The sequence below is a fragment of the Apus apus genome, chromosome 7 (genome assembly GCF_020740795.1).
Source record: "Apus apus isolate bApuApu2 chromosome 7, bApuApu2.pri.cur, whole genome shotgun sequence".
Lineage (NCBI taxonomy): Eukaryota > Metazoa > Chordata > Aves > Apodiformes > Apodidae > Apus > Apus apus.
Window position 1 is genome coordinate 1,145,015 of NC_067288.1, and position 144,179 is coordinate 1,289,193.

At 45.6% G+C, this 144,179-nt stretch overlaps 2 protein-coding genes across 4 annotated transcripts; one reads left to right on the plus strand and one right to left on the minus strand.

Annotated features, from left to right (window-relative positions):
• Positions 1-32,580: 32,580 nt before the first annotated feature.
• On the minus strand, positions 32,581-108,947 carry PLA2G4A (phospholipase A2 group IVA). Of its 3 annotated transcripts, none has more exons than XM_051625428.1 (19): positions 108,916-108,947; positions 89,230-89,325; positions 88,934-89,071; positions 82,219-82,300; positions 70,223-70,371; positions 67,701-67,814; positions 65,381-65,418; positions 63,596-63,737; positions 56,644-56,780; positions 52,908-53,130; positions 51,611-51,725; positions 47,941-48,078; positions 47,537-47,629; positions 45,209-45,280; positions 43,311-43,553; positions 38,946-39,130; positions 35,804-35,999; positions 35,445-35,602; positions 32,581-34,091 (listed from the first exon to the last, which is right to left on the minus strand). In XM_051625428.1, exons 3-19 carry the CDS (start codon positions 88,964-88,966, stop codon positions 33,960-33,962), a joined length of 2,250 nt encoding a protein of 749 aa, XP_051481388.1. In that variant the 5' UTR covers positions 88,967-89,071; positions 89,230-89,325; positions 108,916-108,947; the 3' UTR covers positions 32,581-33,959. The 3 variants fall into 3 exon arrangements, with proteins under 3 accessions (XP_051481388.1, XP_051481390.1, XP_051481391.1); XM_051625430.1 differs by lacking the exon at positions 108,916-108,947 and adding an exon at positions 103,459-103,546; XM_051625431.1 differs by lacking the exons at positions 70,223-70,371; positions 88,934-89,071; positions 89,230-89,325; positions 108,916-108,947 and having other exon boundaries at positions 82,219-82,295.
• Positions 108,948-132,107: 23,160 nt separating this feature from the next.
• Positions 132,108-139,766, plus strand: PTGS2 (prostaglandin-endoperoxide synthase 2). The gene is made up of 10 exons (XM_051625138.1): positions 132,108-132,159; positions 132,625-132,741; positions 132,853-132,996; positions 133,439-133,582; positions 133,958-134,139; positions 134,962-135,045; positions 135,202-135,448; positions 136,400-136,686; positions 136,838-136,985; positions 137,134-139,766. Exons 1-10 carry the CDS (start codon positions 132,108-132,110, stop codon positions 137,538-137,540), a joined length of 1,812 nt encoding a protein of 603 aa, XP_051481098.1. The 3' UTR covers positions 137,541-139,766.
• Positions 139,767-144,179: the final 4,413 nt, after the last annotated feature.

Consider the following 144,179-nt stretch of genomic DNA (forward strand, 5'->3'; position numbering starts at 1 on the left):
TATAGCACTTCTGCTCCTAGTGTAGGTCAGAAATCTGGAGAGGCTGAGAGCCATTACCACAAAACAGCTCAGTCTATACCACTGACCACTGGGCATCCTCAAAAGTTAAGGAAATTCAGGACTGTTTGTTGCCCTTCCATCCTCCCTTTCAGAAATGCAACAATTCATTACATTAAAACCTTGAGTCGAAGTAACAACCAAGCAAAAAAGCAGTGTTGTGCTGCTAAAATTCTCAAAAATGGCTTGTAATTTCTTTATCCCATTTAACTTGTGACCAGCCCTGGGGGATTACGTACCTGCTGAGAGGAAGGGATCAGGAAATCCTGAAACTGTTATTACGTTTTCCCTCTTTTCCAATAAGAGCAGGACACCAACCACATCCAAGAAGCTGCTGACGCAGGAGAAAAATCCAGCTGGATTTTTTTCTTTGGCTGTTAAGAGTAACAAGGCACACTATCAAAATGAAAGATCAGCCTCAGAAACAAGAGGCTTATAAATCCATCCCAAGTGCCAGGACCACTCTCACCTCACAGCTCAACGTTACAGAGCAAGGCTGAAATAACAGGAGCCCAACTTAAACACCCAACCTCTGCCACCTGGCTTAGCTGCTGAGCTTCCCACCTCTTGCTCTGCCCCACTCCCCAGCCCCTTCCAGGTGGGGAGCAAACGACTTCACACCAGTTCCTGGCCAGCAGAAATAAGAACTGGGAAGGGGAATAAGGAGCTTCAATGCAGCACTTGAGAAGGGAGGAGTATCTCCCCAAGATGATGTTTTAAACTGCTTTAAATTTAGTGCATGCTGGTAAAAAGAAAAAGTAAAATGTGCACTTGGAGAAGTGTTCTATGAGCCTGAGGGATCTGCTGTGTGCCAGGAATGACTGAGTGATGTAGGAGAGAGATGAAGTGGCAGAGGGAATAAGTTACACTGACACTTTCTTCTCTAGCTCTTGACAGCAGAATTCTTGGAGGATGTAGGAAAAACTCCAATCCATAGTAATTTGGAGAGTCTGCAGTTCTCTCCCAACCAGTGACAGTTACATCCTCTAATGTTATGGGGAAACTTCTGTCTTTTGGAAATCTGTAACTTAGTAGGATTTCAGAAAATGTGTTGCATCTAATCTCAGGGATGAAGTGAGATACTCCAGGGTTACAGATTCTCACTGAAAACCCTCCTTGGTTTGGGAACACTAGGTTTTGGAGTACTTCCAACCCCTTTCCCTTGGGCACTCTACTCACCACACTCATACCCACCTCACTGGGTTTGCACATTGAAGAATTATGGCATAAATATGCTGGGGAGGCAGACCCGGGAGTAATCCCACCACTGAACTACCTGGCAAATTTTTGCTTACGTGCAGGCTGGAAGAAATCTTGTGGATTTCTTTATTAACAAAACAGGGAAAAGATCTTATTCCTCTTGGTGGCTGACCTGTCTCTACTGCCCAGCTGTTCTTTCAGCACAGTCACCAGCAAAATACCTCTCCCAACATTTAACCACAGTCATTTGATGACAATTCTCTAAAATGTCAAGATTTTAGAGGCTAAATCTAACCTAATATAAATTGAAGTAGAATGGAAATACGGTTAGACAAAAAGTACAGTTTGTCTCTTTATCCTGCTTACTTGTTTCTGGTATTTTCTGTGGTGTTTCAATTATTTTTAAATGGGAAGAGAGGTCGGTCCCAGGAATTGTGATATAATTGCAAAATTTAAAGGTTACCATGCAAGTGTATTTTCATTTATCCTATTTAACTCTGAAATATACCACTAAGCTGCTAATATCTAATAATCCATTTATAGGAGCTGAATGTTATCTGTAAAAATTTAATTGTTTACATTTGCTATGTCCTACAGTAAATATGAACACTCATTCATTATTTAAAATGTATGTCTCTTCACAGGACATTTACATCAACACAGATTTCATGTTTTCCCGGCTCAGTTTTGGGAAACCAACTCCATAGATGCCTTAGCACCATCTTTTGGTTAAACCTGATCCTGCCCTATATTTTCACATCTGTTTCTTACAAAATCTCTTACAAATGGGGTTGTTGTAAGGGTTGAAGGTGCATTCAGGCTCATACTGCTGCCATAAACACTTAGTGAGAGTTGAGGAAAGCTCTGGAGGCAAAGGGTCATGTAGCTGGTCACTTGCCCTCTCTCCTAATGGAAGGTTTAAACTGGGCCATGAAATAGGGACTGATGTGGGGGGCACCATCCACCATACCTACAAAAACCAGCTCTGGTGATTCCCTGGGGAAGGTATTCTGAATGTGAAGAGGAGCTAAAATGGGTATTGAAGCTCAGGATCTGGCTGATAGCCTAATAAGAGAACTCTGTTGGGCCTGATTTATGTTTCCATTGAATCACAGAATCACAGAATCCTTTAGGCTGGAAAAGACTTTTAAGATCATCAAGTCCAGCCATTAACCTAGCTCTGCCAAGTCCCCTGCTAAACCATGTCCCTCAGCACCACATCTACATGACTTTTAAACACCTCCAGGGATGGTGACTTCACCACTTCCCTAGGCAGCCTGTGCCAGTGCTTGACAACCCTTTCTGTCAAGAAATCTTTCTTATTATCCAGCCTAAACCTCCGCTGGTGCAACTTGAGGCCTATTCCTATTGCTTCTTACTTGAAAGAAGAGACTGAACCTTGCCTCTCTACAACCTCCTCTCAGGCAGTTGCAGGGAGGGAGAAGGTCTCCCCTCAGCCTTCTTTTCTCCAGACTCAACAGCTCCAGCTCCCTCAGCTGCTCCTCCTAAGACCCTTCACCAGCTCCGCTGCCCTTCTCCGTAGCTCCTCCAGCACCTCAATGTCCTTTTCTACTGTGGCACCCAGAGCAGAGCACTTGAGGTGTGGCCTCACCAGTGCCGAGTGCAGGGGAACCACCACCTCTCCAGAGCTGCCATTCCAAAGAGGGCCAGGCTGGCACTGTCCCTCTCGGCCCCCTGGGCACCCTGACAGAAGGGGCTGCAGTGCCTGTCTGCCCACGCTTCTCCCTGGGCTCCCCCAGAGGCAGCTCCTCTCCTCCCCTTCCCTCCCTTTCTTCCTTTCTATCATCTTCGATCTCCTCATCTTCCTCTAACACTTCCTCTTCTCCACTTGTCAGACATTCCTCTCGTTTCTTCTCTAAACGTGTTCTGTGTTTCCGTCCCAAACTCAAGGTTTTCTTCCAGGAATAGTAGTATTCCACACATTGTGCAACCGTCTTAGACTTAACCATTTTCTGTACAAATATGAACTCTTTGCTGTGGGTGGGTAATGCCTCTTTGAACAGCCTCCTTTCTTGATGCGTCCATTTGTCAGATCCAGCATAGTGGTAATTTGCCAAAGGATGACACTTCAACCTCACTGGCTTTCTCAACAGCAGCTTCTCAAGAGCAACCATAATATCTCCTTTTGCCTCACAGAGAGAGTGCAAAGCATATTCTGAGTTAGTGCCTCCACCAGGTAACACACTGGAACAGCTCATATTTAAAAGGTCTTCCACTCTTTGCTGGAAGCCTTGGTTTTCCAGTTCTGGCCGTGGTTTCCAAACCAAAGCAGCCTTGTGCACATCTTTCTCCATTAGCAATCTGTCCTGCAGGTCAGGAATATCAGCCTGAAACCTGGATCCGATATTAATTCGTGGTTCAACAGTCTGTTCTCCAGGCCCAGGCCCTCCCCTCCCCTCTCCTCCCCTCCCCTCTCCCCTCCCCTCTCCCCTCCTCCCCTCTCCCCTCCTCTCCTCTCATTCCCTCCCCTCCCATCCCCTCCCCTCCCCTCCCATCCCCTCCTCTCTCCTCTCCTCTCCTCTCCTCTCCTCTCCTCTCCTCTCCTCTCCTCTCCTCTCCTCTCCTCTCCTCTCCTCTCCTCCCCTCTCCTCTCCCCTTTTCCCCTCTCATCCCCTCACCTCCCCTCCCCTCTCCTCCCCTCTCCTCCCCTTTCCTCTCCTCCCCTCTCTCCCTCTCCCCTCTCCTCTCCTCTCCTCTCCTCTCCCCTCCCCTCCCCTCTCCTCTCCTCTCCTCTCCCCTCCCCTCTCTCCTCTCCTCTCCTCTCCCCTCCTCTCCTCTCCTCTCCCGACCTACAAATGCAGGTGGTGTCCACCAGTTACTGATCAGTTATAGATGCTTGGTTTCCACATGTAATCTGGGCTTAGCTCCAGGGATTTGCTGCTGCTTTGCCATTCACTGCTACTTTATACTTCACATTACCTTCTGCATTCAGACTAAAGATGATGTGTAAAAGTATTTTTCCCTCCTTATTTTTATGTTGCATTTTTTAAGGTGTTTACTGAAATTAGTTTAAAAGGAGGGTGAAAATGCTGCTTCATATTTAAGCAGAAATCTCCACTCGCTGCAGGGTTAACATCATTCTTTTGTCAACTGATGTCAGGCAATGAAAAAAAGCCCTTCCATCTGCTACATCTGCTAATGGATCCTCACCAGGATGATGCAAGAGTGAGGATGGCTCCTTGTGGAGTGCCCAGGATGGAGGGAATATATGCCAAACAAGGCACAGATCCAGGACTTCAGGAGATCATGTAAGCCAGACTGCTGGGATTTTAACAATATTCCAAAAGAGATAAAAGAAATAACTACCTTAAAAACAATGTTTTGCTTTTCTGGATCTGGAGGGATTCTAAATAACTCTTATTTTCCTAAGACTTAGGACTCCTGAAGCACAAAGGACCTCAGAAAAGGCAGAACTCTGTTGCTGTCAGAGGACCCTCTTGTTTGACCCATGTGAGGTGTCACATTCTGCTCCCACTGAGGTCTCTGGAGTTTAGTCAGTGACCTCAGCGAACACACGTGTAGGTTAACCTGAACCTGCAAGGTGCACAGGGTGACTAAGGTCCTGAACTACTTCACTTTCCCTTCAGTGTCCTGTTTGTTCCCTCTATGCAGACGAAAGGAAGTCCACCTCAGGATACCAGCACCTCTGCACCGCTGGGTGCACCAGCCTTTGTACGAAAGAAGCACCACCTTAGGACAAGAGGAAAGCAGTAAAAGGCAAACACAGCTGACTTCTCATTGCACAAGGACAGAATTGGGCATACCTGGCTGTTGAGTTCACACCATCTCTAGAACTGTTAATCCCATTGGAATCCCCTCTGCCTCATTTAAAAAAAAAATATTCCAGAGCAAAGCAACATAAAGGGTTATATCTTTTTAGTCTGATGCTTTATATTCCAACTAGAGCAATATGTAATCAATTGCACGTTCTACTTTGCCAAGCACTCATCAGTCATTGCCACCCTGATCTACGAGTGTAGATACATCATGATTTGCCCATGGCATCAACTACTGCAGCCCTGGTCATCTACAGCAGAAAGAGAACTGACTGCATGACAGCAACAAATGCCAGTGCGAAACCTAACATGAGAGAAAAGCAACAGCACTTGAGAAGTAATTGCTATGTGTATATTTAATGGGGGCATTTTGGAAATACATATTTTCTAGTAACAGCTACTGGAGCAGGGTCAGATTCTAGCACAGTGCTGCTTTGCACTAGTACCTCAGCCCACCAAAACAGACTTTTTAAGCTAGAGTTCTTCTGCCAAATGTTTGTGATGGAACTGCTGACTAGCTGCAAGTTAGAGGGTCATCTGGTGGTCTTGGTAGATTTGTCATGGTTTGCAGTGGGACTGTATTCACAGTGAAGTGCCATCTTGCATAAGACTGGCTGCACCTGTCTCATTGAAAGGCACCTTTACCTTCTTTTAACTTCTTCCTCTGGAGTTCTTAAGAGCGAAGAAGCAAGACTGGCAAGAAATATCTAAGCTATGAGTTCCATGTAAAGCCATGCAGTTCTAAACTCCCCTGCACCTCTCTGGTAGGTTTATGTGCACTCTTGGAGACACAGGTATGAGACAGCTGCTGTAACTGAGCACAATAGGAGGGCAGGAAGCCTAGGGAAGGGCTTTGTAGTCTGAAGAAGGTAAAAAGAATTTAAATAAAGGCATCTCACAAGCACTGGTATCATGGCCCTAAGTAGATGCCTGTTAAGATGTGAACAAGTACTTACAAAGGTATGAAATGTGTAATACAACAGACATCTAGATAATCCATATCTGCATAATACAACACCTCTACCAAAAGATATTACTCTTTTACCTCTGAACATGTCATTTCAATCTTCAGGGCTGAGAAATCTGGAACTCCTGAAATCAGAATGTATGCAGGAGCAAGAATGTTCCAGGGCCGTGTGGAAACACACCTGAAAATAGGAGCAAGACAATCATGCCTTAGAATAATACTGACCTATATTTGAAGAAAATTAATAAAAAAATGGATAGTAAAAAAAGAAACAGATGATTTAAGAATAGAGACACAGATGGACAGCAGTGTGAACAGATGTGCTATCAAAGAAAAGAGACCCTAGAACTTAACATTTTCAGAATGTGGAGGAGCTTTCTGTTCCCATGAGGCAGTAAGTAAGAGGGGAAGTGGTTACAGAGCTACACTGGTCACAGAGTTACACTGCTTCTACTTTCCAGCAAGGGAAAATCCTCCAGGAAGTGGTAGGTTTCTGCTTGCCATCTGCAGAGCCAACATTTTGCAACTTTGCATCCTTGGCTGGAAGTGCAGTGCTTGTAAAGGGGCTACCAAGGGCCCCAGCCCTGGCTGGACCTCATCCTAGTTGCTTCCAACCACATCCAGTGGAAAAGCTACCCAGAAAAACCACACGAATAACAACATCTAGTACAACAGGATTTCATATAAGAGGAAAGAGCAAAAAGGAAGGAAAACATTAATCATTATGTGGGCAATGTAGAGGCAAAACTGAAATCACCTAAAGCAACTTAAAACTGCTAGAACTAAAGAGGTAAAGATAGTGCTTTTTTTAAATTTTGAAAGTCTAAAATGTCTCATGATGTCCTTATTTGCATGAGAAAACTTAGGTTCAAGGAGATGTTCGGGGCAAAGAAAAAGAGATCCTAAAATCTGCATGTTCCTTAAAAGGCAGCACTGGAAGTTGTTGCACTGAGTTTGAATTGATTCACAAAGAATTTGAAGTACACCAAAGAAGTTTCTAAATGGAAATCCACAGAAATAAGGGGGAGGAATGGAGGACCTGCAGGAGGGAGTTTGTTCCCTGTTGCACTGACTTCACTGGTTAGTTTATTTTAAGAATTCTGTAAGGCTTCTAAATCTACATTTTTTTTAAATTGTGGAAGCTTTGAAATTTAAGCCAGAAGAATAGAAAACCTTTTTCCACCTTCCCAGTTAGTATCTGATAATTGGCTACAAGAGCTCTTATTTGAACAGAATCCAGAGGATCTCAAGTGCTTCAGGTGCCTGCTGGTAAAAGCACTGTTATGCAACTTACAACTGGCAATTTCCCCATGCCAACCACAAATTATTTTTAACAGTCCTTTGGCACAGTACATGTCTGTCCTATCATTATCTATCATTATTTATCATTAAATAAATGGCTTTGCCATCCTTCTGATCCCCACCATCCTTCAAAGAAGCATCAGCAAGGGAAGAAGGATGGGAGAGGGAGCTGGCCAGGCTGTGATCTTTCTGAAGAAGAGGGAGAAAATGACCAGATAAAAATTTCAGGGATAGGTGGGAAAAACAGGTTTTGTCTCTCCGCTAGATTGTCCCCCATCCCCTTCTGTAGCCCTGAACACTTGCTTCCCTTTGGGCAGGAAAGGGCCATGCCCAGCATCCCTGACAGACACACTTCACTGCCCAGCAGGCAGGTTTTCTTCCTGTGCAAAACCACCTGCCACGAGGCAGGGAGACCCGGGGAGAGGTGAAACATTAAGCAGGCTGAACTCTCCCCTGCTTTTAAAAAATCAACTTCAACACAAAGGAAAGAAGATCTCCAGCCTCTCACAAGGACATTTCACCAGCTAAACCATAAATGTATTCAACCAAGTCAGTCTTTGAAACTTTTCATTTAGCTCTATGAAGATAAACAGTAGATCAGCATTTTCATTAAACAGAAATGTCATGGCTCATTCCTTTCTGTGATTGAAGAGGCTGCAGCAGCATCTTTCAAAACTCAGGAGAGAAACATACGCTCGCAATAAAAAATAAATAAAAATGTGATAGTTGCTGCATTAAAATGTTTCAGTCTGTGATTATAATTACTTCCTGATTGGGAAGAATTCTTATGCTAAAAACCCTTTGCAATAATAGCTAAGGTGGATCAAACAAGAAAGGGTGAGGTTTGGGTCTGCTTCCCTAGACAAGGTGCAGGGAAGGAAACTTCACTGCTCTTCATGTTTTCTTTTTTCATTGTAATACTTCTCTGCTCTCTCTCTCGCTCCAGCCTATAATATGTAACCAAGATCTGGAATAAAGCTCTGTAAGTGGCTTAAGCTACAGCAGATTTTGATTGAGGTAGGTCAGGAAGTCCTTAGACAGGCAGCTGTGGAGGAGGAATAGTATCTGACAGGACTCCAAAAGTAGGTCCTTCCCTTCAGTGTCAGCCACAGCCAGACTGGGATGGCTCAAAGCCTGGTATGAACCAGGCATAATCCATGGAGGAAACCACCGCCATGAAACAGGAGGGCAGACAGACCCTGCAGGCTATTTTGTAGGGCAACAACCTGTGATTAAAGGCTACTAAGAGGGACCAAGGAGCAAACACAGAGCAAAGAAAATCGTGTGCTTTCTGACAAAACGTCTCCCTTCACTGCAGGTCTTTTGAGATTAGAACTTTTCACTGGAAAGTTTCAGGGAAGGATTTGAAGGGCTGAAGGAGAAAATGAAGGAGGAGGAAGGAGAGCCTCAAGACGCAGTTGCTGACCTTCCCAACATTATGAGCAGTGCACCTAGTTCTTACCATGACCCAAAGCTGTAGGAAATAGCATGAAAAGCAGGAGACACAGCAGCTCTTTCCTACAGGCAGAACACAACATCTCCTCCAGGGTCCACAGCAAGATGACATTGATGGGGATGTAGACAAGCCCCAGACAAACTTACATAGGCTGAAGAATGGAGTCAAACACCTTGAGCCACCAGGGAAGCTGCACAGGAGCCTCTGCTCGTGCGGCATGTCACACCAGCAGTCAGAAGAGACTGAAAGGGAACACGTCACGAGCCGGTACCGGGGGCTACCGGCTGTCAGGATCCTTTTGCGACTGCCCCTCCCGATGTGGAGGGGTTTGTGAATGAGCCCGAGGGTCACACGCGGCGCTGCCTCTCACGGAGGAACGGCCACCGCGGGGCCGTATTTCAGGGGGGGAGTTAGAAAGCACCCCCACCCCACCACGCTCAGAAATTGCCTCTGAAGCCAAGGTTTGCTCCACAAACTGATCGGTTTATTGAGGGTTAACACAAACCCAGGGATGATGTTTAGGGACAACGGAAATGGCTACCAGGGATATATATACATATATACAGTAAGAAAGTGTCCTTTAGGGAGGCAATGCAAAGGTGCTTTTAAGGGAGAGGATTGAGGACCAAAGGGAGGAGGGGAGGAAGGAAGGGCTCACCTGCTGCCCTCACCCCTTTGATACCCCCTGACCCACCTGTCCAGTCAGTGTCACTGCCCAGAGCCAACGAGCGTCCATCAGCCCCACGTTAGGGCGGTGACTGCCAGGGGCACAGGATGGCTTGTCGCCCATCCTTTCTGTCCCGGACCACAGCTGTTGTTTTGGGTTCAGTTGTCCTTGAGAAGCAAGTCTGTTTTAGTTCGTTAGCTGGGGATAATCAGGAGAGGCCTTCGCTGGCTTAAAAGACATTTTGTTTAGACTTATGTGGGGAAGAAAAGAACAGTTTCCCACAGGACAGAAATGGCAGGTTTGGCTTTAGGTCCCTGGGAGGTGGAGAAGCAACAGAGATAGGACAGATATTCAACCAGTGACTGGACATAAACTGTCCACATGGTAAATCCACCTGTCAGACAGTAGGACTCCAGGGAATGTGTGAAACATCTCAACTGTGTATCAGTGATTGCAGGCACAATCTGGTCAGCTGGCTGCCAAAGGCCTTCCTGTTCCTCTTCCTGAGCAGCAGCACAACAGACATGGATTACTGGGCATGCACTGCTGAGCAACCTCGAGCCAAAAGGAAGCTTCTCAAGTCCACACTTTTTCCTTTTCACCAAAGGCTTCTTGCCCACTTGGCACGCCAGCTCCAGTCGAGCACAGAAAACACTGGTAATCTTCACAGAGCATCTTTCTGCTAGAATCCAAGCCCAAATTTGCAAACCAAAGTGAGGATCTGAAAGAGCTTGGGATGTTTATACAGGATTGTCCTCGAGCTCTTCAGTTCCATAACGTAATATACCCGCAATTGAACATGGAACAAACATGGAACTGTACATAAAAAACATAAACAGAGCCGCTCAAAAAACCCAAACATCCAGCAAACCTACCGACAAGGAACTGGAAATCTTTGGCATTTATCACGACGACTTCCTTTGTGTTAACTTTCAAACAGTAATGATTTTCTTTTATCTTAAATACAGGAACAATGAAGTAAAACAATGTCAAGTCAGATACGCAACCCTAAGGCACTTCAAACAATGGAGATCTGATGTGCGCTGCGAGCACAGCTCTGCTTTCAGCAGATTAAAGTGCTCTCAGATCTATTTTTTGTTCCAGTCAAAGGCAGACACGACGCAGAAAACATCAGGGGGCTTCCTTTGATCAGATGCATATCTTTACATTTCTTGTTAAACAGTTATAAAAATTAAAAAAAAAAAAAAGTATTGTAAGAGGTAAACTCAGCGGATATTTATACTTTCCAAGTGACAGCTCGATCGGGGTCTTGAATTTAGTACCACTTTTGAGGTGCAAAAGTAATTATTTGTACAGTAAGTTCCAGAGTTCTCTCTCTAGAGAAGATAAGGGAATAATCCACAGCTCTGTGCAAAACAAGTCCCTCCTGCAGAGGGTTGTTACCTTCATGGAAATAAACCTCTGCTTAATATCACTAGATTAGAATAGCAAGGGTTTCTGAGTATTAATAAGGCCTTTTTGTGCCACTCTGGAAGTCCACAGGAATGATAAAAGTGTCTTAATTAAGTCTAAAGATTTTCACAGCGTAAGAGATTATCCTTCTGAGACACAGCCAGAGCAGCTCTTTGTCTTCAGCAATTAGATCAGATGTGAGGTGCAAACAGCAGAGCCCGGTCCAGGAGTTTCTAAAAAGAAAGGACGGCGAGGACAGGGTGGTGCTCAGCCTCAACCTACAGCCTCATTTATTGGGGGGTTTAAGGCTTCTCCAAAAATAAAACTGAACTTCAGCAGTCAAGGTTTTATATTGATTTTTCCTCTGTGCCATGCAAAGAGAAGGTTAATCAACTGCTAAGAAACAGGAAGGAGATTAACCACAGCAAAGGACTTGTAATACAAAGGAAAATGGGACTTTCAGCCCCTCATACTTTGGGTGAGATAAAAGCCACCCTGGAGTGAAGAGGGTTCATTTCTCCACACACCTTTTTTTTCTTTTTATCTTGCAGCTCCGCAGGCTTTAGCAGCCAGGAACAGAAACGTAACCGTGCAGTGCAAGGCAGCTTTTCCTTGGCCCACCTGTGTCTGTCAGCTCAGCCAAGTGGCACCGAGCCCCACGGATGCACAGGAACAGGTTTCCCTTTCTGGGTTTCCCAGGCAACTCAGCTTTCACAGCCAGAGAGAAGGAATTCAGAAAACACCAAGGAATCAAGTAACATTCTGGCAGATGAAAGGAGTTTTCTCCTCGTTCATCTTCAACTTCTCAACATCCTTAGAGAGATGTAGGTCAGCTGTTCTGTCCTTTCTCGAGTCCTGCCTGAAACCCTGACAGGACAACCACTTTGAACAGCATCTTCCCAGTGTCTGCGTGCCAGTCCCAGCCCTTGCCTCAGAAATGGTCACTCCCACCATTCAGGGATTTTTCAGGAGGGCTCTGCTTGTATTTTAAAAGTGCTTTTTCTTTTTTTTTCTTATGACAGAGGTATGTTGAGTACCCAGTTGCAGTCCTTCCGTTTTGGTCTTTCCAGAAAAGTGCTTCCTGGTGATACAAATCAAGGCCAGCTCAACAAGTCATGCTTTGAGTAATGGATTCATACAAACATCAGATACCTGCTGATGTGTTATTTATTCTCCTTCCAAAAACTAGAATAGATTGTGAAAGGTGTTTTTTCTGGCTCTGTTTCCTCAAACCAGGAGCAACTTGTGTGCCTAGGGTAGGTTTTCCATTTGACTGATGTTAAGAGGTGAGGAATTATTCCAAACTGGTTGTACTAGGACCAATGTTCTCCCTTTCTTTATACGATTGGAATTTGTATGATCTGCCAACACTTATAGAAATAACCTCTAGAGACAGGAAGGTACGTTTGTCTGCAGGTGAAGCCTTGATATAGGCAGACAAGGCTGTTGGTAAGATGGCCAATTCATGTCATGCTTCCTAGGGCTTTTTCCATGTCTATGAGGTGAGGATCTGTCCACAAGGAAATCCACTGGGACTTTTGATTCATCTCTCAACGGCATAGCAAGCATTTAAGGGTGATCACCCTCCCAGTAAACAAGTACCTTTGGTAGCACAGCTGGAGAAAAAACAGCTCCACTGCAACAACCTGCAATACTAGACACTCCCTCCTCTCCACATTTGAGCAAAATACTTTGGAAATACCAGGTAGGTGGTGAGAAAACCTCTGCTTTGCATTCATAGGCTTCAGTGTATTCTTTTCAAGCAGTTCAACACAGCCATGCATTAAAATGCTAATACCAACCATTTGCATAGTCTCCCCTGAATAATAAACAGTGAAGACTCACTCAATAGCAGCCACAGAGTGAATTCCCTGCCTACACAGACACCACTGACTTTACAGCCTCCTTTACCTGCTCCAGGGCATTTCCTTGTTTCACTTAGGAAGCCTCAAGTGATAATTTGCTTTCATGTTAATGTAGATATTCACTATGATTTATCCTTCATTTCCACTGTGATTTCCACTCCTCAGAAAACCTGTCTCCAGCCCCTCCACGGGGTGGTTTTCCCACCTCTTTTGACAGTTCTTTCCCATATCTGCAATTAATTCCCTCATTCCAAGTAGCAGTAACTATCCAGAAAATGACGAGATCCTGTCCATTGGAGCAAGTGGGAAGAAGATTCCCTCCATCTCACAGGAATGCACCCAGGTGCAGGTGACAAACAGAAGCGTTTGGGCAAACCAGCCACTATTGGGACTCAACAGCAATTTAACCAACCCCCATCTGAGGGCTGAAGGACCTGCCGTTTGAGGAGAGGCTGAGAGAACTAGGTTTGTTCAACCTTGAGAAGAGAAGGCTTCGGGGAGACCTCATTACCATGTTCTAGGACTTAGAGGGTGGTGCCAAGAAGAGAGAGAATCCCTATTTACAAGGAATCCCATCAAAGAGACAAGGGGTCAAGGACACAAGTTGCTCCTGGGGAAAGGTTGGATCAGATGATCCTTGAGGCCCCTTCCAACCTGGCATTCTAGGATTCTACCTCAAGTTTCTGCTGGGACCCAGACTCCAGCCCTGCACCACATACGTGCATTTATGGTTCAGAAAGTCTACTGAGAAATCAGAGAGTTTTGGAAGTTCACTTCATGTGGGAGGAGTCCAAGACTCCAGTCTTTTAAGTTTTACCAGAAAATAAGTCAAAACAAGGTTTAATCACGATCTATAAACACCAATATGAGGAATTCAGCTGTGGCATTGGACTCTTCAATCTTAGCCAAAAAAGCCCCGAAGATACAAGAACAGCCATCAAACAAATTAAGAAGATGAGATTAATATATTTTAATAGTTCTCCAGCTTTCCCTTTAAGTCCTGAGGAGGGAACAGCAACAAGGTACTTTGTGGCTTCTGAGTAACAGAGCCAGGAGCTGCTGAAGTTTGCAGGCAAGGGGTTTTAAATGAAGATGAGCCTAAGCAGAAGCACCAGGAAAGCCCAAGAGGCTCATGCCAGGAGGAAAGCAATTGTTCTAGAAGGACAAAGAAACACTAATAAAGCCTTGACAGACGTGTAGGTTGAACCCTAGATAAATTATATTCAGATACCACCTTTCAAAGACAATAAAAGCTGGTCCTGACATTGATCCATCAGCGCCAAAGCTGCACAAGTGCCAGAGCTGATGGGATGGTTGGTATCACCCCAAGGAGGGAACAGGCTCAACCAGTGCCTGCTGCACTACTGAGCGGGAGTCTCTTCTTTGAAAGCCTGTGGGCATGATTTGAAGTTTCAGCTCCATTTGTACTAGACCAAAGCTTTCTATCAAGGCACCATCTGCAGCAATGAAATTCCCATCCAGTTCCAATTCCTGATGCAAACCAAACAAAAAATGATACACACAGAACAGCTACATGAAAGCTCACAACTTCAAAACATCCAACTCCTTATTTATCATAGTTATGGCCTGTATAAAATGCCTTCTGGGATGATTTGGACCAGCCACAGCAGAGAAACTAGTCCATGTTGCTGGTCCACACTGCTGAGCTGTGGCAGAGGGGAAGGGAAGGTGGTGGAACACACTCCTGAGCTCATGCCAGAGCCTTTGTGCAACACATGAGCACAGGGTGGAACTTGGAAGAGCTCTAGCCAGCAGGGTCACGCTCAGCACTTCTCTCACCCCAGCCAATGTTCATTATTTTGGGCTGGTGAACCAGCAGAACTGTTGGGCATGTGCATTTTTTCTGTACTTTAAAAAAGAAGTTAAGGAATGGATTGCATTTGATACCACTGTGGTGATGACTGAAGTTATCTCCAAGGGAAGTTAAGCTCCACACAGTACAAGAGGGAACCAACCTGCTGGTGAAGGCACCTGCTTGGAGGCAGGAGCTGAAAAGCTTTCAGATAAAAGAGAAAGCTGTACCAAGGTCTCCTGCACCATGGATGAACACGAGCCCTCTTGTCCCCTGGATGAGCTTCATGGAAAAGAGATCCCCAGACACCTCACTTCAAAAGACAGTGACAGGGAGATCTTAGAGCACCTTCCAGTATCTGAAGGGGTCCTGGGAAAGCTTTGGACAAAGGCAGGGAGTAGCAGGACAAGGGGGAATGGCTTTAAACTGGAAGAGAGGTTTAGATGCCACATTAAGGAGGAAATTCTTCACTCTGAGGGTGGTGAGACCCTGGCCCAGGTTGCCCAGGGAAGCTGTGGCTGCCCCATCCCTGGCAGTGCTGAAGGGCAGGTTGGATGGGGCTTGGAGCAGCCTGGGCTGGTGGGAGGTGTCCCTGCCCATGCAGGGGGGTGGGACTGGATGATCTTTAAGGTCCCTTCCAACCCAAGCCTGTCTGGGATTCTACAACACGATCCTGCTCTGGATCATGTCACAGACAGAGCCAGCACAGCCCAGGCTGGGCAGGATGTGTGTTCCCAGGGTGCTCTGCTTGTCCACCTCCATGGCAGCAGGGACCAATAGGCCACATCTGTCTGCTCTCCCAGTGCTACCAGACATGACACAGTGTCTGGGAGAGACACGACTGGCCTGAGCAAGCCCATTTATGGAGCTGTTACTACAGTTAAGATTTGTGAACAACGCCGAGTTCATTAGATTGTATGTAAATATTTTTAAATAGTGAAAGCCAAAAGAACCAGAACAATTTGGAGACAAAGCTGCCAAGAGTCACTTGGAGAAATTTGCAGTTGTCCTCTGGAAGCCTGTAGGAGTGACCACGGGCACACATATGCAGCCAGGGTACCGAGGGAGATGTTTTGTGGCTTTTCTCCAAAGTTGCTCAACAGCTTTGATGCAACCACCATCCTCTGAGGAGCTGGATGAAGGCTTTGGTGCACCTGCCTTTTCTGGCCTTGGAGAAGAGCCCCCAGAATCACACAACCAGCTCTTCCACAGCACAAGTCGTCTACTGTTAATTAACATTTGTGCCACGCTCAGTTGAGCCCAAGAGCCCTTTTCCCTGGTCACTGCACACAATGCTAGGAAAGGATAGATTAGTGAGATGATTGCAAAGTCAGACTGGAGAGGAACAGCAAGCCTGGGGCCACCCACAAGTCTCTGATGCAGGAATGCAGCTTAACCCTGCCATGACCAGAACTTCTGCTGAGTCCCTGAACAACCTGAGAACCTTCTGCTGGTCCTACTGGTTTGCTTGCAGAGATGGTCCTTGATTTGTGATACAGGTATAAACTGTGCTGGGCCTGGTGAGGCTGCACCTCGAGTCCTGGGGTCAGTTCTGGGCCCCTCAGGCCAAGAAGGACACTGAGAGGCTGCAGCATGTCCAGGGAAGGGCAAGGGAGCTGGGGAAGGGGCTGGAGCAGAAGAAGTGGCTGGAGAACTTGTGAGGAGCAGCTGAGGGAGCTGGGGGTGTCCAGCCTGGAGAACAGGAGGCTGAGGGGAGACCTTCTGGCTCTGCAAAGAGGAGTTTGGAGCAAGGGGGGTTGGTCTCTTCTCCCAAGGAAGAAGTGATAGAACAAGAGGAAGTAACCAAGGAGATGGAGGATGGGATCCTGTCCCCCACCTCCTAGTGTCTGTCCACCACAAAACTCACTTCTTCAGCAGGGAGATTTTGCAGCTTTTTCTCTAGCTTTGCAAGGGTTTTTCTGGGTTGGTTTTCTGTTTGAGCAATGATGGCATCAGTTGAAGCCACAACCATGCGTGATGGGACTGGAGTAAGCAGCCAGAATCATAGAATAGTTTGCGTTGGAAGGGAAGATCATCTTTCCAGTCCCACCCCCCTGCACGGGCAGGGACACCTCCCACCAGCCCAGGCTGCTCCAAGCCCCATCCAACCTGCCCTTCAACACTGCCAGGGATGGGGCAGCCACAGCTTCCCTGGGCAACCTGGGCCAGGGTCTCACCACCCTCACAGGGAAGAATTTCTTCCTAACGTCCAACCTAAATCTCCCCTCAAGATAGACACAAGTCCTCCTCATTTGGCTTAAACAAAGGGAAGGAGAGATGGCAAACATGACAGAAGAGATGCAAAGACACAGCAACTCCCTTATTTAAAATACTTTTTCCTAAGTACTGATGTAACAGCAACAAAAATGACAACACGAGAGACTCCAGAATTAAAATTAATTACAATCCTAACAACATATTCCTGTAATCCCTGTACTAAGAAGAGAGAATATAAAGCTCTTGAGAGGTTTGAAGTCATAAACTCAGGGAAGAGTTAAAAAGGATGGCTTTACTTTTTTGCTGTTTTGCTCTTTAAAGTGTTGCCATATACTGGATGTGCTGAGAAAAGGGGCAGAGAGGTCTTGGCAACAAGGAGACTTAGAAGGAAATTGTCACTTTCTACACTTAAGTGACGATTTTGTAAATTCTAGATGTGACAGTAACAATCGAGAAAGTAAATTATGGGGGGGGGGGGGGCGTTGTTGGTGATGGGGAAGGGTTTGACACAGAAAGAGCTCCAGATGCTGGGTCGGGAATTTCCTCTAGCTGCTCCAAGGCACTTCAGCAGAGCAACAGTAGCATCTAGTGGATGTGGGGGGAACTTCCACAGCGAGACCTTGTGGCTCCACACTCACCAGTAAGAGTGGAAACAGCTCAGGAGGAAAGAAGAGTTTGCCCTTATACCCTCCCTCCCCGTTTAAAAATAAAATAAAATACATACACCTACTTAAACAGCCCCAGTCAAATCTCACCACTGCTTTGCCAAGTTTCCATGAGCAGCTTCAGCTGCAATGAGAGAACTACTCACATGCCAAACCAGAAAGCAAACCCCACAGCAGGTCTGGAGGAAGGGAGGGCTTGGAGGAGATGCTCCAATCTCTAAAAGCCTGCTCATAAAACGCAGCCTGTCTTTCTGAATAGGAAGAACAGCTTCCCATTTCCATCACCCATAGTGCTGCATCCAGGTTTTACAGCAGCCTTCAAGGGCAGACAACCCCCCCAGCACCCTGCCCAACTTATGTGAGCCACAGGAAGACACCTGACCTGCAGGACCAGGAATTTACTTATAGTCTAAACACAGTCTTGATAGTCTAATCCAACAATTATGATTAGTCCAATTGCAAGGATAAAAACACTTGCATCCCAAAGCATCCAATTCTAACAGCTCCTTTGCAATGATGATGTCATTAAAATCCATCCATGCTAAACTTTTTCCCAGGTCCCCCTTTGCCCAGTGCTTTGCTCACCTGCACTGCCTGTCATCAGGTTGTCATCAGCTCCTCACCCAAAGGGTTACCATGCTGGGAAGGGGATTGTTCCTCTTCCCTCTGAAGCCTGTAGGTTATTTTTGCAACTTTCCTAAGGGTTTGCTTGCTTGCTCTCTCCTCGTTGGTGCATAAATTCCATGTTATAGGAAGTCTTACATAATCTGGTAGAGTTACTGTGTAGTGGATACTTGTTTCTCTTTGTTGTACTTAGGATCAGCTTGGTCTGTGAAGGACCAGCAACAGCCACTCAGGGCACTTCCAGCTGACAAGCAGTTGCCATTCTGTGTCCCACTCAAGGCTGTTGAGCACCTTGTCCTTGTGGTTTTGGGACCCTCTGCTACAATCTCCTGTTTTTTCACATGCTGTTAAGTCCTCAGCACAAGCCACTTGCACATCCATCCTTGTCCCAGGGTCACTGTAAGAACAAGGACCCATTAAAAGGTGTGAACACACGTAGCCACGTGAAGATCCACTGCCCAGGTCACCATTTCCTAACAATACAGCCACAGTTACAGCAAACTCACTGCTCTGCAGCAGACTGGAATCCCACGTTAGAGAGCAGGAAGCTTCCTCCCTGCTGGCACCTCCTAGTGAGGAACTGGAAGGGAAGCCACAAGATCTGCTGCACCTCTCTTCTCTACACATGAAATCAAGCATCTTTAAATTACCACCAGCAAATTCTGGTATTTGGTTTCATTCAATCTTGTGCCAGTTTCAGACTTTCCTACTCACTCCACACCTTTCTCTGAACCTCCCAACTGTAATTAACGGTTACTTGACTTTTTATTTAAAGATCTAAGGAATGAAACCTGAATAACTCAGTTTACCCTCCCTGGGGCAGATTTTGCAGGACCACCAGCTTTGTGCTATTTTATTCATCTTCCTCAAGATTTGTTATTGCTCACTCCAGGTTTTGCTCTTCTGCAAAGCTTCCAGCTGTGATAAAGGAAGGGTCCAGAAGGAATTGTCTCTGCTCTATATGTGTGCTGACATGATTACCAGCTTCTAGCAGCTTCACCTGCAACTGGATCCCACCTATGGTGGTCTTATCCTAACTCTTAAATACACAGAATCAAACAATTGCTCTGGATGGAAAATACCTCTTAGATCAGCAAGTCCAACTGTTAGCCCAGCATGTTGCAAAACCCACCACTAAACCATGTCCCTCAGCACCACATCTACAGGTCAACGTATCTACATGTCCAGAATTGTCAGCTGATATTCTCAGGAGCCAAATCTGGTGAGACCCTGGCCCAGGTTGCCCAGGGAAGCTGTGGCTGCCCCATCCCTGGCAGTGTTGAAGGGCAGGTTGGATGAGGCTTGGAGCAGCCTGGGCTGGTGGGAGGTGTCCCTGCCCGTGCAGGGGGGGTTGGAACTGAATGATCTTTATGAAACTGGAGGTGGATTTGTTGTTTCTGGGTGGCTTCTCATATGTGAAGAAGTCAGACCACTGCAGCCTGGTTTCCTTCATGGGTTTATAACTCATTAGGTGTCTTCCCCTTCCCTCTACTCTCTTCCTGTCACTCCTGAAAATAGAATAGCTTTAAATAAGGGATTACTATTTTTTTATTTTATTTCTTTCCCAAAGGTAAGAAAAACCTCATTAAGCTTTTCACCAAAATGTCACCACCAGGACTGAACTGGAAGTGCACTCAGGAGCAGCCATCAGCCAGGCCAGCCAGCAGGGCCACGTGGGATTCAACTCCCCTGCTCGAGCAGGGCTGCCTGGGGTCCCACTGCCCACCCACGCCGGGCCCAGGGAGCTCCTGAGAGCCAGAAGAAACAGGTCAAGAACAGCAACCAAGCAAACTGCAAGTAAGTACACTCCTGCAGAGAGCCTCTCTGCCAGACACCAAAGTGACACACAAGCATCATTCCCATCTCCATCTCTCTGACTCCCTCCCATCAAGGAACTAAAAATGTCATTTTGAACAAGACATTACGAGCTGACATTTCCATAAAAGACACACTTCTGCAGAATAATTCAGTTTGTTCCTTGCTGCTTCCTTGGAGTACAGACTGCCTGTGTCACTGCTCGTCTGCCCTTTCTCGTTTGGTGTTTGAATTAAAACCATGATCCACGGTCAAAACTGAAGTTAAAGTTAGAAAGGGAAATTCATGGCATTTTCAGAGCGTTTTGTACTTACAAATCCCCCCATATTGACTTCTTGGGATACCTGCAATAGCCTTGCTTCAAATTTCACCTTTGCAAGATCAGATCAAAGCACTAATAACTGAAATGATCCTCTGAGCCACTTTCAGTTTTCCCTGATCTGTCCCTTACGGGAATAAACGACTGGAATACAATTTCAGGCTGTGTTAGGCCCAGGAGGCACACCCAGCCTTTCCAAATCCCATATTAACCAACCAGTGCCCACAGCCTGGGCCTTGACTCTCACCATGGATGTTCCATATCCACTAACTTCACCTGCTAGTTCTGTTTCAAATTAATTTCTTGCATTCACATCTATCTTCCTTTTTAATCTCCAGCTTGAACAACTAAATCTCTTCTTTTACTTCAGCCTGTTTCCATGCTCCTGCAATAAGGAAAGAAAATAGAAAACAAAGATGTTTTATTTTTAACAAAATTCTGTCTTTCCCTTGTCTTCTTCTTCACCTACACCCAAAGAAAACCCTTCGGTTCTCCAGGTAAAGAAAAAACCCCTGGAGAGTTAATGGAATCATTCCACTTTTACTGCTTTCCACAGAGGAGCTAGAGGAGGATCAAACCAAATCCTCAGAAGCAAGGGAGTGCAGTGTTAGATGCACTATGAGCACCACAGACAGAAAGATCCTCCCAGCTCTTCTAGGAACCAGCTAGCTGGAACATGGGTTCCTGTGGCACCGTAGGGCAAACAGGTCATGCCACAAGTCCATGGAAAATGGGCAATGCCACCTGGCCAAGGCCATGTCCAGGCTGCTCCACCATGAATATAAACCCTGTGCTGTCTTCAGGTCTCAGCTCATATGACCACAACAAAGAAATTACACTCCCCAGGGTGAGTAATGATCTCCACAAGCTCCTTCCTGCTGACAGAAACTGGTCTGCACTCCTACCTTAAAATTAATCTCCAAGCACAACCCACTAGCAGTGATTTTTTTTCCTTTTACAGACCAAACCTGGTTGTTGAATGATGAGTGGGGCAGCAGAACACAGGGAGTAAGAGAATGTTCTGCAGAGCTGCCAGTCACCAGTACACACCCTTGCAGTGACTCTGGGCACAGCAGAGCAGGGTGCTGCTAGATGTCTTTCACATGGGGAAAAAACCCCACAAAAAGCACTGCTGTCACTGCAAGGGATCCCAGGAGGAGAGCATCAGCCTAGTGAGTCTTCTTCTAGGCATGCAGTGCTCTGCTGCTCTGGAATGACCCCACCACCACGGGCACAGCTTGGCTGAGCCCCTCAGCAAACGATGGGCTGTGCCCACCTCAGCAACAGGGGCTTGTAGGGCTGAGGGCAAGTGCCCTCCTGGCTGTAAAACCAGGGCTGCTCTCACACCTGGGGGATGCTTGAGTTACAGAATGACAGAATCATCAAATCCCAGACTGGATTTGGGTTACAAGGGAGCTTAAAGATCATCTAGATCCAACTCCCTGCCATGGCCAAGGACACCTCTCACTAGACCAGGTTGCTCCAAGCCCCATCCAACCTGCCCTGGAACACCTCCAGGGATGGGACTTCCTCAGTTTCCCTGGGCAACCTGGGCCAGGGTCTCACCACCCTCACAGTGAAGAATCTCCTGCTAATGTCAAACCTAAATCTCCCCTCTTCCAGTTTTCATCCATCCCCCTCATCCCATCCCTCCCTGCCCTTGTCCCAAGCCCCTCCCCGGCTTTCCTGGAGCCCCTTCAGGCACTGGAAGGTGCTCTAAGGTCTCCCTGGAGCCTTCTCTTCTCCAGGCTGAACACCCCAACTCTCCCAGCCTGGCTCCAGAGCAGAGCTGCTCCAGCCCTCTGACCACCCTCTCTGGCTCATCTTCACACCTGTGAAAGGATGCAGACTGCATGGGGGGTGAACAGGGGGAACATTTAATTGATTTTCACTGGTGCAGTTTCATCCCATGACTTTTTTTTCTCTGCTTCTCCTGCCTGTACTTTCCACCCTACCCTTCCAAATGTTCACAGGCCTTCCTCTGCTCCTTCAAAGCTTTCTACTCCTTCTTTTAATGATTCCTTAATACCAGATTAAGATAGACTAACATGAAGAAATATCCTTGTGCTTTTTCCAAGCCATCCCACAGCCCTATAAACTCGTGCTGTTATTAGTTGCACTGTTCTCCCTCTGCGTCCTGGCAATTAATGTTCTCTCCCCCAGCCAGAGCCAAACTGCAAATAAAGAGGAACATAAAAGTGTCAGAGCCCCATCCATTACCCATCACAGAGGTTGGCACCCCTTGTTGCTGGAATTTACAGACTGCTTTTTAGTTTTATCATTTTATCTTCCTTTAATGGCAAAATCAGTTAATCCTGGGTGGCACCATAAAACCTGCAAACAGAGGCAGCCCATAAGTCAGCAAATCATTCCTAGAGCTTGGCAGCACAAAGCCCTGGTGGAAACAGCAGCAGGAGTTAACTCCTTCCACCTCTGCTCCTCTTGCAAGGACTGCAGGCAGGTTACAGAACTTTTATCTAAGGAGCACCACTAAGAATGCTGCAATTCCTGCCCTTTAAAGGTAGAAAGTGGCCCAAAGGCACAAGTCCCTTCATTAGGAATGTACATTTAATTTTAGAATGGGGAGGTAAACCTGTCTGATGAGAAGGCTGAGAGGAGGATGATGATGGTGTTGGAGGGCTCAGATCTTGCCACAGCTTCAACACCACAGGCACAGGGCAGAGAAGGGTCATAGCAAGGGAAGATGATTTCTCAGCTCTCCTTCCATCCCACCCATGGCCATCCAGGCTTGCAGTTCCCTGGATGATGCCCCAGAAGTCCCTCATTCGCCCAGCATTAAGGACCTAATGAAAGAGATTTTCATGCAAGGGAGTGATCCAAAACATGAGATTCTGTTTCTGCTCACACAAGTGTGCTTCACAGAGGAAGGTTGGCAGCTGATTTCAGAGATGCAGGTTTTTCTCATTTCCTTGTTATGGTGCTACTGAACTTCAGACCACGCTGGAGGGATGCTTCCAATGACCTGCTGCCATTCATGTCCATGGGTCTCCTCAAGCAGAACTCCATCCACCAGCCCCATGTTCAATACCCAATGGAGGAGACCTGACCACACACCCCAGGCCTCAGCATCGTGCAGAGAATCCCAGGATCAGGATATGAAAATGCCTTGGAACCATACAAGCAGGATCCAGCTCTCACTAACACCACCAAGTTTTGCTGCCAGTCATCACAGGAGATGACCTCTTTGAAGACCACGTTGTAGAGCACTGTTGTAATATTGCTCTGCTTTTCACCAAATCGTGAAGTAATGTGAGGTTCTAGTTGCATTTCAGCTGTTTAATCTTATTCTCTTGAAAGGCCAGGGTGAAACGAACGGAGCCTGTGGAGAAGAAGGAGCTTCACAAACCCAGCAGAAGCCACAAACCACCCTCAGCGACCAAGAGGTGGCGCCCTGAAACCAGTAGATGCTGGTTTGAGGTGGGGAACTGCCCAGTTAGCAAGGCAGGTGACAAAGAGATGCCAGAACCTGGCAGGTTTTTGGTAAACTGTGTAAAACGACAAACAGCCCTTTCCAGCCTTGATTGGGCAGCTTTCCTGATCCCTCAAGCCTCCAAAAACCTACACCCCAGGTTGAGCCTTGAGTACACCCCCAAAGAAGCATTTTGGTCCTTTCTGACAACTGTGCTGGTTGACCATTCCAGGCAGGCCCCAGCTGCAGTTGGGGCCCCTCAGAAGAACATCTGAACACAGCCTGTGCAACATGTCACAGTAACAGCTGCTGTCGGCTTTCCCACTCCCTTTGCCAGTTTCATTAGGCTGAAATAAATCAGGCTTGAAGTTAGAAGTGAATACCCAATATTCAGATCTAAAGCACAAGCTACTGGAGAGTCAAAGATTTTGACTGTACTATCTTGAAGTCCTGGATGACTCTTGATGCCTTGATCCCACGTCCTGCACTTCTGTACCACGGTGCTGTGCTGGGGATGTGGCTGGACACAGTGCTGAGATGAAGAGCCAAGAGGAGCATTCAAGGACAAAATGGAAGGAGATGAACAAAATGTATTGGCAAAATGAAAGACCCTCCAAGGCAACGTTAGCAAGTAGAGTTCTGCCTTTAGAATTCATTAGAAACAGGGTGGAAACACTGATGAGAAACTGATGTGGGCTCTGCTGCCAGCCCAGCATGGGGAAAGCTCCATCACCACCTGCCTCAGTTCCCCTGAAGAGAGAAGGGGAAGGGACAGGCAGCTGCAGTATATTCCCAGATGGAGAAAAAGAAACCTCCTTGTGTAGGAATTAATAAAACTAAACAAATCTTCCTGCTCTTTCATGCTTTGAACACATGCTGAGGAGCAGCGATTCCTGAAGGGGGCCTCCAGGAAAGCTGGAGAAGGGCTTTTCACCAGAGAGGGCAGTGAGAGGACAAGGGGTAACGGTTTTAAACTGAAAGAGGGGAGATTTAGGTTAGACATTAGGAAGAAATTCGTCATTATGAGGGTGGAAGGCACTGGAATAGGTTGCCCAGGGAGGTTGTGGCTGCCCCCTCCCTGGAGGTGTTGAAGGGCAGGTTGGATGAGGCTTGTGCAGCCTGGGCTGGTGGGAGGTGTCCCTGCTCATGGCAGGGGGGTTGGAACCTGATGATCTTTAAGGTCCCTTCCAACCTTCACCATTCTATGATTCTATGAAAGAGAAAAAAAGAAGTGAACGGGGGGAGGATCTGGTTAAAACTTCTCTGTGAAATTCACTGTTGAGAACTTTCACTGAGGCCATGACACTATAAGCATTTAAAAACCAGGTTTTTATACAAATAACAAAATATTTGCAGGATTTTGAGAGACTGATGACCCAGTACTTCAGAGTACCCAGTTACTAAGGGCTATAACTATTATGGACTATTATGTTTTTTCTACAGCTGCTTGCACTGAAGCTTTTCTGAACTCGACTAAAGGACACATCACGCTTAACCCCAATTAGCAGCACGGAAAACATCCCGTAAATCCACCCCATGATTTTATCAAGAGAAAGGAGCTGGAGCTGAAGCCAGCCTTTAACAACTCTATTTAACAGTATTTATCTCGATTCATAGCAGCCTGCCTCATCACTGCCAAAACCAGCAGCAAGAACGTGGTGGGGCTGCCAATATTTAAACCTGCTTTTGGGAAGACGCAGAGATTTCCTTCTGCACTGAACCCAGCAGACCTTCTTCTGGCTCCTGAAGAGGGAAAAAGAGCCCTGGAGGTTTCCCACTGTGGGCTTCACGCTGCGTACACCTGCTTTAAAGCCACGTTCCATCTGCAGTGCTGCAAGTGTGTTAATTCAACTCTTTTCGTGGCACAACAGCTTTGCAGTGGAGCAGGGAAGGCAAAAGTTGTTCCTTCACAAATTCCTGCCAAATCCATGGGCTGCTTTTCATCCCACAGCTTAGGCTTTCTCCCTGCCCAGGTGGCATACCATTTTTTCCCCCATTTTCCCCCTCTCTGATTGCTCTCCACCTAGCAGCAGGATGACAACAGGCTCAAGGGCCATCAGCACGACGGGCAATCTTCACGCCACGAGGTAGGAACCAACAGAGATCTCAGCAGCTCGTTTGCCAGCAAAGGTGCTGATTGAGCTGCAAATTCTGCAAACGGGAGAATATATTTATTCTCCCCAGGAAGTGTAACAATATGGTTGAATTATTTCACTTAGAAAGGGAGCATTTCATGCATTTATTACCATGGCAAAAGCCTATTATAGTCTTCCAGTCCTTACAGCACACTTTTTTTGACTTATTTCTCAAGTCACCTCCAGTTGCCTTTGTAATTTGCTTGATCTTCTTGCTAGCAAGCAATCAGGGGAGAACTCTCCTGCTTTTCATGCCTTCCACTTGCTTCTCCTCAGCATCAATTGCTTGAGGAGAGCACTCCCTGCCTTCACTAGCATCTTTGGCAAGGACAGGACAATTAACCTCTTACCCAGCCCAGCACCTGCTCTGTGTTTATTCACACCGTTCAGCCCGAGCGCCGCGCAGAGGAACAGACACACAGATTTCTTCAAGGCACTCACAAAAAATGACACGCCAATTTAAACACTTCACCTACCAGAATTAAAGTCTTTAGAGCGAGGTTTTTTTTTCCCTACCCCATATGACTGGGTCTGCCTTATCTTTCCCATCATTCTGATTTAGGTGGCAATGCACGGAGGACAGCTGGACGCTCTCGGAAGGGTCGGCTGGACGGGCCTCCAAGCAACTGGTGTAGAATGGCTGAATCACTTCATTTCAGAGGAAAAGGAGCAAAATTTGAGCCATGCTGCAAACAGAGGGTCTGGCAGAACGTGTAAAGGAGAAACAGCGAAAAAGTGTTGGACTTCTGGGTCTCTAGATAGATGTGTGTCCACACTGATGGAACAACCCAAGCAGGGGTTTATATACACTTATGGTTCAACTTGATGACCTTAAAGGTCTTTTCCAACTAGAACAATTCTGTGATTCCTATAATTCCAAAACAAATTCAGATATTAACTGGAGAGAGATTGGGTTTCTGTCCTTAAGCAGAAATCCAGATGAATATGAATTACAGTTTGAGACAATATTTCAGCTGTCTTCCAGCCTCAGGATTTTCTAATGTGTTGTCAGGAAGAGAAAATAAAGCAGACAACTATTTCAAGACAACCCATGAAATAATCACCACCTTATTTGCACTGGTAAACATTAGCCAAGAAGGAACTAGAAGTTTGTTTAGTTCTGGGTTGGAGAATTAAAACAATGCTGTACACACCTGGGAAAAATATAACTCCAAATCTGTATTTCTGTTTGGCTGAAGAACTGGGGAGTTTAGCTCACCAGCCAGAAAAAAGAGCAGGATGACTTCCATCAGCCTTTGCTGGATATCCAGCTGAGACACCCATGGCTACATGGTGACATTCAGTCCCTTCTGCTTGGTCACCCTCTGTCCTCTTGCTCCTTCCCTGTCCCTACATCTGTGTGACTCTGCTCACCATGAAATTCTGATGCAGTACATATTTAATCAGAGATTTTCACCTGCTGCTTAAAAAAAAATGTACAAAGTCCCAGAGGCCAGTGGGTGGTACATCTGACTTGGCCTTCACAGGATCAGAAGCAGAGGAAAATAAAGATGGGAGAAAAGAGCAAGCAAGTTTAGCAAATAGAGATACAGAATGACAGAATGGTTCAGGTTGGAAGGGGCCTTGGAAGGCCACCCAATCCAACCCCCCTGCAGTGAGCAGGGACACTATCCACTGCACCAGGTTGCTCAGAGCCCCATCCAACCTGACCTTGAATGTTTCCAGGAATGGGGCTTCTACCACCTCTCTACTCCAGTGTTTCACCACCCTCATTGTAAATAATGTCTTCCTTAAATCTAGTCTAACTCTGGCTTCTTTCAGTTTAAAAACCATCACCCCTTGTCTTATGACTACAGGCCCTGCTAAAAAGTTTGCCTCCATTTTTCTTATAAAGCCCCCTTTAATACTTTTCTGTGTAAAAATGAAGTCCAACTACAGAGTCTCCTTTTCCTCCCTGCCTCCTCAGACCAGAGTCACCCCAACAACACATCAGCCATCTATCTGCTAGGTCTCTTACAGCTGAAAATACCTAAAGGTGAGAAAAAAAAATGAGGCACAGAGCAAAATATTACCTGGCCTGTTCCCCATGGATTGCCCTTCCATTCCTAAGGCTGAATCCTTAGGGGATTGATCCCAGGAGCAGACTCACTTGGTGCACAGATGACCTAGGATTTATTTGTTATTATTTTTGCCTATGGCTGAAGTTCACCCTGAACTACTATCAACCCATATTAGATGTAAAGCACAAGCCCAAGCCCCAGAGGACACAAATGTCCTTCAGAGGCCCACATGCAGATCAGCAGGAACCTAGGACACTGATAGCCCCAGTGGACAAGGAGGAGGATCCCATGCTGTGCTTATCAACAACCTCTGCTGTGGACACCAACTCACTAGATTAGAGAAAGAGCTGGCAGCTCTTCCTTGAGTTGCCACTACCATAAGACCCTTGGAAATCTGTTTTTCCTACTTTTAGAAGCACAGGTTTGTTTTAAAAAAAAAAAATTCACACATGATTGTCCTTGCTCATAACACAAGTTCAGGCTGGCCAGGGCTTTTTATAGCCACAGACTGCTGGGGAGCTGATAACGTAAGTTACTTGGCAAATAACCAGGTTTAACCACCTAAACTAACAGTCCTGAGGAGCATCTAGAGGTGGAGCAAACCAGGGTGAGCTCAGTGCATGGAGACACTTCTTGTTTCCCTTAAGCATAATTGCAGACTCCACAAAACACAAAACTGTTCAGCTCTTCCTTCATGAACATCTATCTATCGTCCTGCACAAATAAGTGGACTTACAAGTATTTTTTACTGTGATGTCACTGAGAAGTAGAAAATATTCTGGGATAAGACTGCTGAGAAAAACCTCCTGACAAACTGGCAGACATGCCCTACCATAAACAAGGACTGAAAGCTGCTGAGTTTTACACTGAAGTAATTGCTGTCCCAAGGTTAAATGGCTTTTTTTGCAGCTCAGTGGGCTGATTCTGTGGTGGCCTGTTCTCCAGTCCCAGGAAGAACTGGTTTGAGAGCAGCAGGTTCTGTCCTCCTCAGAGGACTTTGTGTTAATGTCCTGCAAATAGTGTGTCTGTGCAGCCTGGAGAAACCTCATGAATCATTAAATCCTCATTTCCTGAGCTAATATATCCCAGCATTTAGCACCTTGCTCTGGCTGGAAAGAGCACCCCAGCTCACAGCTCCTGACAAAGCTTCACGTAGCTAAACCAGAAGAAGGTGAAACCCACCTGGCCCTGGTGCTGGCCTGGGGAACAGCATCCTGGTGGACACCAACTGCTTGCCTGCTCCCATGTGGAACAGGAGCAGGGGTGGACAGGGGAGCAAGATGAATTTGAAGCTGTTCTCCTGTGGCATAAAGAATAATTAGCAGTGACCTTTTGCTGTTTTTATAATTCATATTTGATAGTGTGACCCACCCTTTCCAAGACCTCCTTTAGTGCTGGATGCAACTGTTATCCATTAGTGAGTTAATGAAGCTCACTAATTACTGGCATCAGGTGTTCTTCTAGTATCTTGGTTCAGAAGTGCCACAGAGAAGCGATGAGAAAGAGAGCAAAGGTGTTGGGGAGGGACTTTTTACAAGGACATGGAGTGACAGGACGAGGAGATTTAGTTCAGACATTAGGAAGAAGTTCTTCACTCTGAGGGTGGTGAGACCCTGGCCCAGGCTGCCCAGGGAAGCTGTGGCTGCCCCATCCCTGGCAGTGTTGAAGGGCAGGTTGGATGGGGCTTGGAGCAACCTGGGCTGGTGGGAGGTGTCCCTGCCCATGAGGGGGTTGGGACTGGATGATCTTTGAGGTCCCTTCCAACTCTAGTCATTCTTGGAAAGGGACACCTAGGCTGAAAAAGAAAAAAAAAAATAAAAGGAAGTGACCAACACAGACTCAGTGAGGCTTTCAGATGCCAAATGATGATCTCATCTATTTTCTGGCAAGCCCTTGTCCCACACTGCCTGAAAAACAGAGAAAGAAGACACTCGGGCATGTAAGAACAGAAAAAAGTCTATGGTCCAGTGGGTTATTGAAACCTGCTCCAAACTGGCTCAAAAGACCCTTCTCCACCTCAAAGTGGGGGGAAAATATGGGCTTTAAAGATGTTAAGAGAGACTTGAAGCTGAGTGAGGAACAGCATCATGAGAGTTAATCAGAGTTACTTCTGCAGGGCCAAACAGGCACCAGTTCAAAACAGGTCCTGCAGCAAATCCCCCGGGGTTTAGAAAACAGGTCCAGAAGGACAGGTTTGTATGAAACCCACAGCTGCGAAGTATCAGGGTTTCTCCTTCCCAAACAAGCTGGCAAAATCCTTGCCTCAGTTTCTTCTCACGTCACCACATTAATTCTCTTTTGTAGCTTCCAGAATCCACCCTAAAGTGTGTTGGCAGCAGAACATCTGGAACATGTGTTTAGCACGAGCTGGACCATGTTTCCTCCCTTAACCTCCTCAGCTTCAGCCCTTACTGACCAGCCAGTGCCACCTCCCGTGCAGAGCAAGTGCTGGCCCAGCCACCTGCCCCCACCACCCCACCCAGAGATCTGGGTGAGGAGCAGATATGCAGCTCAATTAGAAAATGATAACAAAGCAATTGTATTACTTCACCTGTGTAGCTTCTTCTGCAGTGCCAAACATTACTGTTTTCCACCCAAATAAGAAGAGAGCTGCCTGTTTTATCCCTGGTCCCTTTCAAGTTACCAAAAAGCAAACATCTGGTGAAGATTCAGAGGGGAACACAAAGGCCAAAACCATCCCAAAGCACTCAGGATTCTGCTTCCAGCAGAAGCCACAGGCTTCAAGGGGGAAACAATGGAAGATCTCAGCTCTGATTAAAGTCAAAACATTTTTTGAGCATCAAGTTGGGTGGACATTCAGTTCCCCAGGGTTTTTCCAGCAGACCTTACAAACGAGGCTGATAACTCCTGGCACAGTAGACAGGGAAGCTCAAAACATCAGCAGGATGCTTCCCCTCTGAGGGCATCAGACATGGCTCCCACCCCAGCCCTGACCCAGTGCTCCTGTCCTGGCTGGGGTTTCCCTTCCAGCTCCCTGGTTGCTCCCACCTCTCTCTTGGACCTGGCTGCATCTGTGGCACCCCCGGGGTGCAGGTGTCCCCTCCCAGCCTGAGGCTCCTCCAGCTCATGGCTGCCTGCTTTGGGACTTCATCTGCTCCCACACGTCTCCTGACAACCCCTAAACAGAACAGAAGCCTTTTGGCTTGGCCTTTGCTCCCTAATTTCTGCTGGAGCCAGAGCTTGGCCCTCACGGGTTAAACGGTCACACCAGGAATCACGCCCCCACCGGAACAAAAATGGCTTTTTTTTAATTATTATTTTTTAAATGAAAGCTTACCAAGCCGTTCTGCCGATTGCATTGCCACACTCCTCACTCTCCACACGCAAAACAGCCCCTGGTTTGGTTGTCAGGGGGAATTCCTTGCCTGTGAACTGTGACGCCCTTCCCTGGCGTGCCAAGGGCCCAGCGGCCCCGGCTGAGTCCCAGGGCACACGCATCCAGCCCGCCCGGCGCGGGGCAGCGGGAGCTGGGGCTGAACCACAGCTCCAGGAAACATCCACCTGCTCCCCCCCGGAGCCAGGCTGGTGCCAGGCTGCCCAGGAGCAGGACAGACACATGGTGCCCATCTGCTCCCTGCAGCCCCGTCCTGCAGGCAGCACCCACAGGACCTTCTGACAGCTGAATTACCTCACGCTCTAAGCCCACCTTTTCCTGCCCACCAGGTGTGACACGTTCTGCTGGGAAAAAACCACTGCAGGCATAAACCAGATGAACCAGGGCAGAAAGGGAAAACCAGAAGCAAAGGACCAGCCTTCTAGCCTAAGGAGAAAACCTGTATGTTCTTGGTTTCTCAGCACTTGCCGGAACGGGAAGGGGTTTGTCTGCATTATTACTCTCCTTTTGGTGTTAATACAGCCTGTGACTAAGGCCATGAAAGCCTCAGTCTTCTGCTCTGCAGCTGCAACAAGGTTTCAATTTCTAAATTTCTGATCACACCCAGATGGATTTTTCCACTAGAGGCTTATGGACACAGAATTAAGAGAGGTTTTTTGTTCGAGGCTGTAGGGAAACCAGTCATGAACTCACCAAGCAGCTTCTGGGAGCCCAAGACACCTCCAATGTTTGAAAAAGGAGTTTTTATGACAAATGTGCTTTTATCAGAGGAGGAGGGACTCCTGCCCTGGCTGACAGACCCTCTGCTCCAGGCTGAGAAAACCCACAGCACTGCAAGCCCCCAGCTGGGCTGGCTCAAGGGTTTGGTGCATCCCAAGACACCTCTTCCTCCCTCCATCTAGGTTTTAGACCACAAGCTTTTCACACCTCTAGTATTTCACTCTCAGGCCTCTTGGCCATCACTGACTCTCAGCCTTACTCATCACACAGTAACAGAACAATCCTCACCCATTTCCATCAGAATGATGCCCTTGCACCTGGATATCCCTGCCAAGACAGAGTGCTCCTGGTCACTCCACTGAAGCAACACACCAGCAGCTATTTGATCCCACCAGGCCTGGAGGAGCTTCCTTCCTTGACCTGCTTTTTAAAACTTTGAGAATAAAGGCAGCAAGGACCCAAAGCCCAGAGCCATATGGTAGCTTCCTGTCGTGGCTCTTCCCACAACAGCACAAAGGATCTGGCCTGCACTGACCCCAGCACAGATCAGCAGGAAGAAAATGGATTGGTGTGCTGTCCCCACACACCAGGCTGCTCAAACAGGTTGTAGTTTTAACAGCTAAACTAGAGAGAAAGACTAACATGCCAAAACTTGACTCTCCTGCTTGGGAGCTGGCCCACATCTCTTCCCAATGGAAGTGAAAATGTCCTGACCGTAATGAAAATGAACTGTCTGAAAACATCAAGGCCAAATACAGTTATGTTTTATTTTTTTGCTGTCTGGTAACACTGTGATAATAGAAACTGTATAAAGTATGATAAAACACTTCCATGAAACAGAGCAGGTACATATTAAAAAATAAAAAATACAAACATTATGTTAACCAAAGGAAAAAACCCCAAAATATTAGAAAGAAAATATTACAGTAAAATAACAGTACCAGTTTCTTCCTGTATATTGAAATTTATTGAAAATGTTTAAATTATAAAGCACTAAGATAAGTTACTTTTATCTTCCCTCTTCATGTTAAACATGCACTAACTCAAACAGAAAGAAAAGCTATTAATCAATACAGGAGATGTAAGGAGGCATGAGGCAGTGGCTGGTAAAAGAAATGCATTTTCATTCCTCCTCTTCCCGTGGGCTTACAGATTTTAGCAATTACAAACAGCTCAATAATTCCCAATAAAAGGAACAGCCACTGAATTAGCAATAAGCTCTGATCAATGAGCAGCTGGAACCAGATGGTCTTTGAGGTCCCTTCCAACCCAAGGTATGCTATGATCCTATGACTGTAAAACTACTCAGCTCCTGCCTCGTTCTTCAAACTCCAGAAGAAAGGAGCTAAGGTCCTTTCAGCTGGGTCCCCCCAGTGCATTGCTGAGAGCTGATCCTACCCACCTCAAAAAAAGGAAACAATCCAGCCAAGAGACCCCAAGACATGTGAGATGGTACTAAATTAATCTATGTCTATGCATGGTCTTTTCTTACTCAATGTACTAAAAAATATGCATTTCAAAGTAGCCCTAAGCACAGGAGCTACTTCAAATTCTTACCTGGGAACACTGCAGCTCTCCCTGGCACACACTGCCACTGTCCCTCTGCAGAAATGGGATACTTCTCTTTATGATCAAAGGCTAAAAATCCCTTTTCACCTCTCCAGAAACCTTTTGGTCAGAAGTACAGGCACGAACAGCAACTCAACATACAAGCTCAAGGACCCAAGCAATGTAGTTTTGTGGAACAAAACAGAAAAAGGAAATAGGAGAGGTTGGACTCTTTGCTGAGAGGATTCTTAAATGCAGTATTAAGTAGTGAAGTGGAAAACTGCTCCACTATGAGAAGCCAGTGTTGACACTTTTTAAAGTAAAAACCAACCACTGAGAAGCCAGTGACCACAGCAGAACTCATTCCATGTTTTTAAAAAGAAATGTATCAGCATACTGAAATGTTTTTGGGCTTAGTTTGAAAAATTAAAAAAATCTGTATTGAAACTTGAAAATCCACAAGAAAACGAGCTTTGCCCAGCCCAGAGCAGGGATGCTCTGACAATGCCTTTTTGACTCCAGTTATAAAGGCAGAACCAGGCTCTTGAAGGAGTGGGACCCAGGACACATCCTCTACGTAGGGTTGTTGTTCAGATTGTTCTTATTGAAGAACCTCCTTGCTTCAACACTGCTAAGAGACACGGAGCAGCGAGAGGGGTTCTCCTTCCTGTACTCAATGCTTTCCATCATAGCCTGCTTGATCACCTGGAAAACAGGAAACAAGGCATCATTCAGGGAAATAACCGACACAGTAATTTATTAACTGGTGGAAAAGGCCCCTTGAGATGCCAACAGCTGCTTTTGCCACTGCTCCATCACTGAGCAGTGACTGCTGAGCAGTGTGATGAATGCTATTTCTTCACTGCTTAAAACACTGTTTTAACACAGTCAAGTTCTGGCAGGATAGCACTAACATCCAAGAAGTCACACAACAATACACATCATTTCACTGGGTCCCAGTGAAATTCTGAAAGGTAAGTCAAAGCACTGAGAAAATCCACCCTTCAAGGACACAGAAAATAATTATCTTAAGTAAAGCTTCACTTTTGCTTCCTTTGTCCTGAAGTAACAATATTTGTTCAGTGCATCTAAAAAAAATAATTATTTCTTTATCTGGGATGATTATTTCCCCTTGTGAAGATGGCAAGTCACTCTGTGGATGCTGGGATCATGGTCTGTGTTACAGCTAGAAACAATTCAACAGGATTATTACTGAGCCAGCTGATAAAGAAATTTCCAGAGATCTTTACACAAAAATTCAATTTTCCTCTTTTCTAGATAGAAAATCAGCATCCATAAAGAACTGGGCATGAAATCCTGCACACAGACCCTTTGCTCAGTAAGCCTGCAGGACTTTTGATAGTAAAATGACAAAAACAACACAGGAACCAAATTAAAAAGGATATGAATTGGAATGGCTCCTAGGAAACAGGCTCACACCTTCTGAAAAGCACACATACTCTACTCCACTGGTTCTACTATTTGGAAGGTGGCCACAATATGACATCAATCATCTTCTTAGCCCCAGGAATGCTGATGACAGCTTTTTTTTTCTCCCCACTGGAAAGCACCTCTGGCCCTTCCAGCAGTGTATTTGCTCAGTGGTTTATGGCAATACTTCCTACAACATCGGTATTTTGGTACTTCAGAAAGGGAGGTCAAGTGCAGAAACCAGCTTCTCCTCACCTAATTCTCACCCTGTGCCTCACCCAGTTCTCTTCAGGTAACTCCAGCCACTGTACTACCAGCAGTGACTGGCCTCCTCCCCAGGCTGGAAGGATGCAAGATGACCCTGCCACAGTTTGCCTGTGCTTCTGCACAAGCTCCAGCCTGCATCCCAAGAGAGCAGGTTGTTTTCCCATGGACTATGATGTACTTTGATCCAGCCTCAATTCTGGGAACAGCAAGAAGCACAACTAAAAGCACTTTATATGTTGTAACAACCCAGCAAGCACTGATGTAAACCCCAGTGCCTGCTGTCAGAAAGATTTAGGGCTTTATCAGCATCACCTACTTTCCCATGTGACCATCTAGACCCTTCCACACTGGCCTACATACATCAATGTTATTGAGGGTGTTGAACTCCATTAGGTCGTGAAGCCTCTTGAAAGCCTCATTGGGATACTGGAAGTTGAAGGTAGAGAATGGAGTATCTGGATCATCAAAAATGTCAAAGTCTGCAAAATCCTTCTCTTCCTGTGTTTCTCTTGGGACTCCTGCATGCAGAACACAGACAAAAAGACAATCTAAACCTCAAGTCGTAGGACTTGCATCTGATTTTTTAATGGCTCTTTTGAAATCCCTAGCTGCCACGGCGTTATTCCAGAGCCAAAACACTTCTGGTGTGTAATAACTGCTACACCATAATAAAGCTTCAAAGGAACAGATAGATCTAGAACCAGAAAGTGTGTGCTCACCTGGAGCTTTGTACTTCCGGAAGTTGATGTTGGCCAAAACAAAATGGATTATAGTTGGACAGTCCTTCTCCGAAGAGGTATCCTTGGGTTTGAAGACATAGCACTCCTTCATGCCCTCTCGGTCAAACACGTTCGGGTCTATTTTTGGGAAAGGAAGCTTGTTCATTTTGGCCCATTTTTCTGCCAGCAAGATTTCCTGAAAAGGTAACAAAGACTCAGGTGCATATGGGGGTCCACTGCAAAGTGAGATTTTAGGTGGAGAAACACAGGTCAAAGTGGTGACTAGAAGCAGTCGTATTAACTCACGCTTTGTTAGAGCGGAAGGACTGAGCAGTCCTGGTCTAGATGACCCAGTGTGGCCAACTGAGCACCTCCTTGAGCCTGCCCAACCTTCACCACCTGTGGTGATTCACCGGAAGGGAAGAGTTGGCCTGTCACATCAATCCTGGGGTGAATTTACAGAGCTGACAACCAGAAAAAAGTCAGTGCTATGGAAACCAGGGAAAGCTCATAAACACCCATCCACGCGTCGCTACGTTCGGGCACATCGCGGCGCAGAGCGGCGTCGGGAGGAATGCTGGGGGAAGAAGGCAGGTCTGGAACACAGGCCTCTTTTGCCTCGTGACACCTCAGTAAACAAACTAGTTTGTAAATAATGACTCAAAAGTCTGTAATGAGGGTGTGTGAGCAGGAGGAGAGGGAAGGTCAACATCTTTAATCTTGGTTTTGAATGAAATAGGACCCCTTTGTGGGGCAACTGTTTTGGAAACGCAAGAGATTGCGAGATAGTGGGTGTAAAATGCTAAAACAAGAGGCGAGTCACTGGCTGCAGCTGGCTGCCTCCTCCCCGTGGTGCACAAGTGAGTGCACCAGAGGGTGCTGCCATGGATACAGGCCCACTCCTGCACTGCCACCCCTCCTGGCAACTCACGCACGCCCAACAGGATTGTGCAGCCAGCACCCAACACTGGCTTCTGGCCTCCAGGCCCTCTGCTCAGACTAGCTGGAGGGACATCACTCCCTATGATCCACGTCTTTACACTTTGGAATTAATAAACACTTCCCTTCCAATTGGCTTTGTGAAAAATCTAAGGCACCATTTCGTTTTCCTGCTATTTTTTTGTGCACCAAAGTGTTTTCCCTTTTTTAAAATTGGAGCTTCCAGAGAAACCTGCAGGACACACTTGACTTCCAAGCAATCCCTCCCTGTTATGGGTGTTTCCCAAAGCAACACAGAAAGTGGCAGCTGATGGAGACAGAAAGCTCAGTGGCTGAGAATAAGAACAGAGATGACCACACACAGACTTGTGCACAGAATCACAGAATCATCCTGGTTGGAAAAGACCTTGAAGATCATCAAGTCCAACCATAACCTAAATCCAACCATAACCTAAATCAGAGTCCACGTGCAGATGTTAACAAAGATGTTTAGGGGAGATGGTAGTGCTGAGGCAGCACATTTGGCTGACAGGAAAATGGTCATGACAAAATAAGACAAATTCTTAAAGTCATAGGAAATTAAAGGAAGAAACAGACTGCAGGATTCAGTCACCTCAGGGAAAATGAAGGATCTCAGTACTAGTACCAGTCTCCTCAGAGTTCAGAGTGACCAGCAGGTCGAGGGAGGGGATTCTACCCCTCTACTCCCCCCTGCAGGGCTGGGTCCAGTTCTGGAGCCCCCAACACAAGAAGGTCATGGAGATGATGGAGCAAGTCCAGAGGAGGTCACAAAGATGATCCAGGTGCTGGAGCAGCTCTGCTCTGGAGACAGGCTGAGAGAGCTGGGGTTGTTCAGCTTGGAGAATAGAAGGCTGCAGGGAGACCTGAGAGCACCTTCCAGTGCCTGAAGGGGCTCCAGAAAAGCTGGGGAGGGACTTGGGACAAGGGAGGGAATGATGGGATGAGGAGGAACAGTTTCAAACCAGAAGAGAGGAGATTTAGGCTACACGTTAGGATGAAATTATTCACTGGGTGGTGAGACACTGGCCCAGGTTGTCCACAGAATCTGTGGATGTCCCCTCCCTGGAAGTGTTCAGGACTAGGTTGGATGGGGCTTGGAGCAACCTGGACCTATGGGAGGTGTTTCCTGCCAATGGCAGAGGGCTGTGACTATATGATCTTCAAGATCCCTTCCAACCCAAACCAGTCTGTGACTCTATGACAGGTAGTCCCCAAGAGACCTAGAGATCACAGAAATTATCCCTTTTTATTCTCCTGAAGCTTGGTGGTTTTTTCTGCATTTAACAACACGGATCTAGAGGTCCTTTTGCTACTGCTGTTAATCTCTGATGGTTTTTGGAGGTTTTTATCCCTTGATAGCAAGAGAAAGGAAAAAATACTCTGTTCTAATTGAAATTTCTCTGTAAAGCAACAAAGAATGCCAACTGTTTATCAAACAGGGAAGTTTTCTTTGTTTCCTTAATTATTTTTTTTAACTCCCACAGGTTTCAAATAAGTACTGCTTTTTTACTTTGAATAACTCACAAGAGTCTTAAGTGTTGCTTTCTGTGTTAGTTACCAAAATGATCCAACATCCCTGATCAGTCAGAGCTGTCTGGATGCACAGGTCCTATAGAGAACAACAGCTCTGCCCTCCACACCTGCTGGATTCTCCCACGGTTGCTTTGCTCTTGCCTGCATGGATTTAGGAATCCTACTTAAACCAGTACTGGGATTATCCCAGTGAGATATAATTGAAGACTTAGCCCCACTTCCAAAATAATACATATTTAGCAATACCAGTGACTGAGACACATTCCTGCAAGATGATGACACAAAACTGTTCATTTCCATCACAGAGAACAGCTGGCCAGAGCTAGACAGATTTAATTGTTTAATCCTGACATCAGAGAAATTCTACAATCCAGTGTGAAGGCAAAACTTTAATAAAAACAGCAGAGCTACTACTTCAAACGAGTGATATTGGCTCTCTGTGTCAGCTGCCTCATGTGAGTCATGTAAACAGGAACTGAGGCAGAGTGCAACGTTCTGCCTTGACGTGGGAAATTGCTCCAAAGCTGGTGATCCAAGAGCACTAGGGCCTTCTGAAGCCATGAAACGTGCAACCAACCCCACTGGAAGAACACAACTGAGTCAACCTGAATTTACGGACACACAGAAAGGCATGGCCTGTCTTCCTTACCTTGAAAGGAGGACTGGAATCACTTGGCCGAGCTGAGAAATCAAAAGAGATGATGAGATCGACGCCCCTTTGAGGTCTCAAGATGAGTGGGTAGGGCAGGTTGAAGGTAAGCCCACTGTCCACAATGTGAATCTTCTTGCTCTTCACATCTAGTGGCTCATAGATCCTCTCAAACTCATCAGGATCTGCAGAGAACAAATGGAAAATGGAAATGCAAATGGAAAGCAATCAGGAACACACCAGTTCAGAACTGAAACTGTGACAGCCTTTCAAGCGGTTTCCACATGCACTGAAGATTCCATGGAACTCAGAATGTGCAGTATTCCAGTGAAGCACCCCATGAACTCAGGTGTAACCTTAACCCTCATCTTACCTGGGAAAACAGAGCTGGGAGGGACCTCAGCAGGTCAACTACACAAAGCCCTGTGCCAAGACAGAAGCTGAGGTGGCTCAAGACACAACCAAAGGGGATGGATGCCCAGACTGACCCTGACCTCCCCAGCTTCACCCCTTCATGCCCAACAACCCCCCCCACACACACCCAGGAAAGTGTTTATGGGATAATAACCCAAATATTCCCTGGCTGCAGCTTGGGAAAGAACAAGCCATTTTTCCTGAGTGCCTCTGCACTTAACCAAGGCTGCAGATACCAAGTGATCTCTGCAGTGTTTAAAATTTTTCTCCTGACAGTTTTTTTTCTTGCTCTAGGTCTTAAAAGTATTTCCAGGGCATATTATTGCCTTTTGACTAAAAACTAATGCTAATAGCTGTAGAGGGCAGTGTAATCTAGGGAATGCTGAGCAGGATATTGCAATTATTTCTTGCATAATTAAACATCCTAGCACCTACTTCTTGGTGATGTAAGTAAGGTGGAAAAGGATAATCTTAGCTGAAGAAAGGCCATCAAAAAGAATTCAGACTTTAGTTCCTATAACTTCAGGGTCCAGGAGGAAATCCATGTTATGAGCAGCATGAAAAAAATCTCAGAACAGATGCTTTGAGCTTTTATTTCAGTTAATATTTTTATTAGAGGCCACCAGATTCCCAGTATGTCTTGACTTGTAAGGCAGGAAACAGTAATTGTTGCCTATTGCTAAAGGGCTAAGTGTGCTTACAGACCTATTTTAGAGCCACTTACATTTCATCATCACAAATTAGCATAAATCAATGAAATTATATCAGTGTCTCTCAAATTCACCCTAATTTAAAAAGCACTGGTTAAGAAATGCACTCACTAAAGAGCCTTTTAGCACAAGGAAACCAAAAGAAATCTCTTTTAAAAAGACATTTCAAACATAATTTAACCCTTGTTCTCAAGCAGAATTTCTAGGAAATGCAGGAACATTTTTCCTCAAGGTTTATCATTACAAAATTTGAATTTTCAAGTCAACTGTGATCCTTGAGAAAACGCCTGCACCACCTGTCATCATGTTTCTGACAGGAGTGTTACTGCAAACACAAACTTCCTACCAAAAAGGCATCAAAACCAGGATGGTTCCCATTGCTTACAGCCTTTGTGATCCTATCATTAAATTATCATCGTAATTTTATGATATTTTAAATGATAATACATGGTATTACCATCAGTAAGTTTATCAAGACTATATAGATTGGTTTTATTAGCTGTGGTCTTCTGTGACTCCAGAAGAAATTAGTCTTTTATTTTTATTCTAATAAATGTTAGAAGTAGACTCTGAATCCTTGAGTTGAGCAGAACAGTTCTGAAATGCAACTTGTGCCCATGTCACAGGGCAAGAATTCCAAGAGCAATGAAGATCACCCCATGCTGTTCTGAAGACATGACTTCCAAGGCAGGCACAGGATGCAAGCTGGCTCATCAGTTGTCATCAGATACACAAATGGGGAGCAAGAATTGTTTGGAAATAAAGAAGGAAGCATGTTCTAGAGACCACACTTGGTGGCTCCAATGGAAGCCTGGGAGTTGAAAAGGGCATCTGCTGCTGACGTGTGTCTACTCTAACGGAGTTTCCATAAATACTGAAATAAGGAAGCAGATTATGAGTTATTTTTTCCCTATTGTTATTCACTTGGCATTTTCTCAAGTGATTTTGGTGTGTTGTAATACCAAGGCACAGAACCAGACCAACTCGAGTTCAGAATGAAATCATCCAGGGAGGGAGGGAGGGAAAGTTTTAAAGTCTATTTCAGATCAACCTGCCAAAACAGAACGTGCAGCAAAGCCAAGCATTTTCCTTTGGGATCAGGTCTGCTGTGTGCACTGCAGACCCCAGTCCTCAGTAACAGCTGGAGCATCAGCCTAGGCCTGCCACAGCTCAGCCTCTGCAGTGCCCCTCGCTGCAAACCTGAGGCAACTGTTATTTACACCCTTTTTGATTCATTTCTCTCTCCTTTGGAGTGTCTGGTAACTAAGAGAAAGCGAGTCCTGCAGCAATTCAGACTCCTCTCCGTGCTGACAGCTCAGCTGCTGGTACTAGCAATAAATATCCAAAGCTTAAATGCACCCAGTGCCTCAGTAATATACAATATTTTAAATTTACACCTTTCTATCTGCCCCTCTGGGTTCCTAGGCCCTTACACATATTAGCAAAACTCACAGCATTAAAATGTGGGTACATTTATCACACCACCGAATGATTAAATTTTAGATATCAAATTTGTATAAACAAATTAAAATTATTAGAAATTTATGTAACTGCTGACATTTCAAGGGTTTTTAATCTATTCTTGACTGTAATATTGCAACTGCTGTTAGACTTGAGTTGTCAGTTCAGGTTTGTGAGTGTGGGTTTCAAGCTAACCCAAAAAAACCTGCAGTTATGTCAAAGTTTTGCCAGATGTTTTACCCACAGAAATTGCAGGCACTCCAGCGTAACTGCCTCAGAGGTGCAGGTTCATTCTGTCAAACCAGCATTTTCTTTCAATTGAAATTAAAACCTCGGAAGTTGAGAGTTGATTCTGAAGATTATCCATGTCTTAATTATGCAAAATTCTCATCAGCCATCATTTTTTCCAAGCATAAATTCACTACCCGCTTCCCTGCCTCCTTTACAACTACTATAAATATTAAGATTACCCAGCTGTAAACACCTCTGGGATGATAAAAATATTTAGAAAGTGGAGTACAGCTGGAAATTACTATGCAACCACTCCAAGGGGTTTGTTACATTAACAAATCCCCACTGGAGCTACTTAAGCTTTTAAATGACATCTGGTATTTATGATTGCATAATGACCAGCTAGGGCAATAATCTCTGTCCTCTGAAGGGACCATCAGGGCTGAAGTGACTACTGTTGCTAGGTGGGATGGCTGGCAGTGCTGTGCCATCACACAGGAACATGGCAGGAACATCACTTCCAGGGATTTGCAGTTCCCTCGGCTCGATGGATGTCAGTCATAATCCATAATAATCCAGAGGGATTAGAGTTTGGATCACAGGGAGGCACCAGCAGGTATCAGCTTAACTGTGACATAATTTTTATGTAGGGAAACTCACATCCTTAACTCAGAGCTCTCACACACCAAGGGATTAAAAAAAGAGCACTGGGGCCAGAGCATGAAGACAGTCACTGGTGCTCCCTGAGAACACTTGTAACGAGCACTGCCCATAGCAAATCTCCAAAGTATTAATCAAACATGACTCCTAATTCTCTGCAGCTACTGTTCCTGGCACCTTATGCTTCATGGACTGGGGGAAGACACTGAAATCCTTTCACAAATTACCACTGTTCTCACATCCTAATTTTCCATCCACATTCCTGGTCTAGTGGTAGGGGTCCCTGCTCATAGCAGGGGGGTTGGAATTAGATGATCTTTAAGGTCCCTTCCAACCTTCACAATTCTATGATTCCATGATTCCTGCTTATGCCACCATCCCACCTGGATGCACCTGCCCCACAGTCACACCTGAAATGGGAATGCACCCAACAGATCCCTCACCATGGGGAAAACCATGGTGTTAGCAAAGCAGGGATCTGTGAGTGAAGAAGTGTGTTGCCTCCACAAGTTCTTCAGAAGGAGACAGAGACAGCAGAAGAGCTACAACATTTTTGGTAAGGGGAAACCCTGAAGGAAGGAGGAGAAGTTTCATTTTCCACCAGACTGATAAGAGAAAAGGAACACCACAGGACACCCTTTGGAGAAGCCCAAGAGAGTGAGGAAGTGGGCACAAAGAAGGGCACCATACACAAGAGCAGCTTGGTCACCTCTCCAGCAATTCCTTCAAAACAAAGAGCCACTTCCCCTCCAGAAGGTCCCGACTGCTCTGCAAGCTCTGCTGGGGACATGGCAGGCAGGCAGCAGACAGAAGTCACTGCGTGGTGCCCCCTCTGACACCCAGTCAGCTCCTACCCTCTGCTGACCACCACTCCAGCCTGCCCACTGACCTGCCACGGCTGCATCGAGCTCGTCCTCCTCCACAGACTCCTGGGTGAGCAGGTTTGCCAGAGGAGAGAGCGGGTAGCAGGTATTGAGGTTCAGGCCCAGCATGAAGTTGTGTACTTTGCCAGCACGGCCCTCCCGGGTGTTGAAAAGGGCACTGTCACCCACCAGAGCCATCAGCATGCGCTGCACCCAGCTCTCCTGGCTGCTGCTCTGGTACTCCTGGCTTGCCTCAGCGTTTTCAGTGCCTGCAGAGGAAAATGGAAGCCAGCAACGGCAGGACAGTTAACTTCTAAAGCAGTTAACTTATACATTCTGGGGTCTGTGAAAATAAAGGAGCTATCAAAGGAAAGGAACTGGGTCCTAGCCTTCTTTCAGGGTGCCTTGGACCCAACAAAGGAGCTTTGCTGCAAGGATTTCAGAGGAATGGAGAGAAACACTCCTTCTAATTTCACAGGCCAGTGAAACTTTCAATCTGCAGTACAGTAACGTGAATGTGTCCACCAGGAAAATACATTGGAAATGTGTTAGATGACTTGAGTAGGCTCAGTTGGGATGGCAAGGGCAACAAGGATATGGCTTTATCTGTGCCAGTACCCAAAATGCAAACTGTCCCGGGCTCAGGAGACAGGCTTCAGTCCTCATTTCTTCAGTACATGTTCTGTGTAGAACTAAATTCATCTGGATGTGTCCATCCTCTGCTGATGGCTACAAACCCAGCTTTCCTTAAGGAGCCAAAGTTAGTCTGCACAGAAGAGAATGCTAGGAGATAGGAACTGTAAAATGCCTGAAAATATCCTTTCAGGAAACTCTTTACTACAATCAGTATCTGGTTTTAATTAGTTTTAGAGAGTGCAATGAAATGTCCAGACTTAGATGTCTACAGGTAGATGCAAAAAAAGTTACTCTGACTGGCATCACCTTTTATTCATCAACTGTCCACACTTGACTTGCTGGAGTGTTTTGAGTAAGGAGGTAATTCAGGCTCAGGCTTGATACTTTAACTCCAGCATGGAAATGTGCCTCCTTAACTCAGGCTTTAAAGGAGATGATTTTTATGTAAGTGCAGTGAAAACAAGCATCAAACTCTCCAAAGTTTGGAGGTCCCACATCTGCACATTATTCTATAGAAGTCAGAGGGATTACCAAGTGTTTACAAGTCACTATGGCTACAAAGTATGAGAGAAATGCACTGTTCTGTGCTGGCTGTGGTGCTTAAACAGGAAATCTGGAAAACAAACACTACATCTGGTGTCACTCTCTCCCTATTATTTTACACATCAGGGGAACTGAAGAAGTAATCAGCTGAGCTAATGACATCATTCAATGTCTCATTGCACAAGATTCTCTTTCCTTTCTGTATATCCTGAAGTTACAAAGAGCTGGGAACACAAACTAAACCCTTCTCAAGGAAATATCTGATCAAGGAACCCTAGAAAACAATTGATAATTTTGGTTTGCTAGGCTGGACACAATTCAGACATGCCCCTGAGCTCAGCAGCTTGCTGGCACCAGGCTTCTGGAGATCACTGGCTCAGCAAGACTCCTTTCTGGGTGTTTGCACAACTGCAGAGCTCTGTGAAGCCCTGCTGGGCTGAGGGCAAACTGAAGATGTGCGAGGGGACCGTTTGACCATCAGCTTGAGCAGGAGGCATGAAGCCAAGCCAAAGGCCCTCCTGAGGTCTCTTGTTCACCATTTCCTCACTGAGCCACTGGCTCCAGATGATCCTTGGACTAGGCAATTAAGTGTTAGCATTGGTATAAATAAGAGCAAAGCTCTCAGTTACAAGATTGCTGGCAAGACAGGCTAACTGGCTATGGCTAATTACCAACACCCACAAACCTCACCATGGAAGCTGGTGAAAAAAGTAACCTATGAAATAAGATGTGAGGATTTCCTTACCTTTTGGATGCTGGGATTCATCTTCACTGTCTGAACTGTCATTGCTTACAAGGTGCTTTAGCCTAATATTTTCTGTTGAAAGAAATTTGAGGTTTAATTGTCAGAATAGCTGAGAATGTCAAAACAATCTGAGTCATAAAGCTATCATAGCACTCAGAAGAGAAAATACAGCTGAAGAAATTTGATCTGCTGTGGACATCTCTATGCTCAGAATCTGATCAGAATGTTTCTGCTTTAGCCTGCAATTTTGGCAAAGCTCCTGCACTCAGCAGATTAGCCAGAGGGCTGAAAAAAACAAAATGTAATCCTGAAGTAGTACCTACCAGTTGCCTCTGCACCATCTATCTGACCCCTTCACCTTGATTACAATTTAGATATATGGCTCCTGTCCTCTCAGTAACTCCTAGTGAACTGGGGGGACAACATTGATTTGTTAGTTACCTCCTAATTTTTTAAAAAAGAGGACTGCTTAACCTCATTCCTGCATACATGAATGGGTGCCCCTAGAAATAGTGGGGGGAAACAAAAGCCAAGATTGTTATGGAAGTTCTGCTGCAGTATGTGTGAAAAATACAAGCTCGTGCAGCTGTCTGGGTAGAAGAGGCAATGGTTTTCATCACCAAGCAGTGAGAGAAATGAAAGCAGAAATGAGGGAAGCTCTCCAGCAAAAGTCTGCATTGTCTTAGGGCTAATGGGCTTTGTTTCCAAAACAGCCACAAAGTAATTGTTAACTGTTCACTGATATCTCAAGAAACTACTTCAGAGTCAAAAGGGGAGCTGAAAAGCAACACATCCCACTCCTCAGGTAAGGAAGAGGTGAATTCATGGGAAAACAGATGAGAGGCTGGCAGCATCGCTTTGGCTAATTCTGTTGGGAAACCTTTCCTGAAACACAGGAGACCTGCAATGTTTTATGAGCAGCCTCATCTCGGAAGCTTCCATCCTACAGAGACTGAAGCCCAGTGATGCAACAGCATCCAAGAGAAGAGACTTTACACTAACTAAAGGGGTTTAGTTTTCAAATGTACACTGGGAATCATCTCTGATGAATTCTGGATGCAGATCAGCACCACCGTTGCCCTTTTTTCTCCAAAAGATTGTGCACTCCTAGACTTACCTCCAACACTGTAAAAATTCACCAGAGAAAGAGAAGGGCTTAGTCATTTTTCCTTAACTACTTTTTAATACTCAGTGGGCCCTCAATCACTACTCAAACACTGACAATGGACAAACATGCACCCAAGACAAACATGGAGAAATTCCTGAGTGATGACATGGGAGACAGGTCAAAATAAAATCAGTGACTGAACAAGGAAGCTAAAAAAACAAACAAATGGAATTTTTGGACATCAAATCATCTCCCTTCAAGCAACCTCCACAGAAAATTGATTATTTACTGCTTCTAGCTGTGATTTAAACATGCTGTGTGCAGGCTGGCTCTTCTGATGTCCACTGGCATTTTGCCATTCACTTTGGTGGTATCAAGGTTTCCTTGGGACTTCTACAGCACCCATGGTTCAAGCCACACTAGTATTTTCACATCTAATCCCACTTCAAAGCATATTTTTAAATTTTATATGGAATGAGCCACAGAGAAGAGATAAAATTCTGTATCTCAGCATCTTAAAAAGCAATTTTTTTATTTATATTTTTTTAAAAAAATCAACTCTATATTTTCTCTCCAGGCTCTTCGGAAAAATCTGACTGTCTAGTATAATTTATTTACTAGTTATCTAATTCCCAGTAATGGCATTTTCTAAACAGGAAAAACAAGAGTAAAAAAACCTTTCATCATCAACTGCATTCTGAAATAAAACAAAACCAAGTCTAACCCAACCAAGCTATAACTCTCTCCTGGTCATTTTGCCATTTGTGCATTAGGAATGAAGACAAAATCATTAAATAAGCAAAGGATCAGATACCAACAGGTCACCTGTGGTCAGAACAGAACAACTTCCCGACCCAGAGATGATAAAAGTGGCTTTTACTTTACCAACCCTTGAATAATGCAGCCATGTGTCAAGGGACTACACCATGAACTAGCAATTATTCGTCAGCTTCTGATCTCCAAAAATTAGCTAACAACATCAAAAAGGGAGGTTAACTACATGAAAACAGTTGGATATATGCATGCAATTTTCAGTACCTCTGATACTGAGCAGAAACAAAACTGAGATAAAATTTCTAACCCTCTTTCCCTGGCCTCAGTGTCTTGCCAGGTCAACAATTACAGTTACTTGAATTCCACATCCTTAAAATGCAGTCAGAGGGCACTGAATCTTGCTCTTAATTGTTATGCATAGGAAAAGACTTATTTACTGACATTACCTAATTCTTCTTCCATGGTGGGACCTTTGTTTTGAGAATTGGAGACACCAAGCACTCTGTTAAACAATATAGAAAATGCACTGCCCCAGACACCTGAAAGAGAAAAAGGAAACAAGGAATGAAGGCTGGTAGAAGAAAAAAAACCAACCCCACACTGCAGTATTTAAGCAGCTGCTGGCTCTCTGAACACATCTCTGTGCCAAGTCCTAAGCTCAGATGTACACACTAGAAACAAGAAAACAGGGAACGCCAATCCAGGCCTGTGAGACCTTTCAACTGGATGTCTCTCAACAAGTGGAGAACTCCACTTCTTGCCTCACACTAGGTGTGATTTCATTTAAAAGCCCTTGTCCATGAGCTACTGAAATTAGGTTTATATTCAGGTCTTTCTGCCACATACTCACCCATCAGGAAATGCAAGGGATTTTCATTATACTTCTTCACCACTGTGCCCATAAAAAATTTGCTTCCAAACAAATCTGGAGACATAAAAGTACCATACTTGGCCATGCCAATCTCATATGGACTGAACTCCACCCAGTCTGCAAAACAGACACCAAAAGTGAGCTGAGTTAGCAATCTCACCCTGAAGAGAAGCAGAGGATGAACACACATGAATAAATGAAACCTCTGGCCAAGCAAAGAACTTCTACTTAAATGGGAAGCTAAACGAGCAACAAGAATATCTTTTAGGTTGTGCAGAAGGCAACACTGTGATTTCAAATGAAGGACAGCCTCATGTCCCAGCAAAGGAGTTCTCATTCTCTCTTACCACAACAAACTTGGGTGAAAAATATGAGGCTGTAAAAACAGAGGAATAAAAGCAGCCATTTTGAATAAGAAAAACAAAACAACATCTGGTTTTCATCCCATGATTCAACAGGATTCCCTATCATATGAAATGCAACGTGACTCTTCAGTTCCAAGTTGGTTTTCTTCTGTCACTGTGACTCTATAGAAAATGTGGAGGACAGTGACAAAGACAGCAGAACAACTAATTAATAATCACAGAAGTTGTGAAAGATTCTTGAAAAGGCATTTGGATTCCAGCAGAACCGGATGTTTCTAGTGAAATCCAGCATGAAAAGGCAAAACTGAGAGGCAGCTGAGGAACTTATTAACCCCAGACAATCCAAAATATGTGCCATTTTATTGAAGGTTCAAATGCACTTTCTGATCTTAGCAGAAAGCTTCAGAAGCTGTTGCCAGTATATGATGTAGGCCTTTTTTGATAATGCATTTCTTACTTTGAAATATTGTCTTTGATACCAGTGTTTACATCAGATAATTAATTCCAAAAAGGGGCAAGAACAAAGAAAAAATACCCTACATTTTTTGCATTTCTCCCATTCATCTATCTTCCATATTTTAGTAGCTGATTTGACTGTGTCTGTGAACAAATTATAAATTATTCTGAAACAGAAACAGCTTGGAAAAATCCCCCCAAGTCACAGGGTGCCATCCACTCCTCAAGATACTCAGTGTTTCTGTTGACATGTTAAGCATAAGGTCAACCATTCATACTGAAAAGGAAAGATCTAATCATGACTGCTGAGATGTTTGCTTCATGGGGCAATCCTTATCTCTGCTAAGTCAAAGAAAACATCCTATTTTCCCAAATAAACCACCCACAAATCTTCACATTTATTGGAACAGAGGGAAACTCCTTACAACCCAACCCAGGAATTGAATGCTATTTCCCTTTAGATAGCTAAACGGGAATTGGCAGATGTGCATTTCAGAACCATGTTGGCAGTAAAAGTGGATTTAGAAATATAACTCATGTAATCTGGGATAATCCACTTCCGTGTTTGTATTTGCACTGAAGAGGATGATTTCTCAAATCATGTATCCTGCTTCAGGAAGCAAGATTTCTGCCTTAAAATGAAATGGCTTCAGCATCAGCTTCTGCCAATCCAGGAGCTCCTTGAGACAGTGGCCATTTAAACGAGTAGGACTTGAACGTCCCAGGAGACAAGAACTTTATCCCAAAGGAAATACTTGGTGTTTCTATCCAGTAAACCAGGCTAGTTCCCTGCCTGTGGTAATTCCTCATCGTTAAAGAAGCTGCAGTCATTAAAAAAAAAAATTTTTCAAACCCTGTCTCTAACTAATCATGGCAATACTGTTCAGTTGAAATGATTACTGCAGTTTTGAGTACAGCCAGCACCACCTGGGTCAGAAATGCCAGTGGGAAGGAAAACATGCAGAGCCTGGGGCAAGGCACCTATGAGCAGCTGCAGGAAATCTTGCATCATCGCTCCCAGAATCTTATCTGATACAATTACTGCATTTCAACTGGAAACAACATGAAAGATCTCACCTGCAACTATGATCTAGGAAAAAAAAAAAGTGTAAATAGTTCTGTTCAAAGCTTACTATGTATTCCACATCAAGAATAGCTCTGCAGGTCTTTCCATTTGTCATTTTCCATCACAAAGTTTTGACAGCAACTTTTCCAAGCAATTTTTTTGGAAACATGGATACAGTGCCTGCCTTAGGAACCTTGGGCAAACCACTTGGGAGTTTGCATTCTTGTCTTGTATAAAACTATATATATACACACACACACTTTTCTTTGTGCAGCATCCAGCTCAACTGGACCCACTCTCAATTGACATTACTGGACTCAATTAAAACCTACAGAACAAATAAAAGGAAAAGCCCCTTTTGTGTCACCAACAGCACTTTACACTGTGCAGGAAATAAAAGGAAAAGAAAAAGTAGTATTTCTGTCTGCTCAATTCTAAATTTCCCTCTTCTTGGAAAGGGGAATCTCCCTGTATGACTGAAGACATTTTCCTTTACCTGTTCAACACACTAAGCAGCTTTCTGCAGCTGGAGAAACACCAGCTTTCTTCTTGTCTCCAGCCCTACAATCTTCTTAGCTTCTTCACAGATAAGCAATATTCTTTTAAAATTATTTTTTGGTGACACGCAGAGAACAAAACTTGGCCAAAACCCCACACGAAGTCTAGAGAAACAAGAGGCCACTGACCAGCAGGCTGAGGGCAGCAATTTTGTGGCACCTCAGGCCCATCAGAACCCCTTGGGCCCCCACAGGGCACCTCAGCAGTCCCCCCAGAACCCCTCAGCCCCCTCAGCAGCCCTCGGCTATGGGGACAGCCTGGAGAGGGCCCTTCTGAGGCAGAAGGTCCTGGGGGGCACGTGTTCCACAGCACAGGGAGGTATTTCACAGCAAGTCCTCACAGGGAAGGGCAGCTTGACCTGACTACAAAAGGGAACAGCCTCCAGTTGCTCCCGGGGAGGTTCAGACTGGATATTATGAACAATTTATCGACTGAAATAACATTCAGACATTGGTGCAGGCTGCCTGGGGCTGTGGTGGAGACACCATCCCTGGAGGTGTTCAAAAAACGTGTGGATGTGGCACTGAGGGAACATGGTTTAGTGGGCACGGGGGTGTTGGGTTGATGGTTGGATTTGATGACATTGGAGGTTTTTTCCAACCTTAATGATTCTGTGATTCTGCGAAAGTACAGTCTGTCTTACCATGGACAGGAAAAGCTGAATCTTGAAAGCCAAGAAAAGGCTCAGTTCCATGGAATGCCAAGAGGAACGTGCCCATTTGATGCCTGCTCTCCACACCCTGTAACGTCGGAGCAAATACTGCACCCACTGAGTAAGTGTTCACCTGGCTAAGTATGTGAAAACTTACCTCTGAGTAAACTCCTTGTTATCAGATTCTACTGTCATGCTCTCGGAAGCCACTGAACGCGTGTCCATTCCCTTGTCACTTTTTAAACCCCTGCAGATCTGTCCTCATGATGTACCCGTTTGGTATATCCTTCAGCACAGCAACTTCCCATTGTTTTTATAAATTAAAACCTCCCCGTGCTCAGTTTGTAACAAAGCAAATTTTGTTAAGCCCCCAAGAATGTTTCCCATCACGGCAAATTCCTTCCTAATCCTTGCCACAAGACTAATATTTTCAAACCATACCAAGTTGCAGGATACAATTATTCACAGGAGTATTAAAAAATGGGGTATTTTTCAGCCATGCACTTCTCTCCTCTTTTCACAAGGAACTCAATACACAGATGGAAAACACACCTGCAAACATCAGCTCCGAGACGTCTGGTTTGACGTGGAGACACGTGAAGAGCGGGAGAGCACACTGTGCATCATTGATTTTCTCTTTCATGTTGCTCAGAGTAGTGTCCATTCTCTGCACAAAAGACAGACATTACATTCAAACAGATCTCTCAACAGGTCTGGGAGACTACTTGTTGCTCTGAAATCCTCAGAGAAGGATAAACAGACAAACTCAGTTATTTCCAAGAAAAACAGAACAGAAGAATCTGTAAAAGGCAATAATCTGCTCGAACGATTTCTGACTGCAGGGTCCAGGAAGGAGTGGGAGAAGACACAACAGGAAGATAAAATAAGCATGGTTTATAGAATCCAAAATATCATGGTAACAAGAAAACAGTGTTGCTGGACAAAGCAAGCTATAGAATCCCAGAATTGTGTGGGCTGCAGTTTTTTTCCCTTCTGCTGCTGTACAAGACAAAACCCAGGAAAAATGTCATAGGTAGAGCTGCCATTAACCATCACATAATGTTTTTTAATCCGTGACTCTGAAAAGTCAGCAAAGATAACCAAGAAAAACAAACAGACTACTAAGAGGCTTATGTTTGCTGACCAAGGAGCTGCATCTGCCCCAGAAAATGTTCTGGAGTCTGCAGGCAAGACAGACTGCGAGTCATGGTGACATCATGACACCTGCATTGCCTGCTTAAAACCCACTGGCAATGTGGACTCACAAAAGATACAGGTGCACAGAACAAGTCTGCCAATCTATTCACACATTTCCATCTTCTGATAAGATCAAACCAAAATTCTGCTCACCTGACTCACCTGAAGTCCAAGTCTGTGTGCCTGATTCAGGCAATTGGGATTTGTCAGGAATGAAACACAACAGGATGAAGCCCTCCTCTTGCCTCTTTTGTCAGAAAAACAAGTACTAATAAAAAGAGATGTGGATCTTTTGCCCTGAAATCAGTGTTTTGCTATGAAAATTCTGCTTTTCTTCTAGCAAAAGGTGCATAAAAAAGGTTACAACATTTTGTAATTTTTTCTGGAAATTGCCTGAGCAGTAGTTTTAGAGGCCGCCCCCAGTGCAACAGCACCCAGCAGTGGAGTTTTTCTGTTGCACATGACATTCTCCTACCTCTTCAAGACACTGATACCATTCAGAAACGTGTGCCAGGATTTCACTATAACTTCATATATTCCTATTGCTAAACTTCCTTTGGTCAATGTTACCAAGGTCAGTTCAAAACAACAGGGACAGCAGTTACTACGCAGCACTTTCACAGCAATAATCACCATTAAAAAATGAACTCACATTATGGATAAGTGTTTCACCTATTAGCATTCCAAAGATATCTGTGAAGGTGACAGGCTGGCCTGAGCTTTTCTTGTTCCACAGTGCTTCAATGTAGCGTTTGACTTTCTGAGGAGTGAGCAGCAGAAGTGGGTTGTGACTCACAGAGTTCATCAACTCTTCATTAATCTCTTTGGGTCCTTTTTCTGGAAAATCTGGGTGTGAATACAAAGTTGACATGTACCTGCAATGGAAAATAGGCTCTGTAAGAATCAATGCCTGGCTCCATGTCAGCTGCCTGAAAAGTACAATAAGCTCATTAATAATTTGAGACAATTACTGATTAAATCCATTTACTCACTGTTTCTAAAGTAAATTGTCATTTCTCTTTTCTCAAGGCATAGGAAACTAAACAGCTTGTTCTAGATGTAAGAACAGTCAGACACTCAACATATCCTTGCCTAGTGTGTGTGATGTAAAAGATGAGTGTTCCTCATCTGTTTTGTAAGGGATCATGGACAGAATTATCATAACAGCTTCTGGAGTTGTCACAGCACAGCTAAATTTGGCAGGCTGGAGGTTCTCTAAGTCCACAGGTGCAGGTCCTTCACTCTAAGGTGCACCTCTCTCTGTCACTCTCCAGCTGAGTACTACTATTCCACAATTCCCAACACGTATCAGGATGTGGCAAGGTTTCCAGGACATAAATGTTTTCATAATATGATGGAGCACAATAACTACAACCTGGGCAGAGATTTAATTAATTTAATTGACCCTGAGAATTCAGAAGAGGCCTATGGGGCAGGTCTTAATGTAGTCCTGGAGTAACTCTGGAAACGGAAGTTTTGTTTACTCAAAACAAAGCTTGGAGACACACGCAGACAACTGTGGTTTGCTCTCTGTTGGCTTAAGCAACACTCCGGGTGGAGACTGGAGATCGGCCGCCCTCATCTCCAGGGGCTGGTTTCCCTGAGGGACACCACGGTCTGGTCAAGGTGTACGTACCACACTGCAGGCACAGCTCTGCACCCAGGGAGGGACATGCTGGGGACACCTGGCCCTGAGCTCACTGCCCAGCAGCCTGATGGACCCTGTCCTGGGCGTGAGGTAGGAACTGATCCCCGAGTCCTTGTGCAGCCTCGAAAGCTTCAGCACACGTGTCAGCTGGTGGGTGGGACAAAGCCAGCAGCCAGCTTCCATGGGAGCAGGGAAGGAAAGTGCAGCAGGAAGAATTCAGGACAAGGTTGAAGAGATGACAGAAGCAGGCAGGGAGGTAAGTGCATTGCTCCAAGGTTAGACATGCAGCTGAGGGAACAAGCAAAAACCTGCCTCTCCCTCCAGGCAAAGAATTCGCCACCCTTCGGGAAGAAGAAAAGAAAAGAAAAGTTATTCGCAAGTAACAGACTGCATGGAAAAAGAGAAAAGAAAGGGAGTGCCAAAGTGCCCATTTAATTATTCATCAAGCAAGGAAAGTCTGAACAGGTGACATCACCAAGACAGCAAAAGCAAATTTGTTCAAAGACAACTGTTTCCAACACATGTTCCTGACGGACTCAGTTCAGATAATCTTGCTATTCTCACACAGATTTCACAAGTGATTTCAAGAGATTGAAAGAACCACAGAAGGAATACCATTATCTATTTCTAAGACTTCAAAATTTTGGGGTTAGAAAATTTCTTAGAACACAACCAAAATTCATGTGCTTCCTTAGAGTTAAACCAGGGGATAAAAGTCATCCCAGGCAGATTCTTCGCTCATTTACATTTAGCTGTTCCAACAAAAGTATTTTTCCCTTAGCTCTCAAAGAAATAAGAAATCATATAATCACATAATTCTCATGACAGGAAGGAAACTCGAGCTCTCTTTTCCAATCTCCTGCTCAAGGCAGAGCCAACTCAGAAGTCAGCTCAGGTTGCTCAGGGCTCTTTGTTCAGTCAAGTTCTACTTTCACATGAAGCATCCACTGAGTCAGCCAGAGGATGACACCTTACCCAGCCCAGCCAAGTAAGGATGCAGCCATGCATTCCACTGCTTGACCACTCTCACTGCACAGTAATTTTCCTAGTCACTAACCCAAATTTCTCTTGCTGTAACTTATGGCCACCACCCCTTGTGCTCTCTCTGTGCATCTCCAAAGAGTCTCTCTTCTTAGGTAACAGTGAGATCTCTCTCCACCACTACCTCTGGGTGCTCCACGAGGCCAAGCAAACCCAGCTGCCTCATTGTCTCACATGCCCCAGTCCCCAGATTTTCTCAGTGGTACCTGAAGGAATTAAACCAATCTGTCAGCATCTTTCTTATACTGGGTGGTCCTAAACCAGACTCAGATGCAGCTCCAGTATTCGAACTGGTACATTACAAAAACCTGTTTATGACAAAAATCAAACGTTGTGACATTTGGGATAAAAGTTCTGAATTTTCCCAAGACAGAAGATCCTCTCCTGCAACCTGATCCACTGGAATTAAAACCAAGGTTTAAAGATAGACCAAAACAAGTCTGCAATTTTTCACTTCATGAAAAAAAAAAAAAATCCAGTGTTGAGGAGTCCAAACAGTTAAGAAATTCATATTAGATTTGTCAGATGCCTCAGGCTGATGAAAATGACACAGCTTTCAAATATGTTACATCACTTCACTTAAGAAACGTCAAAACAAATAGTTTCACCATCTGTAATAAGTGTAATTTGGGAGAATTTTTATAAAAGCCAAGAAGACAAAAGGCAGGAGGGTTCACAGCACCAGGCAGGGAGAAGAGAAACTCTCTCATTCAGAGGAGTGCTGGAGGCAGCCAGAGTTCTGGAGTTCAAAGCATCCTGCTGCCTCCAGTTCCTGAGCTCAGGACACCAGAGTGCCTTGCATACAGTGATGTCAGGTTGCTTTCTCCTGGTGATGCTGCTCCTGCTAATGGGCTGAGGAATTCACTGAGTCAGGCAGGAGGACATCACAACTACCTGATTAGGGCACACTGATTAGAGACTTCTGGGAAATCTTTCCTCCCATCTGACTAACAAACTATTTTAAAGCCCCAGGAAGTTTCCAAGTGAAACACAGTGGCAATCCAGAGACCTCTGCCCTGCAGTGTAGCAGGTATTCTTTCCTACAAGCTGAAATGCAGCTGCTCAATTCTCCTTATGCTGAGAAAGGACCAGTGAACAGGTCCTGGACATCCCCAGTAAATCCACTAAAAGTCTAGAATAGAGCAGAAGATCCTGCAGTGAATTTTTGAGACTCTCTGAAATGTGCCCCCAGAAGTATGCAATCCATTTTGGGTTGAATGAATCAAATTGCCAGGAATTGGGTTGTTTGTTTTACTGGGGTTTTTTCCCCATTTCATCAGGAAAATAAAACAGCACAAAAAATGTTTTGAATTTATACCAACAGTTTGAATTCTTCATTTTTTGGTTATCAAGATGAAAGAAGCAGTTACACAGAACACACAGAATTGGCTGTTGATACAGACACAGGGGTGTGTATGTGTAGCACCTCTTCCCATCCATTCCTGCTATCAAGGCTCCTGGGAAGACCACCTGGAGACCGAGGTGTCCTCACCCTTTGAGGCCCTCTGAGAAGCCCCCCAGCAGACTTGCTACACTTGCTGGGCTGCAAGAGCGCTCTCTCCCTGTGTCCCCTCAGTGCTGGCAGAGTATGTGTAAAATCTGCTGTGAATTATTACCTTAGAAAGAAGTCAACCCATAAAAATTCAGTCTTGAACTTCCTGAAGGAAAACTGAAGGAAAAGGAGAGACAAAAGCCTTACCACGTGGATCCTGAGAGACCAGCAATGTAAGTCGCACAGTCTAGAATTCCAGATTCATAAAGTGCTTTCATGACTCCAGCAAACCCCACCATGGCACGAAATCCACCTCCTGACCCCAGGATTGCTATCACTGGCACCTGCAAAGATGACAAGGGCAGCAGATCACTACAGCCACTCTGATAAAGGCTTGAAATGAGTGAATAAATGTTATTCATCAATCCCTGGCCAAATGTACCAGCCTTGCGCAATGAACAGGTCACCATCCAGAGATCCCCACAGCAGAGAAGCCAGTTGTGCTTTTCCAAACCTGTGCACAACAGTTCTAACAACCCCAAAAAAGGTGTTCTGCAGCCTCCAAGGGGTACGTGTGTAAGGGAACAGCAAAACACTTCAATAAAGCACTTTGAGATTGGGCTTTTGAACACTGCAGGTGGAATGGAGCAGTGCTGTAATCCCACCTGTGAAGTCACCTCTCACCCTTGGGTTCTCTGGGCTGTCATTTACTTTACAGGAACCTGGGATTTATTTTATTTTAATGCTACAGTACTTTTGGATTGCTGGAGGAGAGCACTGCTGATGACAAGCAAGGGGAGCCAGGAACCAGCCAGCAGCAGGAGAGGTTCAGCCAAGGTGGAAAACTCAGAGAGAAGAGCAGCAGACTTTCTTCCAGCTACCTCTTTATCTTCTACCTGGAGAGCAGTAGCAACCAGGAGGCGCAAGCAAAGCTACCAAAGCACCTGCCATGCCTGGTATGTATTTATCAGTATATATCAGTATAGAACATATAAATGTGCTTATCTCCCATGCAGGCAAGAAGGAAGGTGTGACTGAGGCAACATCCTGAGCTGATGAGAGGTACTTTGCCCCCTCTTGGAGCAAGACTGAGGGGTAAAGGCATCCAAGCTCGTGGACTTGACCTTTCCAGTCTGGAAGAGGAATGGCTCAAGCAGATGCTGCCAGGCTCAGGTGGTATCACTGGGGAGAGTCTTGGTTTCCTGACCATGAGTCTTTGCTCTCTGATGAAGATGGTCCATGGGAAAAGAAATAATTCACCTGACCAGAGTGAGGAATGCCTTCATGAACAGACTTGCTAATGGAATGATGGGGGCCTACGTGAACAAAGGATGCAAATGTTGCAAATGCAGGAGTAATGCATGGGGAAAACCTCACAGGGAGACCTGCACGTTCCTGCTCAAGAGGGAAGAGTGTTCAGAGGCTCACCCCAAATGGCTCTGTACTGACGTCCCACCATTAGGATCCTCCTTAGCCCCCTGGCTACTGACATGATGTGCAGAATTTCTGGCTCAGTCCACTCACACAGATCTGAGGCACTGCTTCAGGGCTTACAGTACAACCAGTAAGTCCACAGGCTGGGTGAAGGAGCCACACCAGGTCTCAGCATTAATGAGCTGTCGCTCCCATGAGGCACTGTTACTTAGAATTCCAATTGCCTGGCATTTGAAGAATTATTTGCAGAAGTCACCACTTGTAGCAAGATTTCTAAATCAAAATATACTCGGAATCTCTTTAGAATTTCTGTCCTTATCCACATTCCAAAACAGAGAGGATATTAACTTTAGTTATTAAATAAACTCTTTAGTTACAAAACCACAAATTTTTAAAGCAGTCCAAACAGCAGCTTTAATCCAAGTATCTCTGTGCCAAAGCCAAAAGAAGTAGAAGTTACTAAGCAGAAACAGGAGACAATATTTTGGCTAAGAGTTTAAAAACACATTTCATAATAAAAACATCTACATAGCATGAAGACAGGCTCAAATTCACCACTACCCTGTGAAAACTACAGGAGAGGAGACAGCCACGTGAGTAAAAGCAGAGCCAGCTACTAGTGACACCACACTGAAAACTGATCTACAGGGGCTTTATTTTCTACTTGTGTCCTTTCTTCCCAGCCTTCTCAGCCCTGACTTCAAAGCTGTTCCCTCCCATTGCATGGGTTCTCCAGGGGCCTAGAAAGAAGACTAAATAAACTAGAGATAGGAGAAAAACTGTGAGCAAAACCTTGATCCTGGATACAGAGAGCAGATGTGGGGCTGCTGAGGGAGCTGGTTAGTGAGGTCCCCAGGGAACCTGATATTGAAAATATGGAGGTCCGTAAACACTGGTCACTTGTCAAGAGCCATCTCTGAAAACCTCAAGGGCAGGCAATTCCCACGAGTGGGAAGTCCAGCAAACAGGGCAGAAGGCTGGCTTGGCTGAGTGGGGATTTTCTAGAACTGAGGTGGAAAAGGAAAGCATGTGGATGTTGGAAGCAAGTACAGGAGACATGGGAAGACTACAGAGATGCTGGTCACCACTGTAGGGAGAAAATTAATGCAGGAAAGCTCTGTGGAGCTCAAGCTGGGCACCACTGTGAAGGACAACAAAAAGGGGTTTTTGAAATATGTTAACAGCCAAAGGAGGCCCAGAGATAATGCTGCTCCACTGTGATGAGCTGGTCACCTCACAAATAGGGACGTAGATAAAGCAGAAATACTAAATGCCACCTTCACCTGTCTTTAATCCGGTGATGGGCCCTGAGACAGGGGAAATTCAAATGGAAGATAATCAAGTGTTGCAGCAGAAGGCCCCACCTGGCTCCCAGTTTCCGAAACCCAGAATAATTTTCCACTGCTCGGTGCTTGTTACTAAGCCTAAAAAGAATTGGAGCTGTGCAGAAAGCCCCTATCTGATCAAAGTGGTAATCAACCAAAAATACCACTGACAGGCAATTGAAGGTGCCAAAGGATGGGATTAGCTAGAAGGGAAGAATTGTGTGACTCCAGAGTTGAGTTTCTTCCTGCAGCCCCCAAGCTGTGAAACTCCCCTGTGGCCTGAGAGCGCAGAGTCACACGGACATGACCAAGCACAATGACCATGTCTGGTGAGACACTTCTTGAGGCTTCCACTCCAAAAACCTGCTTGTTCTTGATGCAGTAAGGGTTGGTTTTTTTTCATTATCTTCCTAAGTGTCAAGCTTTAGTAATAAAACCCACAGGTATTTACTGGCATCAGCATTCCTCATGCCCTTCCAGAGATAGCTATCTCCCAACAAATGACAACACAAAGGTAAAGACTTTGGATGTGCCTGTTTTGTTAAGCCAACACCCCAATAACGGAGCAATTGCTTTGAACAGAGGAGCCATGTTACTAATCACTAATTTAATAATGTCTGTGAGGCTTTGAAAGCTCTTTACAAACACCACCTAATTAACCTACACAGACAAATCCCGACAGGATGAAGAGGGTGGTTTGCAGGTGCAAGCCTGGAAGAAGCACATGAGAACACCTCCAAAGCGCTGTTCATCAGTGCAATGGCACGAGCACAAGGGAAAATGTGAGTTTTCTGCAGGATGCAGAGAGGATGAACCAAGAATGTCAAGAAGAGTCACTAACATCCTGACTGCAGACGCTTCCTGTGGATACTGAATCCATGGGCAAATCATGGATTCCTCCAGCAGGTGAGGGTGGGTGTACACTGAGAGGTGGGTGGATGTAAAATATCTCATTTCCACTTGATACCAAAGCAAAGTGTGAAGAGATGCAATCACTACTTCATTTCCAGAAACTGAACTCAACTAAAGGGCTCCAGAGCAGAGGGCAGCAGCTTCAGTGAGCTTCCCACAGCAAAGAAGTGATGAAAAAAAACCTGAAGAGAAGCATCTACTGCACGTTCGCTTTCGCTTATTTCAGCCAACTGAATTCAAATCGACTTGTGGGCATAAGTCAGGTCAGGAGTCCTGCCCTGCTTTGCAGAGGAAGGTACTGCACATTTCCAAGCTGGCAGGTTTGCTAAAGTAGCTCTGTAACTGGAATTCAGTTTCCAACACCTTTAAGGCAAGAAATGGTAAAATTTGAAATTGCATCCACCCATCTTACAAGCTGCCCTCTAGGACAGGGCAGAGGCAGGGGGGGCAGTAGCTGATCGAGAAAGAACAGAGAGAAGACAGGAACCCCCACGGTGTGCACCTTCTCCATCTGCACAGGCTAGGGCTGAGGGCCTCCACCCTTGGGACACTCTGAACCCCAACTCCTTTGCACATCATCAGTAAAACTGGGGCAGAGGTACTCAACCCCTCCAAGCAGATCAGGAAATCTAAAGGGTGATTCACAAGGAAGCGATGCGATGAGTCAACGGCAGAAACGTGAACTGAATTCCCAACTCCTGGAGACAAAAGCCCACTGCTGTAGGCCCTGGCCACACTGCCCCACTCAACTCTACATGGTTGTGCCCACTTCTGAACCACCAAAAGGCCACACCAAGCATGGTTTGCTTTATGCTGTGGTTGGTCTATGGTTGGTCACAATGCTGAGGGACCTAAGCGAGGTTTAAGCAAGCCACCTGAGATATCAGCCAAGCAGACTCCACTAGAAAGCATTTAACACTGCAGATGAAGTGTTGTGCTAACATATCTGTGCTGTTTCTAGGATCCATGGGGCACTGCACTGTGTGGACAAGCTCAGCACCACACAGTTCCACTTGGGTCAACTCAACAAGTGCTGATGGCTAAAATCACCAGACAGGGCAGGAAAATGAAAAGGATTTGGGAAATGAGGTATGTTTTAAGAAAAGAGAGCTCTGAAAATGGCATCTCCTATTTTCCAGTAATCTGGCAAAAACCCCACAATAACAAAACAACTAAATCATTAAATCTCGTTTTGGGAATGAGCAGTGCAGACATTTTTGTCCAAAAGCCCTGGAAACACAGTGCCCAAAATCTGGACAAGAATACCTGTGGTGGAAAGAACTGCCACAGGGTGCGCAGATGATTATTAAAAAATTGTTCTGCAAATCCAGTCTTGGAGAACTGTATGCCTTCTTTACTTGATTATGGCATTTTTAGAGAACTGGTAAAAGCCAAAGAACTTTGTAACAATAGAGTAAGCAATAACACAGGTACGAGCAATCTCATCATCTGTGTTCTCAGAAGGTGCCTCAAGATAAAAAGCTATGGAAGTGCTCACTTCACCATCCAGGGATGTATAATTACTGCACAGGTATTAAAGTCTCACAGCACCCCTGCAAGGCAGACGTGTTGCTGTGCACACATGAAGAAACTGAGGTGAACTTTGGGGAAGTGAGTGATTTCAGATTAAACAATGAATCATGAGTAGCTAAGAATACTCATTATGTCTCCCAACTTCTGATGTAAAGTTACAACTATAAACATCCTATAAATCCTCCTACTATCTCCCATCTGTAGCAATAAAAGTAAAAACGACAGGCTGGAAGGACAAAACTGTATTTTAATTTGAACAAAAAGGGGTTTTTTCACTGCTAGAAGCAGCTAAAAATTCTGAAAAGTCAGCTGAACAATACACACTTTGTAAATGAAAAAACAGGAGGATCACGTTAGCTCAGTCCTGCCCAGGGTGGATAAGCCAACAATGAGAGATAAATGTCTGGTGTTGGAAGATGCAACTTATAAACTTTGAGTACTGGACACAGTGAGGAATACCAAGGGCAGATGATGACAAAAAGGTATGAAATCTTACCTAGTGTGTACAACGACTCACAGACACAAACCCCTGCATAGAACTGATGCTTCAGGCACTGAGTTTTGCCCCAGTACCAACTGGACCTTGGCAGAATATCTGCAGCCTGAGACAGGTATTATTCTGCTGTAAAGATCAGGCCAATGTCACATCCACAAGTACCTATACAACCCGCATGTGCTAAGAATCAAAGAACAGAACCAAAAAGTGAAGAAACCTTGAAAATGTTGCTTCACAAGACACACAATTTAAATCTCTACAAATACAACCTGTACGATGCTTGTCAAATTCTTTCATGTTCCTCAGAAAGCTCACACAAGCACATTTTACTGGGCAAGACAGAGTTCAACAGTACACAACACCACCACAATTACCAACTGCTTAGAACTTGATAAAAATGTAAAAGGAACTCTTTAGTGCTGGTTCCAGTTTCTGCAAAAGACTGGCATGTGCTGCTTATCCCGAAAATGCCCAAAAGGAGTCAAACTGGATGAACTCATTGCCTCTCTTCATGGCTTGACACCCCCCCACATACACACAGCCTTCCTGTCACAATCCTGGGAGCGGAATGTGACAGGAAACAAGCAAGGAAGAAAGAGGAGGATGGAAAAGCTACTACAAACCACGTGGATCTGTACCAAGTGGATCACAGAATAATCAAATGGTTTGGGTTGGAAGGGACCTTGAAGATCATCTAGTTCCAACCCCCCTGAATGGGCAGGAACACCTCCCACTAGACCAGACTGCTCCTTAATTAACTTGATGCAGTGTTTTGCAAAATTGCTGGAAAGATCAGCAGATTCTGGCCACCTCCTCACTGTGATGTGACCCAAAGCACCATCAGTCCACCTAGATCTGCTGGCTTGGAGCAGAGAACCAGCCAGTCCATGAAAGCTGCAGTTTTGCACACTAAGAAATACATTTCACAATCCTAATCCTATCAACTGGGCTAAAGGAAAAGAAAAAAAGAAGGAAGGAAAGAAAATAATTTATATGGCTCTACCATTAATTGCTGAGATGATGATCTCAGCCCAGAACCAACACCTTAACAAAGCATGGAACTGAGAACCAAAGAGAAATGAAAAGCATGGATTTATCTTCACTACCCAGTTTTAACCTAGGCTCAAGCCTGCTGAGGATCAAAACACTAAAGAACCAGCAGCTAAAGTCACAGCAGCTCCTTGGAGGTGCCAGAGAAAAGGAAAAGCTGTGACTTCTGCCCATGTACATGGTCTTGCTTCATTTTGGCACAGGATTTTGACTCCTCCATCTAGAAACTCAGAGCACAAGAAAAGTTCTTCTCTGGCCTAAATATTGTACGTGCTTAGAAGAAAGAGAAACGTGCTTGCTTCTGCCATCCGACTTAATGCTGAACCCTCCTACGCCTCATTCATTCCTTTGAGACCAAGGTGGGAGTCCAGGGGTGACCCTACTCTGAGTGTGAACTCTCCCAACTTACATCCCTGGCAGAGGCCAGGTTCTTGCTGTGCTCCTCTCCCAGAAACTCCCTCATGCTGCGCATGATGTTGTCCTTGCGCTGCTGCCGGAACCGCTTCTCCTCATCGCACAGGGCCATGCTGAACCGCAGGTCGGTCGAGGAGCTGTGGGGCCAAACAGGCATCAGAGCACAACTCAGGTACCACCCAGGGAAACAAACAGGAAGGAAAAGCAAACTCCTCATCAACTTACAATTTCTAACTCCTCGTTAATCTGCTTATTCACATACCGTTCTAAATGTACAGCCCAGAAATCTGAACTCCCTGCTTATTTGCCAAACAAAAATCTGCAATGAAAATATTCAGACATTCCTACCAACTCTTCTTGACTCTTCTGAAGTCAGAGGTTCACACTGAGGGAGGGGAGGGTACTGCTGACTCTGCATCCGTTTAGTCTTTCTATCAAAAACTGCATGGATCACAGCACAAACTGTACCAGTTGGCCACAGGAAAAAGCCTTTTTCTCTATTTTTTTCCCCCACCTTGTGTGATCAAAAATGTACACAGGGCTGTGCAAAGACCTCAACACTGTACTTGTATTTAAGTGATTCTCCTCCTCTGCTCTGCTCTCATGAGAGTCCCCCTGCAGAGCTGTGTTCAACTCTGGAGCCCCCAAAGCAGGAAGGATACAGAGCTTTTGAAGTGAGTCCAGAGGAGGCCACAGAGATGCTGCAAGGGCTGGAGCAGCTCTGCTCTGGAGCCAGGCTGAGTTGGGGTTGTTCAGCCTGGAGAAGAGAAGGCTCCTGGGAAACCTTAGAGCACCTTCCAGTGCCTGAAGGGGCTCCAGGAAAGCTGGGGAGGGACTTGGGACAAGGGCAGGGAGGGAGAGGACAAGGGGGAATGGATTAAAACTGGAAGAAGGGAGATTTAGGTTTGACATTAGCAGGAAATTCTTCACTGTGAGGGTGGTGAGACTCTGGCCCAGGTTGCCCAGAGAAGCTGAGGAGGCCCCATGCCTAGAAGTGTTCATGGGCAGGCTGGATGGGGCTTGAAGCAACCTGGTCTGGTGGGAGGTGTCCAGGCCCATGGCAGGGGGTGGAACTAGGTGAGCTTAAAGGTCCCTTCTAAACCAAACCATTCTGGTTTTCTAGGATTCTATAATTCTCCTTCAGGTATCAAGGCAGGATAAACAATATGAGCTGTCACTTCATGTGCACTAGTTACCTCACTGAGCCTGTCATTCCCAGGGTCTGAAGTACAATTCCTCCCAGCAGTGCTGCCTGCAAGCAGCAGTGAGGAGTGTACTGGTGTGTCCTGGTACCCACCCCACCCAAATTCCTGTATTTACAAGGATGGGCTGAAAATGTTTGTGGATGCTTTGCCATGTTAATTACAAGCACTTCTAAGAGTCCCTTATGAGAAGCATACAATGGTGAAATGCATCTATTTAGGCACAGACGATAATTCCTCAGATTTTTAAAAAACCTTTTAAGAAGAAATTATCCCTGGGGAATGTCTAGCAGTTTCCAGAATCAAGGAATTTATTAGAGAAAAAGCCCTTGAAAAGGAAAGCACCTAACTCAGGAAATCACATATGATGGCCTTGTTCCTGGAGACATTTCCTACAACTGATGGTGTTTCAGTCAGTGTTAGAATTGCAATGTGGAAATAACCTGCAGTTTGAAAGCCTCCTGACTTTACAATACTTGACCTGATGTATCTTTAAGAAAATTCTAAGCAGAGTAAAATAAGAACTCCCTTTGCTGCTAATACATATTCCACTTAAAAAATAAGTGTGAGACACTTACCATACTTCAAGAGACAATTCCAAAGTCATTTCTGTAACCTAAACAAGAAATAATTAAACATGGTTACACCACTTATAGAAGGGAATAAACCCACAAACAGGCCTGGAACAGAAACCAACTATTACTTTTAATAACTTTTCTTAAAAAAGGGGGACATTTCTGAAAAACATGGAGGATTTTCTTTTCTATGAACCTTTTTTCTTTTAAAAGCACACAATATGTGATTCCAAAATACACTCCCAGCACTGACTTCAGCAGAAAATGCTGCTAGGTCCTGCCTTTCACTCATGGGATCCCAGTGCCTTGGCTTTCTTCTGCAGACAATCCTTTTTTGACAGTGCTGTTCATCTCTGGCCTGAAGGGATCTGCTTGTCTTCACACCTTCATGACCCTTTGTTTCTCCTGCCAGCCACAGCCTGCCTGCCACTGGCTTCCCAGCTCACTGGATAAACTTCAGACTCAGCTTGTATCTGAAACAAAGCCTTGTAAGGGACCAGCTGCTCTGTGTCCTGTCTTTCCACAGTTAAAGACAACTCAGTTACCCCTCAGCAAGAGTGACTGCTTACGAGTTTCTGAAAGATGTGAACTAATGAATCAGTGTCACTACATAATGACTTCACCTGCAGACCACATTTCCTCTACTTCTTTGACGAGGGACTTGAAGTGGTTCCCTGCAGGCAAAAGGTTACAAAAAGTTGGTCCAAACCCCAGTTGCATTTATTAGGCAAAACGCAAGGGGAGGAGATTGCCAGAAGCCAAAGAGAAGGGACAGGCACTTTCACTTCCCTGAGGTCTTGCACACCAAGGGCCACCAGTGCAGCCCTGAGATGCACAGCAGTGTCCTGCTCCCTCTGCCTCCAGCTGTGAACGGATTGTCCTCCTCATCCATAGGAGGTGATCACTGGGAACAGAGTTGCAATGCCTCAGGGGTTGAACCTCTGCCTGACACACCCAGAAGGTAAGGATATGGAAGCAGTAAGCTCCCTCCAGCCTTCCAGGGCCCAGGTAAAGCCTGGCACTCCACTCCAGCCCTCTGGAATGGGAATTGTACCTGAGGTGGAGCACTAATGGGGATAAGGAATAGGCGAGAAAGAAAAGGGAAAGAAGTAACAACTGGAGAAGATGCAGAAACAGAGCAGAGTCAATTAGGGAAACACTTCAGAGACAGGGTAGCAATTACATTATCCCAGCACTTGATATCCTAATTTAGAAAGCACTTCAGAAACCAGGCAGCGACCCAATGGCTGAAAAAATGTATCTAATTGTTTATGAAATGAAACCTTGAAGAGCAACATTCCAACAGGGAACAGTGTGCCACTTCCTATGCCTCATGCAGACTGCCTCTGGAAGCTCAGGAACACACACTGGGCTCAGCCTGACTTGATGCTCCCTTCCTATCTGCTAATCAACTTCAAGGGTCTATTTGGCTTTTTCCACTGATTTTTTTTTCTCCCCTATGTTCTCTACCAAGTTTTGCTGAGCACTGATGAGAAGTTAAAGTGTCTGTAAGGTGGCAAGGCCTTCCATTATTGGCAAGAGCTTTGTAAATTGTATCTTCAAAACACGTTGATCAACTCTTCCTCCCTACCTCACCTCATGCCTGGCAGAGACAGACATCTCCAGTCAGCCCACGCTCTGGATACCCAAGTTACTAAAGCACTTTGTGAAGCAAACACACAGAAAGTTAAAAAAAAAAAAAAAAAAGGCAGGAACTTAAAAATAAATAAATAAATGGGGGTAAAAATTCCAACTGCCCTAAGGTTATGTCTAATTAAATGCCAGATCTTACATCTGAAACTCTCCAATTTCCAGTAAACAGGCCTTAATCAGTGACTTGCTGTAGCCACACTTGTGAAGTTCTTTCACATGGAAACCAGAAGAGCAGCCACAAATCAAGGCCTCTGATCAGGTAACAAACCACAGCCCAACAACAGACATGCAGAGTGTGTTTTTACATACAGTAAATTCATCTCATATATATACATCTAGAGACAACCAGGGTGATGGATATGACTACAAGCATTGAATTATGTTCAGAATGGCCTGTAAAATGTTGCTCTAATAAGTGATGATATTTTATTACATGCAGAACATGCTCAATTACACTTAGATTAACAACAACTTCCAGGAATCACTGTGCAGGAAGACAATCCCTGTCAAACTGACTCCATCTGGTTTGCAGATGTGGTTAAAGGGACTTTGCTCTTGGTATTTTTAAGGGTGTTTACAGTAATGCATTATTGCATGAAACTAGGGCTGTATTAAACCAGTCCTTTATTGAAAGTGAAACACATCATCACAAAAGAGTGTCGAAACTTACATCATTGAAAGTCAACTGGATCTCCTTCTTCTCACCCAGTTTCAGAGAAGATATAGGAAAGGTGGATGTGCCAAGAGTCTCATCCATAACGTAGTTGGCATCCATCAAAGTAACCTAGAAAAGACACATAGGTGTTCATTTTGATACAACTCTTTAATTCCATATGCCTAAATGTAACAAAGGAACAGGCCTAACCCAGCCCAGCCAGCACCCAGTGCCAACAGACAGGTTGCTCTGAACAGATGAAGCTCACCCATGGTGTAGGTGGCACCTTCCAGCCATCCAGCTGCACCATCACTTACAAAACATTTCTCATCTGAGCACCTTTATCAGTCAACATCACCATCTCTCTAAGCAGACACAACAACTAAAAATCATACATCTACACTACAGAATTACTTCAAATTTCCCACTAGTAAAACCTCTCTGTGGAGCAACTAATGTAGCTTTAAACGTGGTATGGTAAAAAAAAATAATCCCCATGCAAGTGAAGTCAGAATCCAAACATCCCAGGCCTGTATCTGCAGACCAGGATTTTTAGAGCAATGATCTGGCAGAAGGTGCAGCACTCCAAGCTTTCCTCTGTACCCAGCCAGCAATTCAAGTCTCTTCTCATGTTCTCCATGTCAGAGCATATACCTTTTCAACACGTGGTCCTATCCCCAAATGTGAATACCACGGAGCACCGTTCCAGGCTTCTGCTCCAGCCCAGGTGGGTCTCCACCGAGCAGTCTTTTTCTCAGTGGCAGCCTCCCAAGTTCTCAAGTAAGATGTTCAGAAAGAATTTCAAATCACCGTTTACGTGGTTTCTGTTAAGTGAGTTCTCCAAACTCATTTGGCTTCTGATTTTTGTTCCATTTGGTGGAACTGCATCCTCTAAAATATCCTATCTTTGTGGCTTGGACCGTATCCTTTGCGTAAAACAAAGGGAATCAAGATACAATCAACCTGAGTAACTAGTTGCTACATCAGGGTTCAGCCTCTTCTCAGCTCTTAAGAATCTTCTTCATCCTGTGCCACAAGCAGCCCTTTGAAATGATGAACCTTATTTTAGGACAGAGCTCATTATTACTCAACAAATCCATGCATTACTGGGGAAGGTGCCCCAGTGTACCTGCAGAACCTGACCCAGTCTTTATACAATGCCAGTAAAACTGTATTTTAACTGTTACTGCTATTTCTCAGTTTACCATTCTGCTCATCTTTGGAAGATCAACTGTAGCCAGCTGTAGCTCCTGCAGCTCAACTCAAAAAAGTACAGGATCTGCAAGGAGACAAGTAAAATTCTCTGCCCCAAGACTTCTGTTAGAATCCAAAGCCTTTATCAGACAGAACTGAAACCATTTGTGTTTCCCACACTGCAACACAGATGATGAACCCAAGTTCTTCTTTCCTTCATCCTACTTTGACAAATGCTTTCTCATGAAGAAGCCAAGCCAGAACAACCCCACTCCTCTAATTCCTGATACCTATTTGACTCATTTGTTATTAGAAAGCAAGAACTACTTTAGAGATTTCCAACTTTTCTCAAGTTTCCTGTGGCCAGTTTGCATGTCTAAACCAAAACATCTAGTAAGAACCAGCTCAGGTGACTGTGGCACCTGAGCAGTGACCTGCTTTCTGCAAAGCTGCCATGAGTTACTGTGAATTCCCTGGCATTAGTGTCTCTTGTGCAGGATGCAGATGGTAGCTCTTCATGCTCCATTGAGCTGCTAATGGGATTCTTCCTCCCCCAGCTGTAGAACCTCCAGGAACACAGTTCTGCAGGAGGGCAGAGAGCCTTGAAGGAAGCCCAACCCAGTGTTCAGCTCTGGAACAGTTTAGCCTCAAGAGATGATGGGTACTGCTCAGCAGAAAGCTGGCCAAATCAAACTGAAGCTCAGTAAGCTTGGACCAGAAAGTTTCACCTTAGGGCCATCCCCTATGAAGCATCAAGCTAACAAAGGACTCCAGATACCCTCAAATGTTTCCTATGCTCAGTCATAAAACAGTTACACTTTACACTCACCTTCTGTACACAACCTGGAAAGGTTTAACACAACAAGACTTCAGGGTGGCTTAGTCAACAAGCCTGCACATGGAATGAGAGCACCCAACACAGCACTGGGGGGCTACCCATCCCTTGGCTCCAGGCCTAGAGAAGAAAGCAGAACCATGGGCACAGACTTGACTTTAACCCCAGCTACTCACTGTCCATAATAGCTGAATCAGAGTAGGAAGCAGGGAGAACACAATTTGTGGCTGATATGAAGAACAGCAAGCTACCAGCCCTCAGGAGCAGTCCAAGAGATGACTCGGAGGCAGATCTCACTGTGACTCTCAAGGCTACTCCTTGAATCACACATTTCATCCAACACCTCCCGGTTAAACCCACGCCTGAAGGCAAAAACCAGCCTTAATGGTTTAAAAAGTTGAAATCTTGAGACAGCAGATGCCATCCATGTCCAGGCAACTGTTCCTTTCGTCTTCCAGACATGGTACAACTTCCACTTTCACAGCTGCAGCTCAGCCACATGATTTACCTCAAGAACATTCTCTTGGTTGGGGTCCAAGATGAACTCAAAGGTCTCGTTCCACACGGGATTCACATCATTATTGAAATGTTTGGTTCTCTTCCTGCAGTCTGGAGCAGACGGGATGAACAGCTCCACGTAGGGATCTGGAGTGTCAACTAGGGAGCAACACCAACGTTCGAGTTAGACAAAACTTGGGCTTCTAACGAGCAACACAGCTATGTGAAACCAGAGAATCACCTCATGGTCTATGGCAGAAAAATATTCAACTACATAAACTACATGACAAGATTGACTTAATGACAAGAATGATACAGTGATATGATACAGTGACCCTGCTCTGGCAGGGGGGTTGGACTAGATGATCTTTCGAGGTCCCTTTCAACCCCTAGGATTCTATGATTCTATGATATTAACCATCTCCCAAAAAGAAACAGACATCATGCTTTAAGGGGGGGAGGAGAAAAGCCTTGAGCAACCAGAAGGGCACTGCCTCAAGTTTATTGGAAAGATGTACACTTTTGGTACAGTTTGGGATCCTCTGTCACCTTTGCTGCTTTGGCAATCATAAAGGAAAGAGGGCAAAGCCACTTCTGTACTGCTAAACTGCTCTCTCAGAGGAGAGCTGGTCAGGTCTGAAGCCACTGCAATCATCAGAGCTTTGTGGAGACCACCAGAGAACCCAGACCCTACTTACACAGTGTACCCAAAAAATAACTCTGCAGTACAGAAACTGAAGATCTAGAAACGTGCCAATTGCAGCTAATCAGAACCATCAGTGGGAGGAGAACACACCTTGACAAAACTCATCTGAAGAGTCTAAGAATAGCCACTGCTGAGAGCAAAGAATGCATCTTGGCAGCCTTGAAAATCCTACCACTGCAACCGGTTAGAGCATGTCATTTTTTAATGAGGTTTCTCTTTCCAACAAGTTGTTTTTCTGTCAAATTGGGCCAAGGCTGATCCAGTCTGTTACAGATTTCTCTAAAACACTGCCCAGGTGCTTCACAGGGGAGCATGGGAAGTTCTTTCTGTGTCTTTGGTCACCAGGAAAAGCCACTTGTGGTAAAACACACACATCCTTCCAGCATCCATCCTCTCCTCAAAGTTTGCCCTCTGCTTTAGTGCAACATTCTCAAGCAGATACAATACCCACCATGAACAAGAATCCTTCTCTTGAAGGTCTCTTTTTGAAACAACTTGAAACCTATTACTAGGTAAAGCAGGTCTGCACATTCCTCCTAGTACACACTTGAAGTCTAAAGACCCTTTTTTCAACAAATTATTTGAGAGTCTCCTGGTTGTCAATAGAACATTGTCAGTGGGATTGCTGAGGCCCAGAACCATCATGTGGTCATTTCAGCTGGGAAGACAAGGAAAAGAGCAAAACAAAGAAGTCTGATGCTTTCAGATGGGAATCGATCATCTTTTGGGGGAAAAACCTACCAAATTACAACAACAACAACCTTTTTGAAACCACTCTGTATTTGTACCAGGGCACAACAGAATCAAAATTCAGGGCTTTCAGCAACCTGGTCTAGTGGGAGGTGTTCTAGCCCATGCAGGGAGTTTGGAACTGGTTGATCTTTAACATCCCTTCCAACCCAAACCAGTCTGAGATACCAGGATTCTACAAAAACTCAATTACATGGCCTCCCAGCAATTCCAGTGGAGAACACCAGCCCAGCCTAACACAGCTTCTGAACTGAACTGACCCACAAAGCACTTCAGATATCTCTGGAGATGCAGAACAACACACAAGGGTCAAGCTTTTAATTAAATACTCCTCTAGCTAGGGAAACTTTGAGGACAGTCAAGAAACCTCCTCCTAGACCCAAGATCCCAGAGTTAAAATTCTGTTTGTAAATAACTTTTCTGATTCAAAGACTTCACTGAGTGAGAGTTTCCTTGTACTGCTACAACCCCCCTCCCCCCTGAACTTCTGAAGGAGTTTCACACTGTGTTCCATATCTGTAGGCCTAAAATTTGGCACACTGCTACCTGCACAATTAGTGAGCAGCTATTTAAAGTTGGGAATCAATGAGGAAAGCCTTTAAATAGCAATCTTTATTAGCTCCTGAGAATTTGTGTCTGATCTTGTCTCCTACCTAAACTCGGGGGAAAAGAGGGACCAATCCCCAAGTGTTTTTTAAGTCTGTTTTTTCCCTGGCAGATATAACTGTTTGCCAGCTTCTACTGAATACATTAGCTCTCCTGAATTACTACACAGAAGTGTGCCAGGAAGAAGGGAATCAAGGCCTCTTGCAGCTAAACAAGATAACTACCAAAATCAGCAGTGACACAATCTCAGCTGCTAAGTCTGGACATTGAGCGCTACTTTGGCAATAAACACCACAGACCTGCTCTGCCAAGGGACTGAACTTGCCTACAGAAGCTTGGTTTTTAACCAAAACAGGGGTGCTGACCAGTGTTCTGGGCACAGTGCTTCCCTTTCTGTTCAGTTTTTATGTGATTATGTAACCAGCTCTAGCTAAAAGTTCCAAAACTCCAGTTTTTTTCCCCTTCTTCAACACCAAAGCAAATGGTTCCCTACCTGCATTTGAAGCAAAAACTCCATTCCAGGGCACAACTGCCACAGAGATGCTGTTACTGCCTTCCTGTCAGGCCAACCCCAAGGAAGTGTTGAAACAGAAACTAAACCCAAGGCACAGAAAACTTTTAAAAAACCACATTAATAAAATAATATATCAGTCTTTGTAGCCCAGCACTGCCAAACCGCCTCCTCTCTCCCTGCCTTTATTATCTTTCTTAACCAGAGGCAAAGAGTTAATCATCTGCCCTTTCATGTTGGAAAGTTTATTTTGTGCTATTTTCAATTAAGAAAATGAAAAATCTACTCTTTTCTAACTTCCTTCTTCAGAAAAATACTTGGAAGACCATCTGCTCTGATGAAGACACTGCTGTAAGCTACACTGAATGAATCAAAATCTTACTCTTTAGGATGTAGTGGGGGCAAAAAACTGCTGACTGGCAATCTGGCAAGTGACACAAAAGTACTCACTTCATGCATTTCAAAACATTCAAGTTCCATGCACAGACAGATAAATAAACATGTATCCTTTTACAGGGATGTATTTATTGCTGTCCATCCAGGTCACTGCCAGCTGATCTGCCAGCTGTGGTTTTTCAACAGCTCGCTGGAAACCCAAGTGAAAAGTGGCTTGATTACTGTTGTTATCTGTGTTTGGGTTGTAAAAAGAAGAATCTTTATGAAATGGTTTATGGGTCAGAAGCTGATGTTTGGCATGTGTAATCACCACAAGAAAAGACAGTCCATTTGTGTGGAGACACCAGTGTCACTGCCCCTTTATTTGAGAAGCCTGTTTGAAACGCCAGCCACGGGCCCATCAAGAGGAGGAACAGGTAAGAATTTGTACCTCTTCCTGAGGCCACTTCTGCAGCAAACCAAGTGTCAGCACAGCTCAGCTGGGCTCCAGGCTGTTCTTTACGCAAGGATTCCAGCATGACTCCTCCATAACTTGTGGGCTAATGCAAACTGACAATTAGGTGCAAGTGGGAAAACCCCACCTTTATATTACAAAATAAGATCCAGACTCTCAGCATCCATGGCCATGGAACTACCAGAGGGTCCTGGAATTAGCAGCTTCTAGCTAGATGAATTATCAAGGTTCATAATAATCCTCTTGTGAGATTTACAGCACCCACCAGATCTCCAGGGGCTGCAGACAGACACCCAACAACAAAAGCAGAGTCAGCATCTAAACCATTACTTTCAAACACACTGTGGGCTTAAGAAATGGCTGAGGTAGGAAGTGAGGATTCGATGACTTTTCCTCATTTGGTGAACCCTCCTGGTTAAGTAATTGCTATAGAATTCTATGTCTGAACTACACTATGAATCATGAAGTGAAACACACAACGGACACTAATTAGGATCCATCATTTTCACATTAAAAATGAGTAACCCTTTAAGCAATCTGTCTGTTAAAGAAACCTGTAAAATTCTCTCCAATGACTGGAAACCACTTGCTCTCACACTACTAATTTGGCGAGATGACTGTCAGCAGGTCTTCATATTAATATCATTAACATTTCAGACACATCATTTATATTTCAGTCATTCCAATTTCAATTATTTCAATAGTGCAAAAGACATACAAACTACAGAATCTCCCCTCTTCCAGTTTTAAGCTACTACTCCTTGTCCTCTCACTCCAAGCCCTTGTCCCAAGTCCCTCCCCAGCTTTCTTGGAGCCCCTTCAGGCACTGGAAGGTGCTCTAAGGTCTCCCTGGAGCCTTCTCTTCTCCAGGCTGAACACCCCAACTCTCCCAGCCTGGCTCCAGAGCAGAGCTGCTCCAGCTCTCTCCTATGAGCCAGCCTGGCATGAGTGACATTCATTTATTAATACACAGTTTCGATGTGCATTTCAAAATCATGTCTGAATTTTTATTCAAACACTGAATTTTATGGGGCTCACTGGACAATATGCTTCACAGTGATGTGAAAATACGACTTGGTCTCTCTGCCACAGTCAGGTGAAAACATAATGAATTTTTAAAACCATGTTTTTTTTCCCCAGTGTAATGTGATTTTCCAGTTTTTAAAAGAGGGAATGCTTAAAAACAGCACTTATCAATAATTGTCCAATACTAGTAATTTACAAGTCATTCCTGTTTCCCAAACAGCATATTAACAAATGTATCAAGAGATGTGGCTCACCCTTGCTTTGCTGCACATTAGTGACAGGACAAACTAACACAAGGGGCTCAAAAAAGATGCCTCCCGTGTTCTGGAGAATGCAGGCACCAGTAGTTGATACATTAATTCAGCATCAAGGAGGAATAGAGAAAAGGCAGAGCCCAAGGTCCCCCCAGAAAAGCATCTCCTCCCCCTCTGAGGTAATCTGTGCACTAAAAGCTACCACAGCCACACCACCAGGAGCCCTCCTCTCAACACCACCGAGCACCACAGCAGCTCAGAGCAACAGGGCCCCACTTTTGTTCTCTATTTGCTCTGAATTTCCATTTTCACAGAGGAGCACAGCTGCAGCTGCCATGAATTCAGACCTCCCACTTCTATGGAGCAGATACTTCTGGGAGACTCCAAGCAGACAAATCCATAGTCTAGCTGTAATACAGGAGTACTACTAGGAGTCTGGAGAAGGTCACAGAGAACCTAAAATAGCCAGGAGAACACACAGAGGTTTCCAGCAAGGGGTCCCAGGTTATTTGCTGCCTTTCAGGTACACGGGGGAATGCCAAAGCTTTTGGCCTTCATCTTCCAGAGGGATTTTGGCAAGGGGAGGTTGCAGCACAGGATTTCATGAGCAGAAGGTGACTACAAGTCAGGCAGCTTCCAAAGCAGCAGCTATGCTATGAGAAATCCTGGAATTGGGCACCACGTTTCTAAGAGGTTATTAGTGAATTTATTGCATGTGCTTTTCATCTCCAGTGTTACTTGAGGAAAGGAAGGAACTGAAGTGACCAAAACATCAGCTTGCAATAGCCCAGAGAAAAACCCATTTTTCTAGTGGGGTACCAGAATCTAAGGGTTTTTTTGAAATGAATGTCAATGCCTATTTCTGCCAAGCTTTCCAGTGTTAACCTTGTGCAATGTCCCACCCCTCCACCCCAGGCAGCAGCAGCAGCGGTGGCGCAGCTGCCCAGCTGGGCTGTGACTGAGGCTCCGTGGGGATGCCAGGTCTGGGCAGCGTGGATCTGGGCTGGAGGAGGTTGAGGCACATCATCACATTCCTGGTAAGTTACTCAAAACCCACAATATGACTTTTATTCCAGATTGATGTTAGCTGATGGAGTATAGATTATTCCAAGCCTGGCATAAAGTCTGTGAATGCAAATGTAAGTTGGCAGAGGTTTTTTCCAAAGCCACAGAACAAGCTGACACTGGAGCTGTGTTTAGTACCAGGAGGTTTTGGTTCTCCACCAGCAGCCCAAGGGCTTGATTTACTGCACTGTTGAGGTACAGCCTCCAGGCTTCTGAGTGGGAAGAGGTTCTTCCTTTGACTTTCTAAATCCAACAGTTGTCAGGAACAGTTTAAAAACCTGGAGCTGTCCTAACTGGGCAGAACCATAGCTCAGCAGGGGCTCAGGCTGGCTGCATCCTAGTCCCAGAACACCTTCAGCCAGAAACACATCAATTAACACCTCAAATTCTTTGTAAGAACTGATGTTCGGCCACCATCCTGCAAAGTCTGAGACAGTAACCAGAGCACACTTCAAATCACACTTTAAAAAACAAATAAACATTTTCCAAACAAATTAAAAGCCCTCACCTTGCAGTAGAAAGCAACATGCAGAACTCCTTATCACAGGAGCCCTGGATGAGAAGACATACATGGATTCAAGGAAAACCAGTCAAGTTTATGCAAGAGAAAGTCAATGGGGGCTACTGATTACATCAGAAGAAGATCCAGCTCAGGGAGATCCTTCCTGAAGGTAGCTGAGTGCTGGGAGAGGATCAGAGGGAAGTATGACATGCTACCCTGGTCATACTTCTCCTTTGTAACTGACTGTTGCTCTTCCTGGTTCTCCCTTAGGATCAGGCATTAGCCCAACACTAACACAACTTTAAGGCCCTCCCTGGGAAGGAGGATGAGAGGGGAAAAAGCAAGCAGGAAGAAGTGAAGTTATTACAGAGGACAAGTGGAACAAAAGGAGAGAGTATCGGAGCAACAGGAGAGCCCTCCTCTAGGAGGACACCAGGCTTTCATCAGCATTTTACAGAAACAGTCCCTGCCTCAGGAACCACATAGCAAGGATGGAGCAGCATGGGTCCAAATGGGACTATTTCTACCTCCTTCCACCAAGATGCCTCCAGCACTTCTCTGCATTGCTCTGAGGTGCATCTTGCAGCTCCCAGCCACTTGAAGATCCGCGCACACGGCTTGGAGGACATGGAAGATTGGCCAACTCTGACCTACTTTTTCCAAGTTGTTAGGTTGGAAATGGGGAGGAGTTTGGTTTGTTTTCCTCTTGAAGCTCCTTGCAAAACTCAGGTCCTGCTTCAGGGCCTTGCAGGCAGAGCGTTATCTGATGACACCCCAACAGTTACATCAAGTCTCCTGTAGCCCTGCCAGCTGCAAGAGCGGCCAAGGGATGGGTTAGTCCTGACAGAGCTGCTGTGGCCCTGCTCTGAGCCAAGCAAGGCTTGGAGCACAACTCCAATCCTGCCCTTTCAGCTGCTCTTGGGCTGCTCAGAGAAACAAGTCACATCCTTAATTCCAACTGGGTGGACAGAAACTGGGGTAGAAAATGAGTACTAGTGCCACCAGGTATCCAAACATTAAATGGTTCTAGGAAAAGACTTTTCCCTTAAAATGCCCAGAATGTCACTGTTCGATATCGTAACACCCAAAGTAGATGAAGGAAGTAAAAGCTGCAGATCCAAAATAGGATTAAGCAAGATTAGTGATCATGAAGCAGAGTCAAATTGTTTCCTTTGTAGATGATACCAGCTGCCTTGAAAGCCAGTGTATGTAAAGTAGACTTTTAAAGATGGAAGACAATTTTAAAATGCTTCTTCTGGTCCAGTTTTCCACCAGGCGCCCAGAAAACCTAGAAAGGGACAGATCCTATGGCAAAAAGAACCACAGTTTGCAAGCATTTCTCTTCCAGAATGATGCAGTTTGGGATTCTGGTCTTGTCCTGGTAGTAAGAGGCTCTGCAGTGTGGTACAATATCTGGACTCGATCCAAAAGGCAACATCTACTCTATGAACACTCTCAAGGCTTTTTCCAAAAGCTCCAGGCAAAGAAGTGATTTGACAACGTCTCTTGACCCCTGGGACCAGCAGAAAGCGAAGCAATTAAGGTAATTAATTCCTCACCAAAAGCAAGCAGATTTTTAGATATTCCATCTTATGTTGGGTTTATCTGGCAGGTTTTGAGCAGCAGGGTGGGTAGGGGGGCTGCAGGGGAGGCTTCTGTCAGGAGATACCAGAAGATGTCCCAATATCAGATGGAGCCTGTCCTAGGTGGCTCCAAGCTGCTGGCCAAGGCTGAGCCCATTGGTGACCCTGGTGGCACCTCCATCATAATGTATTTTATGGGTAAAAACACCTTGCAGCTGCTGTGAGAGAAGAAGGAGAAAATGGGAAACTACTCTGCAGACACCACACCAGTGAAGGAGGGGGATGAGGTGTTCCAGGCAGGGAGCAGAGATTCCCTCATCGTGATGTAGGTTGTCCCCCTGCAGCCCCTGGAGGACCATGATGGAGCAGAGCTCCACACTGCAGCCTATGGAAGACCCCATGCTGGAGCAGCTAGATGTGCCCTGAAGGAACCTGCAGCCCACACAGAAGCAGATTTTTTGGCAGGAAATGTGGCCTGTGGAAGACCCACACTGGAACAGCATGTTCCTGAAGGACTGTACCCTATGGAAAGGACCCATACTGGAGCAGTTCTTGAAGGACTGCAGGCCATGGGAAGGACCCACGTTGGAGAAGGTGAGGAGGGACTTTTTGCCGTGGGAGGGACCACACGCTGGAGACAGGGAAAAGCATGAGGAATAAGGAGCAGCAGAGAAAACATATTATGAACAGACTGCAACTTCAGTTCCCCATCCCCTTGCATGGCTTGGAGGGATGTATAAGTGTCAGGAGTGAAGTTGAGCAAGGGAAGAAGGGAGGTGGAGGTGGTTTCAGTTTTATTTCTTACTATCCTGCTCAGTTCCAATTAACTGGCAATAAATCAAAGTAATTCCTTATGCTGAGTCTGTTTTGCCTGTAGCAGGAATAGGTAATTGATCTCCCTGTCCTCATCTCGACCTTTTCACCCTGTTTTTCTCCACCCCCCCCTCCTGCTGATGGAGGAGGAGGGATGGTGCAAGCCCTGTGGGCCCCTGGTAGCCAGCCAAGGTCAGGCCACCCCACATGGGCTGTGGTAGCTCAGCTCATAAATGGTCCAGCCTGTCAGGAGACTGATTCAGAAGAATCAAGCCCATCTATTAAAGCAGCAGTCACTAAACTAGAGTTAAATCTTTGGTGAAGACAGATCTGCAATGACTGGGTGTTGATAGGACAGAATCTGGTGTGTGAGACACCTGGAAAGGGACACCACAACCTAACAGCTAGTGAAATCAGTAAAGCAAGTAGGAAGGCCACAGTAAATGGGCAGGTACCTGAAATGGGAAGGGACCTGAATGAACTCCTGGGAAAGAGGGAGGCTGCTCTCTAAACTCTCTCTTTTCTCCCCCCAGCGTCCTGGGTCAGGCATTCTGACAGTAATTCTCCTTGCTCATCTCCCCCCACACCCACAGAGTGACAAACTGATGTAAGCTGACTGACCTCCTTCCTCTAAGGAAAGCACTTGCATGGGAAATGTCTGTGATGCAATTATTGCCATTTTCATTTATTTTTGGGTGCTTTATCAGTGACAAACAAAACAAGCTCCTGAAGCTCAGCTGCTCAGATCCTGGTGTGACCCCCAGTCAGATGTGATTGCTTGTCTTTGTCAGATCACTCTACAAATATGTTAAAGCTTACAGAGACAAAGGGAAATCCCAGCCAAATCAAATAAAACCAGAGGACTGGAAGTTATCCTAGCTCCAGCTTCAGGGTGCTAAAAATATGCCCTGAGCCAGCAGTGCTGTGTGTCAGCTCTTCACTGGGGGCAACACATGGCCTGGGAAAGTTACAGTGGGCACCTCTTACCTAGTTTCAAGGATGACACAACCACTCTCCAGTACTGAGGAGCTCGAGAAATCTGTAACAGCTTGCTCAAAACACTGCACATCTCCTCAGGCTAGGCTTGAGGAGATAGAGGGGTGGGAAACTGTGCCAGACAAGTCAGGCCCTCCATGCCCACCCAGAGAGCTGGGGCACCAGGAGCACTAGACCTTCCAATCCAAGACTCCCTGAGTAGAGGCAGACCTCCCATCCATAAGGTGAAAAATAGCTCACAAACATCAGAACTCTAAGCACTTGCACATATTTAAGAAACTTAAGATTTACTCAGACCTCTCCCAGCTATTCCAGAAAGTCTTCCAAAGACTGACAGGGAAAAAAAAGAAGCAAAGCAAAACTTCATAACACATCTCTTAGGTTCCTCAGGACCTCCATCACCACCACCATTCAAAATTACCTCCCTTGCCCACACAGCAGTCACTGTCTACACCAAGCAGAGCAACAACACCAGAATAAATTTTGAGAAACCCGCCTGAGGAGTAAACAGCTTGGTAGTGGGAGAGCAACACTCGGGTCCCCACCCCAACCAAGGCATCAGTTACAGTTTGGGAAATCAGATGAAAAGAAGTTACACATATTGGCTGGCATCATCACCTGAAGGCCCTCCACTGCTCACAGCTCAACGCATCTTTCTGAAGTATTGCACAGGAATACTGATTCAATCAAGCAGCTTCCAGCCCAAAATGAAAACAGAGCAATTCACTTTCAATTTTTTCACTTTGGGGATTTGCCAGGACTCCAAGAACAACCCCCTGGAATCTTGGAAGCTCACTCAGAGATACTCCAGAGTGCAGGTGCCTCAGGCTACAGAACACTTGTAGCTGCTTCAGACAGGAAACCAAGCAGGTTTCAGAGGCCCTTGAGCATAGTTCTAGTCAGGTTTTATCAAAATAAGAAGTTCTTCCCAAAGAGCTTTTTGGTTTTGATGAGTCAGTAAGGTAAGTGTTTTGTCTGGAAAAAAAACCAATTATATTGATGGGGATTTGGAATTTATAATACAGGACCATACTTGCCCTGAAGGAAAAATCCCCCAAAAAAGCACACCATAGTCTTCTGGCTTTCTTCACCCTTTCCATACTCCCTTTAATATCATAGAATAGGGTCCCCATTTCAACCCTCCTTCCTCCTCCCCGTGTTCCCCACACTGTCTCATGCCCAAGAACCTACATCTTTGCATTTAACCCACCCACCCTCTTACCTCTGCAAACCTGCAGGCCCCTTCTGCTCCTTACAGCACTATTCCTAGGGTCTCCTTACCTAAACACCCTCTCAGAGGGCACCAGGCTAACAACCCACTCCATCTTCTCCATGTGCTCCTTTCCTTCACCTCACAGTAGTGTTAGATTCCCAGTTCCTTCTCCTAAGCTCCCCGATCTCCCCTTAAACTTAGTGCTCTTGAACCTTCCCCTCCCAACTGTCCCTTCCACCTACACCTCCAGTTTAGTAACAGGTGACACTAATTATAAAAAAAACTGTTAAGCAAAGCTGTGTGCCAGAGCAGCTGCTTTACTTGCACCTGAAACCTGTTTCCAGGGCCATACTGGGAGAGAAACAACAACATATCCAAAAGCCTGACCAGAGAGCAGGAGCAAGGGACCCCACGTCTCCCCAGCCCATGCTCTCAGGCCACCCAGTGCCAGGGAACAGGAGAGACGACCTGACAGCAAAACAGTCATCACCAAGGAAGTGGGAATGTTCTTTTTACAGATTCAGCCAACACATTATTTCTCCCTCTTCCCTCCTTAAGAGCAGACAGGAGTTTTCACGGGTCACTCTTCCTGCTAGTTTCCTGTTCAGCTGCCAAGCCCGGAGGCTCAACAGAAAGGGGAAGAAGCGCTGGTGTCTTATACAGCTCTTCACCAGCAGAGCTGCTTATCTGCTTTGGATTGTTAGTTTTTTCTTTTCTTCTGACTGCCTTGACTCAGCAGAGCTCTGGGCTTCTTTCTTTTTATGTGTTCCCACCAACAAACCACAGCCTTTTGAAGAGACAGAGACAGAAATTGCCAGTTTCACTACTCTCAGAGCAGCCCTTCCGACCGAGCTAAAAAGCTCAGTGTAGGTGTTGCTTGTAGGCAAATTGTTTACAACTCACCCAGCTTTTCTGGATCGATGGAAAGAAGGAGCAGCAAATCTGCTTTCTGAGTGAGTGAGCAATGCAATGGGTACACTGCCCTAGCTTTAACAAGTAAGACAAGAGAAAACCAACCCCAAAACCACCAGCCCACTATTGAAGGCATGACAAGCTCGGTGTGTCATCTCCCCCTGCCTACGGCAACAGTCTCCTAGAAGAAGGAGGCAAAGGAGAAAAAGAAATACTCACGCATGTCACCAAGGGCTCCTTTGGTCACATTTGTGGCTTTCCTTACTGTCACAGTGAATATGTGTGAGTACTGGTGCTCCACCTGAAAGTCAGAGTTAGAGATGATTAAGCTCCAGAACTGAAAACCACCTATCGAAACAGGTTTCATTTTGCCAAAAACAAAAAACAAACAGAGAGAGAAATCACCCGGGCAAAATGTAAGTGAAACTCATACTGGATAGAGCATCTTAAAGCTGAACTGCGCCCTGTAGCTTTACGGAAAGGTCAGACCTTATAGCAGGGTTGCCTGATTTTCCTGCAGCCACACCTACTAATCTCAGTGAACAACACTCCTCCTTCTCCACAGAACCTGCTTGAAGGCATTTAGTCAGTCAGGGACAGCTTGCTGCAGTAAGGAAGAAAAAATCAAAAAGGGGCTAATTTTACAGTGTGATTCCCTTCTCCCAGTGAAAAGAATGGGTGCAATTATTTCCAAGTACACATTCTGGACCAAATACATGCAAACCACACGCCAGGGAGCGCGTTAGGAAGGCATGGAATATATATCCTTTCAGTGATGATCCACATTCAAAGTGCAAGGGTACCTAGGACAGCAGAGGGAAGGTGACAAGCCAGCTGTTACAACAGCCACCAAGCTTCATGCAGTTTCTGGTGCTCCCCATTGCCTGCCAAGCTCAAGCACGCAGCAGGAGCTGCCTTTCTCAGGACAGGTCTGGCCTGAACCAAAGACGGAAGCAGGAAAAGGCCTGAAATTAACAAAGACAAGTAAAAACCTTCATGAAGAGAGGTCTGGAACTCACTTCTATTTTTACTTTGTCTACGTAGCCATAAATATGACCAACCTACTGAATACCACCCTTGCACACTGCAAGGCAGCAACACTGGCTCTGCAGGGACACAGCACAAGCTTGTTGCTCTGTTTTGGGTGTCAGAGCCTCACACCTTTGCCTCTCAGCACTTCCATCCACAGGGCTATCTCCAAGCCACGCTTAGGACACTCCAGCTGTCTGGCTGCCCACAGTGCCTAGACACTGACTCACCAGTGGTGTGGGCAGCAGGAGGGACCACCCCACATCTCAGCTCTGCAACGGGCAGCAGGTCCAAGCTCCAACAGGCTCCTGCAGCTCCAGCTGCTGTACCTAAAGCAAAGCCCCTGTTGGACCTCAAACTGTCACCTACCACACACTGTGACACAGCCCCACCTCAGGTTTCCATTTCTAAATAGAAATACTTGCCACTCTTTCCTCACCCCCATTTACCTTGGGAAATACACTGGAATAAACACCGCCTATCAGTCACTAGGACCAAAACAACCAGCCAAACAGTAAAGGTCTTACAACATATTGCAATCAGAAGGAAAAGGGGGAAGTACCAGGATCAGAAAATCCATTGACATTAATTTAAAATGACAGACAATACCTTTGACATGGAACACACTTATTCACCTGATTACTTCCTTTTTTAAAAAAAACATCCTTTTTTAAAGGAACAAACAGATAAGCCACCAAAACCCTTTAATCCACACGTGTCTTAGTTTTTCAACAGTGGCACATGCCTCCAGCCCAGCTACTGCTGGGCCTTCTAAGGGCCTTCAGGTGGTTCTCATAACTATTTCAGAACTGGCTGCTTCAGCCAAGCCTCATCATTTCACATCCACAGCACGCAACCAGAGAACAGAACCAAACTGGATCACTCCACTACAAATAAACAAAAAAAAAATTAGACAGTTTCTTATAGGTTATATATAATTTTCTCAAAAAAAAAGAAAAAAAAAGCCAAAAAACATCTTGTAAAGACAGCAGAAGTGGCTGGTGAATGCTTAAGTAAGAGTTGAGTCAGTATGCATTAAAAAACCATGCAAGTGATGCCAACATACTCGCCCACCAGTCTGCAGTGCCAAGGTCTGCCAAGGCACAGCCCCCTCAGCATGGCAAAGCACCCAGGAGAAACACCCACTGGGCCACCAAAGGTATGACTTCACTGCAGACACCAGCTGACCTAGCCACTGACTTGCTGCATCGTCTTGGGGGCTGTGATCACCCACATGTTGTGACCACTGCTGGAGGCTTCTTTCATGATCGTCTGCCCAGCAGGACATTTCAGCCCTGTAATTGTTCCCTGTAAGCTGTAGGAGCTGTCTGGCTCACAGAAGAAGCAAGCAGGCAGGGGGGAACCATGGCAACATAAACTGCACCCCACCAGTGGTGCACTCAAACCCTCCTTACACAGCAAATGGCTCACCAGTAAAAATGGAATCCAGACTCCAGTTGATTCTCCCAGCCAGGACTGTTACCTCACCTCCAAGGTATCAATCCCAACAGGAAGGGCTGACGTGGGGGAACCCCAAGTTGTTCAGCAGCAACATCTCTAACAGCCTGCTGTGTGCTGAGGGAGACACAGCCATGGCAACTGTGACATCCATCACCTCCTGCATCGCAGCTTCCAAGAGTGGATGGATGAAGGGGAAGGGGGATGGGACTTCTCTCTGAACAAACTTCTGCCTCTGCCAGATGGCAGAAAACACCCGGGGTTTTCCATCAGTGCAGGGCAAACAGGAACTTTAGCAGGTACCTGGAACCAGCTGGTACCACTGTGAACACCCAGCTCTGTCCTTCACCCTGGCTCAGGAATGCTCACAAGCTGTGAATCTGCAGAAAACAACCACCCTCACTGCCTCTTGTTTTCACCTTGCTTCTTGAAAGAGCTCACAACAGCTTCACCAGCGTGTGCCACCTTCGCACACACACTGGATGGCTGAAGTGTGGGTTTCATCAGGCAGTGCCAGCCCCTAACCTCACTCACTGACTGGTGTCATTCCTTCATCAGATAGAACCTTATAATTAAGTGAAACAGCCCAAAGTGCAAACACACCACCCTCCTCCTTATTCTCAGCTGTTAAGAAAGAGCCTGTTCTCACCAGAGACCACGAATCAGAGATGAGCGAAGATTTAGCAACAAAGAGGAGGATGGAGTTATAATTAAGTTAAAAGTACAAGACATGTGTGTGCTGCAGTGAGTTCTCAGCTGGAACATGCAATTCTGGTGCCCCAGAATCCTGGCCACAAAACAGGGATACTGCAAGCACTGCTGTCAAGTTATTTTCTGGCATCTCCTAGCCCCACGCATGACGCTCACACACCTCAATAAAATGCCTGCATCAAAACAAGGGCAAAACACCCCTTGTTGACGTGTTCTCATATCAGCAGTACAGAGATCAGCATCACTCTCTGTTGTAAGGCAATAACTGGGTTGCTAATACTGCTTTTCATTGCCTTCAACAGCAAACCCCCTCATTCCAGCTACTGTTCTGCCAAGAAAGTAAAGCCTGGTTTCAGATCTGGTACCTTCTGAAATGAAGGTGAGGTCTGGCAAACAAAAGAACATTCTCTTCTTTCCCTATTCCTCATCCAAAATAATACACCAATGCTTTTATAATTATAGTTATTAATACTTGGCCATAATCACATGCTTGGAAGAAATCTGCAACAGAATGGTACTAAAACAAACAATCTCACTCTAAGTAAAAAAAAAATAAAATTAAAATACACAGAGATAACAGGAAGCTTAAAAGTCTAAATCATCTCTTACCTCAAAGTAAACTTTTTTCATGCAACTTAAGAGCAATTGGAAATGAAGGCACATTTCCAATTAGGATCCAGTTTCTAAGGGTATTAAGGGGGCTAAACGGCCATACCAACACCCAGCACAACTTTCCAAAGCATTTTTTAGTTAGTTTTGGAAAGACCGAGTTCTAAACAAGTGAGATGCCCCCAGAAAATACTTCAATAAATGTATTGACTCTAAATACCTTTATAAATCCAAGCCTTGCTATTTTAGATGACTAAGCTGCATTTTCTGAAGTGACCTGTGTTCACCTGAAGTCTTGATAAAGATCTGTACATTGCCAACTTCTGAAAAACAGACCATGATATATCCTTCCCTTGGAAGTTGCAACACTGAATGGGGCAACACCTGCATACCTTCAAAAATGTAAGGCAGGTTACAGGTTTCAGAAGCTCACCAGTAACTCAAACCCCTCAATCCTATCATCCAAAGTGACCTAGCTTTACATGTGGCTTTCACATCGCTTCCTCTTTCTCCAGAAATCTAGAAAAGGAGGAAAATATTCTTCTCTGAACATGAGCCTTCTGAATTATGGCATCTCCTGTGGACAGTATTCACTCTTTGCTGGTTCCATCTTTTCCACATATCCTGCACAACCATGGTACAATACCTCCTGTTCACATACCACAGCTTTCCATCTCTTCCAGCTTCTCCTCCTGCCTCCTTTGGTCCTCTCCCACTTTTTTCCCCTCACAGAATATTTTCCCTAACCATCTGATTTCCTCTCTTTTCCACATCACTGCATTTGTATCAATATTTACCTTCCCACTATGGGACTGGGAACCAGCACAAGATGCCAAGACTTCCTGTAACACAACCAGGTTCTACCTACCAACTTTCCACACTTCATGAGAAAGCCAGGGCTTGAAAGTCAAACTTTACATATTCCAAAATGCTGAGTCACAAAATGTAACTCAATCAGGAGATACACCTGCACACGAAACAGCCATCAGGAAACTCTGGTATAGACAGGTTGTGTAATAAGAATTTATTCCTTTTACTTCCTTAATATTAAGGACACTTGAGCTGACAACAGGGCTGGACAAATGAAAATGTTTGCCTGCTTTCTTAAGTAACAGCTTTCCTGAAGTCCATGCTCTCATCTCACAGATTATTATAAATGAAGACAAACATTTGTGCATACACACAGTTTTATCTTGAAGTGATTTTTCCCACTGTTACAATATTTCTCCCCTATATCAGGGTAACTGAAGACGCATTACGCATCTTAATTCTTTACTTTCTCAACCTGAATGCATTTTTGGTGCAGTCAGGCACTGTCTGTACCTGCAGTAGCTCTGTGAATGCCTTACTGTATTCCTCAGTCTCCCATAAAATGAGAAAAAAGAAAAATAAAGAGATTGGAAAACACATACTAGTTAACAGAAGGACTTCTGGACAATGCAGAATTCTTTGGAGTCTTTTAATGTCAAAAGTCACTAAAAATTCAGTATTTTTGCACTGGTAGAAGCCTGCTGTCCTTGACTGCTCTAAACTGCAACAGCAGTTTCCACACAGTTTCAATTTTTGAATTAAGGAATTTCCAAGATTTCCATTAACTTTTCAAGCAATTATAGGATCAGCTCTTGCATTAAGTGCTCTTCCTGCAGCAGCAACGTGCCTACAGCAGCAGTTGAGCACTGCCAGCAGGCTGTGACCAAATATACTTTTAAGACTCGTTTTGTTTGCTATGGTGCATCTATGGGTATCAAAAAAGTTCTATTATGTGAATGATTGAGTGAAACACAACTGGGTGCCTCAGAGACCTCTTTCATAAAGAGACAGATCACATCAAGCATTCCATCCAGGAGAGGGCACCGATGCAGAGAGGAGGAAGTCAGTGTATTTGACACTGTTAAATCAACCTGCACTTTGTCCTTACAGCAGCGTGCTCAGAACTACAGCGTGAGTAAAACCCAAGTTTGACATCTGCTGGCTGCAAACTCATGTAAAGGATGTGACTGCGTGGGGCAGAAACCACAGAAGTGATAAGAGATCATTTCAAGGAAGCACAGGCTGTATTTTTAGCAAAGTAGAAGTTCAACATTACGACAAGTATACGGTAACTATCTCTGAGTACATACCACTTCTCCTGCCGTGAGATTCTGGGACTGTTAGGAAGCCCTTGATATGAACATGCCCAGCTTGTTTCAGGAGTTCAGCCTGAGCAGGAATTGCAATTTCAGTGTTTACTTTGGAAAGTCACTCAAGTAAAGATACATGTGAGCACTACAGCCAAAAGCCAGCGTTCAACAAACTGCTGAGCCACCCCACGGGCTTGTCATACCAAGGGCAGCTCTGCTCCCACTTCCCTTCTCCTGCTTCTCCACTTAGAAGTGTTGTGCTCCCATGGTTGTGGCCTTCCCTTAGGCCAGCTCTGGGAGCAGAGAGCTCCTCCTTGGCACGGAAGTGTTTGGCTGCCAGTTCAGGGAGATCAGCTGGCTGGCTGCAACCACAGGCCTTTGCTGGCTGACCCAAGGGATGCAGCAGGAGCTGCTGGCAGCACAGATCACTGATACCTGGAGGCTGCTGGCTGTGCTCTGAAGATTCTCTCTGAATCAACACTGCTGATACACAGCAGTTTAACATCTAAATATCCAAAACTGTCAACTTTATCCACACTGAGGAAAAGGAGGAAGTTACTTGGTAACTAGAATGGTACCAAAAAAAAGGTGAATGGTAAGGGAGGAAGTTAGACACCTGATGTTATTTTTGTAGGATACAGCTCAGTTTGACAATCAGCGTGTGGAAAAGCTTGCATGAAATAGTCAGCAAATGGGCAAGTTCTTTAGCAGGACACCCTGTGACATGTGCCACGAGGCTGCAAGGAGCTCACCTTCCATTTTGACTGACACCAGAGCATCCACAGCCAAAGCCATGACACACTCTGGAAAAGCTAACTTAGATCTTCTGATTTCCTTCCAGCAAGTTTCTGGCAAGCCCTGCACTAACCAGGTTTAGTATTTCTCCAAGGAATGAAGGATACCTCCCATGCTGTGTGCCTGTTTACAGCAACTTGTGAGAGGATACATGACACTAGACAGTACATACTGCACACAAGGGCATATGTAGAAGAGTCAAAGCTCCTTACCACAATGTGCTGATAAGGGTCAATGACAGACATTTTGCCTCAATTTTTATTCAAGACAGCTCTCAGATGTGGGTCAGTTCTGCACAGAAGAAGCTTCCCCGGTTTTCAAAGCAGAATTCAGTATGTCAGATCCTTTAACTATTAAATAAAGAAAAGAATATAATTAGCATTCCTATGTTCCTTTTAAAACATACCAGAGCAAATTAGTTCCTTCACTTCAGGAAGGTTCTCAGAATTCATTTGTTTACCAAGAACTTAATGTCACATAAGATATGGAGGTATAGATATTGACTTACCTGAACCACAGAAATTTCTTATTATTTCCTCTGCCTCAGGCTAAGATCACGGACCAAATACCCGGAATTCCACTCATCCAAGTGCTTCTAACAGCTCTACAGATAAACAAAAAAACAGAGCAACTGTATTTATCCATTACATACATTCAAACACACATGCTCCCATGCATTACAATCCTAGTTTAAAAAAACAATGAAATCAGTGTTTAGTTAATAGCTTCTTTACTGTTGTGACAAATTCTTGGTTCCCATGCTTTGCTTCTATACTGAGATGCTCATATGGTCAGGACAGGTGTGAAGTTCCTCTTTGTACCCTCCTCTCTGCACAAGGTGTGAGGCACTCACACTAAGGGACATAAACTTTAGAAATGAAAAGCCAGTTGGAGAGCACAAGCACAACAGTCAACAACTCGCTGCAGACCATGTTTATCTATTTTCATCAGCCCTCAAAGAGTGGTGGTCAACAGCTCAATGTCCAGATGGAGTCCTGTGACAAGTAGTTTTCCCCAAGGGTCAGTACTGGGAGCAGTGCTGTTTAACATCTCTGCCAGCAACATGGACAGTGGCACTGAGTGCACCCTCAGGGAGCTGGCTGGTGACACCAAAGTGTGTGGTGAGGTCGACATGCTGGAGGGAAGGGATGTCATACAGAGGGACCTGGACAGGCTGGAGAGGTGGGCTCATGCAGACTGCATGAAGTTCAATAAGGCCAAGTGCAGGGTCCTGCAGCTGGGTTGGGGCAATCCCAAGCACAAATACAAGCTGAGGAAAGAATGGATTGAAAACAATCCAGAGGAAAAGGACTTCAGGGTGATGGTGAATGAGAAGCTCAACATGAGCCGGGACTATGCGGTGGAGCCCAGAAACCAACTGTGTCCTGGGCTGCATCAAAAGAAGTGTGGCCACCAGGGCCAGGGAGTGGATTCTGCCCCTCTACTCTGCACTCATGAGACCCCACCCAGAGTGCTGTATCCAATTCTGGAGCCCCCAACAGAAGGGGGACGTGGAGCTCCTAGAGAAAGTCCAGAGGAGGCCACAAAGATGATCTGAGAGCTGGAGCAGCTCTGCTATGAGGACAGGCTGAGAGAGTTGGGGTGTTCAGCCTGGAGAAGAGAAGGCTCCAGGGAGACCTTAGAGCACCTTCCAGTGCCTGAAGGGGCTCCAGGAAAGCCGGGGAGGGACTTGGGACAAGGGCAGGGAGGGACAGAATGAGGGAGAATGGTTGTAAGCTGAAAAAGGAGAGATTTGGTTAGATATTAGGAGGAAATTCTTTAGTGTGAGGGTGGTGAGACCCTGGCCCAGGTTGCTCAGGGAAGCTGTGGCTGCCCCATCCCTGGAAGTGTTCAAGGCCAGGTTGGATGAGGCTTGGAGCAACCTGGTCTAGTGGGAGGTGACCCTGCCCATGCAGGGGTTTGGAACTAGGTGGTCTTTAAGGTTCCTTCCAACTCAAACCATTCTATGGTTCTATGATTTTACCACAGCTTCTCATACCACCTTCACCTGGAAAGCTTTGTCCACAAACAGCAAATTCCCACAGTGGCACCTAATTGCTCCCAAGAGAAGAACAGAAAACGAACTCCAGCATCTAATCCACAGCAACAGCCCAGGAGAGTTCAATTGGCAGCTGCTCAGGGAATGACAGCCAAGCAGCAACAGTGCCCTCTGCAAAGCTGGGAAGGGAATTCCAGCTGAAGCTGTGCAGAGCCCCCCTGGTCACCCCAGCAGACTAGAGGTTCACCAGAGGTTTTGATGGGCAAACGGCAGCTGGCAGGTTTTAAACAGGTTCTCCACAGGCCACTGTTCTCTGAACACTTGTGCAGATTTCTGCAGAAATCAGGGGCCGCCCAGAGGCTTTAAACTTCAGAACTCTTCCCAGTTAAAATAAAATATACCAAGAGAGGGTTATTCCTCTCTGCACCACCTAAAAACCATGGGAGACTGCTGGGCAGGATCAGTTCTCAGACTCAGCTGGACCACGGTCAGACCTGAACCATTAGCAGAAGCTTCAGAGTGATAAGAAAAAAGCACCATATGGGGCTTGTTCTCAAGGAAATGATTCCTAATCCTCAATTTTGGAAGGGCAGAACAGACTCTACACAGTGACGGTTTCTGTCACTCTCCAAGCCCTTGCTCTTGAGCAATTACATGCAGGCACTTCCAGAAACATTTTGATTTGTTATGATCACCAGAACATTATTAAATCCCTTCTTTGATCCTGTCAGCCCTAACAATAGCTTCAGGCTAGAAATTACCCATGCTTTATTTGTTTTTACCTAAGGAAGCCTGAATAAGAAACTCTTAAACATATATTAAGTTCACAGTTTTCATTCAAGGCAGTTCCATGCCAGGGGAACAGGAAGAAGTCATCTTTACCATAGAAAGCAAGGAGCTTTTCACACTTACAGGAAGATCTCTAACACACAAATCCACCAGTATGTCTCCTACTGCAAGAATAATGGCAAAAACTTACTTTTATTTAAATACTGTCAGCCAAATTCAGCAATAAACAGGCAGATGGGAGGGAAGCAACACTGTGCTTACAGACATACTGTGCAGCTGGTTTGTTACATTCAGGTTTATTTTACCCTGGGTCCTGCTTAAACTATGACATTGGAGAACCTTGGTCAACAAGCCCTGCCATATCAGGTTTTGAGGGGATGCTGCAAACTTCAAAGGCCATCAAGAAAAGGGAGCAGTGAGGGAAACCCCACCACTGCAAGTTGTAAGGCAGAAAACAGAAAGCAGACCATCTCCCTGAGCTACACAGTCAGCCAACAGTCAGTTACCACACTCTTTTTGAGAGGATACACGAGACCAAGCTGAAGACACTGCCCTGTCTGTGGGAAAGAGGGAATGGGTTAGGCCCAGGAAAGAAGCCTGGCTCGAGCTGTTTGTCCAGCGCCCTGGGGGCAGAGCTCCAGTGCTCCAGATCATCACTCAACTGGTCGATTGGACATGAGATCATCCTGTCTTCTCCAATAAGCCCCTGCCTCATTTACCTCAACATCTGCAGAATGTACATTTGTGACCCTGCAAGCAACAGCCTTTCTGACTGCGGAGCCGAAACGCATCCCCCAGCGCCGTCTGTCCTCCATGCTGGATGAGGCAAGGATCATGCAGGCAGATAAATATGCAATCACGTAATTAACAACTGTGTCACAAACACACACACGCACCAACTGCCAGATAAGGATACTCAGGCAGAGCCTCTGAACAGGCAGAAAAGGGCCAGGGAGCAGGCAGACCCTGCTGTGAGGCGCAAAGCCCTAAACTGCAGGTTTTCTGTACAGCTCTGACCCCAGTGTGACAGATCCCAGCTCCAGTCATGCTGGTATTGCTCCAGATTGGAGCTCTTGGCTTGCTGCCTTAATCAGCCTCTCGGGAAGTAAAGAACAGAGGCAGGTACCCAACCACAGGCGTCTGGTGCCACTTGGGTCACAGGCACCTGAGGCGGGCAGATGGACAGGGAGCCACGCTCTGCTAGAAGCCAGCAGGACACCCCAGGTGGGAGCAGACATCTGCAGAAAACAGAGCTGGGATCCCAAATGTAGCTCACATAACACTGCAACTAGCACTGCCCATCCCACAAAGCCTAATGGAAAACCCATCAGCTAATCATCTCACAAGCACGTACCCAGAACCGAGCTCGAGCTGAAGCTGGTGGCAGGCCAGCCCTTGAGAGACTGAAGGGAAAGCAGCACCTCTAGGCAAGTCTTCAAGGACACTTCAATATTACTGGCACGTGCTGGTTTGTCTCCCTGCTATCTGGTGGTATGCGAGCTCTTCCCAGGATGTTCCTCCAGAGAGGACCAGCAAGCACCTCCCTGGCAGCACCTCTGCAACTGCAGCAGCATAAATTCTGCCAATCCACAATGAACTAAGCTGGCCAGACTGATTCACAATATGCTTCTTGATGTTTTATTCACAACTGTCCAAGTTTACAAACCACTGTAGCAAACAGCCTCTGGAACAGGCCACGCTCCAGCTCAGTTATGGAATAGAGAGACAGCTTTCTGCCAAGTTTCTCAGTCTCACTTTCACCCAAAAATGAACTCTGCTTTTGCCAGCCCAAGAGCATTTAGCTGCTAGGAACAGCTCCAGAAATCCAAAGTAATAGGTCATTAGCAGATAGGTGGATCACCACTGATATCCAGACTCCTCTGTGACCTTAGCTCATTTTCACTGGAGGTGACAGACTGAAAGGGGTAAGGGATTATTGTCTTTAAAGACGGACAACAGAGCACGTCCACAAAAACCAGTAACACATGCATACACAGACAGAGGTTGTGATTCTCAGTGTTGATCCGGGACATTCCTACAGATAATTCTGTTTTACTGGATACACCAAGGACAAGGAGAATCATGAGACTTTCCCATGTCATGGCTGAGCATGAGCTTACTCTACAGATCAGTCTCACTGAGCAAAAAAGCTCTGAAAGTGAGTAAAGCAGGAGGCAGCACAAATATCACCACCAGAATACATCCTCAAGACCACAAGAGAAATTGTAAGAGGGAGATTGTTCACATCAAGCTGGACAGTTCTTCCTAAAAATCTAAGGCACAGACAAGTAAAAATATACGTGAATAATTGCGAATCACTGGCACAGTCACTGATGCTCAATCAAATATGATAAGAGCAAGGGGTACAGAACAAGCTCAGTATTGACTCAGGCTGTTGGTATGAATGTCACCATCCATTTTTATCAGATGACAGAATTTTATCAGGTTACAGATTGATCCTGTGATTGTATAACAGAAATAACAAGCAATCTGTTTCTACGTGATTTTGCCTAGCATCCTGGAAAATCACTGCAATGCCCTTTCATCATTTAGGTCTTCCCAGAAGGGGAAGCAAGGTTTAGCTCTTGCCCTGTGTACAGCCCCCCCTCACTCCATTTCCCTCACAAATGTTAATGTGTATGTTCTGCTGATGTGCAATGACTGTTCTTCCCATGCCTTGCTGAGAGAGCATGGGTGGAAGGAAGGATTCTGTGCAGAAAAGCAAAAGCTCAGCCTTTGTGCCACATTTTTGGAGGATGCTTCAGAATTAAGTTTGGCAAGGAAGTCAACACGGCATAAATAGCCAGGCAAGAGACTAAGACTGGGCAATATTTTCATTCCTGCTAAAGAGGACTTAGCAGATTAAAAGATCATTAATCTTTTTTTTGCAAGATGACCTGTCAGCAATTCCTGAAATTACAGGTGACACTAACATTTCCTTTAATGGAAGGAAAGCATTCAAAAGTACCCCAGCAGGGCTGAAATTCTGGAAAGGTCACTGAAGTCTTGAGCAAGGTAAATTTACACCTTATCCAGGGCTGGAGACTACTTTAAAAGCCTTAGGCTTTAGGGGTAAAATAATCAGACCAGTTCTCTACACACAGCTGCCCAGCACCTCTGGGAGAACTCCATGTTACAGTAACCTCCTGCAACAGAGGGCAAGACTTGGTGAGTCAGGGCAAATCAGACATGCTGCCCTAATTAACATAAGTAAATTAACATAAGTAAACTGGATTTAGTTCAAGAGAAAAAAAAAAAAAATCCCTATCTTTCATTCTGCAAGGAATGACCTTACCAAAAGGAATATCCAAGAGGCTGGAAGCATTTCTGCCTGAATACCCACACCTATTTCCCATCAGTCAGGAAAGTTCCTGGGGCATTTTCTCTCCAGACACGTACTGCTTTACCAACACAAACACCAACTAGAGACCTGAGGGAAGAGCCAACTGGTTCAGGGCATGATGGTTTATCTTGCAGTTACACTGCTTGCACAAAGCAGAGTTCACAAGAAAAAGCCACGTCATTGTACGTGACTTCGGAAATAAAAAATAAATGCTAAAAAAACCCAAAAGCTCAGCTGAGAGACTCCAAGAGTATTCTTTAAAAATGGCAAAGTTCACTGTCTTTTTCTACAGAAATCCAAGCCTCAAGACAGTTTAGATACCAGAGCCTCAAAATTGGTCAAACACCTCAAGTAGCTGCTTAGTAATCCCCATTGTTTAGGTCAGATTCCAGGTCGCTTACATAGGAACCAGCCAGCTTGTTTTCCAGCAAGAAGGCAAAAAAACAGAGGACAACGTGAAAACTCTGATGGCAGTTCCATGAAGAAGAATTATTAGGATATATTCCCTTAAAAACAATTACAGGACACTAGTCAAGTCCACTTATTACTTAAAAAATTTCAGGAAGATCATCTATGCAGGCTATTTGTTATATACATGCTGCAACGAAGGAAAAGCAGGATTTAAAAATGCCCAACATTTCTGTACCTTGGGATTTCAGAACTTAGTTATTCCAGAAATAAACTTTTTATGAATGACAGTGCTTCATTTAAGAGTATTCTTACTCTTGGAAGCTCAGCCTAAGGCAGCAGAGAAGAAAAGCTCAATTTTGAAAAAAATGCAAACACTTAAATAATAACTTCTAAAGTTAAATGATACACATCTCAAGTGCAACACCTGACTGGACAGAGTTATTTGTTGAGTATATTCCTTTAAAACTCAGGTGAAGGGAAGGAAAAAAACAAACCCACAACTCTCCTGCGTTTCATTCTTACTTGGATCTTTGACAATTCTTTCCATTTCCTCTACCAGGCTGCAGTGTGCAGGCCTGCCAAACCCTCTAGGAACACCCTTGAAGAAGCCTCCTTGGTACTGGGAGGGAACTGCTGCTGAAATGCTCTGGGACTTACATTCCACACGTTAGATTTACACTGCAAAGATCTCAATCCAAATCCTCTGGTTACAAGGAGGATGTCATCCAGCTTCTAAATATTTCTGGGCCAACACCCTTTAAGGATTTTATTAAAACAACAAGAGTTTGGTTCTTACATATCGTTATCTACACCTTCTTCCTTGCTGTGAAATAGGGATGGCTTAAAAAAAATACAAATTAATAGGGAGAATATTGCACTAAATCTTTATTTCAGAATTTATGTTTGACTTTTTGAGGAAGAGAGAAGCACGCAAAGCTGCCTGATGCTGCTCTCAGATGACAGCCCTTCTGCATCACAGTCATGCCGTGGTTCCACACAAAAAAGCAACCACAATAATGGCTAAAAATGCAAGGAGCTGGTGAAATTAACAGCTGGCTTCTGTGCTGGTAACCTGTGTCAAAAATAGAACCAACTTAGATACTTAAAGGAAATGTTTGCCCAACTTTCATCTTTTTAAATTCCTTTTCAATTCTTTTTCAGAGCAAGTTATTCCAAAGGCTCTTTCTTTTTTTCTGGGTTTCCTGGCATTTCAGTGCCAACTAATGCCAGGCAGCACGCACGGGGATCTGTGAAGGGACTGCACACAGAAGGTGCCTTTCATCTTCTCATACTCATCATGTCTGCACAGTGTGACTCAACGTGACAACTTCATTGTGCTGCTTTTGGACTCTCCACTCCCAACAGGAGCTCTGGTCACCGTCTGCAGCGAGGGGACAATTGCGCTGCACTTCCTCTGGTCTGTTTGGTCATAACATTACAAGCATGACAGAGTAGTTCAGAGCGACTCAAGGAAATTTGTCAGGGCTTTCTAGCAAAAGCAGTCATGACCAGACTTCTGAGGTGGAGATTTGTCAGCCTCTTAAATGCTGTGAGTAAAATTTTTATGGAAATATAAAAAGGCTCTTTGCCAAGCTGGAGTCTGACTAAGTCATAGAAACTTACGTATGTTTTACACAAAAGCAAGCAGACATCCCTACTGCATAAATTATATTATTGAGAGGACAGACCAAGTGGTGAGTTTATACTGTGAAAGATACCTTTGCATGTTTCATAGATTAATATTTTTATAATCAACGGAGGCTTTGGAGACCAGCTAAAACCCCACCCGATTAATTCATAAGCAAGAAGTTGTATCAAACCTTACTGTAAAAGCTGATCTACCACTACTAGATGTTAGCTACACCAATAATAATGAAAAGCAAACAGAAAGAGCAAGCTAACAAAAAAGCAGTAACTCCTAGCCACCCAGACCTTAAATGCTGCCCCCAGGAAAGCAATACAAACAAACTCATTCACTCAGAAGCCACAAAGGATGACTCAAAAAGTAAACAAGTCAGGAAGAAACCCCACATTTGCCTATTTCCCTGTTAAAACAGCTTTGCAAAACTGGGGACATAAGTGGGACTTTCATGCTCTTCTCTGAGGTACAGGAGATTGGTCAGCCAGCGAAAGTTCAGCTCATCTGTGACTCCTTTCTTACCAAACTGTCTAAGCTTCAAATTGAACTCTTTCTTAGGACACCAGGGGTTGCTGCCTCCCCTGCCAACTCACACTCCCAACACCTTAAACGACCAATCGATGGGCCAGCTCTGTGCTGAAAGGGGCCACGTTCAAGCACTTTTCAACACGACTTTTTGTTCAGAAACTGAAGCAGCACTGCCCCACAACCAAACACATATTCTGCTCCAGCATGCCAAAGATTCAGGGTCAAATGCATCATCTGAACAACGCAGAGAACAGGCTGGACACTGCTTTTGAGCTGATCACAGCCAGACCTATGTAAAACAGTCATTCTGAAGAGAAGTAGGAAGTGGAGGAGAAGCCAGGCTTGGCTCATACGATTGTCCTTAGGTGGCATTCACTGGTGGAAAAAAGAGAAAGTTTTACAAGCAACAAAACCTGTTTTCCTTCCACTTTAGCCATATCGAGCCCAACCCCCAAACAACTCACATCTTAATTTTTTTTTTTTAAACAAAAATACCTAATAAAAGTCACCATAATTACAGTGGCCATTTTTTCACAACACAGTGGATTTGGCAGGTGAGAAAGCCTAAGGTGAGACTATGAGCCATGGTTGCAGGTTTCTATACAGAATTTTGATTCAGCTTTGACCTAGTGACCAGGAAGAAGCTATTTAATCTCTCTATACCAAAAACACCCTTATAAAAATTAAACCTATATTCCCTAGGCCACAGGACCTCATCAAATTAATAAAACTGAGATTCCTGGAAAAAGGGAATTAAGTATAAAAAGCAAAATAGTACTTGGAATTATGTCGTAGTTAAATGAAACCAGTCACTTAACAGGAAGGTCTGTGTGAGCACGTGCTACTGAGAGTGGAAAACACCAGAGACATGCAAGATGTTGGCAGATTTTGCAATTAGAAAAAAACCTGGGTTTCATGACTGTCAGCACAGACATTACACCAACTTCCTACAGGAACCTTACACTGCTTGTTAAAAAAAAAATTAAATAAGATATGAGTCTGCAAGAATCAACACTGAACAAACACACAAGCTGTAATAAACTGGCTCTACCAAAAGCTGGGACTTAATCCTTAGCACCTTTCTATTATGTGTTGCTCACCAGCCACGTCCTTGCTTCATAGTTGCTGGGGTCTGGCTACATGAAAAAAAGAAGTATTTTTCCACAAAAGAACAGTCCATGAACACTGTGGTTGTGAAAACTCAGTAGATTCATGCCCTTATCAAAAGCTATTGGGCTGTTGCACTTAGTGCTAAGGTTAGAAACTCATTATCAATTCTCTTTGGATTAGGAGAAAAAAGCCTTCAAGCCAAACAGCATTACAATGGTTAGTTTCACATGTTTTAGAAAGGGCCCAGGTCAAGTTTATAATTATTATTCCAGATGTTCATCTAGGCAAGCATCCATATTTATGAAACTTAAGAATCAAAGCGTCTCAAAAGTGCATTATCTTTTACAATTCTCCATTATGGATTATTTTTAAAAGATGGCACACAAGAGAAAAATTCTTACTGGTTACATTCCACAGCCACCTTCTCCCTGGAATTGTGTCATTCCATGTCTTCTTTCCAACAGGAATGAAGGTGAGGTAGCAGCTGCTGATTTTGCATAGAGTTGGGTGTTTGCATGCAGAGTACAAAGGCAGGTTTGTGTGACAGGGGATGTAAAGTCATGGCTCAGGCCACAGGGAGCTTCTCCCTGGTTGGTACAATTGCCCACGAATGGTGGTTGTTCTCCCACTGGTGTTACACAGGGCTTGAAACAGATGAATCCTCTGCTTGGGAGTATTTCAGCTCCAGCTGACCATGCAGAAAGTCAATAAGCCCCATTTATAGTCTATACCCTGGAGACACAGAGATGGTAATAGGGAAAGAAGGGGGGAAAAAAGATTAAAAACCACAAACCCCTCCCCCCTTTAACCTACAAGGCTTTCCATAAGCCAGATTTTTGTATAAAACAGCCAATGTGATGGACCAGAGGGGATGAGGCAGCCCATATAAATGCACTCCCCATGTTTCTCACCCCAGCATCCCCATCCACCCCAACATTCCACTTCTCTTGCTCATCATGCACAACTTCTAAACTGCAGTCCTGTGGGGGCTGTGACTGCCACTTACCACAACAAATACAGACTGCTACAGATCATACTAGAGCCTCTGTGTGCATGCAAATAAATATATCACTTTATAATCACTGCAAATATGAAAGGATCATTTATTATGAAAGAGCACATTCCTACAGATCTTGGCTAAACACACTGCTATAACCATCTGATAACACCAGTAGGAAAAGAAATAAAAGTCTTACTGATTTATGCTGAGATCATGCTAAGGAGACTTTTAGATAAATATCAAAGATGAGTCAGTTCAATGGCTTTACTATCAGATAACCACGAAAAACACAAAAGGGACTGAGTCAATTCACATATATTTTTGAACTTGTGTATGTGGAAGCTTCTGATGCTGCATTTTCTGTCTCCTTCCTAAATCTGGAGGCTGGACCAATGGAGAGACAACGATTCTTGTTCTTACTTTCTATTTTGAAAAACCTACTTTCAGCATTCCAAGGTGGTACAAACTAACAATGAGCAACAATTAATTTAGCACTTAAGCCTGTGTCTGCCAAGTCTGCTATGAGCAGACAAAAAGAACCAGCAGTAGGATGCTCCATGACCAGTGCCAGGGCTCTCCTGAAAGGAGCTTGCTTCTCAAGACTTAAAGTGGTTGCAACTAGAGCTGTGCAAGCTGCCCATGAAACTGCTGCCCTCAGAGACACAGAGGTAGGATTCACCTCACTTAACCTCCAATGTCTAACGTGTGTTCATCTGTGCTTAGCTAGCAGAGAGAGAGGAACTCCTAGCACATAGCACAGGTGGCCTGCTGGGCACCTGCTTTAAGATCCTGTTAATTTTATCCTGGTAGTGTCTGTTTTTCCTCCAGGGATGACTTGAAGAGTCTGGGCAACTCACTCACACACGGGCTCCTACAACATCTGCATTTGTCACTCCAGATCCCAAAAGCTTCTGTCACTACACATGCTTAGTCTCTGAAGCCCCAGCACACAGCAAAAGCATGAGCTGAGATGGAGAATTACCTTATTTTTTTATAGAAATAATCTCATTTCAACTTGAAGAACTAACTGATCTTTCTAAGGTAAATCCACCAATTCTCTCTTGCAGTATTGCCACAATATTTTCCATTTTAAAAAAATGAGACTAAAGTTTAAATATTCATTGGTTACTTTTACTTTTCCCACAATCTGTTTATTAAAAAAATCAGTTCTTTGGAGCTCCTTAGTGCTTTGTGGACCACTTTCATGTGTCCCAAAGCCCACCTCCTGTCCCTGCACCATGGGCTGAGTAATGCTACTCCAGACATTGACACACAGGCTACTGGAAATTGGAACAGTCAGGAAATTCGTATCATTTCTGAGGTAAACAGCAACTGAAAGCCCTCAGGAAAGTCTGAATACCAGAGTGTTGTTTTTTTTAATTTAATAAAAACAAACCCCAAAAAAGAGAGAGTTCTTTTGAAAGTATTCTGTTACTACATCACATTATTGTAACCTAGGGCAGTAATGAGATCATTTCCATTACTAAGACAGGTTCTGGGATTTGTTTTTCAGACTAGTGAAAAAGACACAGTTATATCACCCAGGCACGGCACACACACGAGGCAGATCCCCTCCCAGGAAGGTGACAGCCAGTTCTGCTGCCACTGCCCCTGGAGTCCAAGATTGAGCCTTCCACAGACTACATGGAGCTTCTGTTACAAAGAGGCACATGAAACTCTTAACAGACCAGTTGTAAACTCAGCCTAAGAACGTGTCTCATGACTGGTCCACCAGGCTTTAGCTGGGAGCTGAAACACCAGCTGAATGAGAGCTGGAGGAAAGCAACTTATTTTATTGCTTAAACCGTCTCTGGATTGTAAGTCACAGATAATTTGGTCATGTACGTGTCTTTAGAGCAGCCACTGAAACTTGGGCTTCCAGATTCAGTCCCTTGGTATTGTGAGCAAAACATGGCAAGGAGGAGAGCAGAGGTCACCCAAAACATCAGTGGAGCCTCCTCAAGGGCTGCGCATTAATATCTCTGAAGGAAACAGTTGGGTCACTCCATGCTCGTTGTTTTTCCCCTCTGTATGACTAAAAACTATGAACTGAAGTTGTCAAGACAAAACCAGATGGGTTGAAACATCTCCTACTCTGGCTATTTTAGGCCAACCGACAAAAGAAATTTGTTCAGTGCCATGGAAATTCAAGAAAGGCACTTGATGATAACTGTGTTCAATAGACTACATGCAAGCTAGGATGAAATTAAGTACAATCTCAGTGAAGCACAAGAATTGGATTTTTTGCCTTCTTTATTTTCGGCCAACTCTTCTAAGAAAAACGAAGTCATAAACACCACTTGGCGCCAAGAGTCAAACTGGTATTTTTCCAGTGCAGATTAACTGGCCATGTACGTGGATATTATTAAATTATGTGACTCAAGCATAAAGAACTACTTCAGTTTCTCTTTTGTTACATATTCCTGCCCTACTAGAACAAGAGGGTGCAGAAAATTGGTGATCAAGGGACAAGGTGGGCATTGCAAGACACAACAATGGCAGAGGAGCCATAACTCTACACTGATATTTAAAACCCTCCCCCTAACAGAAAGAACATAAAATAAGCACATCAGTTTTAGGTTCACATTTCTCTCTGAAAGTCTTAGTATTCCCAACGACTCTTGGAAACCACAGAGAACCATCCTATGGATCAACTGTTTCATTGCAACCTGGTCGGGTGGGAGATGCCCATGCAGGAGGGTTGGAACTAGATGATCTTCAAGGTCCTTTCCAGCCCAAACCACGCTATGATTCTGTGATTACTGTGCAGACCATCTTCCTGCCAAGCACAGTGTCCACTGCACATCACTGTGATCCCTTGGGATCAGATCTTTCTCTAGTCTCAGAGTCTGAATGGGAAGCTGCACTCTCCACAGCTCAGGTAGCCTAAGGGATTCTCCCCAAAGGTGTGAATGACACAAGGATGAATGACCCCCTCTCCAGGGGTCACAGAGCCAGCAGATGCCGGACCCTCAGCAGCTCCAGTTAGGCCATGGGATGGATTTGGTGATCTCAGAGGCCTTTTCCAGCCTCGGTACTTCTGCGGTGCTGTGCCTCGGAACCAGCGCTGAGCACCGAGGGGAAGCACCGGGACCAGCCTGGGGACCAGCCTGGGGACCAGCCTGGGGACCAGCCTGGGGACCAGCCTGGGGACCAGCCTCAGCGCCGGGGCAGCAGCTGCTGCAGACCATGAAGCAGGACTGCCCAGAGACCAACCACCAGCACCAGCAGCTGGCTCCTGTCAGCGAGATTCCTGACAAGGAGGCACAGTCACCCCCTGAAAGCAAGGGACGAGGGTCTAGGATGCCAGCAGGTACCTGCTAAAAGTCTGGCAAAAGGGCTCTCGCACACATTTGTTTCGTGTTCGTCCCTACACAAAAGCTGCTGCCACGGAGTTTGTGAAACCTTCCCTTGCCAGACGCGGCTTCACTTCCCCACACGTTTCAAGCCGGATTGCCTCACCCCACGTTCCGTGCACGGCCGAGCGCACGAGATGGCAGCGCCGGCGGCCAGAGCTGCCAGGACCAGTCCCGGGAACGCGGGGCCGAGGCAACAAGCCCGGGCCCGCCAGCCCGGGGCGCGGGACGCGGCGTTTCCCCCTCCCGCGCTGCCCCCGCAGCCCCTCCCCGCGGGCCGGGCCTCCTCCCGCCGCGGCTCTTTCACCTCACGGCAGCGCCGGGCCGGGCCGCGGGGCCGGGCAGGTGCCTGAGGCGGCCGCGGGGAGATGGGACGAGCCCGGCGCTGCAGCCCGGGGGGCTCCTCCGCACCCTCCCAGCGCCGCAGCCCGCGCCCTGCCTGCCCGCGGGGCACCCCCCGCCCAGCCCAGCCCGGCCCGGCCCAGCCCAGCCCGGCCCGGCCCAGCCCGGCCCGGCCCGGCCCGCCTCCCCTCCCGCCCCGCGCAGCAGCCCCCGCGCTTACGGTGGCCGGGGGTCCGGCGGGCTCGGCCGTCCCTCGGGGCCGGGGCTCGGTCCCGCTCCCCATCGCGGGCACCCGGCGCTTCCCAGCGGGGCGGGGGAGGCGCCCGCGGCCGCCGCCTCCTTAAGGAGGCGTGAGGAGCCGGCGGTGGGCAGGGCGGCCCGGGGCGGGCAGGGCGGCCGGGGACCTGCCGGGGCCCCGGGGAGGGCAGCCGGGCCCCGGGGAGACCTGCCGGGGTCCCGGGCGGGAGCGCAGCCTCAAGCGCGGCCTCCCCGCGCTGCCCGCCGGGCGCGGGGCTCGCCCCGGGGCTGTGTCCGCGGCTGCCGCGCCCTCCGTGCGAGGCAGAGGCGGCAGCTCTGCCCGCCGAACGCCGCGTTCGCCACCATCTCACGGCTGCCAGGTGAGGCTCCCCCTCCCTCCCGCGGGCCTGGGTGACCACGAAAGGCATCGAAGCGGGCGGCTGGCTGGATCGGTGCCCCCGTGCACACCGGGGTGCCCGGAGGGGTAACTCGGGGGGGCTGCCGGGGACATCTCTGCGCCTCGGCCCGCCCAGAAACCCTCCAGCTCCGAGACAAGGAAGTCTCTGCAGCAGAGAATCTGCCTTTCGGGGTAGTTTTTTTACCACCCTGAGGCTCAGGAAGGCGAAGCCGCTGAGCTGATGCACACACAAGTCATTCCTTCTCCCTGTCAGGCTAGTGCTGCCCTCACACCGCAGGGTGACCCAGGGTGTCAGTCATCACAAGTATTATAAAACACACTGAAGTATATTTACACATTGAAGTACTGTATTATTTGCTGCATCAACACCCCAAAAATATTTACCGCCTGGGTCTGTGAACTTCAGCATGAGTGAGGTCTCGAGGTAAGAGATCACAGAGGCCAGCTCTGCTCCAGACACGCCAAAAGACGAGACCGAGTTTCACTTTGATGTTGACATCAAGCTCTTTCCAAATAGCCAGTTCTATGATTTTATGGATTTGCTGGGGCTTTGCACATAGTCAGTGTCTCAACAGGAGACGCTATTTTTATGTGTCCACAAAAAAAAAACAACAAAGATAAAGGGGGGGGGGAAAAATGGCGGAAATGACTCAACAAGGACCTCCTCAAAGCATGGAAAACCAAAGGGTACACTTGCACGGGTGAGAGATAAAGGAGTGGCATTCACATTCTGTTAACCAGGTTCCCTGATGTGCAGTAAACTGGTAGCCACAATTAGAGGACAGCGAGCCACTCCTTGGTGCACAGCAACGCAAGCCAGAAACCTCATTTTCTCCATTGTCTTCCTGGCCTCCTGCTATGATGCACTGCACCAGCTGAGCAACTCTGGCCATTACTTTTAACCTAGTTTTCTGTCTCGTCTTGTAAGGAAAACAGGCATGGTAGGAAAGTGCTGTCCTATAAGTGCTGTCACAAAGAAGGGCAAGTTTATGTTTAGAAAGCAAACCCAGGACTGCCAGCTCAGAAAGCACTTATTTGATGTGGACAACCTCCTCACCCATTTCATTGTGCCTATTTGAGGGAACATTAACCAGAAACAATGCAGCAAAACCACACTGGTGTCATTATTCAGGTCCCTTTGACTTCCACGTCAACTACTGTCTGAGGATTACCATCAATTTGTCCTTTGGCAGGAAAGGACTCTCTAAAATGTGTCAGAAGAGCTCAGTAATGGTCTTGAGACATGTAGAAATGACAAAAGGCATGAATATGATTGCTCTTAGCAATTCTTCCCTTCGGCTGGTGATTGACTAGCAAGGCTGAGGGTATGGCCAGCTTTCCTGTGCTTGAAATCCCCCACATTTTCTTGTTCTGTTGTGCCCAAGACATGTGCCACATCCTGCTGGGTGCTGGAGAAGCAGGGCTTCCAGAAGCTGCCTGTCTCAGAGGTGAGGAGAAGCCCCCACTACTCCAGCACAGGTATGAGCCGTGTTCCCAGGGATCTAGTTGCTCCACTTTCTCCCAGGCATCTCTACCCTGGCTCTGTCCTGCCCCAGCCAGATACAAACTTCCGTGGAAGCACATGTTGCTCCCAGCTTGACTTGCTGTCCCTGAACAGTGCCAAGGAAGGGCTGGTTATCTGCAACCCAGGGCTTCACCTCCAACTCTGTTCCTCAGAAGTTTGCATTTATGCAAAACACGATTCCCAGGGTAGGGCTCTTTCCATGTGGTTTTACTGATAACAAATTCAAAAATAAACACAAGGCCCAACAAATAGGGGAACTCCAGTATTTCCATCAAAACTCTCAGACTTAATTCTGAGTAGCAAAACTCTGATTCCTCCCTGTCCAAGGAAACAGCGCAGACCTGTGATAAGGAGCTGACTAAGCAGCCAGCAGAAATTCCTCTTCCTGTCTTTTGACGCAAGAAGGAATGAAAAGCTTTCTTTTACATTCTGCTATTTCACATAGTATTATGAAAGTTATTTTTGGTCTTCATCCTACCCAAGAAAATTAGGGGTAGGGTTTCATGATTCTTTTCTTCCCTGTGACAAAGCCAGCTGAGCAGCTGCCTTCCCCTGTCTCTCCCCCTCACCCTGGAGGTCCTTACCCGCCTCACCCCTGTAGGGTTCTGTGGGGTGCCTCGTCACCTGGTCCCTGAATGATACAGGCTAAGAAACCTCCTCCCATTCTCCTTTATTGCTTTATTTCAGACCATTTCAAGCCACTGAGCACTTCCTGCTGCCACCTTTCCTTCTGCAGACCCTCCCAGTGGGAGATGTCACTTCTGCCCTCCCCTGCTGGACATGTGCTGGACAGATTCTTCCATCTGCTCTGTGCGTGTTGGGAGCCCCCAGGCCAGGAGCTGCCCCCTCAGCTTCTCTCCCTGACAGCGGCTGCTCCACAATGGAAACAAGCCCTGAACTGTGGTGAGGCAATTAGAGGGTGTGGGAAATGGCATCATGAAGCACGAAGCAGACCAAGGTCTCTTCTGAAGCAGACATGGCAAGGAAGCTATGACAAATTACAGGGGCTCTTTCCGTGTGCTGCTCCAGGGGGTCAAGTTGAGACACAACTGCAGGCAAACCAGGGAAAAGCCAGACTGGGCAGATCAAGGCAAACAAACTAAGTACACAAAACCAGGTATTTAAGACAAACCCACTATTTTCCTCCAGTCATCTTGAAGCACAGACACTTGGAGATGTATCAGAGCAAAAAAAATCACTATCTGATCAGCCTTACAAGCCCCAGGACTCCTTCTGCTCCACATCCCTGAGGCCTCTGTGAGGCCTGAGACATTTGCTCTTGTCAAGATAAAATACTACTCTTTCTGTGGGAAGAATAATTTCATCCATTGTATGTAACACCACAGAGGGGAAAACTGGAAATCTTGCTTTTAAGGTTGCATCTAGTGAAAAAGCCATTTGCTTATCAATTGCATGACCTGAAATGGTCCAGCCAGGTCCCTGCCTGAGGCTGGGTTTCCAGCTAGCACCAGCTATCCTGTGCCTCTTGTGACTGATTTTTGGCAAAAGAAAGGCACCCTTGATTGCCAGTTTGCTCCTCTAAGACAATTTATCAGACATACCAGTACAGGAGAAAGCTGAAAGTTCCCCTAATCTGTTTTCCCCCTGCACTTACTCCCCCACATCACTTGCAAACATTTCCCTTATCACTAAAAAAACCCTGATCATTCTGGAGGACTTTCCACTGTGAAGGAGGAAAATTGGCCCTGGATGGAATGCTGCTCAGGTGTCTGATTCCCTGGCAGACCCCCTTCCTTCTGTCCCTCCTTCCACCTACTTGGTGGTTTTCTGGGGTTGTGGCCAAGTCACCCAGGGCAGTTATGGAAACAAACACAAAGGGCTAAAATAGCAGCAGGTTTCAGACACAATCCTGCCATCCTGAAATATCTTCTTAGAGCCTGAAGTACAGCACATCGGGTGAAACCTCCACATCAAGGGGGAAGCTGGTCTCTGTAATTGCCTGCTGTTGTATCTGTAACGTCTGGCCTCGCAGAATCACCAGATGGTGGGATGACTGTGGCTGCTGGGGACCTCAGCAGGTTTCTAGTCCAACCTTCTGCTCAAAGCAGAGGCAGCTCTAGCACAAAGTGACACATCCCTTGGATTCCCCCAAACCAGCAGGACCCCACCCCACAGCCCCTTTGTGAGCCACCAGCTCAGCTGGAGTGATCTCACAGCAGCAGCTGATGTTCCAAGGGAGTTTTAAATTATCTGAAACTCGCACATGGTACAGCCAGCTCCTTTGCCACGTGCTTGACAGGCAAATCATGTGACTTTTCAATTAGCTGGAATAATTACACACAAAGGCTGGTCTTATTTACACTAGGACCACTTAAAAGCATTCACTTTAAAGGAGATGAATGCAAGACCCAATATTTTATTAAATTGTGCCTTGGAGTACCATTTACATTAGAGAGGTAAATAAAGTTGCCTCAGTTTAAACAAAAATCAGTCACAAAAAAACTCAATAGGCAAAAAAAAAAAATCATTTTAACAAGATGAATGGTATGGAGTTCAATTTTCTGAAGATCTGTTGCCCTCCCTGTAATTTCCCACCTTCTTTCTTGCCCAGTATCTCATCTTTGACTGTGACCAGAAGTGGGATTTAAGGGAAAACTGTAGGAGCCAGAAAGGGTTTAACGTGCTGAAGGATTCATGTTTATCAGGCAATTTAATTTACATGTTCTGCCTTCCATGTTCTTTGCCAGAGAGCTGAATGGGATGACATGTGTCACTCAAAGCATGGGCTAGCTGTGATTCATACAGTAACCATGGTTTTGCTTGTTTCTCTTTACTTCCTATTTTTAACTGCAGTCCTCATTACACAGAATAATTCTGTTAGTGGCAAAGCTGGTTCCTTCACTATTAAACCTTTTATTTATTTCTTTTCCATTAATTAATATATTAAACAGCACAGGCTCCAGCAAGTGATTCCACTGGTTATCAATTTCAGTTATGAAACCTGAGCACTCCTTCCTAGCCTTTTTCCCCTCTTTTAACCTGTGATTAATCCATCAGAGGACTGGGGATGTATAATACCTACAAAAAGGTACTGACCTTCTCTTTCAAAGATTCCAGTTTATCAACTGGGATCACCTAAAGGTGATCCACATCTTCAAAGTGGATTTGTGGGGCACGATTCCCCCTTGAAAAAAGTAGGTTGTTATCACATACTTACAGGTATAAATATTGCCTGGGAAGAAGTAAGAACTCACTGGTCCAGAAGTCTCAGCTCTGCCCTACAACCATCATTAAACAATCACAGCACACCAGCTACTGGCCTCTCAGTGCCCCTCAACCAAGTGTCAGGATGCTTACATCAGCATTAGCACTTCAAAATATTGCTACATGAGCTGCTTGTGTTATCCATCTGTCCCAAAATCCTTAAATACTAAGACTTTCCCTCCAACCCCATCCCACAGAGGATGGCTCTACTGTGGGGATGTTCCTTCTGCTGTATGAAGGATGGATGCCTTAAATGTATTTAAATTCCTTACCATTTGCTGTCATCCTTGAGTGCTCCTGTTGCACCTTGCATGCATCTAAAGGAGCAGAAAAAGAGAGTGTAAACAGAAAACTAGATGAAATTTAGTTTGGAATTCAAACTAAAGATCAGCAACTAGTGAAAACTTCCTGATCTGAAACAACTGCATCAAGACAGAAATAAAAAGAAGTTAAGCTGACCTCACAAAAAAAAACAAACAGTGTGGTTAAAAATATTCAATAGTGTGGTTAAAAATAAAAATGTAACAACATTCATCAGTGCAAAGCAGAGAAGTACACATTGGGGCTGTGCTCTGTGCATCACAGCCATAAGAAAAATATGAATATGGGGCATTCAGGGACTTCGTGTCCCATCCTTTACGGTCACGTTCCTTCTGACAAACCTTTTTCATGGCAGTTGTTCCAAGGAAGAAAATGCTTCTGCTCTTGGGAATAAGTATTTGCTGGGTTCCTTGCTTATTCTATTCTTGGAAGTGTTTTGTGTGCAAGGAGACTTAGGGAAAAATGCCATAATTAAAAAAAAAATAAATCTGGAATCTTTAGAAATAAGCTTCTGCCATCGTGGAGGAGCTTGAACTCTTGTTGTGCGTGAGTGTCCTGGACAGGGCTGAGGCTTCAGCCCAGGAAATGGTGTTTTCACAAGAAAGCTGGAAGGAACCCATAGTTCATATTTGAGAGACACTTCTCAGTAGATAAAATACTTCTGTTAAATAGCTGAAGGTAGTGTTTGCCCTTTTGAGAATTAGTGCATAATGAACATTCTCTGGACACACACCATGGGTCACTGGTTTCTTTGTATATTTCATTCAGGTTCTTCTAAGGCATCACTGCAGTTAAAGGGTAACTTGCACATTTCCTCTCCTAAATGAGTGTGTTTCTGTTATAATGGCCTTGGTTGTTTTCTGGGGTTTTCTGGTGATGTCAAATATTCTCATTATGCTCTTTACGACAAAATTTCCACTACTGGAACCTATCACTGTAAGCAAATCTCCAGTGTCTCCTTTTGGCATTACTTTTTCCTCTGAAGGATTTGCTAAGCATTCCTTCTTTTGCAGTAAAGAAGTTTGTTCCAGTCAAACATTTAAAATACTCCAGAAATCCTTCCTATTCAGATTAATAAATTCTGGTTGTAGAGCAACTGTTTGCTCAGGCAGCTAAAAAAAAGTGACAATAAGAAGGTTAAGCTTTTTTTCAGCTGCATCCCCTTCCATGAACACTTCCACTGCAGTCTCCTCTGCTGTCTTTGGTACTTAAGCCCAAATTTCCAATTTATCCCACATGCTAGAACAATATGATATTTTTTTTTCACACTGCTCATGACTCTTCTGCATCTTCTTTGACTAAAATCAGCCTGAGCTTTGCTGTGCCCACAAGAAGACTCAACTCCCACATCACAAATTAAAGTGGAAGCTTCGGAGTAACACAAATCTCAGGTGCTGCTTGAACAATCTCTCAACCTGCAACTTTTAAAGCCTGGAGAGAGCTGAGTCCAAATTTGCAGGATACACACAGAAGTGAATTTTTTTTACATTTGCAGAATGAGAAAATTGTATCTTTTTCTGGCTTTGCATTATAAGGAATAGGTCATCTGGAAGTTAAACATCTCTCAGATGTTTGCCTGAATATACAAATAAAAGCAAGAAAATCAGGAGCCAGCTGTTCCTCAGAGGTTGTAGACCCACACATCTCTCACTGAGAAACTATGGAATCCTCTCTTTATCTCATAAATGGTTAAAGGCACTCCAGAGTCAAAGTAAACCTGAAGACTTCCCTCTGTTTTAAAGCTGACTTTTTGAGTTGCTGTGACTTATCAGTTGGATCCTGGCAGTTCATTCTACGTACTGTTAGGAATACTTCTGTTATTTATTTCTGAAGGCAAGAATCCTAATGATTAAAGACATCTGCTCCCAGAAATGGCTGGAAAACATTAAGACCAGACAAACACCATCACCATTACCCCACACAGCAGCAATCTCTCACTCTCCTTAAAGTAACAATCTAACGAGTCAACTTTGTAAGTGGAAATTAAGAAATAGAAGTAAAACCTGGAAATGTCCAAAGCAACCAAGATGGAGATCAACATGGAAGAGCTTTTGGGGTTCTCCAGACAACCCAATACAGCAAGAAAAAAAATCTGTTTCAGGTGCCTGAGCCTGGAAAAGCAGCCTTCTTGCCTGGAAAAGAACAGGCTGCAGGACCCCACTTCAGGAAATCCAGCCTGAGGATAGCAGAGGACAGTGCTGCAATTTTTGAAACCCCCTGGAGCTGCATGCCTCATCTGCTTGTCCCTCACAAGTATCCCTAGCTACTGGAAAAGAATAGGCAGGAATTTTGCCAAATAAAGCAAACCTTAGACATGAATTGGTAGAGGATGTTATTACTATTTGATAGAGCAGAATGCCTTTTATTAATTACTAAGCTTAGTCCCCAGAGTTTATGCTTCTTCCTGGATATGCCAAAATTCAATTCTCTCAGGGTCAGAACTCCATACTTGCCCATCAGGACAACAGGGCTTACTCCTGCAGAGGTGCCAAGTAAAACAGCTGATGGAAAAAAGAATGATATGGAAGTATAAACTCTATTTTTGTTCATATGTGCCTGTGGAATGTTTCAGTATGACAAATCAGCCCCTGGCTGGCAGAGGGACATTAGACCTGTGCTCAGAGGAGCAGCCAAGTGAATGAAGTATATAGGAAGCACAGTAGACTATATTGGCACTGCCATAAAGACCTCAGGGAAGAATTATTATGCTAACATGGAACTCAAGCATGCCAGTTCTTAGAAATTGTAAAGAATAGTAAGACAATAAGCCATAGTGAAGAATAAATAAAAAAGAACAAAGCTGTTCTTGTGCTCGAGATGTTTCCAGAATTGATCTTTCCTTTGTTCTTCCTTTTGTTTGGGGAAATTTCACTTGTGAACACAGCTCTGAATATAGAGCAGGTACGTCAACTGCATTTGCATTCTTCACACCCAGGTTTACAGACCCTCATCTTTCCTCTTTTGTTCCACTTGTTTTTTTATTTATTGAGCTGCTGCTGCAGCAGCAATCAGGCCCAGCCTTCAGCAAGAGCTGCCACTGCCCCAACCTCAGCCAGCAGAGCTCTCCTTGCCCAGCAGCAGAGCCTGGCAGCAAGCTCAGCACCCTTCACATCAGTGCTGCCTCACGTGCCAGGAACACAGAGCTTGCTCCAGGATTGTGCTTATCTGAACAAAACTCTTGTTTCCCTGCTGGCTGCCTCTTCTCTCCCTTCTCGTCTGGCAGGACAGCATCTAATTCAATTAATGCAAAAGCCTTCCCTGCTGCCTCTCCCCTAATGAAACACCTTTCTGTATGTCCCCAACAGGAGCTTTCTGTGTAGAAAATGGTGCAAAAGCTATATTAAAGTTTGCAATAATACTCCAGCTAGCCCCAGTTTGGAATATGATTTGTCCTGCATTTTGTTGTGCACGTATTTGCCAGTGGAACTTTATTACCCCACCGAAGAGCACTCGGGCTTCAAGGCCTGTTTCAGCCCGGTTTCAAATCAGCAGAAGGAGGAGGTGGTGGAAGCTTCTCTGACCAGGACATTACCTCAGCCCTGCTGATGTCCTGTTGACGTCAAAGAAGCTGAAGTGTGTGCTTTATTTTGCTTGCATGCTTAAAGGCTGCTCTGAAAGGGGTCAGCGATGGCCACCCCCTGCGTTCATCCAGAATCCTACAGGATCTGGCACTTCCCTCAGGGAAATCCATTCTCGTGTTCACACATCCATTTTTTCAAGACAAAATCCTTTTTCCGCCCTGCATCCATAAACCATCCTAGGGCTAACCAGGAGAAAATTCTAAAGCTTAGACATGGCACCAAAACAGTCTTTTTCTTCTATTAAACTGTGGTTAATGGTTAATTAATCTGCTACGTTTTTGCTTTTAAGCTTTGCCTAAGGCTGTAAACTGCTCCGTCAGGCCATTGTTTATTTCAAACAACCAATTTCCTAGGTATATTTCATTAGAATTTATTATAACACTACCAATGGGTAAAGGTCACAAAAGAAATTCTTCTGCCATGAGCCTTTCCCACAGACACTCTAGCTTTCCAGTCATGTTCTCAAGCCTTCTGCTTTCTTCTTCTGCTGGCCCATTAGGAGAACATCCCCAAGGAACAAACCTGGAATGTTACCATTTCTGAAATGACTACCTGGGCAAGGCAATGGGCATTCCTTGCTCTGAGTGCTCCAGATGGGCAGCCCAGCCTTGAATCCAGGCTCTCTTCTACCATCAGAGCTCCTGGCTACCCATCACTTGAAAAAAGGCAATGAATGTCTGTGCTGCTCACTAAAAATCCACTGTCATTCATAAGGAATTCATGTCCTAAGCAGGACTGAGTGAGTTCTCAGTTGCTGAGGTAAAACATTCAAATAAGCTGGACCAGGAAAGGCTCTGGCAGATGAAAACATCACTTCTCAGCAGCATGGTTGTCCTCCAGAAGCCAGCCCCAGCAGAGTGAGGGGAGGACCAGCCAAACGAGGCAGGGAAGAGGAGGGATTAGGCCATTTCTGCCCCCTCTCCTGCCTCTTGCTTGAGCCTGCTTTGCTTCCCGCTACCAGGCCACCTCCTCCCCATTCCTGTTTTGCACCCTCACATGTTTTCACCACCTCTGGCCTGCAAGACATCACTGGTGAAGGATCCCTCCCTTCTCTCCAGATGAATGTTTCCTCCATTACTTGATCTGCTATTTTTAAAGACACCTGAAACTCTTCTTTCATCCCCCTGAATGTACCCTTCCAATGTCCATAGATAGTTAGCTGCCCAGTGACCTGTCACTGAGCCAAGTTATGCGGTTTATTTACCTACTTTGACACACTCTCATAACCCAAACCTGCCAGCCAATTACTGGTTTCATTCCTGGGTCTGCTCTGAACTTCTGCCAGCTGTCTTCTGCTCAGAAGGAAATGCCATGATCTGGGTGCAAGTGCCTTCAAAATTACTACATTCCACTTGGGTACCTGATGGGACCAACCTCAAAATCATGCTGTGTTTTTTGGAGGATCTGACAGAAACTTGCTGTGAATTGTTACAGCAGAATTTCGATGATAGAATATTTCTCTCTTTTACTCTCTATACTTTTCAGATCATTTTCCTTTGCTCCCAAGTTTCATTTTGTGTGGTTTTGTCATGGTTTCTTCAGCTACTCACTGCTGCATTTTTCCTTCTGTGCCTGCCTGTCCTCAACATTTTGTTTAGTGTCATTTCAGGCTTCTCCATGTACAGACCTCTCTAGCACCTCCTCCATTCAGAGCTTAAAACCAGCAGCAGAAGAAAAACATCATGAAATGCGACTGTCCCTTGGAAGTTCATGGCCTTTCTTCTCTATTACCACAAATTCACAAGGAAACAATATCCTCCTATGAAGCCACCACTGGTAATCAGCCTATCAGTTTAAAAAGAATCATCCAGGCAGTTCAGTCATTACAGCTTTTTCCCCAAATGTCCCAAGTGTAATTACTAGTCCTTAGGGAGAATTAACTAACTTACTAATAATGGCTGATGGGGTAATTACTTCTGTAAATAACCATTGTCATTGATTATCTTTGATTGACTGATCAGTCTACTGCAAATTTCAAGGAGTTTTGCACTTCAGACAGCAGGATTTCATTTTTATTCCTTTGACAATGTTTGACTTAAACTTTGTTTCATATTATGCTGTCATCTCTACAGCCACTGCTTCTGTAAAACTCCCTTAAGAAGGAATGTTAGAATTTGGGGTATTCAGTGGCATTTTTAACCCAAGCTTGAACCAAACAATGCTTGAAGTTTTGAATGGTTGATTTACTTTTTAAGTCCTAAAAACATATCTTGGATTCAGAACTTTTTGCTCTACACATTTTATTTTTTAATTTTTATTCTTCAGTGTAAAAGCATCAAGATGTTTAACTGCTTCTAAGAACCAAGCAACGATTTCAAGCTTGCAATTGCTGCAGTTCAGACTCAGCACAGTTTATAAATCTGGGTTAACAGTCCTTGCTTTTCTTGTCAGAAACTGGTTGCCAAAGTGAGCTCATTCTTCCTGACAGGCTTACTGAAGCTTAGGAGAATCCTGAGTAGAAGTAAGTGAGCACTCCCCACACAGCACCCTTATTTCATGCTTGGAATAACTGTTAGCATTAGATTTTTAAGTTTTTTATGCAGTATATTGAATTTATCTGCCAGCCAAGTGTGGTGACTCTAGAGAAAACAGCAACTAGTCCAGCAGACATGGAGGGTGATTAGCAAGGAAGGATGAGGTACCAAAACCTAATGGCTCCTCTCCTAATCATTACATGGAAATGATACCTCCAACTAAAATGTAGCACCGTGCTAACAGGTCTGTAGAATTCAAAGCATCCCAAGGAGGACATGCTTGCACAATGTCTCCCTGGGGAACTGTTTGTTCCAGCAGAGCACTGCTCCTCTGCAGTGCCAGCTCTGGCCATGCCAGAGCCTCTCCGGGTTTTTTTACTGGCGCTGCCCCACGCACGGAGTCCTGAACTTCTTTCCCAAAGTACAGGAATGCCTGTGCCTCCTTCTTCTCAACTGGCTGGACTAACTGGGTGGAAAGCAGGAGGAAAGGCTGAGGAGGAAGGCCAGGAAATCCATCTGCCGTCAGTGATTTTACCTTCTCTGAGTGCAAGAAGCCCCTGCTGCAAATGGGATCTGAAACCACCAGCACCACAAACAGCCTCTGCAGCCACGGGGACCACTGAGCTTGAAATGATCTACACCTAAATCAAGATGGCCACAAGTTCCAAAAATGGTTAATTTAAATATCTTGTCCACATTTGATCTAAAATTTGATCTACAGCAGACCTTTCAGAAGTGACAGACTATGGATATCTTATGCAGATTAGAATTAGGTCTAGAGTTTCTGACCCACCAAATGATTTTTTCACACTGGACTCTCAGAAAATCCTGTAATTCCTTTCTTTTGGTGGCTGGATGTGCCACGTATGTACACACACACACACTCGGTATCTAGATAAGTACACCTTTCCAGGATGGAATGAGCCAGGAGCATGCCCCAAAAGCAGTACAAACACAAGCTGCATCACCATATATAACACCAATTACACACAACAAGAAGGAGAAAAGAAACCGAGAGGAATACATACCAGCTGAGCTTTTCTCTATGCAACTTGACCTGCTGAGGCTTAACAAATGGTTGTTAATGAAGCTGGAGGATTAAGAACAGTGCTTCCCATCGGGATGCTCAGCACCCTCTGGCAGCCAGGTGCTCTGCTGCATGTCCCTGCAGCAGCTGATTCACCATTCTCTGAGCCCTTGTTGACTCTGGATTTAATTTTCACCTTGCTAATGCTCACCAAAGATGGTGATTCTTGGGAATTTCCCCAGGACACAGTCCCATCCAGCTGTTCCCCATGTGGAATGATGGCTTGACTAGGCTATTGGCTCTAATCCTTTGCTCTTCTTTCAGATGTTTTATCTTCTGACTTGGCTTGATGCCTCTCAGCTTCGCAGCTGTGACCCTGCCCAGCCACTCCCTTGTCTCTGTTTGCCTGAGGGACTGGGGAAATCTGATCTTTTGGATAGTGCCAGGCAGGTACACAAGACATAAATGCCACTGTACTGGGTTTTTTTTTTGCTGCAAGAGATACAAGATGCAGCTAAAACCTGTGCTGGAAGTGAGACATGCAGAAGTAGATAGTTAGGTGTCCATGGCAGGACCCTAAAACTTCAGGTGGAAACATCCTGGCTAGGAGCCAGAGCTGAAGAAGCAGAGGTCCTACCCAGTCAACAACATGCCAAGCAGCAGAGAGCACGTGGGGCAGCCAACAGTCATCCTGGGAGGAGGGATGGCATGAGGATTTGTGCCTGAAAATCCATCAAGCTGGGGCTGAGCACAGATGTCCCTAAGCACACGCCAGTATAATACTTTCATAGGTAGAGAACTGACAGTACTTTTAACAACATTCTCAAATTCTTCCTGTGGCTCCAAATATTCAGAATAATTGAGGATTCTGCATCTTCCTCAGGGGAAGCTGCTTTAGCCTCCCCCACCAACTGAGCACAGTTAAAACAGCTTCTCCTTAGACACATTATTTTGAATTTCATACACTGGGTTTGCAGTTTTACATCCAGCTTTAGATCTGACAGCCCTGAGTAACCAAGACAACTGGAGTCCTTTTTGGAGTCCAGTTCCCCCCTTTGGGTCCACCCTGTTGCTCGTGAGTACTGAAGCATGTGGAGCTCTCAGGAAATCAGGCTGGCAGTTGCTGGATGCACATGGATCACCCTTTGGCACTGAAGGGGGGTGAGGGTGGGTTTTTAGGGAGCTCCTTTGCCAATTTCTCAGCATCAAGCAGTACAAGACGAAGATATACACACCTGCACAAAGCTGCTGAGGCCAAAGAAGTCTTAAGAGCTAACCCAGCTACTTGATAGAAGTGCAAAGGTCCTTCTCAAATGCATGACAAAATTAGGACTGGTAAACTAATGTGCAATAAGGCAAACTACATGTAACAGACCCAGAAAACAGCTTCCCTCAGAGTTGGGGTGCTAACTTGTGGTGCCCCAGCCAGGCTCTTCCCCACCAGGATCTCACCTGAATTGCCCAGGCCTGGCCACAGCAGGAATTCACAGCACAGACTGTGCAGATCTCCCTCATCTTAGCAAGAACCACTCAGCATCCAAGCACCCACAGATCACTAAGCCTCCATCTTCCCTGTAAGTTAGGAGAAGAACAGATAAACTTCCACACTGAGGCTGCTTTTTGTCGCTTATGTGCCTTTTACTCTCAGGTGATTTTTTGTTGTCAAGTCTGAGTAGCACTCCCTGAAGCATGATACATCCAGATGTGGCAAACAGCTGTTGCACATACATGCAGCTGTGGCCAGGAACAGCTCTGGCATCTCCTGCATTTTGCAAGGAGCTGAAATAGATGGCAGGAAGCCTTGGAGTGTGAGCCACTTCAACTGGTGATCCCAGGGAGCAGGTAAAGCCCTGCTCCTGAGGAGAGGTGCTCTGACCTGGCCGTGTGTGCCACCTAGTGCTGCTGTTACAAAACAAATACCTGCCCTGGCCAGACAGCCAGGGCACTAGATCACTCCTGCACCTCCCAAAGGCAGAGCTACAACAGCCAGAGAGCAGGCACAGTATTCAGATACATTTTACATTCAGACGATTGGAGCACTTCTCGAAAGTTTTCTCCAAATGCAGTTACTTTGGCAAATCTCTTCTCAGCATGCCCTAAAGAGGGACCTAAAACATTATCTTAATTGAAAATGTATAAAGAGGGCCAATCCAATTAGCATAATTGGCACCTGATGTCCAGAGTTTACAATCCTAAACCTTCAATCCATTTTGTTAGAGTCTGCACTGGCAGAAGCCCCATGCCAGGGAATATTCAAGGCCAGGCTGGATGGAGCTCTGAACAACCTGGTCTGGTGGGAGCTGTGCCTGCCCATGCAGGGGGCTGGGACACTTAGGAAATTGGCACAGAAGCCTGAATCATTCTCACCAGGTTCCACATGAAGCTAAATGGCAAAATGCTAACTGGAATCTCGAAGGCACCTTTCTTCTTCCAGTTCTGGAAGAACTGGTTCACTTATCCTGGTGGTTCCGTTTCTTCAGGGCTACCTCTGATAAGGCTGAACACGACAACTCACTGCCTCACATTAAAAGGCCAGCATGGAAAGTTGTGACAAACTAGAAACACACCCAATAACTGTTCACGTCCTAACTTTAAGCTTTCTTTTAAGTAAAACTCTGTTCCCCCCCATCTTCTGTTAGAATAAGTGAGGCACTTGGTCACAAATGACAGAAGCTTTGAGAGTGCAATTAGGTCAGGATTTGAGAACAGTCATATTATCCACATGTTCCTGTGCTATTAACACAGAAAAGAGCACTAGTCTGGCTCTTCAGAATACACATCTCCTCAAGTAACTATCTCTAATCCTAAACACAGAACGTAGTTATCTACGATTGCTGCATGGAATTACATAGAGGGATCTTTAACAGTTGTGTCAATGTAGTGCTGAGGGACATGGTTTAGTGGTGGAGTTGGCAGTGCTGGGTTAACAGTCGAAGATCTGCAAGGTCTTTTCCAACCAAAAGGATTCTATGAATTAACCAGACTCAGCAAGGGACTGTTAAATTCATGGACTGACTTTACCTACCGTACACACCATCACAATTCACTGACCACTTCTCTCAGCAGAATTCTGGCTATTAAAGCCTGAGGACAAGGTTGTGCCACTCACAATGTACATGTTCACAGGAGGTGTTTAAATCAAAGCCCTTCACAAGACCAACCTTATTTTTTTCTCCACCTTTCTGATTTTTAAGTTGTAGTGAGACAGCACAAAGAGAACCACTACTTCAGGGAAGCTTTTCAAAAGGCATTTAAAGGCTTGGATAAGTAAAATGAATAATAAATTTGTCACAGAAAAATTAGTACAGAAAACATTGTTTTCTGACAAAGTTAAAGCCCGACAACAAATAACATGTAGGGGAAACTGCTGCTGCTTTTGAAAAACAAAGTGTGGAGGAAATAACATTAACAATGGATCAAAGCTCAGAGTAAGGGCTTACAGAAGGGGAAGGCGACTTTGTTGGAAAGCAGAGCTGACTTCATGCCCTGGTGTTCACGCTCTCACACCCACAGGATGGCCACCTAGCTTGTGTGTGGCCAGGCAGTCTGATCAGCATTGACGCCCCACGCAGGTGTTTGGAGGTTGTGCTTCCTTCAACCCAAGGGACAAGAGACAATGGCTATCAAGTCTTAACAGCAACTCCTCTGTTCAGCTCAGGTTGATAAGGGTGTGCTGGTTTCTGGGACTTGGAGCAGCCTGGGCTGGTGGGAGGTGTCCCTGCCCATGCAGGGGGGTTGGAATTAGATGGTCTTTACGGTCACTTCCAACCCAAATCATTTGGTGTCTATGATTCTTGTGCACCTTTGGGAGCTGGTGGTTATTAGTCTCTTTCCTGTCAAACATCTGTGAGTCTTTTACATTTCCTATGTTTGGACAGACTTTTTTGTGCCTTATGCATATTTATCCAGTAGAGGTCATAGATCATAGGACACTGGAAACCTGTCAAGGAAATATTGAAGTCAGAAGGTGAGAGAGGAGGCAGAAGGGGGCACGTGTGTACGTTGCTATTCATGACTTGTACATGCTCATGAACTTCAGCAAAAAGGGACCTGAACCACAGGCGTGTGCACATCCAACCAAGAGCAACTTGCTGTGCATTTTCAGCTGGCAGATCCTGTGAGAACCAACATCTTTCCTGTTGGAAAAGGATGTGGGAAGATGACAGGAGGAGAACCTGCAAACAGGTTGTCATTTTCACACTTGCTCAGTTTTCACCCTTATTCTCTGGGTTGTCAGATCAACAGCAAGGCAAAAATGATCAAGTGGCCATGCTCATTATTATTTTCCAAGTCCAGTCTCTGAACTGAAGACCCAGCCCCCCCAGGAATAACCTGGTGTTGCAGAGCTTGCAGCTCACCATAATCCCCGAGCTTGTCAAGAGGTGGGGTTGCTGGCAGCCTCTGGAGCTGCACGGTTGGTGTAAGCAGAGAAGGCAAACACTCCCACAGCTCCCATGCCATGGCACACCATAGGGACAAAAGGAGGTGCTGTGACTTCCAAGAGCAAGACAGGTGGCTGCTGCTACTGCAGAGTTTGCATGGATTGTTTTAGGATGAACCCCCTGCACAAGTCACACGTCAATTCAAATTTGTAATCTAATTTCCCTAACGGGACTTTAACTAAACACAACATCTGTTTCTGTCAGCCTTGCTTCCCTTACTGCTAATGATTATTATCTTTTCTTTTTGAAGTTAGCAAAAGGAAGTTTGTTTCCTTCATTATTTCCAGAGGTTCTCCTATCGTTCCCCTTCGCTGCAGTACCCAGCAAGTATCCCCACTCTCAAAATAGGCATTTTCAGGTTTTTTCTCACTGGAAAAAGATTAGGGTAGAAGCTAGAAGGCTGGGAGAAAATATTTCAGTCATCTACTCCTTTCTCTACATAAGTCAGCAAAATGAGGACTCCTGTTCTCAAACTAGCAGAACAGAGAGTTACTTTTGAAGGGAAATGGGATGTTCAAAGCAAGAGAAAAAGGTTCACCTTAAGACATAGCTAGGCCAGGTGGAAAAGCCTGGTTTTAATTCACAGGAGGTTAACGATTTATTAATGTTTTAGTTAAGTATCTGAGCAAAAAGGAACAGTTTAGCACAAGGAAAATGACAATTACTCTCCTAATTAAGTTGGAATCAGAACACCCTGGGAGAGGGAGGCTTTGAGATTTTCACCCGGATGAAATCCAAACAGGCTTAGGCTATAAAATGAAACACTGTTTTGATGACTGCAAGCCTAAAGCCATAGTTTTTGCATAGGAGCTGGTTCCAAGTTACAGTTAGGCAAGTGTTACCCAGCTGCTGGGCTGGCAGCACAGTAAGAAACCTTTTGGATTTGAGGACAGAGCTGTGCACTCAGCCTGGTTTCACTCCTGTTCACCACAAAGGTTTTAACTGTCCAAGTGTTGATGTTGCACAGAGGTCCTTTACTTCACACTCAGCTCACATTGCCTTTGCTGAGGAGGGCTCCCAGGTAACTGGCAGTCACTAAAAGGTTCCATCCCCAGGATCAGGCAAGGAGTACCACAACATGGCAATGCATCTCTCCACTGAGCTGCAGAGACTTGTTTGGGAGGAGGTAACCAACCTACTGGTGCCCTAACCTCGACGCGCAGCGAAGGGCAGCAGAAAAAGGATGTTACCTGGATTAGCCAGCAAGTCCTGCTGGCCCAAGTGCTTTGCATGTGTTGGGCTTTTCTCTTTCCCATTCACTGTCCCTCACAGTGTGACCATAATATATGACTTCTCACTGCCTTTATGTCATTTACATGTCATTAGTGTTAAAGAGCAGGGGGCAGGAGCCTTGGGCAACGTGCTAATCATTCTCACCAGCCAAGTGAAACATCAGAATGTTCGACACATAAATATTTCTCCTCTTTCCTACCCTCTGGAAAGTCTATAAACATCTGAAAATCCCCAAGAGCGAAGTTACACCAGCTAAGAACTACTCTGCATGAAACACTCCACATTTAATTGAGGGGCAGGAGCACCACTGACTTCCAGTGAGTTCACTGAGAGGAAGTTCACAAGGTCTTGCTTGCCACATCCACACTTCCATAAACAGCTACTCCAAGATGCTCACAAACCTGACCCAGAATCATCCCAGTTGACTCAGTCCAGGAGAGGGTTAAGGAGCCTTTTGGGAGTTGTGTTTGAGGTTAGAGAGCCATGGGGGGAGCTTTGGCCCTTCCCTACAAAAAGCAAGCCAAGAGGAAGACACACACTGCTGAGTGTCAGGCAGTTTCTTCCCAGAAATTGCTGGAGCTCTTGAGGAGCTGCAGGCAAAGAAAAAGCAGCTGACAGGAAGCCAGGCAGGACTGGTAATCCCCATCAGCCCTGCCACCATCTGCTGACCTAGAAACCACTGCAGGCCTATCACAGGATTGGGACACTGCAACGGAACCAAAGAAGAGGACTAAAAATGGTGGCTCAAAGAAGCAAGAGGTCCTTGGTGGCACCAGGACAAAATGAGCTCCGGGACAGAACCCTCCAATGGTGACATCCACGCTGTTATTCCCCTCCAAACCTGGCCTCCAGCCAGAGCTGAGCCTGCCTGGCCTGAGGTTTCTGGTAGCTCTCCCTAAAACAATCCTAGGAGAACTGACCCGTGAAACGAAACCCCAGGATAACAGGCATTGTGTGTGAGACAACACCTCCACGACACTCTGAGCCACCTGTGAGGAGCCCCCAGCCAGGCACGGAGCTACACCAGCACAGGAATTCCACAGCTGGTGGGAACAACTCAACCATTGGCCAAGCTGAGGTGCTTTCAGTTGGGTTTGTTATCATTTGTCTTTCCTTTGCTGAGGGTCAGGATGAGAAATAAAACCAAAAATATTTTAGAGATCACCTCAGGATAAACACAAAAATGGTGGGAGTCACACCAACAGAAAACCAGATGTACAGTTCCACCGACCATTCAGTATCTGGAACAAACACACACACCACCCTTTTCTGAGAAATCATCCTTTCAGGGGGGATTCCCTCGCTTTGCTTTCCCTAGCGGGGGTTCCCACAGGCACAGAAGGTACCCTTGATGATGTTCTGCTCACAGCACGTGGGCTCCAGCCTGTGGCACAGCTCCAGCACCAAAAGGCAATGTCAGATGTTTTCCCTGCACTAGCTGGGCTGTGGGTCTGATCTCTTGCAGCCACCACAGGCTTTGTAGCTCCTTAATTATTTTCTATTTTTTGTACTTTTTATCATCATACATTTTCCTCAATGGAAGATTCTGGGGCAAAGAAATTAAGACCAGCAGGGCTGCATTTCCTGATGAGCACGGCCAGGGCACTGCTCGCTTGGGGGCCTGCTTTTACACCCAGCAAGCCCCCCAGTTTGCTAGGCCACCCCATAACTGGCTGTCCCAAAAAGCATCGAAGTATTTGAACAATTGCTAAAGCTGAGAGTCATAAGTCTTGGCAAGACATAACATGATGTGATGTCTCCTTCACAATCATCTAACTTCACTTTGTAAAAGCAGGCATTTCTCCAGATCTTCTCTCATGAGCCCTATGTTTTCTTGGCAGCATCTTCCTGGATTAAAACTCTTGTTCTGACCTGAGCAGTTTAACTCACAGTATTTCTTAACGTGCCTTCAATTCCCACTGACAACTGTGGATAATGGCAGCAAGTTACCCACTCACTTGAGTTTCTAAAGGTCTTTTAAGGAAAAGGATCAAAGGGAGAGCAGTTTTTATCTGGTCTCTGAGTCCTTTTCCCTCACCAGTAACCAGCTCATTCAGTATAATTTAATACCTTTTATTTCCTCATCTCTTCCTATTCTTTCTTAGTTTTAAGAGCAAGTGAGGCAAAGTGACAAGCCATTACAAGAATATTGGAAAGCACTCCTGGATTTCATTCCGGAAATGGAGATGACTAGGAAGGAGACTTGGGAGCTCGGGCAGCCTGCACTGGGCACAACCTGCTCCAGGAACCTCCCCACCCCAGGACTATAATTTGTACAGGCACAGTCTGCTGTCCATCCCAAAGGGCTGTACCATGGGATCTGTGTCATGGAACATTTTTGTTTGTCTGACACCGGATGACTCCTGCTGTGGAGAGCTAGAGTTGGTTTTAATGAACTCAAGGTCTTAACGTCAACATTTGAACCCCCATCCTCAATGAAGAATACGCCTCGATGACATCTTCTGTGGGCTCTGAGGGTAGGCTCACAAAAAGAAGTGGCAGTGTGGAGCTGCCTCCTCCTCCAAGCACTGAACATTGTTCCTGACCAAGCTGTGTTTGACCATACTACAACCTCCACTGGAGCTACTTGAGAATTAATTTGCTGATGGCAGCAAGCACAGCAGCATCACAGCAACCAAGGCAGCAGCCTCTGCAGTACTTGCACAGCAGCCTTGGAAAACCCCAGGGCAACCTGAGGACAGCTCAGGCTTCCACAGACTGGCATTGAAATAAACCTTCACTGTGGGTGTATCCAACTCCTGAGCTTCTGCTGGTGATCACCAAAATCCTGGCATGTGCTGAAAATGTGAAAGCCCCAACCAAAAGCCTTATTGCACTGTGCCCGAAAGCCTTCGCAGTTACTGCTCACACGTGAGCTCCACATCCAGAAAATACATTGTGGTATCTTCTCCTCAGCACAGGAAACACATGGGGCTGTTGCAGAGGGTCCAGAGAAGGGCTGGAGGACCTCTGGTATGAACATAGGCTGAGGGAGTTTAGGCTATTCTGCCTGGAGAAGAGAAGGCTCCAGGGAGACCTCATAGTGGCCTTCCACTTCCAGAAGGGGCTACAGGAAAGCTGGGGAGGGGCTTTTCACTGAAGTGGGCAGTGAGAGGACAAGAGGTAATGGTTTTAAAGTGAAAGAGGGAAGATTTAGGTTAGATATCAGGGAGAAATTCTTCATTGTGAGGGTAGCAAGGTGCTGGAATAGCTGGAATAGGTGCTGGTTGCCCAGGGAGGTTGTGGCTGCCTCCTCCCTGGAGGTGTTGAAGGGCAGGTTGGATGAGGCTTGTGCAGCCTGGGCTGGTGGGAGGTGTCCCTGCCCATGGCAGGGAGGCTGGAACCTGATGATCTTTAAGGTCCCCTCCAACCTTAACCATTCTATGATTCTACGATTCCAGGACATACGAAACCTTGATGAAAACCCATCCATAGGTAAGAGAGTGGGAAACCATGATGAGATGTCCCACTTCTGCATTTAGGACTGTAAAAATATCCCAGTACTTCTATATTCAACCACGACTATCATATCTACAGGATCTGTGGACTTCTTGTAGGGAGTCAAGGCAGCTCACCTCATGAAAGCATGAATTCTCAGAAAACCTTACAAAACCCTGTGGAGCAGAGGTCACTAGAACACCAGTTTTTCCACTGTTTTGACTTGAGCTGGTAAATGCTCTTGTAGAAGAAAAAAAATCTCTTCTTTGCAGAAATGATGTTTCCTTTCTGTAAACTGACTGAGCAAAGGGATTAACAAATAAAACTAAATAAACGTTATTACCCAGATGATGCTTTATGCAAAAAAGCACTACATCAAAACAGTTTTCTATTCAGTAAAACCAACTCGTTTCCTTTATCCAGTTTGATGTCAGCCTGCTGGAAACGATGGAAAATTACAAAGTATGGTATTTGCTGCATAACAACAGAGCAGCTTTCAGCTGCACAACAAAAGGGCGTGAGACTGGATGAAAGAATTTAGGAAAAGTTAAGCAGGAAGTAGTTGAGAGAAAATTCCACCATCTACAATTAGGAACATAATAATTGCTAATCTCCTCTGCCTGGATGGATCATCTGTGGAGGTTTTCCACAGGAAGACAGCCTTTTGATTGCTTTGATATACAATGCTTTCTATAAATGGCATCACAGAAGCAATCACCTCAACATGAGTCCCAGCCGTGCTGTGAGATGACAAGCAGCAGATAAAATGTCAGCTGGGGCTTCTTCATGGAAGGGGGTTACAAAATCTGGTGATGTGCTCCTTGGAGCTCACCCAGCTCGAATGTCTGCGTAGGAAACGCAAAGCACATTGAGCTGCACGGAGGGAAAAACCAGGAGCTCTGCTCAAAACACCCAGAGAACTGAACCACAAGAGCAGAGAGGATCCCAGTTTCAGTTCAGCAGCCAAGTGCCAACAAAGGCACTTGTTTTTCTTCATTCTAGGAGCAAGGAAAAGTATTTTCCATTCTAATAGGTACAGTTCAAATAGGAAGAAAATCCCACTGATGAGTGTATCCCTGAAAAATTAGTTGAAATTAAAAAAAAATTTCATAGATCTGATCCAGAGTTTGGCTGCCAAAAACTAATAGCTGATGATAATGGCTTTTTCCTTCCAGTTGACCATGAAAAGGAATGTCTTGTCACCTAAAAAAGTGGGACAGAGTAGCTAGGATGAAATTTTCAGAGTCAGCCTCCGCTTCAAACTGAAACCATCATATGGCATAAAAATGCTGTGTTTCATGCTCCACTTGCCTACACTCCTTGGAAAAAGCTCATCCTAGAGTGCTCCAAGCTGAGCTTAAGTCATTTAGGGCTTGTTTTTCAGGAACTAGTCGGGCAGGACTGAATTTGTGACTACCAAGTTTGCAAATGAGGAAAAGAACAGTATTGTCCAATACATTTCATGAGAAAAACAAAACACGCAGATCTGGAAGCCATCCTGCTGAGGCTTTATCCATTAACTTTCATCTACAATAACATGGATTCAGTGTCTAGTGACCTCGCAAAGCAGAGCTCAGCCTTGCCTTGGATAAGGTGGGGATTCCAATTTTAGCTGTTGTCAATGAGCAATTCTTGTGCCCTTTTTCTCTCTGGTTTTGTGACAAATGGTGTTTACCGAGTACCAAGAAGTGCACAGCTTTGATGTCAAGTCACTCTTTTGACCTTACTTTCACTCCTGCCTTTGACTCCTAAGTGAACCCATCAAGAATTCTGGAGGATTAAAACAAGAACTCTGAGACATTCATAAAAACAGAAGCATGGGAAGGGTTATTTCACAGAGATGTTAACAACAGGAATTCCAGTCTTCCATGTCGGGAAGCATCCCCCAAAACTCCTGTTGGCTTCCAAACAAAACACAAGCAGTGGATGTATGTGTCTTCTTCAGAAGCTGGAGGGCAAAGGTGAGCTTCTTTGAAAGGGAGAAAATAAACAAATATGGGGCTCAAACTTGCTCAGGTCTTGCTTAAATCAGCCTCTGCTTTTCATGCCACCTGCCTGTCTTCTGTACTTTTTTTTTTTTTTTTAATTTCAGGAAGGGGGAAAAAAACCATATTCCCATTTTCCTAAGGAATGATCAATGCCCATGGTTATGCCATTTCACTGACCCACCAGCTCAGCCTCATGCTCCTCGTGTCCCTGGAGCAGGTCTGTGCTCACAGCCAGAGCCTGTGCACAAGTGTTCCTTGGCAATCACTGTCCGTGGGTTTGTGTTCAGCACAGGGCAGGCCAGGTCCCAGGTCTCATGTACTCCAGATTCATACTTACTTGGGGCTGGAACAAATTTCTTTTGTGTTCCAGACACAACCACCAAAATTGCAGTAGTCTAGAAACTCTACAAATGAGGTACCTTTTTACTTTGGTTTTCCTGGAAAAATAAATAAACCTCCTTTGTTCTAAATTCAGGTAATGGAGTAGTTTTGTTTTCCACCAGAACCTAGAGATGCCAATGGAACTGGGACCCAGGTGACTCCATGAGGACACAGAATAAAGTGACAGAGCACTGGCAGCCCAGTTGCCTGGCCAGACAGACCAGCAGGTGATGGCATGAAAGTTCGAAGCAACTGCATCATCAAACAATTCTGTTAACACATTTCTGATCAGCAGAAAGCAGCAAAAGCAGCTTGAGGACATCAACTTCCTCCTCAAGCCCTTAGGTTTTCAAGAACATTTCCAGAACCTGCAGAATTGTTATCCTGTCTTTGTACCCATCAGCCTTGCAGTGTGGTTTTGCTTGGGATGCAGCACACGACAACTTTCTGTGATAGCAAAGTTCACATTTTGCAATAAAAGAGCAGGGAGGTACAGGCTGAAGAAATAAAACTGGCTTTCTTGCCAGGAAATTACTGCACCATTAAACAGGAGGATGAGACACCCACAATCACAAAGGAAGGGAAAACACTTGAAAGATATTTAAAAGGCTGGAGGATAAATTCACTGGTGGTTGAAGTGCAAGGAGCCCCACTGATCTGAATTCTGTTGACGCCTTTGAACCTGCTGACAAGGAGTCCCTGCTTTGCCCGTGCTCTTCCCACACAATGCACAGATACTATGCATCCTACTGGTTGGATGATTTTGTCTTTTGATTAGAAATCTGCAAATGCACATGATGGATAGGGAAAAATGGGGCTTCTTCCATTCTGTTTTATGGAGTACCTATGAACATTTCACTCGTGCTTCTGTGCGTGTGTCACAAACACCAGGTGTCCTGTGGAGCAGATGGGGTAGATACCTTTGCTGCATGGCTCTTCTCATCAGTCTTCCCAGGGGTATTTTAAGATACGCAACAAAATCCCTTCTCTCACTCTCACAATTTCAACAGCTCTGCAACTTAAAGGTAGATTATTCTGTTATTTGCACCAAATATGATGCAAATAAGAATGATCTCACATGACAGCTAAGAATCTGAAGTTCTTAGCCCATACAGAAAGAGATGACAGCCAGAAAACAACAAACAAGCACAAATGCATTAAAAACTCTTCCTGTTTGATTTTTAAATCAATTTGGGGAGGTAATTTATTATTAAATAAGACGGCAATATTACAGACAATAGAGCTTGTTCTCAAACAGGCTACCATCCAAACAGTAAGAGCAAAAACGAGCTGCCTATCATCATTTATCATGTCATACAACAAGAAACCAACGTCCAGCAAAAGAGGGCAGTAATACTCAGGGAATCCTTCTGTTCCCCGAAAAGTTGTCAAAACTGGGTCATATGGGTTTCTACTTTTTTAGGGAAAAAAAAAATAATAAAAAATCAGTGCTAGCTTATATTCCTCTGTGTAGAGAGTTAGAATTTCATGTGCAGTTGTTAAGAAATGTCCCAGAATGGTAAAGCCAAATTTCACTTCAGGAGCGCAAATATTCCTTATGAGAACTGGGGAATTAACTGCTTTTTGTCTCACTGAACCACAGCTACAGATAAAAGAAATGAAAATAATCAGGGGCAGTGGGCAGGAATGCATTTGCGGGAAAGATTTTATTGCCTTGAAAACTGTGCTTAAGGGCTGCACACACTTTGCAAGGAGGACACACCATGGGCTGTGCAAAGCCTCAATCTCCCTCCCCCAGAAATGCCATCTCAGAGGAATCTTTATTATTATTAGAACAACAGCATTTGCCTTGGATTTTCAGGAGATGAAGAAACCAGGGGACAACATTTTCCCTGCTGCTGCTCCATCTCCGCTCCAGTTAGTGGCATTACTGGAGCATGTCAACCCAGTCCCTAGCCTTAGGGAACCAGTCACCTCTTGGAACCAGCCAAGAGGTGTGAATTGGAGATATATTCTAGATGTAACCTTTCCTGCGTCATTAAACTGAAAATAGCAACACACAGCTTCCAGGGAATCACCTCCTCTACAAATCTCAGCCAGTGTGAAAATGTGGAGGCTGAGGGGTCTACTCTGTTCCACAGGCTGCTCTCGTCAGCACCCAAGGGTACTACTTCAAATAACTGTCACAGAAGTAAAAATACTTCTGATTTTTTTGCAAAGACAGTTTATATGTTAAAAAAAAAAGGAGAGCACGTGTTAGTGGATGAATTAAATCTCCACCTGGTGGTGAACCCTGCCACAGCAAACTGTTCTGTTTTTTAGAAAATTTCCTGTTCCAACATGTAATAATAACCCCTAAACCAGTGAGGAGGGCAGCCTTCAGAGTAACAGCACTGACTTATCTCCCTGATTTTCCCAAAGCTGAAGAATCCTCTCGGTTCCACTGCAGCTCCACGTGCACAAGTGACCTTCCCCAGTGGAGCTCACCTTGCACCCTAGGTGGAGTAGGGTTGGAATGTGAACTGTGCTGACCATTTTTTCAGCTGCAAAAAGTGCTGCTTCCTAAGGAGAAGCATCCTCTGAAGGCCGAAGTTCTGCCCTGTTGCTCAGTTTGCACACTGGCTATTTATAATGACTGAAAACTTGCAGCAGTATCAGCTACCTCTGTCCGCAGGGTCCTGCGAAGCGTAGCAGGGTTTGCTTTGGGTCACCATTCTAGGGCCAACTCCTTAGCTGCACCATCAGGTCAGGTTTCCCCTTCAGTTGCTGGTTCCACACCCTTGAAACATTTGCTGGATTTACATTTTCCCATGCACCTTGTTAAAAGGTAACATCTCACCTGCCAAGCCTTTTCAGTCAAGGCTGATTATCTAACAGCACCAACAGAAGCTTCGTGAGACGGAACGAAATGAGTGTCAAACACACACACCAAGGCAGACCCTCCACCTGTGGTGCTGTGCGTGCCGTGCATCCCCTTCCATGCCCTGTCTCACTGGACATGACCAACGTTTCCCAATTAGTCAATTTGGCTCAGACCACCTCGTAATACAGGAACAAAGCATCCCCCTTTCACACTTGGTAAGACCGAGCAACAGTTCCCAGGCCCTCAGGTAGTCAGGACCTGCAGTGACCTGCAGCTCCACAGCCACCCTCTGCTCCGAGCCTGCGACCAAGGACAGTGGCTTTCTTACACGTATGCATGTAAATATATGAATACATAATATATGCCTCTTCCTATGTCAGAAGAATCATGTGATTCCATGCTTTCGTGCACCGTTCCCTTAAACATCTAGGATGACCTCCTGCTGATGTATACAAATTATTCACTAACCACACGACAGTTCTTCTGGGACAAAATTAAGGTTTTGTTTAAGCTGGACCAAGTCCACGCTCTGTAAAGTCACCGACTTGCAATTTAAACACAATCAGCACCGAACCTCAAAAGGGATCTGGAAGGAGCCGCGGATCGTGCTGGTGTTTGGGGCTGGGAGCCAGGGTGAAAGTGCAAGGGGTGGGGAGGCAGCCCCAGCTGTGTTGCACAACTGCACCACGTCCTGCTCCCTTGCATCACACACTTTCCACGCGCAACCGAGATTAAAAATAGTAGTGAGGCGTACGGATTGAAAAATAAATGATAGCAATAATCTATGACAAAAAGGTAAAGCATCCTCAGGCGGCAAAGTCTGGGCAGCAGCCGAAGGAAATGAGCAAAGATTTGTTTACGAAGCGGCTGCAGAGACCGGGGGGGGGGATGTTAAAGCAAAAGCGCTGGGGAAACGTCACCGGGCAGCTCGGAACAAGCTGCCTGAGCCCTGGATTTGGTCTCATCTGAAGCACAAATGCACAGGAGAGAAATGAAAGGTGCCCAGCCTTCATCTCTCCACTCCACTCGCGACACCAGTGCTCTGCCGCCAAACAAAGTCCGCCAACCCACTGGTTTAATCAACATACTAGAACTGCCCGAGAGCAGTTTCACCCCACTTTCCCCAGAGCCCCCCAGGCTGTGTCAGGCAGACGGGGGGACCCCAAAGCCCACAGGACACTGCGGGCACGATGCGGGGCCCCCTTCCTACCTCCTCTGCCCGGGCTCAGCTTTCGCCGCACTCTTCCCGTCAGACAAGGGCGTTTTGTCCCCCGGGGGCGGGCAGGTGCAGCGACCAGCCGCGTCCCGAGAAGATCTCAGGGCAGAAGGGGCAGCGGGGGGGGGTCGGAGAAGCGGCGGGGAACGCGGGCATCGCCGGCACCGGGAGCCCCGGGGGGACGGGCCGGGCCGGCTGGAGGGACCCGGCGGGGAACGGGGCGCCGGGCCGGGCTGGCTGGAGGGACCCGGCTCCGGAGCCGCCCCGTCCCCTCCGGAGCCCGGTCCCCGCCGCGGCGGGGCGGGCGCGGGGGCGGCCCCGGCAGGTGGCAGCGGGCGGGGCGGAGAGCGGCTCGAAATCCCCCCGTTCCGTGGTGGTTTCCGGCGGGCGGGCAGAGCGTGAGTCAGCGGCGGCGGGGATAAATAGGCGGGCGCCTACCTGGGAGCGGCACTGGCTTCCCGGCGCTCGGCCCCGCGGAGCTGACATCGAGCCGCAGCGGCACCAGCCCCTTCGCCTTCCCTTCGCGCTCCCGCCGGGACATGATCCTGCCCTGCGCCCTGCTGGTCGCTCTCCTGGCTGCCGGCCACGCCGGTGAGTCCCGTCCCGTCCCTCCCGGGGCTGGAGCGGGTTGAAGCCGTCGGCGGTGGGGCTGGCTTTCTTTTCAGCTGCGGATGGACTTAATGATTGGTTTTCCTCAATGTTCCATATTCTGTTGTGGTTTCTCGAATGCTTGATGTGTGGTAGAAGGGATGTCAGGTCTCCCTTGGCCTGCGTGAGGCGATGCCGTGCTTCTGAGGGGGTTTATTGCTGTCAGGAGACTGTTACCTGGAGCAGCCTGAAGTGAATGGATGTTCACTCTCCTGTCTTCCTGATAAGCATTAAACTTGAGGGCACTGTCCATCTGCAGCTGAAAAACTGGCTCAGTGAGAGGAGGGTACCTGTGTAGGCAGCCGTGTGTGACACTAATCAGAGACACTAATGAAAAATTAGCTCAGTGAGATGAGAATACCAGGGTAGCCGTGTAAGACACTAACTGGAGCTTTGGTTTCCTTCCAGCCAACCCTTGCTGCTCAAACCCATGCCAGAACAGAGGGGTGTGCACGACAGCGGGGTTTGATCGATACGAATGTGACTGCACAAGGACAGGATTTTATGGGGAAAACTGCACGACACGTAAGTATCTTGGATCTCTCTTTGTGGAAATGAAGTGGGAGAGTTCAGTTGCAGGGCTGCAGGTGATTCCCAACAGCTAACTCACACCACTCTTTCCATCCCTGCTCCCAGCGGAATTCCTCACGTGGCTGAGGCTAACGCTGAAACCTTCGCCGAATACTGTCCACTACATCCTCACCCACTTCAAAGGAGCCTGGAACATCATCAACAATATTCCCTTCTTACGAGATGCTATTATGAGATACGTGTTAACGTGTAAGTATGAGCTCTGTCTCCTCACAACTGGCAGAAGTTACTCACGGGTCTCCCAGCGCTGCGCTCGCTCAGCCCTATTAAAGCTGCCGAGGCAAAGCCACACCAAACTAGACCTGAGCTTTCAGACTTGGGTGAAACATACCTTGACATGGAAATGCATTTTGCTCTCACCTCTGATAAAATCCAGGGTTTTGCTAGCCTAAACTTTGCACCAAAAATGCTGATGTTAATAGTTGGATCCATCTGATAATCCAGGACCTGCTCCTGGTTTTCAGCAGTTGTGATCCCATTTAATGCCAGTAACTGGTTCGTGTGGAATCTGCCAATGCAACTGCTGCCAAAATACATGGAAAAAGTCTGGCCCTGTGGTTTACTATTTGAGACTAAAATACACTGTTCAAAAAAAAAAACAAACCCAAACTTTTTTTTTTTCCTTTTCCAGCCAGATCACACTTGATTGACAGCCCACCAACTTACAACAGTGATTATAATTACAAAAGCTGGGAAGCTTATTCCAATCTTTCCTATTATACAAGAAGCCTTCCACCAGTAGGACTTGACTGTCCAACACCAATGGGTGTGAAAGGTAAGGAATAAAACAGATGCATAATGGTCACTTGTAGGAATTTCTACTTCTTTTATTTTCTTAGAAAATACTGTGAGCCCTGCTTGTCAGTTATAGAATTTAAGAATAGCCATGCTCTGGATGTGCTGTGTGAAAGATAACTATTCTGATTCTCATTATTGAGTTATATCCTACAAAGGGGGAATTCTGAAGTTTCTAATAAAGTCAAGAAAGTGAGCATAGAAAAAAGTTTTTGACTGTACCTAATTCCCTTTATTAGTATGCTGCTATCCTTCAGTAATACATTGTAAGTCTTAAGCCTTTTTGTTGTTAGGAACAAAATTAAGAATTGCATAAACACAGTTGTCTTGAACCTCTTGCTGCTTTCTCTTGCAGGCAAGAAGGAGCTCCCAGATTCCAAGCTGATTGTGGAGAAGTTTTTGCTGAGGAAAAAATTTATCCCAGACCCACAAGGCACAAATGTGATGTTCACATTCTTCGCCCAACACTTCACCCACCAGTTCTTTAAGACAGACCACAAGAAAGGACCTGGCTTCACCAAAGCTCTGGGGCACGGGGTACGACCATAGCTCTCTAACTTGGTTCTCAGGAGCTGCTGAGCAGCTGCAGTGGCACCTTGCAGGTTGTCAGGGCACACTCTGGTGCACATACTGTGCAACACCATTTGCCACAAACCGCTGGCACCTGGGTGCTGACACCTGCCTGCTGACACCTCCCCAGGCAAAATTCCAGCCCTCAACAGCATCTCTTCCTGGGGCAGCACCACTTGTGCAAAGCACATGGTTCTATTCCAAATTTCTGCACAGTGATCTGTAGGACTTCTTAAAAACTGTTCTTCCCAAGAATCTGCTTTCACCTAAAGTGTGTCAGACATTCTGGCTTCTCACTGGCCTGGGGCCCTTTCTGTCAGCTGCAAGTAGCTGTGTCTAGTACCCTAAAGTATCTCGTGTGCTGCTAATTGGAAAGACTTCGCTTAAAGAGACCTTCAAAAGCAGACTTGGATTTAGGATTTTATCTACAAAACAGGCAGCTCTTATGTAAGAGTAGTGTGTATGTCTAAACCAGAAAGCTAGAAAATATGCACGTTTATACAAAGAGCTGCCTGCAGAATAGAAAGCTGCTGACACTTTAAACAGAGCCCTCTTAAATTGCCAGTCAATTTAGCAACGTGCTCTTATGCAGAGATGGCTCTAGTTGCCAGGAAATAATTTGGCTTCATCTTGAATATCAGTGCATGATACTTATAAGGTAACAATAATATAATTAAAAGGTAAACATCTGAGGGATGATCTCCTATTGGCATCCATAGAAGTGGGACCTAGCCTAAAATAGCAAAAAATGTAGCTTGGCTTTATGTTCCAAATGCTTTTGTTTTATAGGTTGACTTGAACCATATTTATGGAGAGACTCTGGAGAGACAACTTAAACTGAGACTTCTAAAGGATGGAAAGTTAAAATACCAGGTATGTCTTACCTCATTATTTCTTAAAACCAGCACTCCATGCATGGTGTTAGCTGGTCTAAATTGTAAGTCAGTCCTAGCAGAGTCAACACAGCTTCACTCATCAGCATCGTATCTTATGACTCTCTGGTTTGGTTCTTTCTTCTCCCCCCGGCAGATGATCGATGGAGAAATGTATCCACCCACAGTGAAGGACACTCAGGCAGAGATGATCTACCCTCCTCACGTTCCTGAACACCTGCAGTTTTCTGTGGGGCAGGAGGTGTTTGGTTTGGTCCCAGGCCTGATGATGTACGCTACGATCTGGCTGAGGGAACACAACCGGGTCTGTGACATCCTGAAACAGGAGCACCCAGAGTGGGATGATGAGCAGCTGTTCCAAACGACCAGACTTATATTGATAGGTGAGTGTCCCTTCTACTGCCTGCAGCTCTAACCTTCTCTGGCCTGTGGCACTTCTACTCAGCATCTGCTGCAGTAACTGTAGTGAGAGGGAAAGTTGTTACTTAAGTTGGTGTGCAAGGGCATCCGTCCGAGCCTTTGTGACCTGCCATTGAGGTGGCATTAGGCTACAGCTTCCTCCAGACATGGGAAAGGCAGAACTGAAGAAAACTGAGCTTAGTGATACTGAGTTCTCTTATCTAAGGGAAAAATAACTGACAGCAGTGAAAAGGTTCCTTTCCCAGAGGGGAAAGCCTGTGAGGATAGATGATGTCAGAGCTTGTGGGGTGTTTTCCCCTGGGGTTGGGTCAGTTCAGGTATGCTTAAAAAGTAAGGCTGTGATTAAGCCTGAAGTTGAGGAGGTTATGTAAAATGTAGTTCCACATACTTCTCCTGTCTAATTGTGCATGCAGTGGTATTTTGTCTTATGTCAATGGTGAGGTACACTAAGCTTGACAAGACCTTGCCCAAGCTGACTGAAAGAGTACACCAAGACAATGGTATTAAGCAGCTCAGAAGCTGGCAGTTGCTTTCAAATACCAACTTTCTTCATTTTCACCTGCCTCTGTGCTGGAGAGCATTGTATAACTGAGCACAGTGTAGGTTTTGCTCTCTGCTGTCCTTTGGAACCTACAAGGAAGCATATCTTGGTTTGGGTGCAGGCTATAGAAAATGCTTCTCTACCAGAGCCAAAACCTCTTGGGATCTTAAGTACTGTTCCACCCCTTACTCTTTGTCACATAAAACATATGAATTATTTACTATAAGAGATTACAGAAGGTTGAAATGCTTGTTCTCCTGATCACTATGGCAGTATTATTTCTAGAACAGTATTTGCCCTCAGAGCAGAGTAGCCACCTAACGTTTCTCAGGAAACCAGTAGCAATGTTCTCTTCTGTTTCACTGACCAACAGGAGAGACAATCAAGATTGTTATTGAGGACTATGTGCAACACTTGAGTGGCTACCACTTCAAACTCAAGTTCGACCCTGAGCTGCTCTTCAACCAGAGGTTTCAATACCAGAACCGAATTGCAGCCGAATTCAACACTCTCTACCACTGGCACCCCCTTCTGCCTGACACTTTCCAGATACATGACCAGGAGTACACGTTCCAGCAGTTCCTCTACAACAACTCCATCATGCTGGAACATGGCCTTTCCCACATGGTGAAGTCTTTCTCCAAGCAGAGTGCTGGCAGGGTAGGTGCTTCCTCAGGTTGCTTAGTGAACCAACAGAGGTGCAAACTGGGGGTGGGACAAGGAGGCAGAATAAAGCTATCCAAAACTAACAAAGTAATATAAAGGCACAACTTCTTGGGAGATCTAACTACTTCTCATCCTTGTTACACAGGTTGCTGGTGGGAAGAATGTTCCTGCTGCAGTACAGAAAGTAGCCAAGGCATCCATCGACCAAAGCAGACAAATGAGATACCAGTCCCTGAATGAGTACAGGAAACGCTTCATGTTGAAACCATTCAGATCATTTGAAGAACTCACAGGTAACCATTTTCACCCTAACAAACAAGGGCCCTTTCCTTAAAGAGCCAGAGCCCTGCAGCGCTGTCACTGCGCTTGAACAGGATAGTCTTGCAATGAAACTAGGAAATTGTTTTCCCACTTATGGTTTTTCTTCACCAACAACTACAGGAGAGAAAGAAATGGCAGCTGAACTGGAGGAGCTTTATGGAGACATCGATGCTATGGAGCTGTACCCAGGCCTCCTCGTGGAGAAGCCGCGGCCGGGTGCCATCTTTGGAGAAACGATGGTGGAGATTGGAGCCCCCTTCTCCCTGAAGGGACTGATGGGCAACGCCATCTGCTCCCCCGAGTACTGGAAGCCCAGCACCTTTGGTGGGAAAGTGGGCTTTGAAATAATCCATACTGCCTCCTTACAGAAGCTCATCTGCAACAACGTGAAAGGCTGTCCTTTCACTGCTTTCCACATCTTAAATCCTGAACCCACAGAGGCAACTATTAATGTTAGTACCTCAAAAACAGCAATGGAAGATATCAACCCCACACTACTACTGAAAGAGCGATCTGCTGAGTTGTAAAAACCCATCTATTTATTTATTTAACTATATTATTTATTCTATTTATGGTTTAAAGTGTTTAAAAACACTTGAAAAACAAACAGAAAAACCTTGAGCATCTTCATTGTGGGGGTTGCCTTAGATTCCTTACTCGGGTAAGGCTTCCATTTACAAAAGGGATTTTCTGTGTTTGAGCTCTACAGTGGTGAATCCCTTGTTTTAAAGTCTTCTGTAACAGAACTATGTATTCCAAAGTGGACAAAGGTTCCAACTTTTTTTAATGTTGTTTTAATACTTGACAAAGGGTTTGGGTGGGGTTTTTTTTGTCTTGTAACTTGATAGGTCACGCAACACTACAAAAAGCAACTTCTTAAACTTGAAAACAGGCCATTGAATTAACAAGAAAATTTGCCTTACTGTAAACTGCCATGAAAATGTTACGAATTTGGTAGGGGCACTTCAAGAGTCACAAAAAGTACATATACTTGAGACTCAGTTATTTATGTCAAGTCAGAAAATGCGTTGCATTTATCCTTGGTACTACCTCTCCCTCACTGCAAATAAGGCACTTTGTACAGTAACTTATATGTTTGTTTTTATGTGTAAATCTGCTTTCATGTGGCATTATACTTCTTTAATTTAATTATTTAAGAAAATAGAACCTCTCTTGGATCTTACTTGTTTTTTAAGCCACAGAAGTGTTATTTCTGTAAGAGGATGATAATAAGGTACTGAGCTTAGCAATAATTGATTCACAGGCTGCAGCAGGAGGCTGCTTCAATTTGGATACAGATGTTTTACTGTGCAAGTTTGGGAAGGTCTTCAACTTAGTCCAAAGTATTGGTATTCTTTCCATAGCTGTAGTTCTCTGGTCTACTTGATAATATTAACTTCAATCTCTCCCTTTAAGGTCAGATGGGCAGTATAGCTTTAGCTAAGGGTGTGACTGTAGTATAGCTTTGTGTATCCAAAACATGGAGATTACTGGGGAATAGTACAAACTGAGAAGCTGTGTAAACATGCACAGTAGAAGTGAATACAGAGTAGATCTAGCAAAACCTCAAGGCACCACGCCTTGAAGGCAGCTGATGTCTATGTACACAACCTCTACTTGACTTAATAGTTCTATTTATTGGGGGAGGAGGGATAATGGGGTTTTTTAAACATAATTTATAAACAGGCATTTTAAGTAAGTGGCTTAAGCTTAAGTAGAACTGGCTAGTTAGCATAAAATCTAGACATATTTGTCCTGATCCAGCACTAAAAAAACCTAGTCTCATCTGGGCACGTAAGAAGTTACACAGGATCTTGTACCAGCACTTCATATAAGGGTATCTTTTTTTAATTTCTAGAGAGGAAATGTAGAAGATGATCTGCCCATAAAAACAGCTGGGGAACTGTAGGTAAAAAGGAAAAGTCACTTCAGACTGGAATAGAGCAGCAACCTGGTATTCTCTGCCCAAAATTCCTTGGCTACTTGTGGAAAAGGACTTGAGTTTTCTATTTCATCTGACTCTCTCAAACATTTCTAGAGGCCAGTGCATTGTACTGAGCACGGCAGTAGTGTAGTTGGACTGTGACTTCTGCTTCTGTCCACTTGTTTAGACACTGATGACCTTGTGCTCTGTAAGTCTGGAATGGTTAGTATGAGGAGCTGAACCAAGATCTCCTGCAGCAACCACTACCTGTGACTGACTGGAGGTGGTCTTTGGTAGAAATGCTGTGGGAGAAAGAAGGGCATTTGTTTTCCTTCTTCTGTTTGAAGCACAAAGAAGGGAAAAACTTCACTAGCCTTATATTACAAGGTGGTCAGTACTGTCTATGCTAGTAAGTGAAAACTGCTTGGATGCTTGTTAAACATGGAATTGTCATTCAGATCCATCTCTGGAACCCAGTTCTTCAGAGCAGCCTTCTGCCATTAACAAGGAAAAGTGTTTGGCTTAGAGTCAAAGGGAGACAAGTCTGGACAGATCTAGTTATTTTGGGCAGGTAAAGAGGAACTCCTCAGCCTCCTTTGAGTTACAAGCTGCTTCAGAAAGGAATCATGTTCACTCTGCAGCCACATTTCAACAGTCACTTACCTGTGACCCAACCTGCTGGGTTTGGCTGGGTTCAAGTTGCTCACGATAAATGTGTATGTTTGAGGTTATTTATTAAAAGTTCTGTGAATTGTTTTTCACTCTATTTTTGTAGGACAAGAATGTTTTTAAAATGCAATTGTTTATATAAATAAATTGAAAACATTACTATACGGACTCATTTGCTTGTGATTTCCCTCAGCAACTTCCCTCCTGTTTGCCCCTCAAGTTTAGTTGGAGAATTCTAGGGACTGACTCACAACATCGAATTCTCTCCTAGCTCAGACACAAGCTGCCTGTAACTTTAATCATCCCATTTTGGTTATTTTTACCCTCTGGTCCCCAGTCAGAAGGGATTTGACTGCACCATCCCCAGCAAAGCCAGCTGCCCTTCCCCACAGCAGAGAGGCCAGCAGTGCTGTCTCTGGAGTACCCTGGGGCTTCAGAGGGCAAGTACAAGATGGGAGTTGCAGACCACCAAGCTGGTGTAACCAAGCTCCCTTCACCACTCTTGAGTGCAGAACAGTCTGTAGGTGTTTCTCCTCAAGCTCAGTGCACGCCAGAAGGGGAAGCTGCTTTGGGACACAAGGTCTTTGCACTCAAGCATGTTTTCAGCAGTGGCAGCTTATCCCTCTGAAGCTGTGACAGCCACTTCTTCACTGACCACCTTCTCTCTGCACAAGGACCCTTTTTGATCACCGTTACTGATTGACTCTCTAAACAGTGATACAAGCTGGAAAGATGGGCAGTGGGGGTAGGACAAGAGCAGGGGTGTACTTGGTGAAACAGGCTGGGATTGCCTGAGTTGGTGCAAAGTGTTCCTCTCCCACCAAGAGCACCTCTGAGGCCACCCAGTCTCTTCCCTACATTTTAACCTCTGATAAGAAATGAGATGAAGTTGTGAAGAGGACGACCAAGGGGATCATGTACATGGTACTGCCTCAGTCAACTCCACCAAATGTGTCCTCTGACACCCTTCTGTGCTCAGCCCCCCACTATCATCCCACAGTTGACTGTGTCCCATCCCAATACTGGTTCCCTGTCCTCTCACAGCCTCTTCCTAGTGACCAACCCCATAGCCACAGTCCTTCACCCAAAGTCTCCTTCCTTCCAACCACCCAAAATCCTCTTTGGTCCAAGGCTCATCCCAGTGACCCACAGCTCTCTATTCCCAAAGACCCTCCAGCCTTGGGTGTATGACAGTCCTGCCTCTGCTCCCACATGTTCCTATCATACTCAGGCACCTAAAGACTTCCAGCCACTCTCCTCAACTTAAAACTCAGTCCTCATCACTTCAGTGACCATCTTCAGCCCCCAAAAGGCAACGTCCTGACGACCCTTCCAAAAGCACCACTCCAGTTGCTCTCCTGGCCACACATGGAGCCCATGGGTGAACGGAGGCACGTACAGACCATGGATGAGAAGCATGTGGGTTATTTCTCTAACAACCAGTCAGCTCATTTGCTCTACAAGTTAATTAATTTCTGGCATGTTTCTGTTTCGAGGGGAATTCAAGCAAGGGAGTGAGTGAAGACAAGGCCTGGTTGCTTCCATGGGAGGAGGACAGGCTGGGCCACTGCCCCGGGATGGCGAGTTGCTGGGACAAGCAGGCGGCGGGGTCATCTGCAGAGAAGGTGTTCCAGGTGACTGCTGCCCTCATTAGGGAGGGGCCTGTCTGGATGGATTCGGCGCACAACAGATGAGATAGCATGATCCTGGAGGAGCTCCTCCTTCCCTCTGAGCAGGGGCATGTCCTGATGATACAAAAGGCAAGAATGTTCCTCCGAGGAAACCTGCCCTGTGAAATACCTGCTCTCCAGCCTGGGTTGAGGTAACTGTTTCACCCAAGGCCGTGTGGGAAAGGGGGCTCAACAACTAAGTCATACCCTTGGAGGGAAGTCCATCAAGGAGCAGGAGAGCTCTGTGCTTTGGAAGCAGGTCACCATCGCCTTTACCACACGTCACTTGCTTGCCCACTGCCTAACAGGCCTTTATGGGCGCTGAGTCGGAGCCCTGAGGACATCTCACCAGGTTCACTGCTCCTGATATGCTGGCTGGAGCTGTGCTGACCTTTATGCTGGAGAAGTAATGCTCCAGGGCAGCCTCTTCACCCAGGGTTCAGGAGGCATTTGCATCACAAGCAGCTTGTGCTTTGCTAGAAAACACCCCTTTGGCTTCAGGCATCAGTCCAGAAAGGCCAAAGGGTAGATTGACCCAGCTGCAGGAAGGGCAGGGAGGAGAGAGGAAACCTGGGCAGAGGGGGATGGACACATCACTGGTCCCAGTTCCCAGCTACTAAAATAGGTGAACAGCTCTGGAAAAGCTTATTGCAAAGACATGCTCTTTCCTTTGGAAGAACAGCAAGGGAAAACCTGCAAGCTGGAAGCACATATACAGGCCAGAAAGGAGCAGGCTGAGGCTATGTACTCTGACTACGGAAAAGGAGGTGAATGGAGAGATCCCAGGCATGGGAAGAGCCATGCAAAGGAGAAATGCAGCAGCATCATATGTAAAAGTCCTCCATGGACAGAGCTGAGAGCCCCTCTTCCTTTAATCTGGAGTTTCGGTTTGGAAATAACATAATACTGAGAGGCAACATGATTGGTTTAAAATGGTACCTTTCTTCCTTTGATAGATATTTTTTTTAATTAGCATCAAACCTCCTGTGACTCCAGTGCTTAATTACTCTGGAAGCCCAGATATTTTCATAAATACTGGCAACGAGAGACTGATCACAACCAAAAGAGACCCCAACCACTACACTCCTCCTCTGCTGTTCAGGGCTGACACAAACGAGGGAACAGAAGTCAAGAAAATGAGAAGGAAAAAGGCACTAGCAGAAGCTCACAAGTTTTGCTTTCTGGGAGTTTCCTGGTTGAAAATCATGAGGCCACACTGACAATCTGCAATCACTCACAGCCACACTAAAGCCTGAGAAACCAGTCAGAGGTGGTCTAAAGCTTGTGAGATCTCAGTGGTTTGCCACAGGGAGAGGGCAGGGTACAAAGCACTCGAGGGTGCTGAGCCATTTAGCTAGTGGCTATTACCCATCAGACAGAAAGCAAAGCACAAACCCCAAATCTGAGGGAAGAAGGCAAATAATGTCCAAAGCATCCGCTCTCAAACCAACCCACTGCACACCAGCTGAGGAGCCAGCCCACAGCAGGGCATGGCTTCAGAAAGTTGGAAATCCATTGGATCTCCTCACCAACGTAATCCTAACATTCTTTTTTTTCTGCTCGTTCGAAGTTGCTCCTGGAAAGCTGTTGGGAAAACACAAAGTGTCACCTAACTAGCAGCATCCTGCTTGCAAGTGCCTCTGCTCTTTGCAAAGTATCTGTTCAGGCTTCTGTCTCAGGCTACACGCAGAAACACTGGTGAGAAGGAGGCTCCTGTGGGCAACCTGGTCTTGCTCTGCACTTTATTTTTTCCCGGTAACCAGGTGTAGCTCATGACTTCAGGCTTACACAGTAGTGGATGTAGGTGTGAGCAAGCACCCTTGTTCAAACCTGCCCTGCTGACAGGTAGTTATAACACCCATTCATTTTCCACACCAGGGCTGTGTTTGCGGGAGACTTTCCTCTGAGAGAAAGCACATGGAAGATTCCAGACCCAGCTGCGCTGAGATGGGCAGCAAAGCGGACAGCAGGGCCCGGCACGCTGAGCACCGTGGGGCAGAGGGGGCAGCTGGAGGAGGCACGTTCCCCACACCCCACTTTGGCTCGTCTTGCTTTCCTCTATACCATGAAGATCCCAAAGAAAATACTTTCATAAGCATTCATCGAAGAAACATGGTGCAGGTCAACCTGGCTTTAGCCTAACGCCAAACCACGTGGCTGCTAAGAAGGGTATTTCTGAATTTATGCTGTCAGGTCTTGAGAGATGGGAAGTGAGAGCAGGACACTGAGAAGCAACAGAGCTTTGGTGTGAAAACCCAGCCTGGCAAGACTGCATCAGAGGTTCAGTTGATTTTTAAGCCCTGAAAAGCTGCAGTGAACCATGACAGAGCAACCAAATGTGGCCAAGAGCCATGATGCTGACTGTGGATATGTTCTCCAGCACCTCCAGGACCTTACCCCAAGAACTGAACCAGCTCCATATCCTTTCTGTTGTGGCTTCCAAGCCTGTTGCTAGACAATATTAATTAATCCTGCCTAACAAATAATGGCAGAGTTGCTAAGTAGCAGTCACAGGTCATAATTAAAACAAAACTGTGGTGAGGTTTCTAGCTGTGAAATCCTCCTTGTTACATAAGGCTGGGATGTGACATGAGATGATCCAGTGGCATCTGAGGGAAGCTGCTACAAAGCCATGATGTCCACTGAGACTGGGAAGCTAAGACCATCCCCTGATGGGCCGAGATTTTTATGGCGCAGAGAATTTCAGAGAAAGCAGAAACAAAAAGCACTTCTAAATTAAAAATGGACTTTTCTCAGTGTCCAACAAATTGGTAGAACTTCAGACAAATTCAGGACATATTTTTAGCTCTGAAACAAGAAAACCAGCTTCTTTGCACTGCTTGCAAGGTGAAACATTTCAGTGTTTCTCATCATAATGGGTGGGTCTTGATGGTAAAGAAAAG

Excerpts from the sequence above, each read along its gene's own strand:
- PLA2G4A (XM_051625428.1), bottom strand. The coding sequence starts at position 88,966 with ATGTCTGTCATTGACCCTTATCAGCACATTGTG. Across the intron at positions 45,281-47,536 it reads CACCATGGAAGAAGAATTAG|AAAATATTAGGCTAAAGCAC; the intron begins GTAATGTCAGTA and ends TTCTTTCAACAG. Across the intron at positions 35,603-35,803 it reads CCGGAAGTACAAAGCTCCAG|GAGTCCCAAGAGAAACACAG; the intron begins GTGAGCACACAC and ends TTCTGCATGCAG.
- PTGS2 (XM_051625138.1), top strand. The coding sequence starts at position 132,108 with ATGATCCTGCCCTGCGCCCTGCTGGTCGCTCTCCTGGCTGCCGGCCAC. Across the intron at positions 133,583-133,957 it reads AACACCAATGGGTGTGAAAG|GCAAGAAGGAGCTCCCAGAT; the intron begins GTAAGGAATAAA and ends TTTCTCTTGCAG. Across the intron at positions 136,986-137,133 it reads ATCATTTGAAGAACTCACAG|GAGAGAAAGAAATGGCAGCT; the intron begins GTAACCATTTTC and ends CAACAACTACAG.